This window comes from Sarcophilus harrisii, chromosome 4 (assembly GCF_902635505.1).
Source record: "Sarcophilus harrisii chromosome 4, mSarHar1.11, whole genome shotgun sequence".
NCBI classification, from domain to species: domain Eukaryota; kingdom Metazoa; phylum Chordata; class Mammalia; order Dasyuromorphia; family Dasyuridae; genus Sarcophilus; species Sarcophilus harrisii.
In genome coordinates, this window is record NC_045429.1 from 364,715,968 (window position 1) to 364,860,146 (window position 144,179).

Genomic DNA, 144,179 nt, shown 5'->3' on the forward strand with positions numbered 1-144,179 from the left:
TTTAGTCTAACAAAAAAATGCAGTGTGATTCATTATAATAAATCAGCAAACCTTCCTTCTGAAGCAAGCTGACAATTATGCAACAATTTAGGATTTGCAAAACATTTTAAATACGTTATTGGTTTTACCCTCACAACAGTCCTGAATATTATCATTCCCATTTTGCAGACTGGAACATTTAGGATAGAGACATTAAATGACTTCCTCAGGTCAGGAAGCTAATAAGTGTTAGGAGGTTTGATTCTCTTCTGAGTGCAAGCCTAGCATTCTTAGTATCGTGTTTCCCAGGAAGAATACACACATATAAGTGTTTTGCCATCTCTTGAATGTATGCTGATGCTGTTGTGGTGAAGAGATTATAAAAATCATTCATGAGTGCATGGCAGTTTTTTGGCTACATTTTTTTTAGCCAGTAAAGATTAATTTACTCCATGGAAGGGTTCTAAGCTCTTTTTTTTGACATTTAAAAAAAATTCTTCACATTTGTAAAGGCTTGGGACCATTTTTCTAATTTCCCTTCCAACTCTAAAAAGGAGTCTAATTTCCTAGTGAAGTTATAAAGAAAAATTCTACAAAGTGTGAAATGCTAATAAATGTGAACAATACTAACTTTTGGCTGAAAAAATTACAAGTCTGCTCCCCAACTGGGATTGATTTTGGGAACAAAACTGCATTTGAAAGAACTTGGAAAGAAAAGAAATAGGGCATTTGTTTACTTGAAAAGAGCCATCCTTGTAACTACTTTGAAACATTTAGAGATTCTAGGAATCTGAACAGCAGGGACACCAAGTGGCCAAGAAATGAGTGTGAGTGGACAGAATCTGCATTGTGGCCACTGATGGCTTTGCTTTTCTGAGAAAAGAGGCAGTATTGATTATTAATGCTGAGGGAAAAGCTCAGGATCTGAGAACATTTAAAACTGCATTCCTATCAATACCAAGACAGCATTCTGTAACCAGTCTCTGGATGAGAACAAGAAGAGTAGCTTTTTCTTCAAGTCAGAGATGAAGAATAAAGGGTGATGTAGTACAGTGAGGAATACAATGTGACCTGTATTCCATACCTATCTGATATTTATTCAGATATGTAATCCTAGGTAAGTCTTTCTACCTCATGATCTGGTTTTAGACTTTTGCCAAAGTTGATTCAAAAGGTGTAGACAAGTTGGGGAGAGATGGTAAGATTTCTTTTAGCTCTGAATTCTAAGATTTCTAAAGGTGCGTGGGATTACTGGGTCAGTTTAGCAGGCCCAACCCAGGTTGACTGTCATGCTGATGAGAAAGACATGGGTCAGGTGGGATGCAAGTGAGCAATCTATTTATTTGTTGTAGAGACATGATTACTATACAGCAAAATCACCAAATTGTATAAACAGCTGTGAAAGTTATGTTCCTTGTTCCTTCTGGCTGAAAACATGCTTTTAGCCAATTTTTTGTTTTTCTCAATCATAAGGTCTGAACATACATCAGATTATTAGGGTCATGGAAAGCTGTGTTTTGGTGATGAATGAGCATGCTCTCCTAGGTTCAGGTTTCCCTGAAGTTCTGTTTTGGATTAGAATTCACACCCCACCTCTGCCCCTACATCTCCCCTTTTCTTTTGTTGTAAATGCAGTCAATGTATCTGAGTTTTGATTTCCTTGCTTTTTAAAAAAAATCAAATATCTGATCACCATTGGGCTTAAGCAAAGTATAACAAATATTAAACATGCCAGTAGAACAAGAGACATAATCCAATGTGTTAAGGAAGTATATGGATTCTTATGAAACCAGTCCTATAATTGATCTGCAATCTTGTTAGGTTACAGATTTTTTTTTAGTAGATTGATCAAAATCCTGAATTATCTTTTCCAAATCTTCAGTATATAATGTTGCAGTGCTATTTTTCCACATCCCATTCAGGTGATTCCTAATTCTTTTCCAATCACATTTTGAATCATTATATAGGATGCAAAGTAAATCCATAATCACATTTCATTTGCAATATGATTCTTATTATATCAACTTAACCCCCTGTATCTAGGACTATTTCTCATAATTTATTGAGCAAATAGTAAATTCATCATTAATACAATTTTGCTTTTGCAGGGCTATACTAACATTTTTCACTAAAGTTTCAATGTAATGCTAGCTACAATTTGATTCTGCATTTTTGATACAGATATAGCTAACAAAGCAATATATGCTATGACAGACACAAACATTACTACCCTTAAAATTACACAACTAAGGCAAATCTTTGGCTTTGTTTTAGCCATCAGATTATGAAATGTTTTGTCTGCTGCTGATATATACCACCAAGAGAAATTAACAGGTATAATATCATATCCGGGGCTAGTAATAACAAAAATATGTTGTCCTTAGAAATGTTAGATCCAATATATTCTGACACAGTGAAATTCAAACAATTCCTCTTTATCTTTTGTTATGTTTACATTCATCTCAAACATAAATGCATTATTCCTTCCAAAACAGGAGCAACTTTCCCATTTACTGAAATAAAAACTTTCTGTACTTTCTGAAGTATACGATTCTGATAGATTCCATAAATCTAATGAAGTCCAAGCTTTCCACAATTTCTCATTAGTGTTCCCTTAGAAAGGAATCCATTCAGAGTTAATCTAACTTCAAAATTATGCATTACCTCCTCTCCAGTCCAGCTTTGCAAATATAATTCATCCTTCTGATACATCTCTCATTTGGAGTTGACAGGATATAATTGATGGTAACTTTGTAGTAATTGAATGTAAACTCATATTAACACAAAAAGGATCAGAATTTTTTCAAATTATTCCATTATTATTTCTCTCACCTTTAAGTTCCAAAAAAGTCAGTGTAAAGTCTCATTGTTATTTTCATTATTTTTGATCTTTTTGTCCAAACAGATCTTGAAATGGTACTAATTGTACATAGTTTTTCATCATGTTATTTTTAGAAAAACACAATGGAACATCCCCTGCCAATCCTGTAAAATTATTTTTCACAATTCCTCCTGAACTAATTTTTTCTAGGTACTTCATGTGGTTATCCCATAAACACAAAAACATTCCCCACCAGAATGAAAAATTCAGCTGTCATAGGATTACATGTTTAGAACTAGAAGAAACTTCTCATTCAAGTATTTGCCAATAAGCAATCATTAAGCACTATGCTAATCAATCTATTCTATAGATGATGAAGTCTAATGACTAGTATGATCCTGTAACTATTAGTAGTAAGGGGCAAAGATGGTGTATGAATTCACGTCTATTCCTATAAGATCATCATTCTTTCCACGGTACCGCACCAACTCCCTTTTGTTTCTGACACTTAACATCTTAATTCCCTTAGTTGCTTGTCTCAGCTAAATGGAAGGTTTGTCTAGAGAGCAATAAGTTCCTCCCAAAGCCTTCCTTCATAGAGGGCTCAGAATATTTTCCAACAGCAGCGCTGCTTGATTTCTACTCCATGAACTCTTATCTCTTCACTCCCCAAACCTGGCTTTTAGCTTCACTTTTATGTGTTGTCTTCTTCTCATTAGTTTCAGGGACTATACCTATTTTAAAATCTTATTTATATCCTCTGCTCTTAGTACAATATCTAAGATGGAGTAGATACTGAATAAAAGTTGATTGAATCAAATTGAATTGGTTTAAGTTAAAAATCATCTGTGACCAAGGAAGCCTCTCTTGCTCTCCTTCTACCCACTTCTTTTTATATTTCAAAGGAAATATCGCACAGTAGGAAGATGGCTTTGGCATCTGCATCATGAAGCTGTGAGGATCAATATTGTCTATCTACAATAAAAGAGTCTGAGGCAGAGTTTTGTCTCCATGGCACTTTATTAAAGGGTCCATGGTCCCTTCTAATGAAGTGGACTTCAGATCTTCCTAATAATCTGAGATGCCCCCTATTTCAGGGGGCCTATTTTTATAGGGATAAATATCTAGAAATTTGAGAACAGCTATACCAAATATAGAATAATTCCATCAATTGACATATTACACATAAGCTAAATCAAGCAAAATAATGTTACGGTCCAGAACTCTGTATTTGAAACAAGGGTTCTTACAAGGTGCTAACTCAGTAGAATTGATAAGACAATGGTTATCTAGTTTAATAGTTCTCTAGTTCAGTACATGTACTTAGTACTTAATATAGTTCTACAAGATTCACAATGATGTAGTTAAAATAGAGCATATGAAGCTGGAACAAACTCAGCCAGAGACATTCCATCTTCAGTCAGGCTCCTGGTGGCTCTCCTGGGGGACCAAGAGGTTCGGAGACAGACTTGGAGAAGGCAAGAGGACTGGAGGCGGTTAAGCTTTCGGAGTCAAGGAGACAGATTCCATCTCACACCGCTGTGGTGGCAGGGCTCTCCTCCTGTGCTTCTCCACTGAAACCAAGACTTCTGAAGGGCCTCAAGAAAGCTAACCTGGCCCCAGCAAGGAGACAATAAAGAATTTGTACTTTGGACTTTAACACCTGGCTATTCTCATGATGATTACTTTGCTAAAAAGAAGGCTGGTCCCAAGACCTTCAAAAAACCAACCAGAACAGTATGTAATATGTCAGCAGGGTCAGGGAGTTGGGGAAAACATGGGACATCACCACATAAGATGAATGAGCTCCTTAGGTTAGGTAGGAGAAGATGATACAAGCTGTCATAGCCATTGACCTAAGTTATCACAAGATGGTGATCTGATCCTGTTGGACAAGAGATAATGGTCAAAAGTTACAAAAGTAAATTGGAGGACTCCTGTAGTTGAATCACTTCTGTCACATTGGGCTTGGTTACTATGACAAGGAAAGACAAGGGTGGAGGGCCTCTATTTAACTTCTATGATTAAGCCAGTGAACTTAGAATCTGTAGTTCATAGTTCTGAGACCTTATAATCACTACCCCTATAGAATCATATGACATTGAGGAAAATTGATCGGAATAGAATAGAGCTTCAAATGAATTATTTCTCACAATTCTCAAAGTCTCATGTTTGACACATACTGGCCATGGAATCCTGGACAAGTCACATAACCTCTCAATATCTCCAGCCAACTCTCCAAGACTAGGAATTACAGGACAATAGAGGAGCTCATTGTGAGAAGACATTTCCTTACCAGGGAGCTCCTTACCTTCCATCCTATATAGTAGGGCCTGAGTCATTTCTTTAATTGCCAGTGATCCCAGCTCTGGATAGGTCAGAGCTATGTATGGCTCTGATTCTAAGAGCATAGGATCTGGGGGGTGGGGGTGGGGAGTGGTTGGGAAAATGTCTGATGTTAAGCTCATTCCATGACTGTCTTTTTCTGAGCTTGCTATTGATGTTATAATTAGTGGAAGAGGAGATATATTCCATGGAGTCTTACCTGTAAAATAATTTGGAGAAAGAAATGGCAAACCACTTCTGTATTTTTGCCAAGAAAATTCCAGATGGCATCATAAAGAGTCAGATGCAACTGAAAAGTGACTGAATAACAAGAAGATAGCTTCTAGGGGTGTGTGCCCTACTTAACCTTCTGGAGTAAGCAACTGAATGTTTCATTAGGTTCTTCAGACATTCAGTACCAAGTCCTGAAGGGTAGAGTTCTGGTCTCAATTAACAGAACACCTGTGGCTAGTGTCAAACAAGAATTAATGTTGGTGAATTATTCAGTAATTTAATCTATTGTAAATCCACATATTTATCATATCAGACCAGTGGTAACAAATTCACTAAAGATACAGTGAAAGGGAATGTAAAGAATAAAACTGTACACTCAGAGATTGAAATACTGGGAAGTAATTCACCACAAAACACTTTCTAGTTATGTGACCCAAGGCAAGATAGTTTTTTCATCTGTAAAATAATTGTGAGATTTATAAAACTATTTATAAATATTTCATCCTCACTGGTATTATTATTATCCCCATTTTACAAATGAGGAAACTAAGGTTAAGTGAGAATAAACAATTTGTCGAGATTCATACTAGTAAGCTAGTCAGCATCTGGAGCCACATTTGAATTCAGATTTTCCAATGTCAGGACTTGTGCTCTCAGCACAGAGTTATTAGTTTCCTAATAACAATGTTTTATATAGCACATTAAGATCTACAAAACACTTGGCAAATGTTATTTATGTTATCATCATAACAAATCTGAGAGAAATGTGCTATTATTATCCCTATTTTACAGATAAAGAAACAAAGGCAGATAACCTCTGAATGATTTCTTCAGAGTCACACAACTGGTAAGTGTCTAAGGTAGATGTGAATTTAAGTCTTCTTAACTCCAGAGCTAATGCTCTATAGTGCTTCTAGCTGTAATTCTAATCTTGGTTTATAAAATAATAAAGGGAGTGATAACTATATGCTCTGATTACAGAAATTCTTTTTTCTTTTCTTTATTTTTTGTGTGAAGCAGTTGGAGTTAGTGTAAAGCTAGTAAGTGTTATGTGTCTGAAACTGGATGTGAATTCATGTCCCCTTGACTCCAGGGCCAGTGCTCTATCCACTTCATCATCTAGCTGCCCCTGATTACAGTAATTTGTAATGAAAAAAAGAATTTCAGAGACTATATATATAGGGATCAGAGAGGGCTCTCTCTGTTTTTAAGTGTCTCAGATTCTTATTCAGTATTTCCCTAGATATATCATCAGACTGCCCTGAAACTAAAACAAAAGATTCAGCCAGAGATAACCTGGCAATAATGAATGAAGGCTATTCTGAAGAAGAATTGAGTAAATGTAACACTTTTTGAAGTGGAAGGGAACCAGGAGCAGTTGGGGTATAAATACTATTCACCGAAGGCTTTGAGCCGTTACCATGTAGGTTTCTGACTCTTTGTTATGTGTCCATTTTGGCTGGGTAAGGGGCAGAAAAGAACATTTCTGTGTGAAACACAAAATCACCTTGAAAAAAAACACAGCTCAACCAGATAAAAGTGTTTTAGGAAAAATACTGACTATACTGTAAGGACCAGAGAGAGAACCCTCTCTTTCATAGGCTAAAATCTTTTTATAGCAAAGATGGCTAAAGAAAATGGACTTCCTGGTACTCACAATCCTCTTCACAGAATCACTAGAGTTAGGTACAGTTGTATGTAGGTAGCAGTTTAGTTTACCCCTATCCGTTCCTCTTATTTTATAGAGAAATAAGAAAGCCCCTCTTGCCCAGTGATCTGACCTACATTAACCAGGTAGTCAGTCATAATAAAAGAAATACTTTTCTCCTTTCTCTTGACTTAAAAGGGAGCCCTATGAATGGCCTCTCGTTTTTGAGAAGATCTTATATATGTTTTTACAATATTGTTTTTTATATTATATTTATTTCTAAATATATCCCTCTCAACATCCTCACCCAATGTGCCATTTCTTTTTTTTTTAATTATTAGAGCTTTTTATTTTCAAAACAAATGCATAGATAATTTTCAATATTCACCCCTGCAAAACCTTGTGTTCAAAAATTTTCCCTTCCCTTCCCCCCACTTCCTTTCCTAGATGGCCAGTAATCCAATGTATGTTAAACATGAGCAATTCTTCTATACATATTTCCTCAATTATGCTGCACAAGAAAAATCAGATGTAAAAGGGAAAAAATGAGAAAGAAAATAAAATGCAAGCAAACAACAAAAAGTGAAAATACTATGTTGTGATCCACATTCAGTTCCCACAGTCCTTTCTCTGGGTGCAGATGGCTCTCTTCATCACAAGATCATTGGAATTTCTCTGAATCATCTCATTGTTAAAAAGAGCCACGTTCATCAGAATTGATTATTGTATAATGTTGCTATTGCCATATACAATAATCTCCTGGTTCTGCTCACTTTACTAAGCATTAGTTCATGTCTCTCCAGGCCTAAATCATTCTGCTGATCATTTCTTATAAACAATAATATTCCATAACCTTCATAGAACATAACTTATTCAGCCATTCTCCAACTGATAGGCATCCACTCAGTTTCCAGTTTCTTGCCCAATGTGACATTTCTTGCAATGAAAATTTAAAAAGACAAATGAGGGAAAACAGTTCAGCCATATCAACATATCACCTAACATATCAATCTTGTCTCAACTCATATCCTCCTGGCTCCCTCCCACTTCAAAAAGTGTTACATTTACTCAATTCTTCTTCAGAATAGCCTTCATTTATTATTGCCAGGTTATCTCTGGCTGAATCTTTTGTTTTAGTTTCAGGGCAGTCTGATGATACATTTAGGGAAATACTGAATAAGAATCTGAGACACTTAAAAAGAACTCAGTAATAAAAGCTTATGACTTCAGATATCTATGTACAAATTCCCAAAATTTAGTCAACAAACAGGAGAAACCAGAGGTACTTTATGTAAGGGTGGTAGTGGTGATGGTGGTGGTGGTAAATTATAGGTATCACTAAGATTTAATGAGATAAAACCTATGAACTATGACTCTCAATAGGTATACCAAAGCATAAATAAACAGGATAAATAAAAGAGGTGGGAAGGTAATGGAGGTAAACACTGATATAAGGAAGATCTACTCATGTGGAGAAATTTCAGAACCCAAGTCAGAAAGTCTAGCAGAGAATATTTTGGTAAAAGTCAAAGGATGGAAAAATATGGGTGATTTTTGTCATTGGTGTGTACTATGATATGATATGATACAAACTCTTGCCAAAATAAGCATTATGATTCCAGGAAATCAATGAGAAAAATGCTACCTACTTCTTAACATATGATGATCTAACAGATACACACTTTAAAACATGGATTATATGGGAATTTCTTTCACTTGATTATTTTTGTTTATTAAAAGAGTACTGTTTTTCTATCTTTCCCAGTGGGGAGAAGATGTAGGAGGGAGAAAAAATAAATACTTAATAATTTAAAAAACAGGAAAAAATTTAATATTTCATAATTGTAAGTGGTTAAGTTTATATAAAAGGAAACATATTAGTGGGGACATGAGAGCTAAGATCCTGATTAAATGGGGTATATATTAATCCAGAATATGGTTATCTCTAACACTATGAGAGAATTTGAATGTAGCCATACAGCAATGATACATCTCTAGGCCACACTGGCTGGTGTGAAAGTAAGCTAGGGGTAAACAAAGTAAGAACAAAGTGCAAAAGCTTATGCTAAACACATTACAAAGTGTTTTTATTGATACAGATGATTCAAAGATTTATATATCCAGCCCCAGTCTTTGTTCTGAGGTTCATTTCTGTATCACTGATTGCCTATTGAATATTCCAAAATAAATGTCTCAAAGATATCTTAAACTCCTCATATCCAAAATTAAATACATATTTTCCTCTGACTCTCCTTTCCTAAATTCCTTTCCAAAATTTTTCTGGTGTCTCAAGTTCATTGCCCTGGCATTAGTCTCACTTTCCTATAACTCCAAATACTCACTAAATCAGACAGGCTAATCCCTAGTCTGGGTCTTTCTCAGCTCTTTTTGAGTTGTATCAGGAGGACTCCTGTTCTGCCCCAAGTCTTCTTGATTTTTCGTGAGTTTATGTTTGCCCTGAAGTGCAAATTTGTTCTCTTTGTGGGGAAAATCAGAAAAACTTGAAATTTAACAGTCATCTTCCCAGAATCCTCCCTCAATTTCTTCATCAATAATAATACTAGCTTGTAATTATAGAATATAATATTATACATATATAATGTATATATATATATATAATACATATAGCAGTATTGCTTTATCTCTAACATTATCTGATTTGATCCTCATAAAAAGTATGAGGTAGGTAGCACAAATAGTTTCAGCAAACTGTCTAGCACATAGTGGGAGCTTAAAGTTGCAATAGAATCGCATTATATCAGTTTTACAAATGAGAAAACTGAGTCCTAGAAAAATTCAATTACTCGTCCCAAATCATGTAGCCAGTAAGTGATAGAAGCAAGATGTGAATTCAAGTCTTCTGACTTCAAATCTTGTAATGTTACTATCTATAATAGTAATATATATATATAGCAGCTATATATATATATATATATATATATATATATATAGTTATTATATATAAAATACATAGTATATATACCATACATAGTATAGTGCAGTATATATATAGTCACTATATATATGACTATATATATAGTCACTATATTATGCATAATATACTTAGCAATTATATCATTTTAAGAATTCACCTACATAATTTCTGAGACAGAAGTTCCCCAACCAGTAGACCAAGAATCCACTCTCACACCCCAAATCAATACAACCATATGTATACAAAGCATTCTCATTTTTGCTTTTATTTATTTAGCTTCAACAAAAAATGCAGTGTGATTCATTATATAATAAATCATCAAACATTCCTTCTGAAGCAAGCTGACGATTATGTAACAATTTAAGATTTGCAAAATATTTAAAATACATTATTGATTCTACCCTCACAACAATCCTGAATATTATCATCCCCATTTTGCAGACTGGAACATTCAGGATAGAGACATTAAGTGACTTTCCCAGTCAGGAAGCTAGTAAGTGTTAGGAGGTTTGATTCTTTTCTGAGTGCAAGCCTAGCATTCTTAGTACCATGTCTCCCAGGAAGAATACACACATATAAGTGTACTGCCATCTTTTGAATGTATGCAGATGTTGTTGTGGTGAATAGACTACAAAATCATTCATGAGTGCATGGCAGTTTTCTGGTTACATTTTTTTAAATAAGCCAATAAAGATTAATAGTACATCTATCATGGAGGAGTCCTAAACTTTCTCTCTTTTTTTTGACATTAAAATAGATCTTCACATTTGTAAAAGTTTGGAGCCATTTTTCTAATTTCCCTTCCAAATCTAAAAAAGGGTCTAATTTCCTAGTGAAGTTATAAAGAAAAATTCTACAAAGTGTGAAATGCTAATAAATGTGAACAATACTAACTTTTGGTTGAAAAAATTACAAGTCTGCTCCCCAACTGGGATTGAGTTTGGGAACAAAACTGCATTTGAAAGAACTTGGAAAGAAAAGAAATAGGGCATTTGTTTACTTGAAAAGAGCCATCCTTGTAACTACTTTGAAACATTTAGAGATTCTAAGAATCTGAACAGCAGGGACACCAAGTGGCCAAGAAATGAGTGTGAATGGACAAAATCTGCATTGTGGCCACTGATGGCTCTGCTTTTCTGAGAAAAGAGGCAGTATTGATTATCAATGCTGAGGGAAAAGCCCAGGATCTGAGAACATTTAAAACTGCATTCCTGACAATGCTGAGAGAGCATTCTGTAACCAGTCCCTGGAGGAGAACAAGAAGAGTAACTTTTTCTTCAAGTCAGAGATGAGGAATAAAGGGTGGGGTAGTACAGTAAGGAGTACAGTGTGACCTGAGATGACTCTGGAATGAGGACCTGTATTCTAAAACTCTAGGATATTTACTACAGGTGGATCCTGGGTAAGTCTTTCTACCTTATGATCTGGTTTTAGACTTTTGCCAAAGTTGATTCAAAAGGTATAGACAAGTTGGGGAAAGATGGTAAGACTTCTTTTAGCTCTGAATACTAAGATTTTAAATGTGGGTGGGATTACCAGGTGAGTCCAGCAGACCCAACCCAGCTTCAGTCATGATGATAAGAAAGACATGGGTCAGGTGGGATGTAAGTAAAGACAGCCATTTATTTGTTGTAGGGACTATTGAGCAAAATCACCATAGTATATAAACAGCCATGGAAGTTACTTTCCTTGTTCCTTCTGGCTGAACACATGCTTTTAGCCAATTTCTTCTTGTTCTCAATCATGAGGTCTGCAGTTGCCATGATCTTGTCACAAAGAGAGTCATCTACATCCAGAGAGGGGACTGTGGGAACTGAGTGTAGATTATAATATAGCACTTTCACTCTTTTTGTTGTGGTTTGCTTGCATTTTATTTTCTTTCTCATTTTTTTTTCCGGTTTGATTTGATTTTTCTTGTGCAGAAAGATAATTGTATAAATATATATGCATATATTGGATTTAACATATATTTCTACCATGTTTAACATATATTGGATTCTTGCCATATAGGGGAGGAGGTGGGAAAAGAGGGGTGGGAATTGGAACAAAAGGTTTTGCAAGGTTTAATGCATATGTTTTGAAAAATAAAAAGCTTTAATAAAAATAAAATCATAAGGTCTGCACATACATCAAATTCTTAGGGCCATGGAGAGCTGTGTTTAGGTGATGAATAAGTATGTGCTCCTAGGTATAGGCTTCCCTGAAGTTCTGGCCGGGACTAGAGTTCACACTCCACCTCTATCCTCTGCATGGGATAGCAAATGGCCTGAATTGGCCTGTATTCATTTACAGAGTAGTTTTGCTCAGCAACTCCTCATCCTCTTTTGATTGAAAATTTGGGGGGATTTGTCATTTCCACTTTTTCTGTGATTTCCATTGACTTGTGAAGCACAATTAAGTTATCCAAATGCTTTTTATGTGACATTACAGACTGGATTTCCATTTTTTTCAGCAGGATTTTGTAGCTCCTAGAGGACAAGTATGGTCTGATTCCCTCTTCCCCCCAGATAGAAAGCTCAGGTTCTGAGATGATGGCTTCTATTTCTTTCTAAAGGGTATACAGCACTTATCTGTATTTCATTTTTTATGAATTTCATTTTTCATTTTTTTAAAAATTGAATTGAGTTTAAATAAATTTTTTCTTAAGAATTGTAAAAGAATTTTGTTGCAGAAAGTTGAAGATACTGGGGATGCCACAAAACAGGATAGGGTAACCCAACTGTCATCCTCAGATTTCACCCTTTCCTTCTTATCATTCCATAGCATCATATATTTAGAACTAGAGGAAACATCTCATCCAAGTATTTGCCAATAAGCAATTATTAAGCACTAGGCTAATCAATCTCTTTGTTCTATAGATGATGAAGTCTAGTGACTAGTATGATCCTGTAACTCTAGGTGATCTGACGTAGTAGTAAGGGGAAAAGATACTCATGTCTCTATTACTGGAAGATCAGCATTCTTTCTACTGTATCACACCAAGTCCCATTTGTTTTTGATACTTAATATCTTAATTTCCTTAGTTACTTGTTTCCCCTAAATGGAAGGCTTGTCTACACAGCAATAAACTCCTCCCAAAGCCTTCCTTCATAGAGGGTTCAGAATATTTTCCAACAGCAGCACTGCTTGGTTTCTATTCCATGAACTATCATCCCTCCACTCCCCAAGCCTGCTTTTTAGCTTCACTTTTATGTGTTGTCTTCTCATTAGTTTCAAGGCAGAGACTATACCTATTTTAAAATCTTATTTATATCCTCTCTGCTCTTAGCACAGCATCTAGGATGGAGTAGTTATTGAATCAAAGTGAACTGGATTAAGTGAAAAATCATCTGTGACCAAGGAAGCCTCTCTCACTCCCCTCCTCCCCACATCTTTTTGTGTTTCAAAGGAAGTATTGCACAGTGACTAGAAATATGACCCCTATTTCAAGGAGCCTATTTTATATTTCTAGATAAATATCTAGAAATTCAAGAATAGCTATACCAAATATAGAATAATTCCATCAATTGACATATCATACATAAGCTAAATCAAGCAAAATAATATGTCAACAGGGGCCAGGAGTTGGGAAAGACATGGGACATCACCACATAAGATGGATGAGCTTCTCCTTAAGTTAGGTAGGAGAAGATGGTACAAGCTGTCATAGCCATTGACCTAAGTAATCACAAGATGGTCATCTGCTCCTGTTGGACAAGAGAGAATAGTCAAGAGGTACAAAAATAAATTGGAGGACTCCTGTAGTTGAATCATCTCTGCCACTTTGGGCTTGGTTACCATGACAAGGAACAACAAGGATGGAGGGCCTCTATTTAACTTCTATGATTAAGCCAGTGAACTTAGAATCTGTAGCTCAAAGCTCTAAGACCTTATAATCACTTCCCCTATGGAATCATATGACATTGAGGAAGACTGATTGGAATAGAGCTTCAAATGAATTATTTCTCACAATTCTCAAAGTCTCATGTTTGACACCCACTGGCCATGTAATCCTGGAAAAGTCACATAACCTCTCAATATCTCCAGGCAACTCTCTAAGACTAGGAATTATAGGACAATAGAGGAGCTCATTGTGAGAAGACATTTCCTTACCAGGGAACTCCTTACCTTCCATCTTACATAGTAGGGCCTGAGTCATTCTATTTTGTTCTTCAATTGCCAGTGATCCCAGCTCTGGGTAGGTCAGAGGTATGTATGGCCCTGATTCTAAGAGCATGGGGTCTGGGGAGGTCGGAAAAATGCCTGATGTTAAGCTCATTCCATGACTGTCTTTTTTTGAGCTTGCTAGTGATGTTATAATTAGTGGAAGAGGAGATATATTCCATGGAGTCTTACCTGTAAAATGATCTGGAGAAGGAAATGGCAAATCACTCCTGTATCTTTGCCAAGAAAACTCCAGATGGTGTCACAAAGAGTCAGACTCAATTGAAAAGTGACTGAACAACAAGAAGATATCTTCTAGGGGTATTTGCCCTACTTTTGGAGTAAGAAACTGAATGTTTCATTAGGTTCTTCAGATTTTTATTCAGTACCAAGCCTGGAGGGTACAGTTCAGGTTTCACCTAACTGGCTAGTGTTGAACAAGAATTTTTCAATAATTTAATTTATTGTGACCTTACATGATAAAAGTTCAAAGTCTCCAATGAACAGTAATACAAGAGAGCCTAACTTTTTAAACTTTGCTCAGTTGTTTGCATACAAATAACTTTTCCCATGAAAAGATTCTTTTCCCCTTACCTTTTTTTCTTTTTAATTATGACCTCCAATGCTAGTCAACATGAATTTTTCAATATGCAAAGAAAATAAAAGGATTATATATAAAGTTAAATACATATTACATCCAATTAATTAAGGGTATTTTTTATATTTAACATAATAGTAACAAAACTGACCTGCTCTTCTGTATCCCTTTCTGAACATCCTTCCTTTTGCTTCTTTGAATTTTAAGAAAATGCTTCATTAACTATCATCTCATTAAATGAAATTTTATTGGAGTGTCTCTCTATAAAATAATGCAATATGCAATGGTTTGACATTTTTAGTTTTTTTAATATTATTTTTGCTCTTTCCAGTATCCCTATGCTTCCTCCTTCCAGAGAGTCATCTCATATAATAAATAATATATTTTTAATTCGAAAGAAGAGGGAAAAATCAGCACAGCAATTAATATTTTTTTAAAAGTCCAAAAACATGTGCTATATGCAACATCTGTGAACTTTTTACCTCCACAAAGGGGTAGTAGATTAGGAGTATTCTTAATTCTCTTCCTTTGAGTTATTTCCTCTTTATAATTCTGCAAAATTCAATTTTGATTTTGTGTTTATGTATTCTTTCCATTTACATTGCTATAGTTACATATATTGTCTTCTTGGCTCTCTTCACTCTTCATTAGTTCACATAGATATTTTCATAATTCTTTGTCTTCATCACATTTATCATTTCTTACAGCACACTAATGTTCCTTGACATTAAAGTAGCACAGTTTATTTAGTTATTTTCTAATCAATGGACATCTATGTTGTTTTCAATTCTTTATTAGTATAAAAAGTGTATTATAAATGTATTGGTCTACATGGGAACTTTTTTTTAAATCAATAACCTCCTTGGAATATATGCCCATTAATGAAATCTCTAGGTCAAAAAGAATGGATATTTTAGTCATTTTATTTGCATATTTGCAAATTGCTTTCCAAAACAGTTTAATCAATTCATAACTCCACCAACAATGCACCAGTGTGCCTATCTTCTCATAATCCCTCCAACATTAATCATTGTTATCTATTTTCAGCTTTGCCAATTTACAGAGTATGAGGTGAAACCCCAGGGTTGTTTAGATTTGTATTTCTCTCATTATTTGCGATTTGGACCATTGTTTCCTATGTGGTTGTGAAAACATTTTGATTTGCAAGATCTTGCCCAGGTGAGTAAATGCAGTGCTATACACCAGATCTCTGCCCAATCTTTTTCTGTTCCAAGAGGAGCCAAGCTTTTGTTGTCTCAGCTTTCCCTCTAAGTTAGCAACAAACTGTTCATACAAGAAGTGCTTTAATCAGTTGACAATATATCTTCTGGTAGTCATTTTGCCATGGGGCCATTGCTTCTGTTGAACGAGAATGTTTAGCTCAGAGGTCTATGATTGATAAAGCACTCTGTGCCACACGTTACGATTGTTATGCTCACATCCTCTTACAATGATATAGTCTGTTAAATGCCAATATTTGCTGTGAGGGTTTTGTTGCATTTGGGTAAATGTAGTTCATCTTTTGTAATTGCCATTATCCCTTGTTTAATTAAAAATAAATCTCCTACCTAAAGAATAAAAAGAAAATTATCTGCTTCTCTTCTAGTTTTTAAAATGATCTTTAATGTTAAGGTCATTTAGAATGTGTTGTGAAAGGTGGAAGGTATTGGTTTAAGAAAACGAATTTCTGATAGACTGTTTTTCAGTTCTAATAGCAGACTTTCGGTTAGTGTTCTTTCCTAAGTAACTTTTATTTTATTCTTTATTGAACACTGACTGGATTATGGAGTTCTATTGTTTCTGATACTCCATTGTCTAGTCTGTTCCATTGGTCTACATTTATTTTTTAGTGACTGCTACTTTAAGACCTGAAAATCTAGTCCCTTTTTGTTCCTAATTTCATATTTTTCCTTAATATTCTACAACAGTGGCATCAAACTCAAATAAAAAAAGATCCTTATCAGTTCACATATTAACTTAGAAAAGTACAAATTAATCTTATATATGTTGTAATGTATTTTTAATTAAACATTTTCCAATTACATTTTAAATTAGTTCAAACCCGCAAGGGAGTTCCATGGGACGTAGGTTTGCCCCTTCTCTTCTTTTGTTTTTCTAAATTAATATAGTTGATATTTTAATATGTCTTATAAAATATTACTCTGACAGACTGACAGACAGATAGAGTATTGAAAGTATAAATTAACTTTGACAATATTGCCATTCTTATTATATTGACAGAACCCAGCAATGAACACTAAATATTCCTATAGTTATGTTATTCTTTTGTGTTCTTTGATTGATTGATAATTTTGTAATTATTTAGAATGGATTTCCCTTTCTGTTACAGCTTTTTGAATTTTGCTATTATTATGTAGAAATGTATTTGATTTTTGAGGGTTTATTTTGTAATCTATTGCTTTTCCAAATCTATTATTTTTCTCAAAGTATCTGATAATTTTCTAGGATATTCTAAGCATATTATCATATCATAAGCAAAAGTATAATTGAGTCTCCTCTTTACCTATCTTTATGTCTTTAATTTCTTTCTTTTGTCTTACTGCTGTTGCTAGTATTTCCAAAATTATATAAAATAATAGTCTGAGAATGGATCTCTTTGCTTTGCTTCTCTATTTGTTGGAAAAGGTCCCAGTGTTTCCAAATTACTTATGATGCTGAATTTTTGGTTTTAGAAAGATAATTTTTAAAAATATTTTTAAAATAGTGCTACTATACCTGTACTTTGTAGGGCTTTTAAAAGAAATGAGTATTCAACTCTTGTTAAAGGCTTTTTTTTTTTTTTTTTTATCTATAACAATCATATGGTTTGGGACATTTTTGTTTTTAATATGTAATTATGTCAATTGTTTTCCTAAAGCAGAAATAACAATCTTTGCATTCCTCACATAATGTCAATTTGATCCAAGGATTCCTTGGATAGTAATTTGATTTTTTTAAAAAAAGAAATCATGACTAGAATGCTATTTAAGGTCATAGATGTTTATTCAGAGAAACTGGGATTATTAGAGAGTAAATGAAGGACACAGCTTCAAAAAATTACTCCTGTTTTTTGTTTTTAAAAAATTATAGTTATTTCCTGATATAATTCCCCATTCCTAATAATAAACTCTCTTATCATCATGTTATTAATATGTAAAAACCCACTTATTGACATCATATGTAGCATTTCTCATCTTTAGTTGCTTTTAATTTTGCATCTTTTGGACAAATCTTCCCACTAATTTAGTGAATGAATAAATGAAAAAGCACATATTAAATGTGCCAGGTACTGTGCAAAATATTGTAAATAGAAATATGAGTAATCAAAATAATTTCTGCTCTCTTAAGGAGCCTACATTATAATAAAAGATAACATTTATGCTAGAGTGTGCTAGTAAATATTTAACAATCCCCCCCCCCCCAAAAAAAAAAGTATGTGCAATATTCTATTGTTTAATCTGCATTATTAACATTTTCTCCAATGAGTTCTTAAGTTTGGACAATCAACAAAACAATAGATCAATCCCTGATTTTTGCCCTGTAAACTCCTATACTGAAAATTTAGCAGTGGTGAGCTGGCTCCAGCATAACCCTCCATAAAGGGGAACTGAAGTTGAAAAGGAGGACCTGGGGGCCACTGAAGGTACTTACATAGTTGAAGCAGACAAGGAATGTCGTGGTAGCCTGGTTCCAGAAACGATATGGTGAAAACTCACATGTCAGAACCCAGAGTTCCAGAGATGAGAATATGAGTTCTGGAAAGAAGAGAACCAAAGTGGAGGCTTCATGATTTAGAGATCTTTGATGTAGATTTCTTTGATTTAGAGATTATTAGATCTTTTGATTGCATCCAATTCTTGGTGACCCCATTTGGGGTTTTCTTGGCAAAGATATTGGGTAGTTTGCCCTTTTCTTCTTCAGCTCATTTTACAAATAAGGAAACAGAAGCAAATAGGCTTAAGTGCTCAAAATCACACACCTGGTAGGTATCTGAAGCCTGACTTGAACTTTGTTCTTTCTGACTCCGGGTTTTAACTACTTTATCTACTTTGTCACTTTGCTGCCCAACCAAAGGGTCCTCTATAAGAGAATTTACCTCTTTCCTTACCTATGACCACAGTTCTACTCTGGCTACCTCACTTCTCAGCCACACAATTTTTGGATTTTAAATTTTAGACATTGGATATTGACATGGGAAAGGAGTTTATAGAGAAGCTATGTGGTGCAATATAGAGCATAAGATTGGAGGCAGGAAGGCCTGGGTTCAAATGTGATCTAAGACACTCACTAGCTATATGATCCTCAACAATTTCCTTGGCCATAAGATATGAAGGTTGGATTTCATTGCCTTTGAGGTTCCTTTTTGCTCTTAAATAAACATAGGGAGTCAAATCCCAGGATCATGACTCTCACTTCAGGGCTTTTTCCCCTTGGACTGCTGCCCCATATTTCCAAGTAGCAAAGAATTGGAAAAGGAGTGGATGCCCATCAATTGGGGAATGGTTGAACAAGTTATGGTCCATGAAGGTAATGGAATATTATTGTTCTATTAAAAAATTATGAACAAGCTGATTACAGAAAGGCCTAGAATGATTTACATGAACTGATGCTGAGCAAAACAAGCAGAACCAGGAATATTGTCTACAATAACAGTAAGAATGTGCAATGTCAACTATGAAAGACTTGGTTCTTCTCAGTGATTCAGTGATTGAAAGCAATCCCAATAGACTTTCGACAGAAAATGCCATGTGCATCCAGAGAAAGAACTAAGGAGACTGAATATAAATCAACACACGCTATGTAAACTTCTTTTCTTTGTTTTTTATCTCTCCCATGGTTTTTCCCTTTTGCTCTGATTTTTCTCTCCCAACATAATTCATTAAACAATGTGTATTAAAAATAAAAAAATATATTTCCAGGGAAATCTGAGAAAGGAGTCACATAGGAGAGCTCTTATCAGTCACACATACATGCACAGACACTTTCATGTGTCAATATGAAGACTGGGGCCCTGGTTCCAGTCTACTTGAGTAAATATGTAACTTGAGCCTGTACCAAGCCATGATGTTCATCTCAGTAAGTGTGCATTGGTTTGGAAGCTTTTGTGATAAAAGACACTTGCATCCACATGTTTGGATTTTATTTAATCAGCCCCGCCCCCCTCTCACCCTCTTCAGTTTGAGTGATGTCATCCCACCTGCTGGCCAGACTACAGGGAGGCTTGGGAATGGTTTCTATCCACTGTCCTCCAGTATAAATATAGCTGCTGTTTTCCCAGGCTGGATAAAGGTGTCTTAGAGTATTTGATGGAAGAGCCAGCTTGAGTCCCTGAGAACTGGAACAAGAGGTAAGCCTGGAGTTCCTGGGAACTCTTCCCTTTCTTAGCCTCTCAGCTTTCTGTAAGTGATCTTGACAGCATGTTGCGGACAGAAAGATTAAGAGAGAGGGGGACAGAGCTGGAAAATAACAATAACATTGCATAGCAATAGAGGGCAGCTCTTCTGGGGGAAATCAAATTGGGAACACAATGACCCAGGAACAAGCTGCTTTGTAAGGAACTTCTGGCAGCAGGAGGCTGAGGCAACAGAAAGAAATTATCCAACATCTTATTAATTTCCTTTGACTGTAGTTTTCCTACCCCCAAAAGAGGTTTTTGGTTGTTTTTCCACCCTATTTTTTTTTTGTTTTGTTTTACAAAGAGTTCCTACTCCCTCATAAAATCCCAAGAACGAGACAATAATGGTTTTATGATAAATTAGTCCTCTCTACTTCTGGACCCAAAATTCTAGATGGAGAGAAAGAAGCAGGTTTGTGTCCTGCAGTCAGAATGGCCTCAAGTCAAAGAGGAGGCAGCCAGTGTTATGATTGATGGTGGGCAGCAGAATGAGCATGTAATGAAAATGTGGAAGCCTGGACAGATCCTCAATTCCTATGACTGATGAGCCTTTTTGAGAAGGGACAAAAGAGCTCAGATCTCCCAGGGGATTGAAGATGAAACCTCACCAGAAAAGCTTTGTGCTATATAATGGAGGGAGTAAAGGTCATCAGCATGGGCATGGCAGACATAGCTCGGCACGGCACTCTCCTATTTTCTCCAAGATCATTTTCTTAAGTTCCCTCCAAAGAGTATTTTGAAGCCAACTTGCCTATGATTTTGTGCTGGTTTTATCCTGGCTGCAATGTCTTGGAGACCCAAATAACAGAAGGTAAAAAAGAAATACCCCCAGAGACAGAGAAAGAGAGAGAGAGACACACAGAGAGAGGTACAGAGACAGAGAGGAAGAGACAGACAAAGAAACAGAAGAAGAGAGAGACAAGACAAAAAGAGAGAGAGAGAGAGAGAGAGAGCAAGAGCGAGAGAAAAAGCAAGGGCAGGGGAGAAAGGGAGGAAGGGAGTGAAGGAGGTAGGTGCAATTGAAGAAAGGAGTTAAAATGAGGGGGAGAGTCAAATGGGAAAGAAGAGGGAAGATGAGGGAAGGACTGTGAGATCTGCAACAGATGGAATCATCATTCATTTTCAAAACACCAGATGCATCCTACCTAGAAACATAGGCTTGCTGGAGATGGGGTGAGAGTTGGGGGAAGGGGAGCAAAGCCAAAAGACTACAATTAAAGGGGAAAGACAATCTCTAGTTTGAAAATGATCCGTGAAATTGTTTAGTCTAAGAGAGTAGCCATAAACTGCACTGGGCTGAGTCTGGGAGAAGGGAGTGCATTTCTATCTTATCTGGATTAAGCAGACTCATACCCTGCCTACAGATCCATAACTACAGAGAGCTCTTTGAGCAATTGATTCCCAAAGGTTTTACTGCTGACTCATTTAAATGAGAAATCAGTTGGCAAATTAGGCTTTGCCTGGAGTGGTTCAGAGGATATTTCCTATTTCCCTTCTTCATTATGTTATTTTGTTTTAAATCTAAATCTGTAATTTTGTGGTGCTGGAAACTTCTGGTGTAGAAAAATCTTCTAAATGATGTGGTTCTTTAACACAAATTTAGAATATTGTCCTGGGCAAGGAGACTATAAGTGATTTGCCCAGTGTCAAATAGCATCTATTAGAAGGAGTTCTTCACTACATGACCAACCTATCTACTAAACTAGGATGCCTCCCCAATTATACCTCCCCACTTATTTATGTTTAGTAAAAATTGTAGGTATAATCAGAATGTATAAGCTGAAACAGTGGTTGGGGGAGCAGTGCAGTGAAATGAGAATGGGGAAGAAATTTTTCTTTAGACTTTAGATCATGTCCAGATGAATAGATTCTCAAGTTTTGGGAAATTGGAGGCATGATCAGAAACAAGTAAGATTCTTCATAATGACAAATCATAGTGCCCAGCTCTGTGATGCGTAAGATGAAAGCAAAGTAATACAGAACATACAAGTGTATAAATACAAGACAGGAATCACTGGCCATGTGGCAAGGGCAGTAGAAAAAAATCTAAAGTTCACAGTGAACCATAAAATGATGTTTTTTGGCGATGGCAAGTAGTTAAAATGAAAGGTTGTAAAGAATTTAATCATTTTGAAATTATACATATACTAAAGTAGCCCACCCAATTTTACAAAAAGAAATTGGGGTATATATACATACATATATGTATATATATGTATATTAATAATGGACAGCTGTTGGCTTCTTAGAGAAGATGAGTTTTCATTAGTATTTTGTAGTGGAATGAGAACTGGACTTAGAGCAAAAAGGGGTGTTACTTTTGGAGTCAGAAGACTTTAATTCAAATCCTGCCTCTGATCTTTTGCTGTCTCAGTTGTGTGACCTTGTTCAATTTGGTTTCCCTTTCCTCACCCATAAAATGAGAGGGTTGAATTAAATAGCATTTAAGATTTTTTCCAGCTCGGGTTAAGGATCTTGGGATCCTATGATGGAGAGGATAGGGAGCTGGGCCTAGAGTCACAAAGACCTAAATTCAAACCTGAACTTACTAGCTGTATGATCTCAAGCAAATCACTTAATCTGTTTACCTCAGTTTCCTCAGCTGCAAAATGGGGATAATAATAGCACTAATCACAAGGTTGTTATAAAGATCAAATGAGATAATTTGCCAAAAAATTATAATTTTTAGCTCTTGACATATAGTAGACTTTATAGAAATGCTTATTCTCTCTGAATTCAAATCTGGCCTCAAACACTTATTAGCTAGCTGTTTAATCTCAAACAAATGGCTTAATTTCTTTGATCCTGTTTCTTCATGTCCAAAATGAGAATAATAAAGCTTGCATTACTTACTGTGCAAGGCTGTTGAAAGTACTTTTACAAAGCATATATATATATATATATATATATATATATATATATATATATACACCTATATAGATAGGATAGGTACAGATAGATAGATAGATAGGAATTGTTGCTCTTTTATAGGATGAGCTGGAAAATGGATTTTTATATCATAAGCTTGGTTTGAAAATTGCTACATCTTCTGTGAGCTCCTATCTATTGTAGGCTTTGAGCCACCATTCTACCCAGTTCACACAAAGATATCCCCAAATGAATACCAATATGCTAGGGACAGGGAAAATTTCTTAACATTAAGATATTGGCTTTTATTATTTAGCATTTTATTTTTCACCAGTTACATGCAAAAACAATTTTTAACCTTCATTTTTAAAATTTTGAGTTCCAGATTCTCTCCCTTCCTTTCCCCAGCCCCCCTGAGAAGACAAGTAATTTGATATACATTATATACATGTGTATACATGTGTTGTCATGCCTTACATTTCTATATTAGTCGTGTTATAAAAGAAAACACAGACCAAAAAACAAAACTCTAGAAAAATAAAGCAAAAAAAAGTTTAATCTGTATTCAGATACCATCATTTCTTTTCCTGGGGATGGCTAGCATTTTCCATCATAAATCCTTCATAGTTGTCTTGGATCATTGTATTGCTGAGAATAGCTTAAGTCATTTGTAGGTGATCAATCTTACAATATTGCTGTTAGTTTGTACACAGTACATTTCACTTTTCATCAACTCTTGGAAGATGGAGATTTTTATTAAAAGCAAATTTTTTTTTAAGTGTGGTTCTTTTTACTGACTTTTTAGCAGTCTTCTTTCCCTCAATTTTCTCCTTATCTTCATCCCTACCCCCTAGAATTTAATGTTGTGCCTTAGGTAGCTATATCTACTTTGCGCATTCTCAATTCCAGAAAATATTATCAACATAGTATCAACATAAATTAATTCTGGAACTTAATATCAACATAATTCCAGAACTTAATATTAACATAATATCAAAATAATCTTCCTTCACAGGAAGAGTTGTTAAATATTAGAAGCCATTACCAGGGGCAGGTAATGGCATTTCCTCTCTGGGAATCCAAGACAGGTAAATTATACTTTCTGGAATGGATCAATATAGTTCTATCATTCATGGGAAGAATGCAAAGTCCTTTTTGATCCTATAGGTTCTATTTTTGCTGTAGGAATCCATCAACATCTACATTCCATAGAATAATGTAGGGAGGCTTAACCTTGATTGTGTTCTTACATCATTTATGGGATTTGAGAAATACAATCTAGACCTTTATCACAAAACCCCACAACTATGCCTTCTTTTCCAAGCAATCCTTCAATGACTGCCTTCCCTGCTTTATTATAAATGTCTTGGAGACAGAGATTAGGTTTTTGTTTTCTTCCACCATGCTTGCCATCATACCGAACACATAATAGTATTCAGTAGATATTGATCTGATTGATTGGTACTTGGCTATTCTGTGAGGAAACTCTTGCAGTTCTGCTCTTAGCTCTACCAAGGACAAATGGTCCAGCCTTAAGCCACCCTCTTCTTTTTCTCTGCATTCCTGTAACATAGAATAATCATCCACAGAGGCAAGGGTTTAAACCACAGGATTGGAGGTGGAAGGGATCTACTCTTGTTCCCTCATTTGCAGATGAGGAAAATGAGACCTTAAGAAATTAAGGTCTTACTTACCTGAAGCCACACAATTAGTCAATATAAAACAGCCAGAATGTGAACTCAGTGTTTTTTTTTTGACTCCTAATTCACTCTTTCCATTATGCTACACTGGGATACTCTCAAAGAATCCGTTCTATTGCAGACAAATGATAATCAATCTTCTTTACCCCTTTCCAAAAATGTCATTTCAGGAACAGCAGGAATTGTACTTGTTGATAGCATCTACTTCAGGATGTTACTGAGAGTCACTACCGTCCTGTTGGTCTGGACTACCCTGGTGGTCAGCGAGCGGGTGTATGTGCACCCATTCTACCTCCTCACCTATAACCAAAGTAGCTGTGATGAGCTGAATGAAGTGAAGGAAGAGACCCTTGAAGAACAGACCTTCACTCCTGTCCCAATACAAGCGAAGACGTCCCCTTTGGATGAGATAACCCTGAAAGACCAGTTGGTATCTTTTGGCCAAACTCTAGATTCAGAGGACAAGACGAGGTCAATTGAAGTGGGGTTACTGCTGAACTTGGTGGGTTTCCGCATGTACAAGATGCTGAGGGAGATGATGACCTCAGCCAATGGAGCACTTCTCTTGTCCCCTTTTGGTCTCTTTGGGACCCTTTCTTCCTTCTACTTGGGTTCTGTGGACCCCACAGCCAGTAATCTCCAGACATTTCTGGGTGTCTCTTCACAAGACAAGAGCTGTACCTCTAAACTAGATGGGAACAAGGTCCTGTCTGCCTTGAAGGCTGTCCAGAGCCTGCTATTAGCCCAAGAAAAGAAGGGCAGTTCCAGTCTGCTCCTGACCACAATGGTGGGCCTGTTTACCTCCCCTGACCTGCGGCTACAGCAGTCATTTGTGCAGGGCTTGTCTCCCTTTGCCAATGCCATCTATTCCCGCTCTCTGAATCTGGCCACCGACCCAGACCTTGCTGCAAAGAAAATTGACATGTTTGTTGGGGCTGTCACGGGATGGACAAGGAAGACTCGGCTGACTGGGATTAGCTCAGACACCACACTGCTCTTTACTACTTACACACACTTCCAAGGTAAGGACACCTCCTTGGGTGCAGAGGCAATATGTGATTTTAAGCTTTTTTTTTTTTTTTTTTTTTTTTCCCCAATTGCTGCCTTAAGCCAAGCAAAATCAGGTAATACTCTTCCACCTCCCACTCCCTTGCCTACTTAACTCTATGCTTGGCAGAGAGGAGTTTATATCATGCTAGAATAGCCATGCCAATTTCTCTCTTTCCCCCTTGTCTTTGGATTGCTTTTTAAAAATTAATTTGTGTGTCATCTTCATTTCCAAAATTATCTTACCCACTGCCACCCCTAGGAAACCAGGGCTCTCAGGCAAGCTAAGCATCAACCCTGTTTGACAGGATGGAATAGAAAGGACAAGATATTATGTTTTCTCTTCTTTTCTCTAGAGCCAATTTTATTATAATTACCTAATATTCAGTTTCTTTCATTTTTTCCCTAATCTTTCCACTGATATTGCTGCATTCATCGTATATATTGTTTTTCTGATTTAGCTTACTTCCCTTTGGGTCAGTCATATAAATCTTCTCAGATTTCTCTAAATCCATCATATTCATTATGCTCATCATTTCTTACAAAGCCCAATAATATTCCATTACTTTCATAAATCAGAAGTTGTTTAGCAATTCCAGAATTAATGGACATCAATTTTGTTTCTAGTTCTTTGTCATTACAAAAAAACCATAACCCTGATATTAATTATTATAGATTCATTTGTTCTCCAATTCCTCATTGAATTTCAAACTGGATCATTCCATCAGGAAGCAAGCGGTAAATCTGCTGTTTTATAGAATTCTCCAATTTAGAAATGCTAAGAAAACCAAACAACAAAAACCCACTTAGATCCTCCAAAAGTAAATAAAATATATACACACACTGGTCAAATAAAAGATTATTTTAATGGTTATGGCAATGCCCAAATCTTATGGGGAAACAGCTCAGATTTTGGATCTTTGGTACTTCCCTTTGGACATTGGTAAATAATACCAAGTATCATTCATTTCATGGTATTGGAAGGTAGTCTTCCTAAATAATCAGAGCAGAGAATGCCTCATATGCTCTTGGGGAAACTGTCTATCATGTTGGGACAAGAGGATTTATGTGAATTGTTTATGAACACTTCCAGACCTGTCTTATGAACTCTGCCTGATGGGTCAAAGAATACTTGCTGATGCCTAAATATAGGGACTTAATGGGAAAGTCAAGACCACTTTTAAGGCACAGACAGGCCAAGAGATCATTCTCAGGTTTAAGGTCTCATTAAATCAGGACTCTTCTGTAATGCAGATGGTTTATCTGAGAATGAAAAAAAAATAATAAAGTCCAAGCATATGCAAATATTCTTTCAAAAGGATTGAATGTTTCCAACTACTAGAAGCTTCAGTTTTAAAGTCTGGAAAGATTCATCCTGCCCTTTGATCAGTTATTCCAGCTAGTTCTGGGACACAGGTGAATGACCCGACAGTTTCCATGACATCAGTTGACTTAACCTTGTAAGATTTACCCAACTTTGTTCCCTGAAACAGTGGTCTTGCTTCTAGTGGAATAGAGGGTGAGGGGGTGGACAGAGAAAGAAATCAGAAAAGGTGATAGGACTCCTGTCACATATGAGCAATTTCTGAAAACAGTTTTTTATTATTATTATTTTGGTAGACACAGAGAAAAGGAAGAGACTGAATAGAATTGTGTTGTCAGGGCAAGAAATTAAGTCATCAAAAACTCTGAATGGTCATTGGCACACACTCTTTCCTTTCAGAAGCGAGTTGCTGTAAATTATGCTGTTCCCTCCATATAACATGCTATCTCCTCCCTTTGTATCTTTGTATAGGCTGTCACCCATAATACCTGTAATGCACTTTCTCTTTACCTCCATCTCTTAGAATTCCTAGTATACTTTTAAAACTCAATTAGAGTAATTTCCTCTACCTTTCCTGATTTCCCCAGATCCTGGCAGTTTCCTTTCCCAAAATGTACATTGTATTTCATATTTATTTGCATGCACATCAATTATTTATATTGTTACCTTGAGCAAATCACAGTGTTTTAAGACCTCAGTTTCTTCTATAAGAGGAAGGGAGAATGGATTGGGTAATCTTCAAGAGTTTCTACTAGCTCTAAATCTTATGATTCCATGAATCAGCTTCAATCTACAACAACCATATAGGTCCACTAGGTTCATTGCTCCCTCTCAGAAGTGATCTCTTTCTACTTTCTTTTTCTGAGGGATTTTCATTTTGAACACTGTGCTCTTACATAATAGATTCGGTCAGACTTAACATCTTAGACAGTAACTAAAAGGAACTTCCAAGGCTATTTAGTCATTTTACAATAATGGAAACTTATACAAAGATTTTTAGACATCAGAGGAAGGATTTGAACCCTGGTCCTAGTCCACTTTCCTTCAAACTATACTACATCAAAATAATTGCTCTAGAGCTGAAAGAGATCTTGAAGATCACATAGTCCATATCCTTCATTTAACAGATGAGGAAACTGAAGCTTAAAGAAATTGTTATTTTTTTTGAGGTTACACATGACATTAGTCAAGGACAGAGTTAGGGTGTCTGCTTGGGGTCCTGCAAGAGTCTCAGATTGGGGTCCTACAACTCTTACTTGAGTAATCTTTCCATCATACAGTGCTGTTTCTTTTAAAACCAGCTCTGTTCGTATTCCATAGCACCCTTGTCCCTAAATCTGGGTTGACTATTCCTCAGGCCTATCTTCCTTTCTTAAAAACTATCATGGAACTTCTGTCTTAGAATCTGTGGAGATAAACTTACCAATTAACCATCAGGGATAGACATAGAGGATTAGACTTTCTAGTCTGGGAAGATTTCCTGGAGGAGGTAGGTCCTGAAGTGGGCCTGGAAAGATAATATAGTCACTGATTTTTCCCAGAAATTAATCTATATAAAGACAACTTCCATCACCTTGCCTATTTCTTTAAGGTTCAGTTAGTTGGTCAATCAATACAGTTATTAAGTCCATACATTATAGCAAGCAGGTTGGGGATACAAAGGAAAAAGAAAGATAATTCCTGTCCTCAAGGAACTTACAATTTTATGGTAGAAGACCTCAAAATGAAGCTGAAAAGGTGGGAGGGGAGGAAAGTAACATGCTGGAGTATGGTGGAAGTCTAAAGAAGAGCAGCTAGATGGAAAATGAAGAGCTGGCCTGGGTCCCCTCCTTCACTGGAAGTTTTGAGAGGGGCTCTTCCCTTCACCCTCTAATGAAAAAGTCTGGAGGCAAAGGCTCACAATCTAAATGGTAATTAGCTGAAGTCTGAAGAGTAGGGGAGGGAAATAGAGAAAAATTTTGGAATCCTCTTTTCCCCTCCCTACACATGGTTAAATATAACCTAAGGGATTATAACCTAAGCCCTTTTTCCCTTTAACTATCCAATGAAGGACCAGGATGAGGCTTTCTGATCTTCAAAGAACAATGAAGGCACTTTTCCAAAGAAGAAATGAAAACAATTTATAGTCATTTGAAAAAATGCTCTAAATAGTTTTAAAAGAAATACAAATTTTTAAAACTTTGAGAAATCATTTTACATCTAACAGATTGTCTAGAATGACTGAAGGGAAAGAGACAAATGTTGGAGGGGCTGTGGAAAAATTGGGACACTAATTCATTGTTGAAATTGTGAACTGATCCAACCATTTTGGAGACCAATCTGAGATTATGCCTAAAGAGTTATTAAATTGCCCTTTGACCCAGCAGTACCAATACTAGGTCTGTTTCTCAATATGATAAAGGAAAAAGAAACATATGTTCTAAAATATTTATAGTAGCTTTGTGTGGTGGCAAAGAACTTAAAATTGTGGAGATGCTTACTAATTGGTGAATGGCTGAACCTGCTGGGGTATACAACTGAGATGCAATACTACTGTGCTATAAGAAATAACAATTAAGGAAGGACTACCATCTTTCAAGAATCAGGACTAGAGGTTATTTTTACAGACTTTGCCACAAGCTGTATTTTTTACTTTTTAATGGTAAAGGGACTTGTAAAGGAATCTGAGTTCCATGTGTTGAAAATACAACTATTTTCAGGAGGAGGAAAAGGGAGTAATATTAGGAGAGATGGTTGGTATTTTTGATGGTCTCCATTCTTCCCTACTACATCCCTATAAAGATTATCTCATTCTATTAACTTTAAGTTTCTTGGAACAGACGATTGTCTTATTTTGTATTTTTATCTCTCTTCTTCCTTCCTCTCCTTGCTCCCACCCCCCCTCCCCTTTCCTTACTTTCTTCGACTCTCTCCCATTATCTCCCTTCCCTTCCATTTTTCCAATTTCTTTCCATTGTCAACTCTTCCTTCACAAAAGTAGAACTGTCAGTGTATGGATTTTTGTGGTTGTTGTATCCTTTCCAAGAGCTACTAAGGCCTGTTGTTGATGCTTTTTTCTCATTTATTCTTTGATTTTCAGGAGCAATAAAGGGAATCTCTCTGTTGGCAGAGCCTCAGGTGTTCTGGATAAACACCACCACCAGCATATCCGTGCCAATGCTTTCAGGGACAGGTATATTCCAGTATGGAAATGACATCAGCAACAATTTCTCTATCATTCAAATACCATTTAATGAGAATGCCTTCATCCTACTGATTAAGCCTCAAGATGCTGACCTAGAGAAAATCGAGGATTTTATTTTGAGTCAGGACTTTTCAAGTTGGAAAAAACATTTGTCCTCCAGGTATGACTTGACTCATTATGTGGATATATACATATATTCTCTCTCTCTCTCTGTATATATGTGTGTGTGTGTGTGTGTGTGTGTGTGTGTGTGTACATATATCTATATATAGATATAATCTCCATTGTTCCAATATCCATAGCGTGGGTTCACCTGTCTATATCCCAGGATATCCACAGGGTCACCCTAAAGCTAGAATCAGTTGCTTTGGGGAACTACACATGGTAGAGTGTTTTCCAAAGGCAGTATAGGTGAAGATGGGGGCATAGTGTCTGTTTCCAAGCCAGGCCAGTTCCCAGTCTAAAAGGCTACAAGAGGAAAATCAGGGTGGTGCAGGGTGGTCCCAGCAAATTGTAGTTCTCTCTAGGAGGAAAAGGAGGTTTGATGTGGTACTCTTCTGGAGCACTGTAGAATTTTCCAGAGGTCTGAATCAGAGGGTGGCTAACTGATTACATTTTACATGGAACCCTTGGGATGGCTCTGCTTGTGCCTGACCATTTAGCTACTCTGATACTAATTCACTACCTTCTCCTATTATGGCAGAAACATCAGTTTAGCCTCAGTAAGAATGTCAGAGTGCTAGTTCATTCTGATTCAGTTTGCCAGTCAGATTTGAGACAGCTTTATACTCAGTTGATCCAACAATGGAGTTTATCGATAATATATAAACAATTCTAGTGAACAAAGCATATCAAAGGATACATACACCCTGACTGCTTCATCAACCTCTGGGTCTACATATTGATTCTGGTTCTGAGAGATGACGTGGTTCATGTAAGAATGCCCAGTCTTACCCAGAATTTTTCAGGCTGATTCTAAATGAACTGGGGAAGTTAGGGTCTATGGGATTTTATCCCGAGATAGACAAATAAAGTTGCAGCCTTAACAAGTGTTCCAATCTATATAATAGCAGACACCAATCACCTCTGAATATGTCAGTCATGAGTAAATGAGGTCAGAATCAGCACAGGGGTGGACAGAATGTCTTGGTTGTCAGGACCCCCTTTGCTTACTACTATTCAATATTCTATTCTAAATTCCATTCTAACTGCTTTCGTTTCCCCTGCTCTCTCTGAAAGGCAGGGCTCAGTATAAACAGACTACATCCCCCTATCAAAAGCACTAGAAGGACATTTTGGTAGCTAGGCATTTGTCCTACTTAATGTCAAAGGTTAGAAGTAGTACACTGAACATCTTAGTTTTCCATTAATAGAACTATCAGCTATATTCTTCCAGAGTTTTTGCTTTCGGTATGAGTCTTAATGTTCTTTCAACTTTCTCATTTTTAATAACATGGTTCTTTCTTTTTAAAGGTCAATTTGTTTTACTATTTATATATAATCAGTATATATTAATTTTATCACATATTTAGGCTCATTTTAACTTAATTTTCTTCATACATAATTAAAGTTTTAACTTGTGTTTGGCTATTAGAATGACCTCATCTTGCTCATTTTTTTAAATTGAAAGTCTTCTGAGATATTGAGACAATTAAAAAAAAAATCCAATTTTATTTACTGGTAACTGTGGTGCTAACAGCTCTCCATGTTAAGAATCGATTAGAGTTAAAAGTCTAACATGGAAATCATGGTCCAAATATCTATCCTTTTTAAGAGAAGTTTCTTATAAAAGAAGTAGACTGCTCCATCTGTCAACATTACTGTGCGCAGTGAAACTATCAGCAAGAAAGATATTGATGACCTTGAAAAATCATGACATAAAACAATATGCTGATAATGGTTCTGGTTTCAAGAGATGAGTGCTTACTTAGGCTGGTACTTATATGAAGTTATTACACTGGATTCATCTTTTTCCTTGTACAAAATATTGGTTTTCCTAGTGACATTTTTCTTTTAAAAAAGATTTTATGACTTCTTTAATCTTTAGAGCACAAATATTTGAAGACTGCCAACCAAAATTATAATTAAGAAAATATGCCCTTATTTCCAATCTCCTGAGGGTTAAAATGCATAAGGTATATCACATTGGCTTCCCCCTAACTTGCCCCAAGATAACTCCTGAAAACAGATACAAAGAAATCAACCCATCTATCTGACTTAAAGATGTGTGCCTTGTTTTATACCTCTAGATCATCACTTCTACTCACAGTCTTCTGAAGACATATTTGGTCACTGTATTTTTCAGAGTTCCCTGTAGTGTTCTTTGTGCCTCATTCATTCGTCTCTCACATGTCTCTCAGCCCAGCTGAGATGGTATGCTGTGGGACTTGAGGATATAATGAATATGTAACTAGTAAAACATGAAAGATTTCAATTTGCCTCTTAAGAACACAGGAGGGTAATTTAAAACATATTCCAGAATATATTCTGTTCTTCAGAGCATAAAAAACTTTGATTGTCCTGAAGTGGCTCTCTGGGGGCTCACTAATTAGCATCTTCATTGTTTTTGGGCTCTCTGGGTGATTCTTCATGTCCTGAGTTTTAGATTGATCTTGGAAATAAGATTTGACAATTCCTCTACCTTTTCAATCTCCTTTTAGGAAGATCCATTTGACCCTGCCAAAGCTGCTACAAGAGAGCACCTATGACCTGCAGAAACTGCTTACTTATACCAAACTGCCTAAACTGCTTGGAGAGGAGGCAAAGCTGAGCAAAATAAGTAGTGTAAACCTCAAAGTTGGAAAGGTACGGCAATTTTTAGTCTGTTCAGGCCACCCTCTTTGTCCATTCTGCCCTTAGTCATCAGCAGATGGGTTCATGGAGATGCCCAATGAGAGTAAAATATGGAAACTGGGATGCAGAGAGAAGTGAGGGGAGGAGACAAGGGAAGCAGAGGTGTGTCTGTCTGGAGAAGAAAGAAGGAAGAAAGCCTCTGCCTGGAACATGGCACAAAAGGGGTAGCCAGGGTCCAACTTCTCCACTTCCTACTCCTCTTGTTGCTATTTCCTCTGTCTTGTCCAGCCTGCCTTTGCCTCTGATTAATCTTTCTTGATATGCTTTCTCTACTCTTTATGTGCAAAAATATTCACATCAGCACAATCTAGGCAGACATTTACATCAACACAGAATTTGAGAGATACAAGGGATCACAGCACTTAGTTCAACCATAGACTAGAACTCTATTGTATCTACTTTCAGATTCATGTGCCTACAAGTGTGCATGTGCACACACACACATACACACACACACAGAGCAAATGATTCATGTGAACACATTTAATGGGCAGCACTGTACTGGAAGGTAAAGAAAATATGGCTCTGAAAAAACGTCTTCTATGCACAAGGTGCTTCATGCTTAAAACAGTGAATGAATGACAAAACACTCATTAAGCACTTACTCTATACTAGGTATTCTACTTGGCCCAGCACTAGACATGAATGACAAAGCACTTATTAAGCACCTACTCTGTACTAGGTACTCTATACCTGGCACTGCACTAGACCAGAGATACAATTACAAAAGTCAAACAATACCTGCCCTCAGGGAGCTTACATTCTAACAGGGACAGGCCACACAGGAGGCTGGGTGGTGGTTAATTAGATGGTTTTTGTACCTCTACTTCCAATTCTTTTGTTAATTGGGATGGATTCTACTCTGGGGGAATGCAACCAAAAGTGGTAAATATTCTTTATCTCTAGAGTAAAATGAAATATGTGTGTTGCTGTCTTATAGGTGATGAATACAGTTCTTTTTGAACTGAAAGAGAGTCAGGAAGAACAAGAAAAGCAGAGTCCAGGTGTTCCCTTGGAAGTGAAGCTGGATAGTCCATTCTTTTTTGCTGTCTATGAGAAATTATCAAAAGCCTACCTTTTCTTAAGCCGTGTGACAAATCCACTGACTGGTGTTTGAGATCCCATGATTACACATATCCCCATAACAGAAGTCAAATTAGAGGATAATCCTAAACTTCCATAAGATTTAAAACTGTTATTCCCCTGCCGACTTCAGGGCTCTGTCAAAACTACTGCCAGTAACTCAGAACAGCAGCAGATGGCATAAACACTAAATTGTCACCAATTTCCACTTTTTCTTCTAATTATTCAACTGTGAGCTAGTGAGAAGACCTTTTTCCTTAGTAAATAGGATAATTAGTAGCATGAACTTGTGTGATGGCATAAATAAGCTTCAACAAGATTCCTTTTTAAGATCCAGTATGTTCCATGTTGCTGCTGCTTTTAGCAAGATTTTGAGAATTGTATTTGGAAATTGAAAAGATTCATTTTTAGAGAAGAAAATTTTGGTCTTAGAATTAAAATATTGCTTGCTGCCTGTATTCAGACCCATTCCATTTCACATTTATGAAAGTTATTAAAATGTAGTCAGAAAAAAAGGCTCTTTATTTTAACAACAACAAAAAAAGTTGAGGTAAGTATATGTGCTAGAAAACCAGGAGAAAATCCATGAATTCCTTCATGCATGCAAACACTATGCCATTAGTGATTTTATTTTATGCTCCTAATGAATAAGTTTTGCTTTATTTAAAAAAAAAAAAAAAAAACAAAACTTCACCTTTTACTTAGTAGCAGCCTAGACAAATAATGGGCTAGCAGGGTGTTATGTTACATATGTATACATAAATAAAGGTGCTCTAACATATTTTGTATGGAATATTTGTCTTTGGTATCTAATCAGTCTCTAGGAACTGTTTTTGGCAATGTATGACTCAAGTCTCCCATATTTATGAGTAATGGATGACACAAAGCTGAGTTTATTTCTGTGGGAAAAATCTTACTTCATACTGTACCAGAAAATTGAAAAAGGAATGTGATTTCAAGAGTCCTGATGGAACAGGATCTGTTTATTTTGCAGTAAGGTGTCAGAAGAATAAACATTTAAAGACTGTTGCTTGTATTTTACATGGGAGATATTATCAATACGTAGCACAAGATGGGAAAACAAACTAGTCACAAATAAATATTCACAAGTTGCTTTCTAGATGTTCTGTCTCTAAGCTCCTTCAAGCTGAGGACAGGTGTGGTCATTCTCTAAGCTGTGAAAGTCCAGGATACAGGAGCCTCACAAGCTCTCTGTTTTTAATTTAAAAGAATTCTTCTAACTAAGCAAGTGCTGCTTGTACTTCATTGTTCCTGGGTCTCTTATAGCCACCCTCCACCTACTAACCTATTGTGACTGATAAATGGCCACATTAGAGGAGATCCTGGGACATTATACCTTAAACATTTTCAGAAGGAAAAGGGTGTGCATTCCCACTGTCACCATCAGAAGTTATAGTATATACTATAGATTTTCTATTGCATGCATAAGAGTGGAAATCTTGAAGCGATTTAAATTCAGGATTTAGGAGAAGTAATTACTTTTTCCTTCCTTTAAGCCACCTGTAAAAGTTTGTTTTTAAAATTCTGAACATACATTTCACTGATCGTCCCTTTAAGATGAACATCTAAGAGGAAACAATTTCTTTCCTCTAAGGAGCTGAGGCAACATGCTGTCATGCTGTCAATATAATGAATGGAATGACTGCCATTTCTATAAGGATTAAAAAAATCTTTAATAAAATTATCTCATTTGATCCTCTCAATGATAATAGAAAGCAGGAACTAGAGGAGACAGGTAGTATATATTTTACAGATAAGAAATCTAAGGCTCATAGAGGCTGGCACTCATTCATGGTTACACATTAAGTATCTGAGGAAGCTTTTACCTTTGTTCTTTCCTCACACCAATTCTGATGCTTCTACACCATACTTGGAGAAATTTGTTTTTCTTCCCTTCACTGAGCTAATAGAAATTATAATTTTAAGTTTCACTTCCATCTCTCTGACCTAAGAAATGGTACTAGACTTGTGGGCTTAATTACAAAGGGAACTCCCAATGAGGAAACGCTCTCTGTGAAAGCAAATCATCATTTTCTGGGCATTTTATAGTTTTAGAGAATTGCCTGAGAAAATCAAGAGATTAACTAATGTTAGTTTTAATGCGGATCAGACAGCTGGCACACATTGGTCAGGGGTTGAACTTGACAAACTTTCTGACTATGAAATTAAATTACTTTCCAGTAGACTGCAATACCTACTGACCTAAGTTTATGTTATTCAGTCATTTTTTGATGGTATCCAGCTCTTCATAACACATTTGGGGTGTTCTGGCAAAGACACTAGAGCGATTTTGCCCCCACCTTCTCCAGCTAATTTCCAGATGAGGAAACTGAGGCAAACAGCATCAAATCACTTGACTAGGGTCACACAGCCAGCTAGTATCAGAGGTTGCATTTGACCTCGGGTCTTCCTCACTTCTATCTCCTCCACTGTTCCACCTAACCGCTCCTTCTCTAGCTGGCCTGTTTTCAGTTATTCTACATTTTAAAAGCTAATAATGCAATGAGATTGCTGAGTTCTTTTAATTCAATGTTAGCAATGACAGGAGCAGTTTCCTAGAACCCTTGGAAAAATCTTCATCTCCAATTTTCTTTAGGAGATTGAATCCTGGGAGCCAATTTATTTGGAGTAGAATATAGTAAAAGTAATAATAATTAACATTTGTATTGTCCTTTAAAATTTACAAAGGGGCAAGACTGACTCAGATTGGGTCATTGTTAATTCATGAAACCCAGCTTGCAGCTACCTTTCCTGGGGACCTTTGCCTATTATTGGGTCTGCAGTACAGATTAACTTACTGCAAAACTCCTAAGAGAAAAAAAATCTTATTTGGGAAGATCAAGAATATAAGATAATCATATATACATCATGTATTATAATAGAATTCTGGTAGCTAGGGAAAGGGTTGAGTGGGGTAACTAGAGGAGGACAACATGAGGATAGCCACATGGGGATAAGGGTAGAGACAGGACAGAAGTAAGAATTTACCCTGGGTTAGGAAGAAGGCCTTGAGATTCCATTTTTTTGAGGGGCACCAACAGTCTTCATCATCATGCCTTGGGGGCTTTCCTGTGAATTGTTCATGGTTGGGTAGAGTCTTTGCACTGGAAGGATTGCCCTTCTCCTAGGGAGTCTAGTTTGCTTCTCCATTCCCGGCCCTCTGTCTTGGTATGTCTTTTCCCTTCCCCCAGAAGAGACAGGAATTAGAAGAAGTGATAGCAATCTTCCTTGCCTCTGAGATATATAGAACATGAGAATATTTGAAGGGCAGGAGGCCACCAGCCAGAGAAGCAGATCCTGTCTTGCTATTGGAGATGACTGGTCTTAGCAGGAAAGCAAGAATCATTTGTTTCCTACTTGAGGACCAGTGGTCCTTCATGGTCCCTCTATGGTAGGAAAGAGCCTGTAGTAGATGAGAAGATGAGTTCCTTAGTTTGTGAATTAAATTTTCAGGTTCCCCTCTTTGTGCTCAGTACTTTTTTGATTGCCATTTTTTTCTAAGTTGCTATGGTAAACCTCTCTTGCCAAGGTATCTTAGAAGATGGATAAAGCTTTTAATGAAGCTGAGGCTTTTGAAGCTATTTTGGGCATCTTCTCCTCTGTTGGCCTTGGAATGTTGAGAGCTGGGCCAGAAAAAACTTTTTTTGAGTAGAAATCTGCTGCTTCTAAAAGGTTTTCTGGAAGGTATGGCAAAGAATGCATTATGGTGGAAATGGGTTTTATAACTTAAGTTGGTTCCCCTTCTTACAATTGTTCATTTGCAAAAATGACAAGATTTATAAGGTTGTAAATGTTGAAGAAGAATTTTATCTTTAAAACAGACACCAAATGCATTAATTTTTTAAAAAACTTTATATCCAAAAAGCTTTGCTATGAGATTTGTGCAAATGAATACTTTTTGAAAATAGAAATGCTTTGCTTGAACCGGTGAGTGGGAAAGCAGTCTTAAGGAGATTCAGAATAGAAGTTAAAGTTATACAGATATAGTCTGCAGAAACTATATGAGACAAATAGTTTGGAACTTAGGAATATGTTACCAGTGGGGGTCTGGATTTTGTTTCTGAGGCCAGTAGCTAAACTGCCTATGAACCAAGGTGAGTGAAGAAGTGTTCCAGGAACACATATCCCAGCCCCTAGACAGAGGTTCATTTGTTTTTCCCATCACTATTTTTTCCCATTCTAGTACTGGCAAACAAGGTATCATTTTTAAGCCATTTCCAAGTATGCCCTCCCTCATTCTCCCTCTCTCTCTTTTACACGGAGACAAAATGGACAAAATGTGTAATTTGGAAGGCTAGCAAATGGCAATCAACGAAATGCAAGCAACATCAAAAGCAGTGAGCTAGGAATCAGCAGATTGTATGTGACCATGGATAAATCAACTTAGTTTTTTCATCTGTAAAATGGGAATTATAATATTTGTTATATTATGTGGTTATCTTGCCATGATCCTGTAAAGATCATGGCTGTGAAGATGCAATGCAATAATGTCTATGAAGTGCTTTGGAAATTGCAAAGAGCTAGACTAAAGTCATAAAAAGCCCTTTTTGGCCTTATAAAGGACTTATAAAAAGTTTACAAGTTACTATGTAAAATAAGCTGAAAGCATAAACATCTCATTTTTATGAGATAAGCTAGAGAGGTAGAAGATCACATGTGACCTTCAGACCTCCATGGACTAGTGCCCCATTTTTGCTTTCCACTATGGTGTCCCATAATATACACTTAGTCACAATAGCCATTCTTTTCTTGAAGGTAGGGGAGAGGGATTAGAAATAGGGTTATATTCCAGGCATAATAGCTAACAAATGCTCAGTTCCTCCAAAGAAATAAATTAGGAAGACCTTCTTCAATGTCACCAAGTTCATCTGCAAGTAGTAGCCAATCTTCACTGAAGACAGACTCTGTGTAAATCATCAAGCAAACTTTTATGTGTGAAGAAAGGAAGACAGCAGGAGACCTAAACGATTTTTGAGTGACAAAGTAGGAAAAACAAAAACTAGGTAGAAGAAGTACTGTAAAGGAGACATGAAAACAGTTTCAACAGCATGGTCTTGCTGCAGGCCATTCAGAAATAGTAGTCATCTGCCAGGCAATTCTCTGGCATGAGATGGTTGTGAATTCTTCAAGATGTCAGTTAGTGATATGGGCTGAAATGCTGAGTGAGTGACAGGCTCTATTCCAAGCAGCAAAAAGCAATCCAATTCAATTAAATGTAATTTAAAAAGGCTAATCACCCTTGATACATACCTAATATATGCTTATACAAACACACAAACAATAAAACAAAACATTAACAGCAAAACTAAATTACTTTCTTTAGTGAGTTCACATTCTGCTGGAGAAGTATGATACATATGCAAAAAGGGAAAGGCCAATTGATGATTGAAGAGGCATTAACTGAGGGAATGAAGGTGGACTTGGCAGAGCATGTAGTACCTGAGGTGAGACTAGAAACAAAGATTTTGAGAAGAAAACAAGGAGTATATTCTAGGCACAGGAAACTTATTACTTATTACTTATTACATTTGGGAAATCAATAAGCTAAGAAGCATTTATTTTATCTAGAGATAAAGGCAAAAACAACCACTGTCCTCAAAGAACTCACAATCTAATGGGAAAAACAAAATGCAAGCAACTGAATGCAATCAATATATACTATGGGAGATAATTCCAACTGAAAAAGGTTTCTTGTAGAAGGTGGCATTTTCGCTCAGACTTGGAGAAAGTCAGAGAAGCCAAGAAGGGAAGACAAGGAAAAAGAAAATTCCAGGCTTGGGGACAGATGGTGAAAATGGAGAGATGAGAGATAAGAATGAATTGTCTGAAGAAAAGTTAAGGCCAGAATCACAGTAAAAGGAAAAAGCATTTATACAGTAGCTGCTATATGTGCAAAGTACCACATGTGCAAAGCATTTTTTATAAATATTTTATTATTTGATTTTCACCACAACCCTTCAAGAAAGGTGCATCCTCATTATCCCCATTTTATAGTTGCAGAAACAAAGGTTTGTGTAGAATTAATCTATGTAAGTTATTAAATTCAACAACAGGGCAAAAAATGAATTATCTACCTGTGAAAAGTGGATAAATAAGGAACTAGCACTCAGGAGGGTGTCCAGTGATCCAAAGTTTTCCCAGAGAAAGCAAGTTTCCTGTGAGATTAAGATGAAACATGAAAAGAAAAATAGGACTAAATGGGATTTTTCATGGGACACAACGGAAAAGAATGTAACAAAAGAATGGGGGAGTGATATGATTGGGATGGATAGGGATGAGAGTAAGATCACCAATACCACCCTCCATTATAGGAAAGTATAGAATCACCCCATCTGTGGTATTTCATATTGGGAGATGACTCTGAATCAGTGGAATTAAGGAAGAAGCATATTTGCTAGCTTAATATGTAGTTAGAGTCTACTTTCCTATAATGGAGGGTGGGATTGTAGTATTCCTTCTCTAAACACTGAGGATTTGGACAATAATAGGGGAGAAAATGCAGGCCAAAAGTTTGGGCACCAGAGACTATATTGAAATCATATAGGGTAGTATATATGGATGGTGGGGGATGAAGACCCCCCACTGATATATCCCATATGGAGTTTAGCCTTATTATGTCAAGTCTGGTAACTGGGACCTTAGTCAGTGTAATACTAAACCTAGTCTGAAATGCCTAAGCATCTTGGTACTTTCTCTACAAGTACATTACTTTTTATTGGTGCAATGGCAAAGATCTCTCATCCTTCATTCACAGCTAAACATCTAGATAGTATTGTCCAAAATATTTTGGAGATAATCCTCGTTTCCCAGAGCTAAGGTCCAGCAAGCAGGCTGTGCCTTGAGCTTGAACACTTCCTTGTGCTTTGGATGATCTTACCCTCTCGCAAAGTGTATTCCTTTGACCAGCACCAGGTGTTCACTGAGGGTCTCCTTATTTCCTGGGGGCCTGAATCAGATGATCCACCATATCTCTTAACATCACACTCCCTGTTTCTTATAGCTGCCAAGTAAAACAAACCAGGTATGGCACTTTCTGTTTCTGCTATGCTAATTCTAGTTCTCTACCCTACTGTAAGACAATCAGCTTGGAGATGGTCCCCACAGAAGCCAGGAGTGTCTGCATTGTCCCTACATGAGCCTGCATGGGAAGTGATACTCAAGACTAAGAATGCTTAGGTCATGGTTCAGCTCACTTCTATGTATATAATGCAATGCCTTTGCCCCAGCATGGTAAGCCCTCCTTCTCAAGACTTCTGCTTGCAAATGTCTTCCTCATTTTGAAATTAAACTTCTGTTTGATTTCTGACTTTCCTTTCTCTAGCTTGCTGTTTGGCTCTGGCCATCCACAGGTCTGAAGCTAGTTCTGGTTTAGCTAACAGTATTTACTATCATTTATTAACTTTGTCTTAAAATATAAAGGATAATGACACTATTTTATAGAATATCTAAAACTGATAAAGGAAATGGTACTGAGGCATTTTAAAAAATGACAACCTAAAAATACTGTGATTACCAATATTCACTTTTATCTAGCAAACTGGACAATAGGCAAAAAAATCTAATCCAAATCTCTCATTTTACAAATGAGTAAATTGAGATCCAGAGATGTTAAGTGACTTTTCCAATTTAAAATACATTCATACAGATACAGCGAGAAGACTAGAAACTGAGTTGCTTAAATCCCAAGCCCATTGTTCTTGTCTCTTTATCATATTGGTATCTTACATTGCTTCTAACACAGCACCTTGTTGCATAGTAGCTGCTTAATAAATATTAGATAAAACTTGTATTGTGGGTTTTGTTCAAGGCCATTCTTACATAGACTTTCATCTCCAATCTTTGAAAAAATAATCATACATTTTGTAAAATGAGAGATTTGGATTAGATTTTTTTTCAAATATTTTGTCAGTTTTGTTTTTTTAATATTTTAATATTTTAATTTTCTACAGTTACATATAAAACTTTTTTTTCCCCCTGAGGCAATTGGGATTAAGTGACTTGCCCAGAGTCACACAGCTAGGAAGTGTTAGGTGTCTTGAGGCCAGATTTGCACTCAGGTCCTTGTGACTTAAGGGCTGGTGCTCTATCCACTGCACCATTTAGCTGCCCCCATAAATTTTTACATTTAAAAAAAAAGTTTTTGAATTTCTGATTCTGTCTTTTCCTTCCTACTGCTCATTAAGAAAACATGTGAACTTACGCAAAATATTTCCATAAAAGTTTTCTTATGAAAGAAAATTGATTCTTCCCCTGGCCTCCTACCGCCCCCCCCTCCATTCCCCAAAAAATAACCTTTAAGAAAAAAAAAAGGAGCATGCATCAATCTGTATTAATATACAATCAGTTCTTTCTTTGGGTATGGATATATTTTTCAACATCAGTCTTTAAGAGAAATTGTGGATCAATGCATTGCTGAGAATAGTAAAGTTATTCATAGTTGATCATGCCACAACATTGCTATTAGTTTGTACTCTATACATTTCAAAGTTTTCTGAAGGCATCCTGGTCATCATGTCTCACAGAACAATAATATTCCATCATAATCACATACCACAATTTACCCAGCTACTCCCCAACTGATGGGCATTTTCCAGTTCTTTGCACTGAGAAGAGAAATGCTACAAACATTTTTGTATATATAAGGTCCTTTTCCTTTTTTATCTTTTTTTGGGATGTATGCTTAGTAGTGGTATTATTTGGTCAAAAGATATGCATGACTTTATAGCCTTTTGGACATAGTTCCTATCTTTTGATCATTTATCAATTGGAGAATTGCTTTTTTAAAAAAATAAATTTGTCTCAGTTTCTTATATATTTTAAAAATGAGGCATCAGAAAAACGTGCTTCAAAATTCTTTTACTAATTACTATTGCTAACATTTCCCCCCATATATTCTATTCTCTCTCCCTTCACTCTGATCTTCCTCAAAAGTGTTTTTCTATTCCTCCCCTAATATGCCCTCTCTTCTATCACCCTCTCCTTTTCCTATATTCCCCTTCTCTTCCTATTTTCCAGTAGAGTGTTTTTAAAAATAAGACTCACTCATTCTCTCTTTTCTTCCCCTTCCACTATAAAAAGTTTTTCTTCTCTTTTATTGCAGATAATTTAAGCTATTTCTACTTTTCCATTTCTCCCAGTACATTCCTTCACCGCTCAATTTTTTTTATATATATTATTCTTTCATTATCAATGCATACACTTATTTCCTCTGTCTATATATTCCTTTTAACTGCCATAATAATGAGAAAGTTCTAATGAGTTACAAATACCTTCCTGTCATATAGGAACGTAAACAGATAAATCTTAAGTTCCTTATGACATGCCTTTCTTGATTACCTCTCTTATGTTTTTCCTGAGTCCATTATTTGAATATCAGATTTTCTATTCAGCTCTGGTCTTTAAAGGCCTCTTATTTCATTGAATATCCTCCTTTTGCCCAGTAGAAACATACTCAGTTTTGTGGCTTCTTGGTTGTAATCCTAACTCTATTACTTTCTAGAATATCATATTTTAAGCCCTCTGATTGTTTAATATAGAAGCTGCTAAATCTTTGGTTATCCTGATTGTGGTTCCACTATACTTGAATTGTTTCTTTATGGATGCTTGCAATATTTTCTCCTTGACCTAAAAGTTCTGCAATTTGACTATATTCCTGGGAGTTTTCATTTTAGGATCTTTCAGGAGGTTGATTGGTGAATCCTTTCAATTTCTATTTTACTCTCTGGTTTTAGAATATCAGAACAGTTTCCCTTGATAATTTCTTGAAAGATGCTAGCTTTTTGTTTTGTTTTGTTTTGTTATCATGATTTTCAAGTAGACCAATAATTTTAAAATTACTTCTCCTAAATGTATTTTTCAGATCAGTTGTTTTTCCAATGAGTCATTTCAGTTTTCTTTCTTTTTCTTTTTTTTTTTTTTCAATTTCTTTTATGGTTTCTTGATTTTTCATAAAATCATTAGCTTCCATTTATTCAATTCTAATTTTCCAAGGATTAATTTTCCTCAGTGAGCTTTTGTACTGCCTTTCCCATTTGGCTATTTTTGCTTTTTAAGGCATTCTTCTCATTAGGTTTTTGTAATTCCTTTTGTACTACTCAAGTTTCTTCTCGATTTTTTCCTATATTTCTCTTTTTTGATTTTCAAAATCCATTTTGATTTCTTCTAAGGTCTGAGACCAATTCTTATTTTTCTTGGAGGTTTTGGATGTAGGAGGTTTAACTTTGTTATCTTTGTCTGAGTGTATGTTTTGATCTTCCTTATGACCATAGTAGTAACTTTCTATGGTCAGACTCTTTTCTATAGTCTGCTCATTTGCCCAGCCTGTTACTTGGCTTTTAAACTCTCTGTTAAAGTAAGCTCCATTTGCAGGAAGGAGAGTGCACTGTCTCAAGTTTCAGAGGTTTTCTCCAGCTGTTTTCAGAGATCCTTCTAGGGACCTGACCATAAGTATTTTCTCAGTGCTAGTAAAAAGATCTTCAGTGAGCTGAGGCCTCCAGAAGCTATTGCTGCTATTGTACCCATGTCTATTTCTGTTTTGCTGGTTTCCCAAGGCCCCCTCACCCTACTGATAAACCTATAAGACCTTCCAAGTGGTCCTTGGTATCCCAGGATTGAGAAGGTCTGGAAACCACCAGTATTGCCACTGACCTAAAGCCCATTCCTGCTCTGCTGGTGCTGGGGCCAGGACAGCACTGGTGTGGCCAGAGTGTTGAACTCCCACACTGGTGCAGCAGACCTTTTTTGCTGACCTTCTAAGTTGTCTTTGGTGTATGCTCCACTCCATCTTTTGAGTCTCATGATGCTCTAAAATTTGTTTAGAGTCATTATTTAAAAGAATTTTAAGCTGTTGGGAAGCCAGCTTAGTAAGTCCCTACCTTTACTCTGCCTTTGATTGGGGATTCTTAACCTAGGATTTGTAAACTTGCTTTTTGGGGAAATTTTGGTAATTGTATGTAAAGATAGTATAATTGGTTTTCTCATATTTTATGCCTTAAAAACATTAATTTGAGAAGGGTCCATAAGTTTTACCTGATTGTCAAAGGACTCCATGATACACGCATAAAAAAAAAGGTTAAGATCCTTTTAAAACAATATATAAATTATCAAAAATGTAGAACACAATTTCTGACTTTGAAGAGCTTATCTACCTATCCATTAAAAGACTAAAGAATTAAGTTAGTTTCCTTTCCTCCATTTTGATAGCTATCTTATTACCTTGGCTAGAGACCAGGCCCTGGAAGATTTCATCTCTTCAGATCTGAAATTCCTATTTTGAGGCTTAAGGTACAGGAAACTGCTAAGAGCTTCCTGTGTGAACATCTATAGCAGGCTGGCTGCTTTACTTATGGTTCATTTGATTTGGCCATAATCTTCTTACCAGCTGTTTTGCTGTTTCAGATGTGTACTCTACAGTTCCTCTCTAATAACCTTATTTAGTTCTGGTATTATATTCAAACCAATGATATTATAACTACTAGAAAAGGTGTGTCAATCTTCTCTCCTATAGTTCTATTCACCACTTCTGTAACTTTCCAAATAAAAATACTTGTCTCATTCCTCTATTTGAAATATTTCCTCTATTAGAATGTAATCTTCTCGAGGAGGACTGTACTTATGGTTTTGTGTCACTAATGTGTGGATTATAGTTAGTCTTAATAAATACTTATTAATCAATTCCTTCAAAAGACATTAATTATTTAAAATTACTACTGTGTGCCAACTGTTGGGCCAAATGCTGATGGAAAATATGAAGTTTAAATAAGACACAATGTTAATACAATGCTTTTAGTCTGGTTTCACATTTACTAAGAAAAGTATCCAAAATAACTGAGGGAAATTTAATACTATATGCTTCCACTTGTGTGCTGGGTAGAGAGAAGGTCCAGGGGAGTTTGGTAAAGGATCTTGGTGGCCAAAGGAATAAGAAACCTAGTCTGTATTAAGAATCTACAATTAGGAGTCATAGATCTATAGGAAAAGTATGCATTCTAAGAGTTATTTTAAAGTTAAAATGAGAAGGCAACAAGGTATAGTAAAAAAAACACTGGATTTGGAATCAAAGGAGCCTGATTTGAATCCCAGCTCTGCCCAGCTTGTGTGATCAAGGGCAAATCATAACTACCTGGAATCTCTTTCTTCATCTATAAAAGAAAGGAGTTTGACTAGATGACCTTTACAAACTTTCCATTCTAAATCCATGATCTTTGTTTAGGAAAAAAAAAAAAACAACACAACTCAATATAGCTAATAAGCTATCAGATATATACTAGTATTTAGAGATACAGAAGACATGAGACAGAAAATGGAGAGTTGTTCCTCAACATTACCAGGCAATCAAGAAGCCATATTGAGGGAGAATCTAAGAATCCCAAAGCATGGGTTGTTAGCTACATGGAGATCTCTCTCACTTTTTTACTCTTAAGTTTACTCAAGTGTTTAGGGAAAAGAATAGAGTTCATAATTAATATAAAATATTATGCTATTCAGTTATAATTGAATAGGACATTTGTTATTTATATTTGTATATAAATACATGGTTAAAATCCCTAAGTAATGTAACATGTTAAAATAATTATGTAATGCTAAGTATTTCCTTGGTTGAGCAGGGTAGCAGGTAATTCTGTATAGAAGAGATAGAAAAAAGATGGGGAAGGCTCACTGTGCTCCAAGCTAAAATAAGATTGCTACACACCACTAGATTTATTATACATGTAGAAGACTCCAAACCTGTTTTAAGCTGTGCCATTTACAAAATGCCTTTCTCTACTTCCTTTTCACTCTTCCAAACTTGCTGATTTCTGATCTCATCACCAAAATGAAACCTCCCTCTCCGAAGTTACCAGTGAACTAAATGCCAAATTTGATGGCTTTTTCATAGTCCTTATCCTCCGGGAGCTCCCTGCATTTGGTAATATTGACTATCTTCTCCCTGGATATTCTTTCTACTCTAGGTTTTTATGATAATTCTTTTGACTCCTTCTGAGATGCTTCTGCTGGACCTACAATCCTATTATATTTACTGTGTATTCCTGAAATTCTGTCCAGGGCCTTCTCTTTTTGCCTATATTTTCACTCATGATTTTAACAATCCTATTCCCTTCCCCTACCTTCTCAGTTCAATTAACTTTGTAAAGATGATTCCCTTACCAGCTTTAGTTTCTCTTCTGAGATCAGTTCCAAATCACCAAAAGCCTGTAGAACATTTTGAAACAGATGTCCCATAGATTTTAAATATATTCAAAACAGAAGTCATTTCTCTCCCTCTCCCGTCAAAGCCCTCCTGTCTTTTGAATTTCTCTATGACTATGGAAGCTACTACCCTTCTCCCAGCCACCTGAGCTTGAAAGCTTGGCATAATTCTCAACTCCTCTCTCACTGCATATATCTAATTAGATGCCGTGCTTTCTAATTTATCTCCATCTCTCACATGCACCCTTTTTTCTCCACTAACTAGACCACAATCCTAATTTAGGCCCTCCCTCATCACCTCTTCCCTGAAGGATTGAAATAGCCTTCTCATTGCTCTCAATGTCTCAAATAACCTCTCTACTCATCTTTCATTTGGCTGCCAAAATCTTGTAGTTCTGACCATGTCACTCCTCTGTTCAGTAAATTCTTATGGATTTCTATTAGTTCTAGGACAAAATATATAACTCAATATTTAAAACTCTTTATAACCTTGTCTCTTCCCTACCTTCCAATCTTCTCACATTCAGTCTACTTTTCTTCATGATTCAGCCACACTGGATCATGTAATATTCTTGTCTATCTCCTTTCTCTATAGCTTTGTAGTACAGACGTTATCTACTGAAGGGATAAGCAGTCTGCACTAAAAATGAGTATTATTACACCACACCTCTCCCTGCAGATACGGGAAGGGAGTTAAACACAACAAAGATCTGAAAAGATGAGTTTAGGTCCATCAGGTTGTAAGTATATCGCTACTATAACAGGTCCTCTCCCGCTTCTCACTTTAACTGTCCTCCTCTTCCTTTAGGATTAGACTGTTCTAATGAAAGGTCATAACTCTGAGGGGTTCAGCTGCTCAGCTCCAATGTGCTGCACCTTCTCCATCCCTCTATATTCTGGTCACTGACTCCCTGCTTATAATCCGCCTCTGTCTTTTCTCCCCTTTAGCCTGGCTTAATTTTGCTGTCTTTCTACAATACTTTGACAAAATGTAACTTGGTTTATTTGATTTCTCACATTCTTGATATTCACGCTTTTTTTTAATTAAGGAAAACAACAGTAGTAGTGATATATACAATGAAAAGAGATCTGGTTTTGAAGTTCTTCAGAAAATAAATTCATGTTTACTAGCATTGTCTCCTAGCCAAAATTAATAACCAACAATCAGAATAATGTGCATCCCTATCAGAAGCATAGTTCATAAAGAGTATCTAAGTGGAGAACCAAAATTTAAATGTTTATTCTTTCAAAGTCACAATAATTGATACTCATTTAATTTCAAGGAAAGTGGAATAAGAAACTCTCCATACCATCAATTGTGAGTTCTTCACTGCAACATCTTTTTTTCTTCTAACTGTAGTGTCAGAAAGACAAGTTTTTATATGTATACAGAGATATGTAGATATATTTTGCTTTAATCATATTTTAGAAATCAGTTCTTTCACACTAATGTACAATAAAAATAATTTTCTTTGTAACCTATAGTAGAAAGTTTCAAAAAAAACAAAAACCCCCACTGTCTTCCCTATAATGGAAGAGCTTGTGAAATAAACCCCCACCATGTAGAAAGGAGATGCACTGACTTGTTGCTGGAGAAGTATTCAGTAACACTTCATTACTCCATAGGGATTAATAAGAGAGCAGTGCCACCTTTCAGGTTTAAAAGGTCCAACAATCTGTTCCCCTTTCAAGGGTATTCCAAAACATCTATGACTGATCTGCCATTGCGTGGTCCTTGGCAGCTGTGACAAGCTCTATGAGAGCTGTAAAGCTTTTTATGTTGCTTGTTTGAAGGCCCATCTTTTGCATCTGAAAATTAAAAAAAAAAAAAAAGATTTTGTTCTCATTATTTATATTAAATGAGGAAAAGAGAGATCTCTGTATTCTCATAAATCTGAAAAATACCCTAATCCTTGGATAACAACTCTCCTTTCTACCCTCACTACTTTTGAAGCAAACATTTTATTTACTTGATGAGTCAAATACTATTCTAAGTAGTCACACCAACTGATCCTTATGTGTTAAAGTACAGCTCACCATCAATGAACCAATCACTCAAGTATATTAAGTTCCTTTTCTACATCTTTTATGCAAGGAGCATTTTCATGGCAAGGGAAACATGGAAACAAAAAAAAAAAAAAAAATTAAAGGGAAAGATTTTTTAAAAGAGTTTTTAAGATGTACTGAACTTTTAATTTCTTGGCAACCTGAGAATTTACCTGGAAACAACTGGACAACTATCACTTAACAAGCTGATGTGTTGAATAGAACTGTATTAAAAGTGGCGTAGCAAATATAAGGTTTTGGGTGAAAATGTTTTTTTAATCCACCCAGATGTATTTTTTTCAATTATAGCTTTTTATATGGGTAATTTTTCAACATTGACCCTTGCAAAAACTTTTGTTTCAACTTTTCCCCTCCTTGCCTCCACTCCCTCCCCTAGATGACAGGTAGTCCCATACATGTTAAATATGTTAAAGTATATATTAAATACAATATATGTGTACATATTTATATAATTATCTTGTTGCACAAGAAAGATCAGATTTAGAAAGAAGGTAAAAATAACCTGAGAAGAAAAAACAAAAATGTGAGCAAACAATAACAGAAAGAGTGGAAATACTATGTTGTGGTCCATTTTCATTTCCCAGTGTTTTTTCTCTGGGTGTAGCTGGTTCTGTTCATTACAGATCAATTGGAACTGATTTGGATCCTCTCATTGTTGAAGAGAGCCACATCCATTGGAATTGATCATCATGAAGTATTGTTGTTGAAGTGTATAATGACTCATGGTTCTGCTCATTTCACTTAGCATCAGTTCTTATAAGTCTCTCCAAGCCTCTCTGTATTCATCCTGCTGGTCATTTCTGATAGAACAATAATATTCTATAACATTCCCCAATTTATTCAGCCATTCTCTAGTTGATGGGCATCCACTCAGTTTCCAGTTTCTTGCCACTACAAAAAGGGCTGCCATAAGCATTTTTGCACATATGGGTCCCTTTCCCTGCTTTAAGATCTCTTTGGGATATAAGTCAAATAGTAACACCACTGGATCAAAGAGTACGCACAGTTTGATAACTTTTTAAGCATAATTCCAAATTGTTCTCCAGAATGGTTGGATCCATTCACAATACTACCAACAATGCAACAGTGTCCCAGTTTTCCCACATCCCCTCCAACATTATCTTTTCCTGTCATCTTAGCCAATCTGACAGGTATGTAATGGTATCTCAGAGTTTTCTTAATTTGCATTTCTCTCATCAATAATGATTTGGAACACCTTTTCATATTACTAGAAATAATTTCTATTTCTTCATCCATAAATTGTCTGTTAATATCCTTTGACCATTTATCAACTGGAGAATGGCTTGATTTCTTATAAATTAGAGTCAATTGTCTATATATTTTGGAAATGAAGCCTTTATCAGAACCTTTAGCTGTAAGAATGCTTTCCTAGTTTATTGCTTCCCTTCTAAGCCTGTCTGCATTAGTTTTATTTGTACAAAAGCTTTTTAACTTAATATAATCGAAATTTTCTATTTTGTGATCAATAATAATCTCTAGTTCTTCTTTGGTCACAAATTCCTTCCTCCTCCACAGATTTAAGAAGTAAACAATCCTATGTTCTTCTAATTTATTTATAATCTCATTCCTTATGCCTAGATCACGAACTCATTTTGATCTTATCTTCGTGTACGGTGTTAAGTATAGGTCAATGCCTAGTTTCTGCCATATTAATTTCCAATTTTCCCAGCAATTTTTGTCAAATAATGAATTCTTATCCCAAAAGCTGGGGTCTTCACCCAGATTATTTTTAAACTAAAGACATAGTGTTCTTATGTATAAAGGCTATTCTTATGTTATATGTGAAGTATTTGTTTTCTCAGTCAGATGCAACATAAATATCAAGATGAAAATCTTCCCACTTTTAATTTGGAGTGAAAGCTCCGGAGCAACAGGTATGTCATAATTTGCAGGATGCACAAATAGATAAAATGTACATGCCTGCAAATCATATGTAAACATTTTTCTTTCTACTTTATATTAGCAATGTGGTCAAGACCTATGATTAGGAGCACTTTTAGAGCATTATATAGCAAAACCTCAGCTATCTGGAACCCTGAGTTGCTTTGTAATTTTTCCAGGTACCTGGAGGTCAACCTTAAGTGATAAAACTATATTTTAACTTTTTGAACAATAATTTGTCAAATATAAAGCTCATCTTTCCACTTAAACTTAGATCTTCTCCTTCTCCTCACTTACCTTTCTGTCTGTTGAAGTTACATCCTTCTAGTTACTCTCAGATTAGCAACTCTGGAATAGTCTTTGTTCACTTTATTTAATCTCTCTTTTATAATCTATTTCTTGATCTTGTCGATGATATCACTTCTTCTCCACAATCCCATGGCCACCCCCCAATAGCTCTCATAAATTGCACTATAAAAAGAGACTTCTAAATGATCTGCCTGCTTCCCATCTGTTTCTTTTATCTTTACATAGATGCTAATTTAATATTCCTAAAGTAGAGAATTGACAATATCACTGCCCTCATCAAGAACCTGCAGTAGCTTCCATCCTTCTAGGAAAGACCATAGCATTTACATGGCACTTACTATGTACCAGTCACTCCATTAAGTGTTTTACACTATTATTTTACTTGCTCTTTATAACTTTGTAAAGTAGGTGCTATTATTGTCCTCATTTTACAGATAAGGAAATGGAAGCAAGCAGAGGTTAAGTGGCTTTCCCAGAGTCAAACAGCTAGTACATGTCTGAGGCTGGATTTGAACTAGTCTTTCTGATTCTATGCAGTGTTCTCTCTACCTTCTGGGCCACTTGGATAACCTTAGGTATAAAATACAACCTTCTCTGTTGGGCATTTAATATGGTTACTGCCTGAATCCAAAAGATACACCTTAGTCATTCTAAACAAAGTGGCATGCTTGCTATAGAATATGTTATCTCCTACGATGAACCCTTTCCCTAGTCTGTCACTTTCACTTCTGTCCCTGAAATACCTGGTTCTGTCAGCTTTTCTGATTACCCCAGAATCCTACTTCTCTCCATGATCTGTATTTACTTATCTGTGTATGTGCTATTCCCTTAATAGAATGAGAGAGAATATTAATTTTTGTCTTAATAGTGTCTGGGGCATGCTAAGTACTTAATATTTGCTATACTTAAATATTCCCCCACCCCAGCCTCCTGCTATATGCCCTGTCCTCAGTCCTAGTGCTCTTTGCTCCACTGTCAGTAACTGCACTTCTCTGCTTATTATTACCGAACCACTATCTCTTCTCTCTCCCTTTTCAATGTCTTCCTGTTTGTTGGTTACCCCAATAAAAGGTCTAGTCTTCAAAGACATCCAAAGTCAAATGGAATGCTCACTTCTTTCCTTCCACGTACCTACTCAACACCTCAACTGGCACTTAAGTGGTAATTCCCAAGCCATCATGTCTCTGGGTTGCGCTTATTTGTGGCTGGGTGTTCAGTGCTGTGTTTTGGCCCACTTTTAAGGGCCTCAGTTTCAGAAACAAAGGAACTGGAGCAGTGAATCACAATACCTGTTCTCCTAAGGACTCAACATCCAAGGCCAGCTGGAGTCTGATCTTGTTGTCATCACTCATGCCGCCATTTGTGCCAACAGGGAGGGGTGTGACAGTTTTTCTGGCTTGCTTTAGTCTTTTTAGACTCTCTTCCATCTTTTTCACAGAACTGAGAACATCAGATATGGTTTCATAATACCTAAAAAAATATGAGAAACATAGTAGAGGATTAGAAAGAAGCCTAAGAAATTTAAGTATGAGACAAACACAACAATGCAACATGCAGAGCAAAGTCTAGGGAAAAACACACATTCGAGCAAATAACTAATCTTCCAATTCAATGTCCATCCTCAGTGGATGTATTAAGTATCAAGTATTAAGGAAGATGGTTTCAAATGTGTAGAGTTACCTTATAGCTTCTCTTTGAAGTCAGAGAAAATAAGAATACATTGCAGCTTTTGTGTGGACTGTCAACATTAACAACTATTCACTTTTATATAGAGTCTTTAAAGATTTGCAGAACACTTTGTTCATAATGATGCTGTAGATAAGTAGTCAAAGTATTATTATCTCTATTTCACAGGTGAGAAAATTAAGGCTCTGAAAGGTTACAAGGTTTGCTGATTATTGAGAACCAAGTATGGGGTTGAATTAGGTTTGAATGTAAGTCTCATTATTTCAAGTGCAGCTCTCTCCATGAGGTCTGACCAAGTCAGATAACGAAGATCCAGATGGTATGGAAAAAGTTAAATCACACCCCTAAATAACAACATTTGCAATAAAACTTGCTTATTTCAAATCATTCAATCCTAAGTACAGGTACTTGCCAACTTACAAATAGGCTTTTTCCAAAAGTGATCTGAAAGGTTATTTGGAACTTGAAATAGTAATATATATTGAAGTCTAACACTCAAGCCAAGACTGATCCCTAAAAACCTTTATTTTATGAATTGTGATGCTTTTAAAAAGTTTATTTTAAAAAAGAAATAGAAAGACACCTGTGTGAACTATGTTGAAAATTTTCTGGGTTCTTTCAAGAATCTTGAAAGCTAATGCTACTGTTTTTTTTATTATGTTTAACTTCAAAATATTTCCTTGGCAGAGAGGAGATGCTTAATAAATGCTCCTTGATCAATGATACATGTGTCACTATTACTATTTTCATTTATATGTCAAGATTGGGTCATATTTTGACTCAAGTAGAATGGAAAAGGCAAAGAAAGGAAAAGAAAAGAAGTGTAAAAAGGAAAGGGAAAATGGGACAAAAAGAAAGAAGAATGAGGGAGGTTAAAAAAAGGTACAGGAAGAAAAAAGCAGAGAATAAAGGAAGATGGATAAGTCAGCTAGTAAATAGCAATTAATATTAGTCAATTCTTATGATGTGCTAAGTTACTGTGCTAAGCAGTAGAAATGCAAAGAAAGTGATAAACACTATTCTTACGTTCAAGGAACTTACAGTTTTGGGGGTTTTTTTTTGGGGGGAGGGATTTATGTGTGAATCATTATCATTTTTTTTAGGGTTTTTTAAAATAGCTTTTTATTTTTCCAAATACATGCAAAGATAGTTTTCAACATTCACCTTTGCAAAATCTTGTAAGGAATCTTCATTTCGATGTAAGAGACAGTAGGCAACAAAAATACATATATAAGATTTGTACAGTGTAAATGGAATCTCAAAGGGAAGGTACTAGCAGCGGAGGAGCTGAAAAAGGCTTCTTGTAGAGGTTAAGATTTGAGTTGTCATGAAAGAAGCCAGGAAGCAGATATCAAAAGAAAGATTCTAAGAGCAGCCAATGAAAACATGGAGTCAGGAGCCTGAGCATGCTCTATAAGGAACATGATTATGTAAAGGAGGTAAAGTACAAAAGGGGGTCAAATTATGAGAGCTTAAAAGAGATTTTTCTGAGGCTCTTAGTCAAGCCAGAAAATAGGATGCAGGAGGATTTTAGAAGATGTGCATACATCTTAAGAAAGAGCCTGCCTTAGGTGAAAATGAAACGGAAAAATGGCAGAGAGTATAACCTATGCACAATTCAAACTCAAAACAAGAGTTTGGGGGGGGGGGGGGTGCAGCACAAGTAAGAAAATGTTTGGAAAATTGTTCTTTAGAGAAGTCCAGGAAGTTGGCTGCTATTCAAACCTTTCAAAATGAGAGGAGATCAGGGATGATGGGGAGAGAGTCTGTATTACAAATCAAAAGGTACATATTTCTGAAATATCAACAGAGTAAAGGCTCTTACCTTTTCAGCTATTTTACCTTCTATGAATCTGATTTTCTAATCTCTCTCTGGCTTGGGACATTTTTTTGAAACAGAGCATTTCATACATTTCTACTATCATATGACTTACTTGTGAGTACTTTCCGAAAGTGCACCTTCTAACCATTGATGAACTATTGATTGCTTGAGTTTCTCCTTGTGCTCACTCTGAAGTAAATAGAAGGGCTTCAGGGCACTGTCCACGTAGGATGAAGCTTTGGTAGGGGCCTCCTGTAATTGTGTTGACACAGGGGTGAAGAGGGGAAAATTGAGGTAGGAAGAAAAGTGGAAGAGAATCAGAACTCATTCAAAAATCTCAATGTTAAATTCATGCTGCACTAGACCTTCATTTGGAGAAAGTCATGGAGTGTTTTAAGGTAAGACATAGCTACATAAGAAGCTGCTGAATGAACGAAGAAAACAATTGGGCTATGAAGGATATGAAAAACAGAAGACCATCATTCTAAAAAACAGCTCCCTTCTCCAATCTCCAAATGGTTACTGCAAATGAGAAGAGAAGAGGTAAAATGCAACATTCTATATGATAAAACTTAGCACTCTAGGAAAGGACTCACAGTGTTTCTTTGCATCTGAGACATAAAATATAGGCTTTGGCTATAAATCTCTAGCCAGAGAAGCCAAGAGCCTTTCTGTCATATCTACTTTGTACAGCACAACTGTTAACAGTGAGATGTGAAGGAAATTGTAGAGTCCTTATATATCCTTATAAAGCTGACCAAATAATGGACCTGCTAAATAAGAAATTGATTTTGATAATTTCAAAGGGTCTTTTAGAATAGTAAGTTTGCTTAACATTTCCTGGGTATCTGTTAATAGCAAATGAAATGAAAATAAACTATAGGAAAGATGAAAAAGAAATGATAGGAAAAAAAAGACAGATCTCTTGAATACTCTAGAACAGGGGTCCTCAAACTATGGTCGTGGGCCAGATGCGGCAGTTGAGGATGATTATCCCCCTCACCCAGGGCTATGAAGTTTCTAAGGCCCACAAAACAATGTTTTTGTTTTTCTATAGTCTGGCCCTCCAACAGTCTGAGGGACAGTGAACTAGCCCCTATTTAAAAAGTTAGAGGACCCCTGCTCTAGAAGAATAGTAAGAATAACACTGGATAGGGAGAGAACAATAGATCAAGCAGGTATTAAAGCAGAACAGAAAATTAGGACTGCCTTTTTCCAATCATATAAATAAATAGTTTTCCAACTTTAAAACCTTATAATAATCTGTGAATATTATGATTATTAAATAATTGTCATAGTTTATACAATTTAGAAAATTCTGTCTCATAACTATTTTATAAAATAGGTAATGCAAATAATAGTATTCCATTATAAATATAGGGAAAGTAAAAATAAAGAGGTTTAGTAAGTAATTTGTCTCATCAGTCACTGGCTACAAAGAAGCGCATTTAGACTGACCCATTTCTTTTGATTTCAAATGGCCTCTAATGGGAGTCACACCAGAGCAAAATATCAAGTCAGGGAAAAAAAGCCAAAAATATTCAACATTTGTGATTTTACACCACTAAGAAAGATTTCAATCCATTGTCCTGTCTCTTTTTTTTTTTCCTTCACTGCCAAACTCCTTAGAAAAGCATTCAATACTTGCTGTCGTTAGTAATTTATAAAGGCTTCAACTTACTTCTCAATGTAGTTTCTATCCCTACAATTCTACTGAAAATCTATATTTTTTATTTAAAAAAATTCTTTTGGTTACATGTATATTCATTTTGTACATTATTTTCTTAAGTCAATTTGGGAGGGATAAACCAGAACAAAAGAGAAAAACCACAAGAAAAAAAAAAAAGGTGAAAATAGCATGTTTTGATCCGCATTCAGTTTCCACAGGTTTCTCTCTAGATGCCAATAGCATTTTCCATCCCATTTATTGGGGTTGCCTTGAATCACTGAATTGCTAATAAGAATCAAGTCTATCATAGTTGATCATCACACAATCTTGTATCTGAGTACAATGTTTTCCTAGTTTTGTGTCACTCAGCATCAGTTCACGTGTGAAAATATTTTTTTAGAATCACTGACAACCATATTACTAAACCTGTTTTTTTTCTCTTCTCAGCTTTCTTGACCTCTTTGTAAACAGATGCTGCTGGTCACTTCCTTGTTGATACCCTCTCCTTTAGCTTTTGAGTCTCATCTACTAATTATGATCATTCTATTTTGGTTTCCTTTGTGGGCTCATCATGCTCCTTCTGCTTTTTAATTATGGGTGGCCCCCAAGGACCACAAGTCTGTGTTTGTTCTTTTTCTCTCCCATGGCAACCCAATCTTCTATCATGACTCTATTTATCAATGTTTCACTGATATCACTATCATTAATAATTATCTATGTGGATATAACTCTTAAATCTAGATGCCTACTTCTAATCTCTCATCAGAGCTTTAGTTTCACATTTTCAGCTGTCTCTTGGGCAAAATGATCAGCATTTCAAACTTTGCACGATTAAAACTGAACTAATAATTTTACTCCCAAACATATTCCTCACTTTAGCTTTTCTATTTCTATTCATGGTAGCAACCATTTATCCTGTCTTAGAATGAAAACATCTCTTACTTCTCTCTTTCACCACTTTTATCCCATTAATTGCCACATACTATTGCTTTTACCTCTCTAATAGATTTCTTCTATGTTTTTTCTTTCCTTGCTTCTACTGCAACAATCACAGTGTAACTTGGCTTCAGATGACCTAAGTCTCACTCTTAGGTCAGCTATTCTTTTTTTTTCCCGCTGGGACAACTGGGGATAAGTCACACAGCTAGGAATGTTAAGAGTCTAAGGCCAGAGTTGAACTCAGGTCCTCCTGACTTCAGGAGCTGGTGCTCTATCCACTGTACCACCTAAGGGCTCCTAGGTTAGTTATTCTTTCTGTGACCCTGGACAAGTTCATTTTTTCTGAGTTGTAGTTTAGTATCTATGAAAAGATGGATTTGGACATGTTCATCTTTAAAGGACCTTTCAGTTCTCACATTTTACAATTTTAATAGCTAAGTACCATCCTAACTAAACATACTGCCTCTAGTCTATCCTTTTCTAACTAACCTTTCCTAATGCACACATCTCTGGATCATACAGCTCAACTAAGAAACTATCTATGGGTTCCAATGGTCTAATAAATAAAGCTATTTAGTTTATTCAGTAATCAGTTTATTCCAGGCATCCGAGGCCCTCAACAATCTGGTGACTATTTAGCTTTCCCAGTTAAATACTTTGTTTTAACCAAACTGGGTTATTTTAATGTTCTGTGTTATCTTATTTAGTTGCTTTATCTTTGGAAAAGAAATAGTTTTTGTTTAATAAGACTGACCTTATTGGTTCTTCGGTAAAGTCTAGGAACTTCTAGGGCACATTTCAAATAACTGAAGCAGGACTCACTCAAGTCTTGGATAATCTTGTTACTCAGGGAAGGCATGCAGGAGGATAAAGAAATTCGAGAATCTTCAAGGGCTGCTGTTGAAGCATAAACATTCAAGTTAAACTTCTTTCCAAGGTAAAATGTAAGTTTTATTTTAAATATTATATGCTATTTTACAATATCAACAAGAATCTAAATCTCTAAATCAAAGTTAAAACAAGAACTTTTATTAAAATAATTAAATGGAATATTAAAATAAACTAAATAATGCATAGGATAAAAGTTAAGAACACATTTCAAAAGCTGAAGAAAAATAAAGATGTTCATTATTAAGTTTTTAAAAAATGTTAATTTATTGGTTAAAGAATTGTTAAATTCTATTTTTTTTACCTGAGATAGAGAAAAAATTCTTGAAACCAATTACTTCAAGTTTGGGTCTGATTATTTCCAAGAGTTCTGGAAGCTGAAATAAACAAATGATGCATTCTGTTGCTTTTTAGAAATATGTGCACTTTTTGCTCCACAATGATGACATTATTGTTTATTATAAAGCTATAATTGACATGCCTAATAATCTTGATAAAGCTTTCCTTATAAGTGTATTTAATAATAAATGTAGTAAAAAGTACAATTAGTGATTATTATATAGGAACTTAAAAAGTAGAAACAATATTTTGATAATCTTACTATATAAAAAAGCTTACAAAAGTACATTTTTGACCAAATAACACAATCTTATTTATTCATACAGCACAAAATACCATATTTTCATGCTGGGAGTTGGGGGGATACAGACCAAAAACAAAACTGTACTTCAGAGGGCTTTATGAACATGCACACCAGATATTCTCTTTAAACTAACAGTTATATACATTCCAAAAAGAAAAAAAAAACTATTAATATCTAAGCAGTTAATAAAGCTTATTTGAAGACTAATTTTTACCAGCAATTATTTCTTTAAGTAAACTCAAAATAAAAATTCACTACACACAGATTATATTCATATAAGATGTGTGAGGCTACTATGATAAAGTAAGCATGAAAAAGCAGTGGGAGTGTCAATATATATATTTAAAAATTTCAATTTATGTTATCAAAAACAAATACAAAGAAAGAAGCATGATTTTTGGCACTTCTCAAGAAATGTGAATAATTCAAGAAGAAGACAGTATAGTACCTGTCCTGCATAGTTTTGATTTTCATCTAGGCAGGATAGGGGGAAAAAAAAATCTCTCCAAGCTCTTTCCATATATTATATGCTCCTCATCATGCCCAGTTTTGCAAAAATTAACAGTAACTATTATAATGCAAACTGATTAATATTAGCATTTATAATCAACACTGGAATGTATGCCTACTTGTTCTTGAAGTTTGTCAAGATCTGCAACCACATATATAAGCTGCGTATTGGAAATGAAAGCTACAGCCTGAGTTTCAGAAATACCATTTCCTTGGTCCTCACTGGTTCCTTGGGTAATGGAAGAAGACTCCTTGTTACTAGTTATGGAGGATTTTTTATTATCCTTGGCACTTTCATTGGAGATAGGTCTGAGTAATAACTGAAAAAAATTTAAAGATTAAACAAATCTTTCAGAATATTATAATTGCCAAAAAATGACTTATTGAAGATGTCAAATTAAACTTAGCTTTATGTAGGGATACATAAAGGATATTCAGGTAAGCATCTACTAACAGACTAGTATTTGCTTAACAGGAGCAAGCTCCTATGACTTTTTTGAAATAATGAATGAAAAAAGAAACTTTCAGTAGATGTTTTTCAAGAAATACAAAGCAGTAAAAATGTGACAGTAAATGAATCTTAAAACAATACTTAAATAAAAAACTAAAGGCCTGATAATTTTTAGCAAGTAAGTGGTAGCCCATTAGAATTTAGAAAAAAAAAATTAACTTTCCATAATATAAATCTGCCCTCTTGAGCTTTCTGAAGAATACTTTTAAGAAGACAGGGTTAAATCTCATTACAGTATTTAACTTAGATCAATGATGATTAACACTTGCAAGCATTCAGCCCTTACCTCGTTAACAAACATGGAGTACCGGGCTAAAATCTGTAAAGTGAGTTTCCACAGACGGTGTGCTAGCAATGGTAAAAACATCTGATCTGACCAACACTTCATAAGACTGACCCATGCCATATGAGAGGCCAAAAGGCAAAATGAGCTCCCAGCTAGGGGGGAAAAAACATACATTTAAGGGATCCCAATCACCTTAAGTCCATTATGATCTATAAATTTTTTGTAAGTCTTATGTAACAATCTAATCTTTTCATTCCATGCTATTCTAAAACCAATAAGGTGATATTTTAAACCAGCTGATTGCTGTGAAGAAATAAGTTTATTCCCAAGTTATGTGGATAGTTACATAGTTTGCCAATACTGTTAAGATGACCCCTAAGCTAATAATAATAAAATTCTTTCATTAAGAAATGTCTTTTTCATCACAATTCTTTACTGACTAAGTGAAACAACCATAATGGAAATACATTATAGTCAGAAAGCAATTTATTAAATCAAAGCTCATTTATTGATGATAAAACATTCTTCTTGCTCCCTTTCTTTAAATGTTATCTAGTGAATATTTGACAAATGCCAAAATCACTCAGAACACTAAGAAACGAATTTTGAGGGGGGTGTATAGAGAATAATAATATAAGAAGTTATGCACCATATCAATCAAATTAAGTTTATGGACTTTTATTTCTTTTCTGCCATTATTTCTCTTACTCCTATCTTAATACATCCATATTCGTGCAATTGGGAATTAAATGCTACCTGACTAGGTGCTCTGTAAGGTTTCTTCCATTTCCAGATGAATGAGTTATGCTAAATAATATCTTATTTCTAGCCTGGGCAACAGCTAGCTACAAAATTCATGTGCTCTTTTTTTCCTCACAAGGAAACCCTATAGAAATGTTCAGAGAATAAATAATATGATGGTTCCTAGATACAATCAAATCATTCTCACTGAAAAATGATTACAATACATAGAAATAATGGGTCACAGGATTGTGCTAAAATATTTTAATGGTTACATGTCAGCTATGGGACACCTAGGAGAGAGACCTTGTTGTCCAGTCAAATCTGAGGGAAGAAAATGTTGATTCTCATTCTAAATCTAAATATTAGTCCCATTTTTGGAATACTAACCAAAGGACTCTCATTGTATTAGAAAATAGAGACCAATACAGAAGACTGAATCACATTCATGCTTTGTTGTGATGTTCCAATAATTTTTCTATGAAAAATGGATATTTATACATCCATTAAGGTGCAATGTTTTTATGTAGTAAAGTCAGAATGCAAATTGTGTTACACTTAAAGATGATGATAATTTTGATATTTCTAGATTAGTAAGCAGCAATGAAATTGATCCCTCTAGTTTCTCCATTGCCTGGTCAATTAAAAAAATATATATGATGGTTTGTTTTTTTTAACTACCTGAGTGTCTTAAGTATCCAGTTCTTAAAATACCATAAGGTTAATATCTAGATGATTTGTTTATGTAACATTTAACATTCAGTCACATTTTGTCAATTACACGTTATAAGCAAGTTACCTGGAGCTTCTTCTAGCCCATCTATAAGTGCTGCTTCTAAGGATCCTGCTATTTCTCTAAATCTGATTTAAAGAATAAGAATAAAACAGTTATAATATGCAAGTAAATATATTCATCTTTAAATTATATATATTGTATCTATATGGTCATCCATTAAGATGAAAAAACAATTTTTATATGGAACTTATATGCCAATTATGCCATTCAAATTTGCAGGCTTTATTCTTTCAGTTTCCTAAATGTATAGTGCCACAAAACACTTAAATTCCTTTAGTCCTCACTGACACTAGAATCTGAGAGCCAAGAAGGCCCATCTATCCAATTTCATCCCATCATCTTATAGGTGAAGGAACTGAAGCTCAGAGACCTACTCAGGACACATGATCACTATCAGAGCCACAAACAGAAACCCAATTTCCTGGCTCCTAACTTAACACTATTGACAGTTGATTACATGAAAACTACTGTAGAGAAGGAGCACATAATCCTTACTGGAGGACTATTCAACACTCTGAGCCAGATGTTACTTTTGGGAAAGTTACAGGAAGGAGAACTGACCTAATGTTGAGGAATTAGTACTTAATTTATCTTAGAAAAATATCTAAATAAGTTTGAAACAAATATATCAAGATATTATATTTAAAGTGTTAAAATAGTTTCTTGGAACTAGTATTTAAAATATTTTTATTGTAGTCTCTGGGTTATATTACTCGTTATTAGTTATATTGCTGTCGTTATTTTGTACACATTTATGTACATTTTATCTATTCCAAAGAAATATAAACTCCCTGAAGTCAAGCAATGAACTATTAATTTATACTCTAAAAATCTCAAGCAATATAATTAATTACTTTGAAAATAGGTGTTCATAATACTAGTTTAAGGAAAAGGGACAAAGTTGTCTTATTTTCTCTTAAAAAGGAAGCTTAAGATCCTAGAATTTAATCTGAGTGAAAGCAACAAGAATCATACAATTTACAGCTGGAATGGACTTTGGCAACCATCTACTCCTGTTCCTAATTGAGGGATTCACTACTGAAACACTTTTGATGTACAGTCATCCAATCTGTCAGAAGATATCTTGGGGGAAGGGAGCAGAGAGTTTTTCTCACCTTTCAGGGTAGCCTATTACAATTTTGGATACCTTTAATTATTAGAAGATTTTTTCAGATGCCAAACTTAAATCCTGCCTCCAAACGATGGGCCTTCAAATACTTGAAGATAACTATCATACTCCCTAAAGTCTTTTCTTCTTGAGGTTTAACATTCCTAGTTCCTTCAAATAAGTCTCAAGACAGATTCAAGGGCCTTTAACCATGTTGTTGGTCTGCTCTACCTACTCTTTAGCTTTATCAATGTCAGTCTTAAATTGTGGTGCTCAGAACTGAATACAATAATCTAGATGGGGTATGACCAGTGTAAAAAAAGATCACCACCGTCTTATTCATGAAAGTATATTCACTCTTGAACTCTCCCTTCCTCCCTCCCTGTCTCTCTCCCTAAGTACATATGTATGCACACGCATACACACACACACACACACACACACACACTCTTCTCAATGAAACTCTAAATTACATTAACCATTTTGACTGTCTTGTCAGACTCCTGGCTCATATTTCCAAGTAGAAAAAGATATTACATTTTATTCAGGTAATGATAAGGGGAAAAAGAAACAATACACAAAGATAGTATACACCCATAGTTTAACTGCAAAGAACACCTAGGGTGGAGGAAAAAAAAAAAAACATAAGATATGCAGTACTTGGATCAATATATGCACATACAAAAATTTCAATAAAATGTCTTCAATCTGAATCTTAAATTTACTTTAAATGACCCTGAAGTATATCACAAGGTATAGCTATGATCAGAACCATGTTTGCCGAACTTTTTGTCACTTTTCATTAATAAGCAATCTAACATCTGATAAAAATCAACAACAATGTGCCACAATGTCCTACTTAAAATTTATTTTAAATGGATAAACCAATGTATTGACAAATGTAACAAAAATAAAAATCCTTGTGAACTCTGAATAAATAATGTTAAAGTGGAAAAATCTATCAACTATTTTTAGCTGTACAAGTAATATTTAATTAAGCCAGGAATTTGGGAAAAGCAAAAGCCTTTTTAGGGGAAGTGTTATTCAACATAATTCAAGATTTCAATAATAGCTCTGAAAGAAGTTGGGACATCACACTGAGATCGACCCAGTCTGGAATATATCCTTGATACTCCAGGACTGAAAGAACCTAGTAGCCTAAAATAGCTAAATCTCAGGAAGGTTTTTAGCAAAAGAAAAAAGAAGAAAGAGCTTTGAAAAAATCATTTATGAAGGAGTGATTTAGGATTGGGATTCTGCAGGAAAAGGAAGGAAGAATAAACAATACAGACACAAAATGACAGGGAATGCATTTAGTCTGATTAGCTGCTTTGACTATAACAAGAGAATAACTTGCTGTTCCTTTTACAACACTATAAGATTATAAGATATTCCTTTAATGAATTTAAAATTTGCCCATGAAAAAAGGACAATTTGCCCTAAATTCACCTCATACAATTTTCATAAAACACAACTGTTTCCAATTCAATACATTAATTTTTAAAACTAATGAATATCTCCTTGACCTTTCACTGAAAGACAAACGCACATTCTGGGCCAACTTAATGGGGAAAGTCATACTTCTGTGTCTGATAAGACACATTTCACCCTAATAAATGTGATTCAATTAAGAATAAAATTACATTTGCAATCATGACAGGCAATTTTAATGCAAATTTCCTCAATGCTAACATATTCTTATTTCCTTTTTTTCCCTTTTCTACCTGGCAGAAGGACACTAACATAAATTATGAATATATCAAAGCTCTTTAAAAAACCAAAATTCTTATAATTTTTTCACTAAAGTTTTAATTAAACTTTATCATGTGATGAAATCTGACTATCTAATTAGATATCATTCTAAGTGTATTTTAATTACTATTATTACTAACTAATGGCATTTGTAATTTTTCTAATGGTACACTTATAAATTATAGTCTTTTCATCTCAAATTTTTCCCTTCTACTTAATTAGTCAAGACATCACCATCATATTAGTAAAATGTTACCAGTTTGTAGAAGGAATGATGTAAAAAGAAAGAGAATTTCAAAATTAAAAGTAGGGCTTTACAATTCCAATAGACTTGTGATGGAGAGAGCCATCTGCATCCAAAGAGAGGACTACTGGTACTGAATGTGGATTACAACATAAGTTTTTTTTTCACCTTTTTTGTTGCTGTTTGCTTGCATTTTGTTTTCTTTCTCACTTTTTCCCTTTTTTGATCTGATTTTTTTCTCGTGTAGCATAATAAATGTGGAAATATGTATAGAAGAGGTATATATGTTTAACATATATTGGATTGCTTACTGCCTAGGGGAGGGGTTAGGATAAGGGATGGGAAAAAATTGGAATACAAGGTTTTGTAAGGGTAAAAATTGAAAACTACCTTTGCATATATTTTGAAGGAAAATAAGCTATTCTTTTTTTTTTTTAAAAAAGGTACCTGAAGAATTTCTTATTATTAAATATGAAATTTTAAAAAAAAGTAGGGCTTTAAAGTATTAGCTAACTAGACAATAAAGACCATTACATATAGCCTTACATTATATATAATGGCCTTAAACTTAGGAAAAAATGCTAAAGATTCCAAATAGGGTTTTTTTTCCCTTTTGGAAGAATAGCAATAAGAAAAGGCTGAAGGGTACATTATAGAAGGCACTATTATCACAGATAAGAGATTAAACTAGATGACCTCTCAGGTATATTTCAATTCTAAGATTCTGATTTTAAAGTCAAGTAAAAGCTTTCTTAATACTTCTTTATTCACTATCATGAATAATGCCCAAGGATAATACAAGTTTCTTTGGTAGTAAGCATTCATTGAAATCTGGCTTGAATCTCTATTTCCAGACTAATACCACTTCACTCCTCCTCAGCCCCACAACAAATCAGCTAAACTGATCTGTAAAATGTTCCACCAATACAAAATTCCATCTCTTGCCTTGCTCCCTTTGCACTGGCTGTTCCTGAAATGATATTCCTTCTCATTTCTGCCTTATGGAAGGCTTACATCATTTCAAAGTTCAGTTCAAGTGCAACCTTTTCCAAAAGGCCTTCCTTTTTTGAATATTCCAGGTGTATATGTGTATAGTCCAGTTCTTTCCTGAAATTACTTTGTATTTATTTTATATATATCTGCACAGCATATATCCTTCCTCCCCAGGAGAATGTAAGCTCCTTGAAGGCAGGTCCTATTTCATTTTTATATTTATCCTTTAGCCCCTAGCAAGTACTTGGTATTCATGTGCATGCTGTGTCTACCTACTATAACAAACATGTTATTTCATATAATTTAGTATTTTGGCAGTGATGATATTGTTTACAGACTTTAAACTTTAACACTAAAAGAAGAAAGGTGATGACCACAAATAAAGATAGCTCTCATTAAAGCCTAGATTACTGATTGACATCTAAATTCTAAATAAATAAGAAAAGGGAGAAATTTTAACTACTGACCTTATTTGAAAATAAATAGGTAAATTCCATTTGTTATTAAAACTGTGGTAGGCAGGATGTGATCTTAATCTTTTTACACTGGCCTGTGATCCACATTGTCGTTCAAATCTTCTTACAAAATCCATACTTATGGTATACTTCTGCAATAAAAACAAAAAAAGCAATCTTTTAAAATGAGTTTTAATTCCTAACCTACATGCTATTAGTAAAGCATACTCATAAAAGCAATAATCCAGATCTAACATGGTTCAATACAATTTATTCTCCAGCACAGAAGACCTATACTTAAGAAAGCTATTCATATGTGTAAACGGCTGAAATTCTGAATAGGTGCACTGGAACCAGGCAACTGAGCACTTAAGGCTAATTATCTTTTGGACAATACTTCATTAGCATATACTTGGAAAAATGGCCCTTCCCACTATTCTGTGCTGGCTTGATCTTTTAGTGTACACAGATAATCCTAGGAGGGATTAGGGGGTGGAGTGAGACAAGCCAGAGTCACTTTGGAGGAGGATGAGGAGAAGGGAGGTTGGTGGAGAGCTTGTGGCAGTTTTGTCCATCCCCTTCACTTCTCCCCCTAAAGACCAAGGACTTTTGCTTATTCTGACTCCAGCTGATTCTGAGGCCTCCAGAGAGCTAAGCCGGACTTCACACATATGTGCCTCTGGTCACAAATGAAATTGAAGGAGACAAGATTAAGGTGAATTCATTAAAATTAACAGAAAAATAGGCTGAAGCACATGGATAACTATTATTTACACACGATGGAGAGCACTATATAGTACTCAAATACAATGCAAGCAACAAGAAGACAATAATTAATGTTCTTACTGTTTTCCACTATTGCAACACTCATTCAGGCCTTTATTACAATTCACCTTTTGTTGTTGTTTAGCTGGTTTTTATTTTTGGCTGTTTCACTCTTTAATTGTGACGTCTTTTGGAGTTTTCTTGGCAAAGATACTGGAGTGATGTGCAATTTCCTTCTCTAGCTCATTTTACAATGAGAAAACTGAGGCAAACAAGGTTAAGTGACTTACCCAGGGTCACACAGCTAGTAAGTGTCTGAGGCCGGATATGATTCAGAAAGATGAAATCTTCCTGCTCTAAGATGGCACTCTGCACTATGATGCCACCTAGAATCTCTTTAGAGATTATAAAATCTCTCTAGACTTATATCATCCTTCCCTAAGTTTTTCCTCCTCTATTCTCTCCTACTTGAAGATATGATCTTATTGGCTTAGAAACAACCAATAACTTCCCAAGTACCTATCAAGTAGTTTTTTATTGTCTAGCACCTCATAGCTTTTGCAGTTTATCTTTCTGAGTGTAATACTTTCCTGCATTAGTGTCCATTTATAATGCTTATTAGCCTCATATGCCCTTCTCCCATCTACTGAAACTCTTCCTATCATTTATAGCTGAGTATGAATATCGCCTTTTTCTTTAAACAAATGGTTTCATAACCCTTGCCCCTGACAAGCTGTTTTTTCACAGCTTTCTCAGGCACTTATCATGAGCATAAAGCATAAAGCATAAAGAATGTTTGTGGCAGCCCTCTTTGTAGTAGTCAGAAACTGGAAACTGAGTAGATGTCCATCAATTGAAGAATGGCTGAATAAATTGTGGTATATGAATATTATTGTTCTGTAAGAAATGACTAGCAGGATGATTTCAGAAAAGCCTGGATAGACTTACATGAACTGATGCTGAGTGAAATGAGCAGGACCAGGAGATCATTATATACTTCAACAACAATACTATATGATGATCCATTCTGATGGATGTGGCCCTCTTCAACAATGAGATGAACCAAAAAAGTTCCAAAAAAAGTAATGAATTGAACCAGCTACACCCAGAGAAAGAACTCTGGGAAATGAGTATGAACCACTACACAGAAATCCCAATCCTTCTATTTTTTGTTTGCCTGCATTTTTGATTTCCTTTGCAGGTTAATTGTACAGTATTTCAAAGTCTGATTCTTTTTGTATTGCAAAATAACTGTATGGACATATATACATATATTGTATTTAACATATACTTTAACACATTTAACATGTATTGGTCAACCTGCCATCTGGGGGAGGTGGTGGGCGAAGGAGGGGAAAAATTGGAACAAAAGGTTTTGCAATTGTCAATGCTGAAAAATTACCCATGCATGTGTCTTGTAAATAATAAGTTATTTAAAAAAAAAAAAAAAAAAAAGGGCAGTAGCATAATGAAGCAGAAAGAACACTGGACTTGGTCCTAACTCTGATACTTCATCTCTATAAACTTCAATTTCTTTGTATATATGATAAGAATAATAATAATACTTAATAGTACTGCCTACCTCTGAGCTAGGAATTCAATACTTTGTAAATTGTAAAGTAAAATATGATCAATTATATGACACAATTTTGTATTGCAATTGCCCTATTAGTCTATGAATTTCTTGAATACAGAGTGTATTACATTCTCAGTAACTCTCAGAACTAAGCACAGCACTCAATAAGCAGTAGGTATCTAATAAATATTGGCTGAAGTTCAAAGAGGTAGACTGGTGCAGAGGTAAGAGGACATTCTAGGAGAGGGAAAAGAAAAGATGTACTGAACTCATGGGTGGCTTTTAACAACATAATTTTTGAGACACACTACAGTCTGCAGTATCACAATAAAACAAACTAAAATTACCTGCTTTCTGCTGCTCTCTTGTGGTCACTGCTCTCAGGTTCTTAGATATAATACATTTTATCATTGTGAAACACATTTTTTCTACCTACATCTGACAGATGGTATATGTTTGTGTATGTCCTTAAATTCCCCTTTAGTGAATCTGTATTATTCAATGGAATAGTGTCCTTCATACCAGAGATGTCAGAATGCCAAAAGGCAAATAGTTTAGTTATTATCCCATAAATTTCAGTAGTGAAATGAACTGACAAGGAAGGATAGAGAAGTAGATACTCTGTGTAGGAAAAAAATACCTCAGAATTATTTTCAAACAATTAACTGTCATTCCCAAAAAGCTGTTATTGGTCAGATGGCTAGATCTAGAAATCTGATTCCCTTAGATAGGATTCCCTATTGGAAAAATGCACAACAGTGTCATGATAGAGGTGGTTTCCCTCCTATAGAAGTTGTTAGTTACCACTACCATGCTGAAGTTGCTGCTCTGTTGGTTTCAAAGTATCTAGTGATGGCTTAGAAGTCCAGTAGTACAAAACTTTATTCAGAACCTCTGCACTGTGTGCCTGAAGAGAAATCAGGTAGAATGGGGCCAAAATCTTATGAAAATTGAGGAAGGGAGTAATTTTCCCTGCTTTTTGCTTCAAAGAAACCAAAAGATATGTCAAAAAGACTTTTAAAGAGAGTCCCCTATCCAATATGGGTGAGCGACAGATAAAACTGCTTGACAATATGGGCAATACAAAGTGCCAAAGTACCCACATTTACTTGCAGCTCCTTCCCTGGAAGATTTGTAATCAATTGGCTCTAACAGAAGAAAAGGCTAAGTTGAGAAAAAGTCTCAGGCTTGTTACCTCTCCATCCTACTTTCCAGTTACCACTTGGGGGAAAAATAGGGTGGAAAGGTATGGATCAGAGGGGAGGGAGAAAGCCATTCTCCTTCTGGCAGCTTATGCCTAAGAAAAGCATGTAGGTGTCTGGTAATGAAAAGGGGAATCAGATAAACAATACTAGAGCAGATACCTTGTGATACAGTATGGAAACTCTTATATACTGAGATTGCCTCATATTCTATTTTTCTTTATTAGAGAATTATGTAATTCAACTTTAAATGGAGATTAAGAGAACATGAAAAAGGCATTATAATGTTAGTAGTGATGTAATAGCTATACAAATTGCGGAATTCATTATAAATTATTGTGGCCAAAAAATCTTTCACCTACTGGCTAACCTTCTAAATCATAGATTTCCCATACTCAGTGAGGCTAGGCCTTGAAGAGCAAGCACAGTCTAACATGGGACTACTCCCCAGTGGCAAACCTTCAGAAACTAAGGATTCTTTCTGAAGTATACAATAAGGCACCATCATAGGTCATTTGAGGTAGAACTAATTACTAAAGGAGTCAAGAATATGACCCTTGTCTTGTTAACCTGGTTTTCTCAGAGCTAAACATTTAGATAAGTATTTCATAAATATAATGTAGAATGCCACTCAAGACTTGCATGGTCTCTTAAATGACCATTGTCAAATAGCAATAAAACAAAGTAATTTCATCAATATACTTCAAGATATTTTGAGTTTTGGGGGGAAGAAAGCACTGTGTAACAGAAAGACATTGGGTTTGGAGTTGAGAGATCTAGGTATGAATCTAAGCTATGACAATTTCTTTTTATATTACTTAATCCCTCTAAGCCTCAGCTTGCTTATCTGTAAAATGAAAAAAATTATTTTATTGATTATCTTCTACAAATCTGTTATAAGGATGGGGCTTTGTATACTTTGTTTATCTTTGCGTCTCTCCCCTTTTCCTAGTATAAATTAATATGAATTTCATCATTCAAAAGTTGGAGAAACAAAAAAAGGAAACCAGTTCTGGGCTTGATTTTCAATAAAAGGAAAATTAGGTTAAAGGAAACTTGGAGGAAAGTAAACCTTCCAATTTGGAATTAACGATTAAGAAAAGTTGAGCAGAATCTGACATATACCCTTGATTCTGGGAAGGTACATTTTAAGGATTTAAAAAAGAAAAATAGGTAGAATCTTAATGAAAGCTATCCAGCAGAATCAAAAATTTGGAGCTGAAAGGGTTGGAAGCTGGAAGAGATCTAAAAAGTTATGTGGTTCAACTAATGAGAATACTGAGGTCCAACAAGATTAACTGACTTACCAAAAGGAATCAATGCAAATCCACATGAAAATTACAGATGATTTGTAAAGAACATAGTAATAAAAGCAATGACTACAAAAACGCAGCTGAAACAGAAAAATTTGAGGCTGATAAATGAAACTAAGTAAAACAAAAAGGGCTTTTTAAAAACTATACTGGGGAAAAGAAGAGGATCAAAGAGGGAAAAAATCCTTGCTCAAGGTGGATGCCATGATAATTGATAAATGGTAGTCAAAAAAGAATTGTTCAACTTTTATTTTGTTCCTCTTTTCTATGCAAAGAGAATAATCTCTGGACTGAAAAGGACCAAGATAAAAATGGCTAGGGAATTGAAATCTAAGCTCTTTATAGTTTCAATTCAGCAGGCTCAGTTGCACTAAGGGTATCAAGAGAATTAGTGGATATGATTGATAAGCCACTGCCAATGATCTCTGAAACATCATTAAGAAAGGAAGAGATGCCTTAAGACTGGAGAAAGGCAATTTGTAATTTTCAAACAAGAGGAAAGAGTGAGTTCTGAAAACTATACACTAATGAGCTTGACTTTGACAACTGGCAGAATTCTAAAACATATCATTAAAAGTTAGCAAAAAGGAGCTGGTGATCACAAAGGGTCACATGGCCAATCAAGAATAAGGCACACCAAACTAATCTCATGTGTTTTTTGACATTAATATTAGGAAGGGAAATCAGAGCAAAGTTTAATTTTGGCATACCTATATTTTTAGTAAAGTATCTGACAAAATCTCTGGTGCTATTCTTGTAGAAAATATGGAAAGCTGGAGGCTATAGTCAGGTGGATTTGAAGCTGTTTAAATGGCTGAACTCAAAGAGTTATCAGTAATGTTTTTGACAGCTTGGAAAGTGACTGATAATAGAATGTCCTAGTGATTGGATATTGACTTTATGTCATTTAACACTTTCAGCAATGACTTGGATAAAAACATTGATAGTGTGCTTATCACATTTATGACAGAGAGATGACACAGAGCTAAGAGGAAGTTAACATTACAAGATACTTAAGATCTAAAATGTAATCAGATAAAATTTAAAAGGGATAAATTTAAAATATTATACCAAACAAGTAAAGTGTTAAGCAAAACAAAACAAAACTTTAATAGTGCAGGATGGGGAAAATATGCCTGGCCAATAATTAATTTAAAAAAACATTGGATCTGGCCTCAGACACTTAACACTTCCTAGCTGTGTAACCCTGGGCAATTCACTTAATCCCAATTCCCACTGGAAAAAAAAAAGTTGGCTAGCTTTAACCAAATGCAAGCTCAATGACTCAACTGTGTGATATAGCAGCCAAAAATAGTTAGTGAGACATTAGATTGCATTAAGAGAAGAATGGTGTCAAGGAGGGGGAATCCTGAATTCTATACACCATGTGGGGTATTGGGTGTAATTCTAACTGCCATTTTAAGGAGGACACTGATAAAAAAAAAAAAAAGGTGTTCAAGAGAGGGCAAACATGACAATGAAGGACCTAAATATTCTATTACATGAAGATTGTTGTATGAACTGAAGGTCTTTAATCTCAAGTGGATGAGACTTGGGGGAAGAGCTGATGGCTTCTTTTGAGTATCTGAAGGGCTTTCATCTGGAAGAGGGATTAGGTTTCTTCTATTTGACACCAAAAGGCAAAATTAGAAGCAGGTAGATTTTTCTTTAATGAAAGTTAGTTTTCACTTTAATGAAAAGAAAAACAAACAACAAAATAAAATTCCCTAACAACTGGAGTTATCCCAAAAGGGAACGGGCTGCTTTTGAATTCTGAAATCAAAAAATGTTTTACTAATCATTTGTTGTGATAGGCAGTTAGGAGGTTCTGGGGATAGAGATTTGGATAGATCTAAATTAAAATCCAGCCTCAGACACTTATTAGCTGCATGCCCTTAGGCATGTTACTTAACTTCTGTCTGCTTCAACTTCCTGATTTGTAAAATGGTAATAAAAATAGTAATAAAAGCATCTTACCTTCCAGGTTAATTGTAAAGATGAAATAAGATATTTGTAAAGTGCTTTGCTAGTCTTAAAATTCTGAAGAAATTTCAGTTATCATCATCATCATCATTAGAGAAATACTTGTTTAGGGATGGACTGCACTAAAAATCCTCTGAAATTCTTTCCAACCCATATAATATACTTATATGATCTAACAGGCTATGCCTCTTCATTTTTAAGGATACTATTATATTATTAAAATGCTAAAACTAAGCAATTAATCCAGGCCTTTTATCATTGTTGTCTTAAAATCTTTTGAGAAATTTCTATGACCAACTTGGATTACTATTACCCAGGCAATATTTTTGTTTCTAAAATAATATATAATTTCCTTTACTAATTTATTCTCACAATATTTCACAAAATTTCAAATTTGAAAATCATTTCTAAAAAGTATTGGCTTTTGAAGACCCTCTCAATACATTAAAAAGAAATCCATTAAAAATTCAAAATATGAAAGGAAATAATGAATTCCTTTAAAAAAATTTAAGGAACCCAAACTTACACATCTACTCCTTCAAAGTATTAAATGTCTAAACATGGATAAAAACTTTTTGCACAAATGAACATTTATAGTAGATGTATAACTGTACAATAGCAAGGATTTTTCTTTTCTTTTTTCTTTCTTTCTTTCTTTTTTTTTAAATGAGCCATAGCACTCAGAAAAATGAAATGGAGGATGTGATATTTTAAACCAGTGACCTACAAAAAGGAACTGTAAGAAGCATCAAAATATATAAAACTATAAAAAACAAAATTTACCTCATGGAATGAATCTGGATTCCCAGGATTAAATAATGAAGGTAGTTTCTCTTCTAAACCACGCACTATTTCTGGCCACACAGAATTTACAAGAAAATCATATCCAGGAACAGTATTACCTTTTTCACTGTAAAAGCAAGATTCCTTAGTATATTCCAATTTAGAATGTTTCTTCTTCATTCAAAAAACAAATGTTATAATGATGTTTCTATTAATTTTCCTTCACTTTAGAACTCAGTTAACATCTCTCTCTAGCTTCCCTCACAAATAATTTTACCCCTATGCCCTAATCTCAGTTTGGCTCTTCAGTCACAGCCTTCTTCACAAATGTGACAGTTTTAAAATTTGTTGTCTAGCCCCCCATTACTTTATAACTTTAGGTCTGACAGTTCCAACTACTTAATCCATATTGTGTTGCAAACCAGTGAGTGACATAGGGCAGGAACTTTAAAAACTTTTAAAAATGTCACTACCACTCTACACTCAGGAAATTTCATTGTCATTACATTTTCATAGGAAATATGCAGCCCTACCATAAAAGAAAAATTATGTTTTTGTTCAAACTGCCATTAATTTACAATATTATAGAATATGAAGTGGAAAAAAAAATCATAGAGATCATCTCATCTAATCTCATTTTACAACTGAGGAAATGAAAGTTCAGAAAGATTAATTAATCTAATCAAGGTCACACAGGTCACAGAGAGTATGACTGGAATTCAAATTCCAAATGTATCTTCAAATCCAGTATTCTGACCACTATACCATGGCTATCTGTTAAGTCTTTCCTCTAAATCAACAAGTATGCTGCAGATATCCAGCTTCAAAAGCTGGTAAACCAGTAAGTACCTCAAGCAAAATTTTGACGATATTGTCCTTAAAGAAATAAGGAAGAATAGATACCAGTTTCTTCCACAGTGTTTCTAACTACCAAGTTCTTTAAATAAATAGCAACACAAGAGTTTTTTTCTGAAATTATATTATCGTTTACATAAACAGCATTCATCACAATCTGGTCACTAAATAGCTGTCTAATGATTTTTTTTTTTGTTCTAGTTTGCTATTTTCTAACCAACAAATGAAAAATTGGACTTATGTTTAGCAAAATTGAAAAATAAATGTCTTACAGCTAAATTGGTTTCCTAAAATAGGGTTTGTTAACATTTTGATAATGGTTTTAAAGTACTGTACCAAAATCACATATTTTTTCTTTATAATAGTCCAGATTAGTAAAAATGGTAGCTCTTTCTATAGGTACTAATATGAAAGAGAGAAAAGGAGCAGCAATTTTCCAAGTACCCAACTCTACATATAGTATTAAATTTTTAATTGCACATAGATGACTCTATTAATAAAGAAATCTGGAAGCTAAAGAGAAAAGAAGGACTCTGCTATTCTGGCTTTGGATATAACAAAAATTAAACCTGAAAAGGGATTAAAATATATTGAAAGAGTAACAAATAAAACACTAAAAATTAATTAAAAGCATATAACACCTGCGAGTAGATAGCCAATTAAGTTAATCTACAGTCTTCAGAGAATAAAATTTAGATCTTGCTAGCTTTAGAAGCATTTTCTGTCCATTACTGTTATTACTTATTAATAGTTAATTGCAAATGACAGCATAATAATGTAAATAAAATTTTATTTTATAAATTATAATCTAAGTTTCGCTTCTTATTACTTAAGTGACATTGGACAAAAATCACTTAACCTTTACAGGTCTCAAGTTTCTCTCCTGTAAATTATGGGGTTGTATTAGATATTCGTTACAGTCCTTTCTAACTCTAAATTATATGATCTTATAAAATACTTTATGGGAGTTCAAACATCCAATATTTAAATTGCTCTTTTGTGTATAGAAGATAACCATGAAACAAGACATGTGACACTGTAATGATGCTAATAATACTACATTTACACAGCACTTATCATGTGTTGGGCTGTGCTAAGTGCTAACAACCCTGGGAGATAAGTGCTATTATTACCCCCAATTTATAAAGGAAACTGAGGCAAAGAGAGATTAAGGGATCTACGCCCAAAGTAACTCATCTAGTTAGTGTTTGAGGCTGGATATGAATTCGTATCCAATTCTTGCAGAAGGGGAAAGAGATTGTGGAATAGAAACCATTTATACATGGAAAAATATATTTAAGAACACTTAGGAAACACCCTACCCTGCTCTTCTAAAGAGGTGGGAGAACTTCCAATGTCATACACTACAAAAATGTTTAGACTTTTAGGAGTCATTTATGCTGATTTTTTCTCTCTTCCTTTTCTTTTTTTGGGGGTTTAAAATATATTATTTGTTATGTGGAATAGCTTCTCTGGAAAAGGAAGATGAAAGTATTATAAAATTAATTAGAATATATATATATATATATATATAAAACAAAGCATTAATAAAAACTTATTTTGTCAAGAAATAAAAGGAGTACTTAGGAGTACAAGAACTGAAAAAAATGTAAGCAAGGTCCTTGAGGGCAGGGACTGTCCTCCTTTTTGCTTGTATTTCCAGCATTTAGCACTTAATAAATGATGGATGACTGACTGACAAGAACATTCAAACAAAGGACCTGGTTCAGGTATTGTAACAGATAAATGGGAATTCTGGAGCACTCTGATAATCAAAGGACTTGACAGATGACACTACCATTATGATACCTTGGATTTCATAAACTGCTTTAGTTAACTAAAATTACAATGAGAAGGGCAGAAAAGACCATCTAAAATATTGTCTTGACTTTTTAAGACTAATCATGGGCTTATCAAGTCTAAAGGTTGAAGGGGAATTACCTCTAGCTATTTAATGGATAAAATAATTTTATAAGCTGATTTCTAGCAAATTCTTATCCCAAACTTAGCAGACTGTTGCTGTCATTTTGTATAAAGTGATTAAAAAACTGTTCCCAGTTAAAACCTTATATCAGAAATAACAAGTAACAATTCAAAGGTCAATAAATATTTTCTACCTCAGATTTTTAAGCAGCAAAAATCTAAGACCTATGTAAATAATATGTAGCAATTTTTAATTTAAATTTAATCCAAATATACTCAAAGAATTAGTAATATTTAAATACAGATTTTAGAATTTAGAGAGAAGCAAAGAAAGCAACTTTAATGATAAATGACAGAATAGCAAATGGTTAAGAATACTTCACAGATTGAAACCATCTAATCTAAGCATAGTAAAATCTGGGGTTAGCTAAAAAAATTATAATACCTTGAGATGGCTCCACCTGTGACTTCTCTAAGAAGGCGGCAATGGTGAGGAACAAACTCCAACAACTTATTATACATAGTCTGAAGGCCTTTTGGATGAGATTGAACGAACTGTTCTACAATCACCTGTCAGCAAAAGTAACAATATAAATAAATGAAGGTGCACTGATACAAAAAAATAGTGAAAATCTCAAAAATCTACCTCTGTCCTCAAATCAATAAATAGCAGTTACCACACAATGTTTCTTAGAACAGTTATAAAAATAACATTATCCCATTAAGTGGCATGACAAAAAAGGCCAGTTTTGACCCTACAGAAATATACATCATCCAGAAGAATCCTAAAGCTGGCAGGTGAGCACTTTTCACTATGCTACTTGGTGATTCTGGAAGGAAAACAGTGGGAATCATATTCCACTGCAAAAAATTCTTTTTCTACTTGGGCAATGTGCTTGTGATTATTTCACCCTGTTTTCTCCCCCTCTATTCAGAAAATGCTTATTGGAATATAGGTGTCAAGGAAATGGAAAAAAGAAATTACAGGAACACAGGGAGGGAAAATAACTTGTTTTTTCAAGTTTAATATCGCTGAAAACAGTATTAAGTATCTTATGGCTGGTTTAATTTCTTACTAAAGATATTTCCAAATTAAAATATTCCCTAATTTCTATGGCAATATTTTTTACTGTTAACCAAATCTTTTAAGTCCATGAGTCATGCATTGCAAATGGATTTATTACAAGAGAATGCCATACACATATGGAAATTCCATATACCAAGGAGCTGAGAGGTTTTGGAAAAGCTTTGAATATTTAAATTAATATGAAAAGGGGAAATTATAGGGAGGAAGAAAGGGGAATGAGAAAGCAAGAGGAAAAGCAGCATTTTTTTCCCTGTGAGAACTGCTAGACTATGAAGATGCTAGACCAGTAAACTGACTATCTTATGAAGATAAGATTGTCTGCTTATATACAGGGTCATAGCTGCACACAGGAGTCCAACTTGGGATACAAACAACAAATTATGTCAGCTCAGGATAGAACTTCGTCCTTAACATAGTCAGGTCTTACTGCATAGATCCAGCGTAAGTAGAAAAATGGCAACTCAAAAGGACAAGTTTAGGTCCCCTTAACAATATATAATATCACAGAAATATAGTATCATAATATATAATATCACAGTAGAAGGTATCTGAGGGCAAAGATTGTTTTGTTTTGGTCTTTGTCATTGATTTTATTAAATAAATGCTCTACTTTCAGATCTACAATACAATGAATAACTGGCACAAAATCTAGATATGGTAGTATTGCGAAGAACCTTAGCTTTGAGTAATCCTGGGTTCTAATTCCCTCTGCTACTCATTACATATGAACTATGTGACTTTGGGTAAATGGCTTCATTTCTCTCATGTTCTGAACTGTAAATAAAGTGTTGCCAGGTAGCATTTAATATTTCCTCTAGCTCTATATCTGTGATTCTAGGAAAAAAGATCCTTAGAATTAATGATAAAGAAAATACTTAAAGAAAACTGGGGAAATTTTTTTAAAGCCAATGTTTCTGATAAAGGTCTCATTTCCAAAATATATAGAATTGACACAAATTTATAAAAATACAAGCCATTCCTCAATTAATAAATAGTCAAAGAACATGAGCAAACAATTTTCAGATAAATTTAAAGCCATTTCTAGTCATGTGGAAAAAATGTTCTAAATCACTATTGATTAGAGAAATGCAAATTAAGACAACTCTGAGCTACCATTACATCCCTCTCAGATTGGCTAAGATGACAGGAAAAGATAATGATGAATGTTGGAGAGGAAGGGGGAAAAATGGGACACTAATGCATTGTTGGTAAAGTTGTAACATGATCCAACCATTCTGTAGATAATTTGGAAATATGCCCAAAAGGCTATCAAATTGTGCATACTCTGATTCAGCAGTGTTTCTACTGGACTTATATCCCAAAGAGATCTTAAAAAAGGGAAAGGGACCCACATGTGCAACAATGTTTGTGGCTAGGAGATAGAGAAAATACAAATTGTTAGCATGAAAGATTTAGGTATCTGTGAGAAAAGAGCTCTCTTAGTAACTAGAATGCACTAAATAAACCAGCTATTATTATTTAGTAGCTCTGAGTCCAACCTCTACCAATCTATCCCATCCTCAAATGATCACTCAACCTGTGCTGAAAGACTTCTGATAAGGGAATTAATAATTAATTAATAATATTAATAATAATATTATCAATTATTAACAATCAATAATAATTTTGATATTGTCAACTGAATTTAAGCACTATGGAGAATTTTGGAGTTTTGAAAGTGATGAAATCTTGATATGAATGCTAGGGACACACACACACAATTATTTTTAAAAATATATACATTCTTAAAATTAAAATTTTAAAGGTTCAATACCGATTCAGTCTAACCAACATTTCTAGTATTATAAAATAACTGATGTTTATAATGATAATTTGTGATTATAAGACACTGAATTATTTCCATAGTTAAAAAAAGATTAAATTATATGTAGCTCAGTCTTAAATACTTTTATTGCAGTTTTAATTAGAAAATCTGTAATAAATGCAGTTAATTGGAATAATATACAATTACTATAACAACATAGAAATGTGTCATACATTCAGATAGCCCTTCATAGTTTCACAAATATTATTTCTTTGAGTCTCATGATTCTGTGAAGAAGGTAGTTCCCGTATTATCTATATTCTGAAAAAATTAAAACTTAGTTTTAGATGACTTGCCTAAAGTCACACTCAGTGACTGTAGGAAAAATGGGAATTAATCAGGTCAAGTGAATTGAAGTCTACACTTTTCCCACTATACTATGACTTCTCTGTGGAAATATCTGATTTAAAAAAGCACCTTGATTATCCAACTACTCTATAATTATGAATTTATTGTAGTTTTATTAGAAAATTATATCTTAGGTGGTAGTAGAAATATTACTAATTGGTTAACAAAAATCTGTGAGCAGTACTGGCTCAAGTTTATAATAATACAAAATTTCAACTACCCAGAACCTTTATGAAATAAGTCATTAATAGCTGAATTTTCTGACAAGTTGAGACTTTATCATATGAGCATTTAAACTTTTATTTTAATCATTTCCAAAAGAAATCTCTCTAAAATGTATTAAACTGATTACTACACTGAACATAGTGTGGCCTTCTTAAGTTGAGAAGATTGAATGGTTTTTCTTTTCTAAGTTATCAACATGAATATCAAATCCAATTCTTTGGAAGGTGATAGTACTCATAGGACCTACTGATGCAGGTTAAGTTACTTATGCCTTATTCTGTTTCAGAATACCCATTTGTTTGAATTCTTACATTTGTTTTTAATAGTTTTTTGTCAGCTTACCTTGTTATAAACTGTTACTTCTCAAGGTGTACTATTTCTAATATGCTATAGGTTGGAAATTATAATTGTTAGGATTGAATGAAAAATATATTTTTGAGTGAGGCTTTGGGGAATGAATTAAGTGAATGAATCTAAAGCATGAACTCTGAGTAACATTTTGGTTGAATATCTCTTTTTAACTATTGACCACCTCACACCTTTCAAGATTGGCTAAGATGACAGGAAAAGATAATGATAAATATTGGAGGGGATGTGGGAAAATTGGCACATCAAGGCATTGTTGGTGGAATTTTGAAATGATCCAACTATTCTGGAGAGCAATCTGGAAATAGGCTTAAGGGTTCAAACTGTACATACCCTTGGACCCAGCAGAGTCATTACTGGGTCTGTATCCCAAAGAAATCATAAAGGAGGGAAAAGGACCTACATGTACAAAAATGTTTATTGTAGTTCTTTTTGTGGTAACAAAGAATTGGAAAAGGAATAGATGCCCATCAATTGGGGAATTGCTGAATAAATTGTGGTACATGAAGGTAATGGAATATTATTGTTCTATAAAAAATGATGAACAAGCTGATTTTAGAATAGCTGAAAAGATTTACATGAACTGCTGCTGAGCGAAACAAGCAGAACCAGGAATATACTGTACACAATAATAGCAAGAATATGCGATGATCAACTATGAAAAACTTGGTTCTTCTCAATGGTTCAGTGATCCAAGGCAATCCCAATAGACTTTGGACAAAAAATGTCAATGCCAAAAAAAGAACTACAGAGACTGAATGTAAACCAACATATGCTATGTTCATTTCTTTTTTTTTGTTTTTTTTTACCCCATGGTTTTTCCCTTTTGTACTGATTTTTCTTTCCCAACATGATTAGTAAACCAATGTGTATTCAAAATAAATAAATAAATTTTTAAAAATAATGATAAACCAACACTGCCCCATCAAAAAAAAAAAAAAAAGATTCAAAACCAAAGTGTTTTGAATGTAAGCTGTTATAACTTTCTTTTCTCTAAAGAGTCATCCCTCAACATTTACAGATTTTACAGTCACAGTTTTGAATACTTGAATGTTTGGCCACTGACAATTAAATAAGAATTTTTGGAGACTGACAGAACACTGAAGAAAAATCACAGATGATGTGCATATGAACAGAAAACAACAACAAAAAAAGTAAATAATAAATGCTTAAGTATTTATTGTATATTGTTAACTTATTTTATTATTTACTACTATAAGTATACAAGCCTAAATTTATTATAAATAGTTAAATGTTATTAAAAGTTTCATTTCATTTCATTAAAAGTGCTAAAGAATTATAGAATATGGAATAAAGAATTATGGATATGGGATATTGGGAACACCTCTTTTTTTCTCTGCCATTCATATTCAGTCACAGGAGTTTCACAGTAATCAATCTAATGTTTCTTATGAAAGGAAATAAATGAAGCAGTTGCTGCAGCTATAACAGCTGCTGCAAAGATTGCATGGTATAGAAGATGTTAATCTCTCTCAAAACTACAACTATTTTTTTTCCCTGCCTGAGGCAATTAAGGTTAAGTGACTTGCCCAGGGTCACACAGCTAGGAAGTGTTAAGTGTCTGAAGCTAGATTTGAACTCAGGTCCTCCTGACTTCAAGGCTGGTGCTCTATCCACTGTGCCACCTAGCTGCCCCCAGTGTGTTTTTTTTTTTAATGTGTTTTGTGTATTAAATAAATATGATAAAATCATTAAAAATAAAGGTTTGTAGTAGGGCCTAGAGTAATTCAAGATTTTTCACATTTGTGAGGGTCTTGAATCCATATTTCTCATGAATGTTGAGAGATGAGTGTATTTGTTAATTTTCCAAATAGAAAATCTTGTATTGCACATACCTCATCAATGTATGGTTTCACTAATACTTGTCCAACTAATGCCTCTGCATCTCGTGTCTTGTCAATTGTTGCATAAGTCCTCAAGCAATGACGTATTATGTCAACATTAGAAGTCTGGAGACCTTCCAATAGTAGTCCTTCTAGTGATTGTTGTAACATTGCTGTAATACCAGCTATACGCTATAAGAAAGAGAAAATATAACTCCGAAATTTCTAGATTACAAACAATGATTATTTTTACAAAGTTTCTTGCCCCAAGACAAACCATAGCATAGTCATAGTCAACAATGCTATTCAAATTCCTGGAAAAACAAAAAAGAATTTCATACAGATTAGAGGAGTAAAATTTTTTTTAAAAAAGAAAAGAAACCTTATAACAGCTCCCTTTTTAGTGGCAAGGAACTAGAAACTGAGTGGATGCCCATCAGTTGGGGAATGGCTGGATAAGTTATGGTATGTGAATGTTATGGAATATTACTGTTCTATAAGAAAAGATCAACACGATGACTTCAGAGAGGCCTGGAGAGACTTACATGAACTGATACTAAGTGAGATGAGCAGAAATAGGAGATCACTGTACATGGCAATAACAAGATTATGTGATGATGAGTTCTGATGAATGAGGCTCTTTTCAACAATGAGGTGATTCAAGCCAATTCCAAAAGACTTATAATAGTGAGAGATCTGCACCCAGGGAAAAGACTGTGGGGACTGAATGTGGATCACATAGTATTTTCACCTTTTTTGTTGTTATTTGCTAGCTTTTTGCTTTTTATTTTTCCTGTTTGATCTGATTTTTCTTGTGCAACATGATAAATGTGGAAATAAGTACAGAAGAATGCACATGTTTAAAATACATTCGGAGGAAGAGAGGGAGAAAACATTTGGAACACAAGATTTGCAAGAATGAATGTTGAAAACTACCTTTGCATATATTTTGAAAATAAAAAGCTATTTAAAAAAAAAAAAAGAAAAGTCTAATATTTACAAATTTAACACTGAAAAATATGGGAAAAAATGAAATATAATCATTACAGACTAAAAAACTTTGTTTTAGAACTTTGTAAAAGTAGAATTGGCTATTTCTTAGATTGTATGTAATTGTTACATATAATTTACTCTTCATATATTTGTACCATCATTTTTCAAAATTTTCATATACTCTTATCATTCAAATCCTAATAGCCCATTAGGGTCCAGAAAGACAAGTAAAATCCCCATTTCTTTAGAAGCTCTAATAGACTAATAATAATAACTGCCAGAATTTACATAGTTCTATAATATTTGTAACAATGAAGATATTGAGACTGAAAAAAGTTAAATTTGTCCAGAATCACAAAGACAGTTAATGTTTCAGGCAAGATTTGAACTCAGGTATTCCTGACTCTATATCTATTCACTTTACTCACTGAACTATATAGTTAAATTACCTGCTAAAGGTAAAAAATCTAGTAAGTAGCATGACTAATATAGGACCAAGGTCTTCTAAAAACTGAACTAAACACACATTCCTAAATATGTTAATGTCCTAAAAGTCCTAAACAGAAGAAAATCAAAATGATACTTACTGGTCTCACTTTATCCAAAAGAGGCATTCCTTTGCTTTGAACAGCATGAAATTGTAACTGGTTAAATTCTGTAGCAATTCTCTCTAAAATCTGTCCAGTCAAAAGTGGGCTAAAACCAAAACAATTAAAGGAAGACTTTATAATATATAAAATGTAAAAATTCATTGTTTTTTCTCATCTCTTATTTTTTTTTAAATCTATATTGTTACTTTGGTTAATTTATCATTTAAAAACAATATTCTAAACTTAGTTTCTATCAACAAAGACATCTGAATACACAAAAATGAAAAATGATTGCATAGGAGTCTGTAAATACTATTATTTACAATTTACATTTTAAAATGTGGAAGTTAACATTGAAAAACTACTCCTACTCTTCAAAATTCTATTTTTTTCTGGACATTTTTTCAAAATTTGTAACTATTAAAAATATTATGTATAACATGCCTTGCATAGTTGTAATCAACGTATATATTATTATTCTTTTCCCATTTCTAATGATCTTTTTCTATATCCAACTATTTAAGATGCTAAACTCGAAAATTATTTATTTCTCTGAATTTTTTCCAACTTACTAAAAATCAAATATGTGCAGAGCATTTTGTTAATTTCTATGATAAATGCCAAAGAAGTAGCCAATAGTTTTTATACACTGGATTGAACTATAGAGGAACTGAGATTAAGACTAGAACTAGGCATTGTAGACTATAAAGTGAACAACTTTTTTTGATTTTTACATGTTTATGTCATTCTTTTTCTATTTGTCACTTGTGCCTTTTTCCCCAAACATTCTTTTACCATACTACTCCATACTATTCATAGCTACCATTTATTTAGTGCTTTAATGTTTGAAAATATGTATTATTTGTATCATACATTACATGTATCATCTTCTCTGATTCCCACAATAAATCTGTAAGGTCTACACATAACTGTCCAAGACACTAAACTGGAAAGAAGTCACAAATGTGCATTGGGGGATGAAGATTCCTCTCCAGGAAAACAACAGTTCAAGATAAGAGCATTGAATATTCTCGATAATTTACAACTATATTTCCAGACTTATTATATTCAACTTTTTCAGATAATTAAGTGGATTCAAGAAAAAAATGGGTTAAAATTTAGGTAGAAGAGGAACTAGGTCATTATCATTAGAATAATTACTTTTATTTGATATTCTACAAAACCCATCAAAGAAAATTTACTGCACAGTACATTTTCAGTAGATTACTACAAGCAAGATAAGATGACAATTTGCCACAAGAACACCATGAGGCCACTCACTCCATCAGCAATTGTGGTTGCTACTACAACTGCTTGAAATAAGTAATTAAGTCCTAAAATAGCAATCACTTAAAAATACAGGATTTTTTCTATACCTCTAGGGTAGAGGAGACATTGTAGATTGACAAAGGCTTTGCTTTCCTGATATCCTGTAATTTTAAAATGTTTTCTATTCCCAAAACTTCAATTTTTTGAAAATAGGAAATAATGGATGTTTTTTCACTGGTTTTCATGGCCAAATAACTTATCATTTAGAGGCCAGACAAGGGTGATAATCCTCAGACAACTGACAATCCAAAAATGAAATCCAACAATCAAAGGGAAAAAGGAGAGGGTCACTGTAAGCTTCCATTACCAAATTTCCAACCAATCATAATGTTCCCTCAACCCTATGATGTCACCCCTCCGGTCCTGTTCTTTGTTCTGTACTCCCCAAAATCTAGAAAATGAAAGCTGTCTGGTTGTTCAGGGACTTTGGCATAACAGGAAGCATGTCTGACTTATCTAAAAAAGAAAAAAAGAAAAAGAAAAAAAAAAGACTTACAGAAAAAGCAAGGGCACGGGGAGGCTAGCAGTTAAAGTATGTTTACCAAATAATATCCTTCTCACTCTCCAGATCAGCGTAGAAAAAGACTCAAAACTGATGTAATTAATAAGGGGAAGAAGCCTTTGAATGATTCTCTATGACTAGATTAAGATAATGATCCACTTAAAAGAAGGAAGCAGTATATAATTTTAGTTAATGTAAATTAGGATGGCACAGACCACTTGGAAGTGAGAATCCCTGAACACAGTAATCAATAAGAGATGACTTTAGGAAAATGATTCTCCAGAATATGGCAAAAAAATTAATTGACTCCTGTTCTGTTTGATGAAGGTAATAGTTAACTGAATAGTTAATTAATCTAGACCTTTGATCAATCTTGAATATGAAATATTCCTTGTACAAGAATCCTATAAATTGGGCCCTCAAAATAACTTCTTAGAAAGACATCTGATGGTATGAAAGAACTCTTGTCAGTTTGGACATTTCTTGCTTTCAACTGAAAAAACTTGGAATAATCTAAAAATAAAAAAAAAAAAATTGTCCCTGTAGTCTTCCGTCTACAATGCAGAGTATAGAATGTTCTTTGATAGTTCTGATGATTACTGTTTTGTAATACACTTTGAATTTTGTTGTCATTTTAACTGTATGTCTTTGGTAGTTTGACAGGTGCAGCACTAAAACTATAAATTAACTGAGGCAAATATTTTTAACTTTATTATGTTGCCTCTACCTGACTATGCAGAATGCTTATCAATTTTTATGTGTTCTCTTATTTTCATATTTTGTAATTGTATTTATGTCTTGATTTTCTTAACATATTAATTCCTTTATATTGTATGTATTTTGTAATTGTTTTTTAATGAGATTTCTCTATAATTTCTTTTGGTTCATATTATTGCTAAGAGGAAATATTGACAAGAAGAGGGAGGATTTTGTATCTTACTTTCCTGAAGCTATTAATTATCTATATTTTTCCCCTGATTTTCTGGGATTTTCTAAATAATCCATCTTGTTATCTATAAATAAGGATAACAATCTCTGCTATTATTTATGCCTTTAATTTCAACTTCAATTCTTTACTCTCACTCTCAATATTCACTCAGTTGCTAAGACCTATGAATTCTACTTTTCTTTTACCTATATATAAAACCCCTTTTCTCTTCCAATACTGCCACCGTCCTGGTACAGGCCCTCTTATCACCTCACACACATTGTAAGAGGCCGTTGATTGTTCTCCCTGATTCAAGTCTCTCTCTACTCAAGTCCCATCATCCACTCAGTTATCAAACTGATCTTCCTAAAGAATAGGTCTAAATTGGGACACGTCTTCTCCAGACTACCCTATCATCTCCATTCTCTCACTCATTTTTAATCTTTCCCTGCTACACTGGGGAACTTGTGTGGCAGGGCCAACAATACTTTTATTTATTTATTTTTTAGTTTATTTAATAGCCTTTTATTTATAGGTTATATGTATGGGTAACTTTACAGCATTAACAATTGCCAAACTTCTTGTTCCAATTTTTCACCTCTTACCCCCCACCCCCTCCCCCAGATGGCAGGATGACCAGTAGATGTTAAATATATTAAAATATAAATTAGATACACAATAAGTATACATGACCAAACTGTTATTTTGCTGTACAAAAAGAATCAGACTCTGAAATATTGTACAATTAGCTTGTGAAGGAAATCAAAAATGCAGGTGGGCAAAAATATAGGGATTGGGAATTCAATGTGATGGTTTTTAGTCATCTCCCAGAGTTCTTTCTCTGGGAGTAGCTGGTTCAGTTCAGCCAACAATACTTTTAAACTGCTACAATGCTTTCCCTACTTGATCTCTGTATTCTATATTCTTTCTTATTATGTATATAAAAACATGTTTTCACTTTTTAGAATTGGTTAACTAAAAATATTATCCTTCCTCATTCTGAGCATGAAACTGTAATGTGCCTCCAAAAGTAGAAGTCCAAACTAGAACAAGAAAGGGTTTTCAAATGACACACAATTACTGTTTTCCAACTACCCTTAGTGCCTCCTCAATCTAGAATCTCTTTCTGCAAGATATACCCCTTTGTTCCATTGGTGAGCTCTTCCTGCAGCTTCCATTTTGTAGAGAGGTCTCAACCAGACCTCTCTTTGTGTCCCATGCTCCTATGTCAGGTACCTTCATCTTCCCCCCCTACCTATTCTGCTCCCTAGTCCTTAACATAGTACCTGGCACATAGTAAGTGCTTATTTCCTTCTTACCTTCCTTTGTATCTTAGAAAAGAAATAAATTTACATGCACATGTGCATACATGTAATTGCATGCATATACATATGTGTGTATGTACAAAAATATTCATTTTTGTGAAAGCTAGAAAAAATGAGATATTCAATCAGCATAACTTTATTCTATAATAACTTGACATATGCAAAACTCACATTAATGTGAAAGAGAACTGATTATGAGAAATAAGATTCCAGGAGCAGGCATAAAACTGCCATTCCACTTGATAAAACATAAATTCATAGCTTGGCTGTTTCAGTCAAGAACCATACTATGATGGTCCAGATTTCCATGGCATCAATAATAACTTATTCTTTCTGAAATAATTGGCACTGAGATCATGTAAGACCCAAATCAAATCTTCCAACTTCAGACAAATTGACCTATTTGCTTGAATACATTTTGAGCTTTCTTCCAAAGCACTGTTCTCCTGAACTGTGCTTTCACATGTCCCTGCTTAGGGGAATGTTTTTTCTTCTGAGTCAAAGGCTGCTAAATCTTTAAAGATCTACTCAATCATATCTATTCTTTGTTCAATGGCCAATTCAACTGGAAGCAAATCATTTCATCCTCCAAAATCTGATAGGATCTATTCTAGGTACCATTTAGATATAAATTAGATATTTATGATCTTCCTGCTAGCTATTATATATATATATATATATATATATATATATATATATATATATATATCCTTCTCAAGTTGACTACTGCAGGTAAAGATTACACACTATGTCTTTATACATGTCTAAAAATGTCTTGCACATAGTACTCAATAAAAATTTGGTTACTTAAGGAGTAAGAGGAATTGTCTTGTTCTCATTTATATTATATCAAGACTATTGAGAGAGCTCTTAATATAAGTAACATAATCTTGTGTAGACACAGAAATGCTACAGCTTAAATGTTATACTAGTTTTAATAAGAATCTGTAAGTCATCTATCCATGAGTTTGAGTGGTATATGAGAGCTCATACATCTTATTGTCTTATGCTAATTTGTCATGTTTCTGCTTTTATGATAAAAATAAATATCTTCTAAGTTGTTTCCCATCATTTTAATACAGGGATTCTTAGTATCCAAAGGATATTTTGATACATTTTGGAGGGGAGAGTCTATGAACCTGAATGAGAAAAAAAATACATTTCTATTTCAATACAATTTGCTTCCTGTTATCCTTTCTATTTTATTTTATGTATTTAAAAATATTATTATGAGAAAGGGTCTTTAAGTTTTTATCAGATTAACAAAGCAACCATGATACAAAAAAAGTTAAAATCCCAGTTCTATTGTTATAATCTCTTAGAAATCTTTTAGATTGTTATCAGCGATTAGTACGAATATTTATTAAGTTACACATTATGCCTATTACATTAGTAATAGTTGCCCTAGCCCTTTTTGTAGTGGCTAAAAACTGGAAACTGAATGGATGTCCATCAGTTGGAGAATGGTTGAATAAATTGTGGTATATGAAAATTATGGAATATTACTGTTCTGTAAGAAATGACCAACAGGATAATTTCAGAAAGGCCTGGAGAGACTTACACGAACTGATGCTGAGTGAAATGAGCAGGACCAGGAGATCATTATATACTTCAACAACAATACTAGATGATGACCAGTTCTGATGGATCAGGCCATCCTCAGCAACGAGATCAACCAAATCATTTCTAATGGAGCAGTAATGAACTGAACTAGCTATGCCCAGAAAAAGAACTCTGGGAGATGACTAAAAACCATTACATTGAATTCCCAATCCCTATATTTATGCACACCTGCATTTTTGATTTCCTTCACAAGCTAATTGTACAATATTTCAGAGTCTGATTCTTTTTCTACAGCAAAATAATGTTTTGGTCAGGTATACTTATTGTGTATCTAATTTATATTTTAATATATTTAACATCTACTGGTCATCCTGCCATCTAGGGGAGGGGGTGGGGGGGGGGGTAAGAGGTGAAAAATTGGAACAAGAGGTTTGGCAATTGTTAATGCTGTAAAGTTACCCATGTATATATCCTGTAAATAAAAGGCTATTAAATTAAAAAAAAAAAAAAAAAAAAAAAAGTAATAGTTGCCCTATTCACCTTTACAGTCAAGGTACATTAATCTTCATTTAAAAAGTTTTTTTTTATTGGGGCAGAGCCAAGATGGTAGAAAGTATACATAACTTTGGCTGAGCTCTTCCTGGGTTCCCTCAGAATTAATACTAAATCAGGACTTTTAATGGATTTTGGAGGGATAGAACCCACAAATATTTGGAGTATAACAAATTTCCAGCAGAAGATATCTTGGAAGATTTCAGGAAAGGTCTGTCTCAATTGGGCGGAGGGGAACATAGTCCAGCACAAGTACACCGGGGAGGCCCAGGGCAGAGGGCCCTGAGCAGGGAATATAGTGGGAGGCTCTTAGCCAAAATACAGCAGCATTGGCTGGTTCAGGACAGTAAATCAGCAGACTACCCATGAGACCTTGAACACAACTACAGAAGGCAAATAGTGAGGAGTGAACCTCAGTATAACAGGCAGGACTTGGCCAGGCCTACAGAAAGAAATCTATAGCACCACCCTCAGCACAGCATAAAGCCCGAGACAAATCTCCCCTACGCCCCAGAAGCAGATCTCAACCTTTAAAATTGAGCAAAAAAAGAAAGAGTTCTGATGAAAGATAGCCGTTATGGAGACAGGGAAGAACAGAACCCAAATGCTGAGGTCACTAAAGACAAAATGCCTCCAGATGAAGTCTCAAGGAGGGATATGAATTGGTCTCCAACTTAAAAGGTTCTCTTGGAAGAATTCAAAAAGGATCTTTAAAAAGTCAGAAGAAAACTAGGAAAAGAAAATGAGAATTTTGCACGAGATTTTGGAAAAGGCAACACAGAAACTGATTGAAGAGAACAACTCCTTTAAAAATAGAACTGGTAAAATGGAAAAAAAAAATCCAACAAACAAAACAACTCCTTTAAAAGTACAATAGGCCAAGTGTAAAAGGGTAAAAAAACTAATTGAAGAAAATAATTCACTAAAAATTAGAATCAGATAAATGAATTCCTCAAGAATCACTCAAATAAAATTAAAACTTAAAACTCCAAGGAATATTGTAACTAAATTCCAGAATTATCAGATCTAGGAGAAAATATTGCAAGCAGTCAGAAAGAAACAATTCAAATACTGAGGAGCCACAATCGGCATTACCTAGGATCTAGCAGCTTCTACTTTAAAGGATCAAAGGCTTAGAATAAGATATTCCAGAGGGCAAAGGAGCTTGGATTGCAGCTAAGAATCAACTACCCAGCAAAACTAAGGATTATCATTCAGGAGAAAAGATGGATATTCAATGAAATAGGGGATTTTCAATTATTTTTGATGAAAAGATAAGAGCTGAACAAAAACTGATCTTCAAATACAGAGAACTCAAAAGAAGCATAACAAAGAATAAAGGGAAAGGGAAAAAAAACTTTTTTAAAGATTAAAAAGTTTTCATCCCTACATGGGAAAATGATATGTTTAACTCTTGAGAACTGGATCTTTGTTAAGTATATACTTATAGGGTAGAGATGTAAGTTGACTGTAATGTGATGATATAAAAAAGAAACTGGGAGTGGAAAAGGAGATAGTACTGGAAGAAGAAGAAAGGGGAGATAAAATGGAGTAAAATTACATCATATAAAGAGACAAAAAACACCTATTACAATTGAGGGAAAGAAGGGAGGAGGATGGGCATTGTTTGAACCTTAATCTCATCAGATTTGGCTCAAAAGAGGGATCATACATATTTAGTTTGGTATATAAACTTGTCTCACCATATAGTGAAGTAGAAGGGGAAAGGGAAAAAGAAAGGGGGAGGCCAATAGAAGTGAGGGCAGAAGTAAAGGGGAAAGGAATAAAAAAGAGGGGAGGGGCTGAAAAAGGGAAGGACAGATTGAGGGAGATGGTGTAAAAAGCAAAACACTGGTGAGGAAGGAAAGGAAGAAAGGAGAGGGAAAAGTATAACTTGGGAAAAACAGGATGGCGAAAAATACAGTGTTAGTAATTTAAACTGTGAATGTGAATGGGATGAACTTTCCCATAAAATGGAAGTGGATAGCAGTCTGGATTAAAAGCCAGAATCTTACAATATGTTGTTTATAAGAAACACATTTGAAGCGGACAGGTACATACAGATTAAAGGTAAAAGGCTGGATCAGAGTCTATTATGCTTCAGTTGAAGTAAAAAAAAAACAGGGGTAGCAATCCTGATCTCAGATCAAGTAAAAGTAAAAAACAGATCTAATTAAAAGAGATAAGGAAGATACTACATCTTGCTAAAGGGTAGCATAGATAATGAGGTAATATCAATACTAAACATATATGCACCAAGTGGTATAGCATCCAGATAACACTTTAGGAGAGAAATTAAGAGAGTTGCAAGAAGAAATAAGCACTAACAAGTTTTTATAGAGTAATTAAAACATTTTAAAATCAGCAATAAACCTAGAGTATCAAGAGGAGAAATTTCAGAGACAAAGATCTTACAGCAAAAAACATTCTATTTTTTGATTTCCTGAGGTCAGGATGAGAACTTCTAGGCTATGATTGCTGTGAAAAGTTAGGTATAGAAGATGTAATTCAAATGACATTTTTAAACATTGAGAATATTATCTAAATGTCAAAAACCTAGACTTTTAATATCATGAATTTTAAAAGTTCATGTAGGTCCATTTTGTTCTTTATTTTAGTAAGCCACAACTTAAAAAACTGTGATAAGGTAATTATGATTGACATTATAGTTAAAAAAATTTTATGAATACATTTGGAAAAGACTATCTTACATATTTACCTGCTTGCTTCTAAAGAAGATGTCTCCTTAGAATTTTGGGAATTTAATATTTTTTCAATCTTCTCAACTGAGCGAATAACTTGAATAAGTCTTAATACACACATCTGTAAAGAATAAAGCAAAAAAGAAAGAAATCTTTTCATGATGTTTTAACTTGGTTACCTTATTTCCTGTGTCTAACCTCAGAACTAGACTTCAGGGTAATGTTTGTTCAATCAAAACTTTTGAGTTATGATTTTCTATATCAACATTTGTTATTGAAAATGTTACAAAGAAATATTGACTTTCTACAACAAATATATATTTCCTGTTTCATTACAGCACAATAAATTTATTACAATAAATGATGACATTCTTTATTCCTCAAATTTTTCTATCCTTGCTTCTCTCACCCTTCCTTTTTCTTTCTTTTTTTTTTTGCCAAAGCAATTATGGTTAAGTGACTTGGTGAGGGTCACACAGCTAGTAAGGGTTAAGTGTCTGAGGCTGAATATGAACTCATATCCTCCTGACTCCAAGGCCTGGCTCTATCCACTGTGTCATTTAGCTGCCCTCCCCCTAATTTTCTAACCATGAACTTTTCCCTCTGTCTTAATTTTTCTGAGTTCCTTTAATTTTAAATTTGCTTATTTTCTTGTTAGATCTTTCTCTATGCATATATTCACTAAGTATATCTCAAGAAGCGTGAATATAACCATCAAATTCACAAGTACATGTAGGAGTAAATAGATATAATTTTATAGACAGTTTTTATTATATTAAGTTTAACTAAGGTTAAGCACTTTCTAAATAGCTGAAACAGATAGAAGTATATTGAAGAGATGCATAAAAACAATATCTTTATAAAAGATAAGCTTTGTGACATGGATAAGAGCTAATAAGAACAAAATGATCAGAAATAAGTAGATAGCTAAGTCAAGATTTGTTTTCTTCCCAGTTTTAGGAAAGTTTACGTGTGTGTGTGTGTGTGTGTGTGTGTGTGTGTGTGTGTGTGTATTTTCTCTACTTTTTCTTCTTGGGGAGTTGCTGTTGGAAAGTCCCTTTAGCAATGAAATTTGGCAATCATTCTGCAGTTATTTATTCTCTATGTCATACTTTTTAGATGTTCAACATCTATAATTTCAAGAGGTTTCAAATTCAGATAGTAATCCTCCTAGACTTCTATGATCAGATGAGATTATGTGCCTTCAGGTGATATGGCTATAGATATTGATAAATAAGATTTTTGTGGAAGATTCTTCACAGCATGGTTTTTTGGAAAGATCACTACGTTTAGATGTGAGACTTGAGTTCTATTACTAGTCCTGCACTTGTGTAACTTTAGATAACTCACATATCTCTTATTCCATTTCTTCATTCACAAAATTAAGAAATCATTACTGTTTTGAGTCCATGGGGATGTTACTTAATATCTCTTTGTGTCAGTTTTCTTATCTGAAAAATGGGATGTTACCTGATGTACTTACCTTACAGAGTCGTTAAGCATTTTGCAAAACTCAAAGCCCTACGTAACTGTTAGCTACTATCATTATTATCAGAAATAGTAGTACCCTGAGGAAGTCTTGGTTTTATTCTAGCCCCAGATCCATATTAATTAGTTGTATGACTTTGGCAAATCACTTAACATCTATTTTTAACAAGACATTTTTTTTAATGTCAATTGACATCTGGACTAGATTTTAAAAAATTCTCTAATTTTATTATCTGCCCTAGTTACTATCTAATGTAAGATTAAACATATGAAGGGTTTTTTTTTTTTTTGAAGTATGAGAAAAATAGTATATAGGAAAAAGATCCTGAAAACATATGACAAAAGAAGCCAGAGACTGCTGTATTTAAAAAAACAACAGAGCAAAGATGGGCAAGTTAATAAACAAAATTATAATACATCAACAACTAGTAAATTTCCTTGTTATTTTTCCTCTACTGCTGTTGTTCTTTATAAGATTTCAATGTGGCATTTTATATATTTGCACATACCTTTTTTCTTCTAATATCCTCTTGTTTAGACATTCGCTCATCAACTGCCCGAATTCCCTCACTGACAGTTGACTTAAGGCTCTTAAAAAAGAGAGGGAATAAGAGAAATTAAAAACAAATAAATCCATAGCTGAAACAAATGGAGTATAACATTAGCTTTTTACTTATTCAGTTATATAAGTATGTGCTGAGAGCCTGTCAGCACTGTACCAGTGCTATGAAAACACAAAGTATAAACTTTATAAAACCCAATTTTATATGATAGACAATAAAAGGGCAATTTAAATTACAAGAAGGGATGCTATACTATGACAATGGAGTTTTAGGAAAATTAGGACTATAGAGGTGGTAAGTGGAACAGACCAGGTAGGAAAGGAATTAGAAAATTATTTTGATAATCCTGATGGGAGATAATTAATATCTGAATTAGAGTGACCAAGATGAAAAGAAGACTCTAAAAGACCTTATATAAATTAAAAAAAAGAACAAAAAGTTCACTTATTCATCAAATATTAATCACATAAAACTATAAGCAATGTATGGCAATAGGGAAAAAAGCAAAATAGACATAGTAGAGGAAAGTTAAGACATGTAAAAATAAAATAAAATAAAATACAAAATAAAATCTTAAATACTAAGAAAATAAAGTGGTATCGGATTAGATAAAAGAGGAATCATTTAACTTGAGGGTGTGAATCAGTGAAGAATTAGAGGAAGAGATGATATTTAATTTGGGCTTAAAAGGAAAGGGGGAATGCCAAAAATTAAGATTTTATGAATAGAAATTCTAAGATTGTGTATTAACATGAAGAAAAAGGGAGAGGAAAAGCAAGGATGTGTTTAAAATAACATAGAGAATACATGAGAAACTCATAAATGGTATGAGATAAAGCAAATAGGGTTAGCTGGAATAGAATTGTGGATGGTTTTGTCAGATTGGCAGAGAAAGTAACTTATCTACAAGTTAAATTGAAGATAATCAACAAGAGGAAAGGCAGTAGCATTAAGGGGGATTAGGAAAGACCTCTAGTTGAAGGTTAGATTTTAGCTGGCACTTGTATGAAACCAGGGACACCATGGACATAGATAGGGAATTCCAGATGTGAGAGATAAGGAAAATATCTATATCAGAGAGAATGTTTTGTTCAAGGAACAGCAAAAAGGCCTATGTCACTGGATTATATGACATGAGGGGAAAGAAAGGTGATAGAAGAAAACAAGAAAGGTAGAAAAAGGGCATGCTTTAAATCAGATTTTGTCTTGATGCTGAAGGTGATAGGGAACTCTAAAATTGAGTGAAAGTGAGGGTAGGGGGATGACATGGTCAGACCTGCATTTTAGGAAGAACATTCTGGCAAATGAATGAAGTATAGAATGAAGTGGATAGAGAAAAACAGCAGGGAAACCAACCACCAGATTACTGCAGTAATCCCAGTTTCAGGGGATAACAGTCTGCACCAGAGTAGTGACAGAGTTAGAGGAAAGAAAGAGACATATGTGACAGATGTTAATTAAGAAAGTAAAATTGACAGGCTTTGGCAACAGACTGTATATGGGAAGTGAAAGACTGTGAGGAATTAAGAATGACACTAAGGTTACAAGCCTGGGTAACTGGAAAGATGGTAGTAAACAGTTAACAGGAAAAGTAGGGGGAAAAAGAAGGCTTGGGAGGGGAGGAGACTCAATTTAAGTTTTGCACAGATTGAGTTTAAGATGTTTATAGGACATACAGTTTGAAATGCAAGACTGGGAGGTCTGGAGACGGCTTAGGAGTAGATATAAGTAGATCTGAGAATCAGATCAGATTTCAATTGAATCTGGGTAAGATGATGAGGTCACCAAGGAAACCAGCATAGAGGAGGAGAAAAATTGAGCCCAGGACAGAACTTTTAGTAACACTCATGATTAGTAGGCATCACCTGATGAATATCTGATAAAGGAGATAGAGAGGGAGTAGTCAGACGGGTTGAAGAACAAGGAGACTAGCATCATGAAAATTTAAAGAAGCATCACGGAGATGATGTGACAATTAAGAAATAACTGGAAATCCTGAAGAAAACAATCTCAACTGATTGGGTAGAAAGTCACATTTTAAAAAAGTAAAAAATGCATGAGAAGAACAGATAAATGTAGAATACTTTTTCCCCAGCAGCTTGGCTATAAAAGGGAAGAGAAATAAAGAGTAATAGTTTGAGAGGATGGTAGGATGAGTAAGGGTCTTTTTTATAAAGAATGGAGAAAAAAAATGGAGAAGACTTGGTCATGAAACTAATTTATAGTCAATATAAAATAGCATGCACTTTATAATTAGATCTAAAAAAATTTAAGTATCTAACTGTTATAGACCAAAAATTTGGCCTGGAAAAAAAAAAAAAAAGGTTTTGACATGTTTGATATTAACATAAACCAATTCAACAGCAATGCATATGACAAAACTAAACAAAAATGATACATTTAAGTATTTTTGGAAATAAATTCTTTCAGGGTTGGTACCGTTCCAATTATGACATTTTTAGATAGCCATGAGTTTTAGAATCCTCAAGAGTCTTCAATATATTATTCCTCTTTGATATTAGAATTCTTTGGCAGAATCTCAGGGGAAGGGAAGAAGCTGGGGTATTGACATGGCCAAACCTTTCATCAGTAGCTTCTATAATCATAAGACTTATAAAAAACAAAATTCACTACTCAGGAAAAAGATGAAGACTACTAATCTAAAGTAAATCTGATTATATGATATTCTTATATCTACTCAAGGACATAATTTTTAAAAGTAGATTCCTATAATTTAGTTCAAACAACCTATAACACAAAGGACTCTATAAGATCAAATTAATACCCAAAACGACCTCAACAAATCTAAAAAGGAATTAAAATTTTAAAAAGTATAAGGACTGTCCTCTAGCCTTTAATGACTGTGAATGTTCAGTAGCATATATGACATGATTAAGTAACAAAATATATGGACAATTATTTTATATATATATATATATATATATATATATTTCTACCAGTGAAGTAGATAGCAAGAGATTTTTAGGTTCTTTCACTTTCATTCACAAAATTTGTTGCTTTCATTTTTTATCAAATCAAATTATTTTTTTTCCTACTAATCTGCATTTATTTATTTTTTCTTTTTTTCCGTCTTTATTTTTTCCTTTCTCCTTCCTTTTTTTTTTAATTATAATAACTTTTTGTTGACAGAACCCATGCCAGAGTAATTTTTTTTACAACATTATCCCTTGCACTCACTTCTGTTCTGATTCTTCCCCTCTCTCCTTCCAAACTCTTCCCTAGATGGCAAGCAGTCCTATACATGTTAAATATGTCGCAGTATATCCTAGATATAATCTATGTGTGCAGAACCGAACAGTTCTCTTGTTGCACAGAAAGAATTGGATTCAGAAGGTAGAAATAACCCAGGAAGAAAAACAAAAATGCAATCAGTTTACATTCATAAAATCAAATTCTTAAAATTTGTGAAAACACTTCACAAGACAAAAACATTTGAAACAGAAGTGAGTGCAAGGAATAATGTTGTAAAAAATTACCCAGGCATGGGCTCTGTTAATAAAAAGTTATAATATTTAAAAAAAAAAAAAAGACAAAAAAATTTCATTTATGGATGGAACTATACTAATTTACCCAATTATTTTCTCTACAAAATAATAAATATTCCATGATTTACTATGTAGTACATTACTCATTATTTTATACCCACCATAACCTCTTCTCGTAACTGTCCCAAAGGCACAGAGAGCTGGTTGAGGGCTTTGTCCATGCCAACCTAAATGGGAAATTTTGTTAACAAACACACATTATACTTATCAGGGGTAATAATTATGATGAATATTAACAAGAAAATAATATTAAATTTATATTCACTTATTTTGAAATCTATATTCAATCTTTAATTCATCTTCTATATCATATAAAAATCTAACACTATATAATGCTGCAATCAAACTAACAGAAACATAATTTTCCAACTACTGTTACTGAATATGTCTTCCAACATAAACCATATGGCAATATAATAAAAATTGTTTTGTATGAAGTCTCAAAAATCAGAGAAAATGTGTGTGTGTGTGTGTGTGTGTGTGTGTGTGAGAGAGAGAGAGAGAGAGAGAGAGAGAGAAATAATACACATTCAAAGAAGAAAAAGAGGTGAAGACGTGAAAATTGGGGAAAGGAAGGGGCAGAGAGAGAGAAAGGAGGGAATGAAAGTAACTTGAAAAACAAATGGAAGAAATGTGCTTTTATTATTTACTTATGATAATCAATAACCAAAACATATTTTTAGAAAACTCTAAGCAAGCTGGAGCAACTTATCACAAACATTTATTACATGATTATTATATACCAGGGCCTGTATAAGCTTTGGGGAGACAAAAAGAAAAAAGTACTAGAAATAGAATATAGTAGAACAATCACTTGAAGAATCCAGTTCAATCTATTGGTACTTTAAAAGCTGTAAATTTCCAAAAGCAAAGAGAATAATCATTAATTTGAACTATCTTTAGAATTCAAAAAGAGTTAAGCTGATTTACTTTTGCTTTATCAATAAAAGAAGAGTTTACAAGGCAAATTAAAATTCTAAAAAGGAAGGAGAACTACTCAAATATTATATCCTCATGCATTTGGAAATTATATAAATTATTTAGAGTAAGTCTCCTAAGAATATTTAGGGATATATATTCCCTTAGCTTCATTCCAATTTAGCATTTATACCAGCAAATAAATTAAACCATGGCAAATTTCTTTTAAAATAATCTATATTTTCACTTTTTATTATTTTAGGCTGGTCCCCAATTTGACTGAGTCACTGAAGTTTTTACTTTTAATAAATGGAAAATTTCCCCCAAATAGTTATAAACATCATATATTGCCATTTAATAGAGTTCTAAATTCTATTTAGAGCTAACTGAAAAAGACAGAATATAGGAACCCATTTAAAGAAAAATAATTTTCAAATGCCTGAGTTTAAAAAAAAGAAATTAAAATGTTTAATAAACTTCAAGCTTCTCTGTTAAGTAGGTACTTCAAACTTCTAAAATCAATCAAGAGTAGAAGCTAGAATGGAAAATTTCAAACATAATATTACTCAGATAAAAATATTAAAAACTATATAGATATCCAACTTGAATGCTTACTAAGTTTGTTGAAAGATTGACAAAGTCTGCATAATCCTTATTAATGAGTTCTACCATGGCTGTTTTAAGAAGTTTGTAATAAAGTTCCAGATCATCTCTAAGTTCTTCCAATTGGACCCGTTTCCTACAGTCAGAAACAAAATGATCAACATCGAAGTCATCCTGAAAAACAAAAAACAACAGGATACAATATTTACAAAAATGTCCAACATACAAAGAAAGAAAATATTAAGATAAACAACATAGAAGAAAACGCCTATTTCCGTGGGAAGTTACATAGCTCTAAAGGAAAATCAATTACAACTCTCAGCAACATAAATAATAAAGCCATTTACTTTCTGCAGATTTCAAAATGAGGCTGTGTTAAACAAGAGCACTCTTATTGTTACTTAAAATCTGCAAGTGCTTTTATTATTCAAATAAATGTGCCTCAACATGGGAAACAATTACACTGTGTTCTCTGGGACCAACATGGGAGATATCTAATGCTTCATAACTAGGTACAAAGAACAATAACTTAAGAAATCAGAAGGAATGGGTTTCTACTCTGAGCTCTACCATAAGTAAAGTAGTTACCTTCTCTTTGCTTCAGTTTTCTTCTCAGTAAAATAAGGAAACAGGGCAACATTATCACAATTCTAAGATTTCAATATAAATTTCAAACAGCAGAAATAATGAAATACTAATACTTAATATCTGGTAAACACAATTTCAAATTATTTAACTGATTTTTAATTAATACTACATAGCCTTGACTTAAGTCATTATTTAGAACATTAATCTGGATCACACTGCAACAAAAAAATGAGGAAATGAAATGTTTACATATAACAAAAATTCTAATTTAGATGAATAAGCTTCCTAAAAGCAATTTGTAATTTTTTGAGGTAGGATGCAAAAAACTCAAAAGAGCTTGGTTTGTATATGACTTCAATTGTACAGGAGAAAGCAAGTCGGTTAGCATAAAAATTCTGGAAAGAAAACACAAATAAACAACAATTTGGGCCTAGAATTAAACAGAAGTGGAAGAGCAGGCTGGATTGCCTTTGGGAAATAAACTACAAAGCTTCTTTAATGAGCTGCAGCAGGTTAAGCTGATCAGGCCTCGGTGCTATGTTTACCCTCAATATGAAGAACCCAATTATCAAAGGCCACTATATTGATTAAAGAAGTCTCAGGGATCCTCAAACTACAGCCCTCGGGCCAGATGCAGCAGCTGATTATCCCCCTCACTCAGGGCTATGAAGTTTCTTTATTTAAAGGTCCACAAAACAAAGTTTTTGTTTTTACTATAGTCTGGCCCTCCAACAGTCTGAGGGACAGTGAACTGGCCCCCTATTTAAAAAGTTTGAGGACCCCTGGCTTAAAGAGTAGTGAACTGGTTCAGTTTGGAAACAGAGTAGGCTGAAGCTCCCCTGTCAATCAATCAGTAATGAGATTTAGGCCTCTGCACTTCAAGCCTATGGAAAATGAGAAGACTCAACCATAATAATATTAATAATAATAAAAATAACAATGATAACAGTAACCCACTATCCCTACTTCCTAGATCTTTAAATATATCTTCACATATATAGTTAACATGTGTATGTAAATATAGTAAATAAATATACAGCAAAGATATGTATTACTGTTATTGTTAATCATTTCAGTTGTGCCTGACTCTCTTGTGACCTCACTTGAGGTTTTCTTGACAAAGATAATAAAGTAATTTCCTATATCCTTTTCTAGACATTTTTTTTTTAAATTTTATAGATGAGGAAATTGAGGCCAATAGAACTTGCCCAGGATCACATAGCTGTTAAGTGTCTCAGGTGGCATCTGAACCCAGGAAGATAGCTCCAGGCCCAGCCCTCTATCCACTGTACCACCTAGCTACCTAAAGCATGTTAAGTACTCAAATATAAAGAAAATAGAAGACTATAAAATTAATACTATAAGTTTGGATAGTTCAGAAGAGGACTAGGGAAATTAGAAAAACCTTCATAATCAAGAGAGTCTGATTTAGGCCTTAAAGGACAGATAGGATTTGGAAGGAGAAGGGAAGATCTTTCTGGAATTGCATTAGGGTCAGAAGTTGTTATACTAAACTAAAATCTAATGGAACTTTGACCTTTCACAATTTTCGTGTAAAGCAATTTTTAACTCCTCTGAAGGAAGGTGCTAAAAAAATCAACCAACCCATAATGATTTATTATAAATTACTAGTATTGACAAAATTAAATTTTTAAAAATAATATAAAAATATATGAAAATGTTATATGCTTTAGTTTTCTAAGGCACTGTGACAAATACAAATTATTTTATTTTCAAAACTGTGAAGTTGTTAGTAAAATTGTCCAAGAGGAAACTGAGGCACAGAGTCATCTTTTTTTTTTTTTTAATTAAAGCTTTTTATTTTCAAGATATATGCACAGATAATTTTCAACATTCACTCTTGAAAAACCTTGTGTTTCAATTTTTTTTCTCCTTCCCTTTCCTCCACTCTCTCTCTTAGAGGGCACGTAATCCAGTATAAATTAAACACGTGCAATTCTTCTATACATATTTCAACAACTACTGTGCTGCACAAGAAAAATCTGATCAAAAAAGAAAAAATAATGAGAAAGAAAACAAAATGCAAGCAAACAGTAACAAAAAGAGTGAAAATGCCATGTTGTAATCATATTCAATTCCCACAATTCTTTCTCTGGATGCGGATGGCTCTCCTCATCACAAGACCACTGGAACTGGCCTGAATCATCTCATGGTTGTAAAGAGCCACATCCATCAGAATTGATCATCACATAATCTTGTTATCATGTGTCCTAGTTCTACTCACTTCCCTTAGCACCATAGTTCATGTAAGTCTCTCCAGGCTTCTCTGAAATCATCCTGATCATTTCTTATAGAACAATAATATTTCATGATATTCATATATCATAACTTATTCAGCCATTCTCCAACTGATAGGCATCCATTCAGTTTCCAGGTTCTTGCCACTACAAAAAGGGCCGCCACAAACATTTTTGCATATGTGGGTCCCTTTCCCTCCTTTAAGATCTCTTTAGAATACAAACCCAGTAGAAAAACTGCTGCATCAAAGTATATGCAGTTTGATAGTCCTTTGGGCATAGTTCCAAACTGCTCTCCAGAATGGTTGGATCATTTCACAGCTCCACCAACAATATATCAATGTCCCAATTTTTCCACACCACCCCCCTGCAACATTTGTCATTATCTTTTCCTGTCATCTTAGCCAATCTGAGAGCTATGTAGTGATTCCTCAGAGTTGTCTTAATTTGCATTTCTTTGATCAATGGTGAGTTAGAGCACCTTTTCATATGACCAGAAATGGTTTTAATTTCTTCATCTGAAAATTTTCTGTTCATATCCTTTGACTATTTATCCATTGGAAAATGGCTTGAATTCTTATAAATGAGTCAATTCAGTATATATCTTAAAAATGAGGCCTTTATCAGAACTCTTGAATGTAAATTTTGTTTTCCCAGTTTATTGCTTCCCTTCTAATCTTGTCTGAATTGGTTTTGTTTGTACAAAAACTTTTAAACTTAATATAATCAAAATAATCCATTTTGTATTCAATAACATACTCCAAGTTCTTCTTTAGCCACAAGTTCCTTCCTTCTCCTAGATCTGAGAGGTAAACCAACTTCTGTTCTTCTAATTTACTTATAATATCACTCTTTATGTCTAAATCATGAACCCATTTCGACTTTATCTTGGTATAGGGGTAAGTGTGGGTCAATGCCTAGTTTCTATCATACATTTGCCCAGCAGTTTTTGTCAAATAGTGAGTTCTTATCCAAAAGCGGAGAGGTCTTTGTGTTTGTCAAACACTAAATTACTATAGCCATGGACTATTTTGTTCTGTGAACCTAATCTATTCCACTGATTGATTACATAGTCATCTTTTGTATCCTAAAAATGCCTTCTGAAAGATTGTGAGGAATTTAAGCAGAGGACTAATAGGGTTCTAATCTCAAAGATCTAAGGTACTGAAAGAATTTACAGAAGTTGCTTTTCATAGCCTGGAAACCACAGGTTAATAATTAAAAAGCAAAAATTAACAATTCTTAACTGGTATATTCATTGCTCTTTTGCCCTCTCCTTTTCTATCTGGATATTATCTCCTCTTTTAGATCCCAAAACATCATCTCTCCTCATTCTTCTCCTGTTTTTTTCAATAATTTAATCAATAACCTTAAAAATTTAATCTCAAATTCTTAAAAGAGTTAAATTTATCATCTCTAGGCAGACAGGTATATATGTATATGTCTATGTATTTGTGCATAGATGTACAGATAAATGTCTATGTTCATGTAGAATATATATTCAATCACATATATTCAATCAGAATTACTCTCCTCCTGAACTGCAGTCATATGTTTCTATTAAGATATCCAGAAGTGCCTCCAAATAAAAAGGCTTCACCTTCTTTAAAACATTCCTATTGTCTAAATTCCTCATTTCCATTCATAATATCCTATGCTCTCAATTACCCAGACTCAAAACCTTATAGCACTACATAGCATCTTTGATTCTTCCTTCTCCTTCACTCCTAACATATCCAAGTTTGCTAATTCTGTGTCCACAATATTACTCTCCACACCAACTGCCACAACTTCAGGATCTCTCAATCACCTCTCACTATTCTATCAGCATTCACTCTGGTCTCATTGCCTCTGGTCTCTCCCCCTCTATGATCCCTATTTCATACAGATGCTCAAATAATATTTTTAAGACACAGAGGCTTCCTGCTCAAAAATACATGTTGGGTTCCTACAAAATAAAATACAAACTCTTTTGGCTAGCATTTAAGGTCCTCAACAATCTGTCTCCGGGTTTCATTTTCAAAATCATTGCAAACTACTTGTATTCATGTACTCTTATCTTTAGGCCAAATTGGACTGCTAGCTGTTCTCTAATTTCAAGCCTGTCTCCCAAGCCTAATCCCAAGACTTATTTCCTTTTTATTTGCTCTACCTGTAGAAATCATTTTCCTTTAAATATTTGCTTTAGTACTACTCCCTTGCATGAAATTGTTCCAGATTCCCACAGCTAAAAATTTTCCTAGAATATTTTGTCTGGATCTCAGTCTTGTCCCATCACAGACCACCAAGCAACATCTTATATGTGTATCCTATGCCAATCATTAGATAACAAATTCCTTGACAGCAGGCTATGTTGTTTTAATTTAGCTATCTTCAGAGGCTAGCACAGTTTAGAACATATAGCAGCTATCTACTAATTGTTGGTTGAGTTGAATTTAAAGAGTTGTTTAAAAACAAACAGCACATTCAGGCACAGAAAAACATATTTTAAAATTTCTCTTAAGTAACTTAACTGACAGATAAAATGGTGCACTAGAAAAAGCACCGATGAGAAAACATAAAAAGAATGCTGACTTGATAAATGTGGAAATATGTGTGGAAGAGCTGCCTATGTTTAACATATATTGGATTACTTGCTATCTGGGGGACAGGGTGGAAAAAAGGGAAGGAGAAAAATTTGGAATGCAGGGTTTTGCAAGGGTGAATACTGAAAACCTTTTACATGTATTTTGAAAATAAAAAAGCTATTATTCAAAAAAATAACAGAAAGGTTAAAAAAAAAAAAAAAAAAGAATGCTGATTTGTGAAACAGAAGCCACTATGCGATGAAAAGACAGTCCCTGCCCACAAAATGCTCACAATGTCTAGTAGGGAAGACAATGTTCAAACAATTATAAACAAACAAGATTTACATAGGTAAATTGGGAGTAGTCTCAGAGGGAGGAAGCTAAGATTAAGGAGGAACAGGAAAGGCTTCTTACAGGAGATAGGATTTCAACTGAAACTTGAAGGAAAATAAAGATAGAATAGAAGAAATAAACCTTATTCCCAAGAAGTTTATATTTTAATGGGGAATACAGAAAGCAAATATAAGCATAAAAAGAATAAATATAAAGAGATTAAATATTTAAAAATACAAAATATTTAAATATAAGGTAGTTTGGGACAAAAAGCCCTAATGATTGGAGACATAAACCCTCTAACAGAAGGGGTATGTCCTAAAAGAAGAGAGGATTCTATGATACAGAGTTGAGGAACAAGTACATTCCATGAGGGAGAGAGAGTAAGAAATTTAACTCTTAGGAACTTCTTCTTTATATCAAGTGTAAAATTACTTCTTCAACTAACATTGCTCCTGGTTCTTCTACCTGAGGCCATGCAGAAGACAAACGATCCCTCTCCAGTATGTTTCCCTAATGGGAAATGTCTTCTGTTTTCAATTTAAACATTTCAAATTCCTTCAACTACTTCTCCTATGATATCAACAGAAACCATACAATATCATGGTTGTCTTCAATTCATAATATAACAAGTATCATATGGATATTCTCCAATTTATCAATATCCTTCTTAAAATAATGTCTTACAAAACAGAATCTAATACTCCAAATGTAGTGACTAGAACAGAGCGGTTTGTGGGAGTATCATTACTTGAATCCTAAAAGTTATTTTTTTACTTCTTGAAATAGGACACTGCTTTAGCTTTTTTTTTTTTTTTTTTAAGATGGAACTATTGATAAGATTATGCTACCTCCAAAAAGACAATTACTTAATACAGTAGCAGAATACTATAAAAACCAGATTGAAAAAGGTAGCATAGTGTAATATAAAGAGCACTGGATTTAGAGTTAAGAAACCTGAGTCATCCTGGGCAGGTCATTCAACTTTTCATCTGTACAATGAAGGGAGCTGGGAGGTATAAAGATATGCCAGATTTGCTTTCAGTTCTCTAAATTCTATGTTCCAACTTAGATTCTTCAGGTATCTGGAAAAATAAGCTTGACCTTATTCATATAACTTATTTGTTCCTTAAATTTCCTATCTGCTATTTTGTAGGATTATTAATTTACTTTTTATTTGAGAGTTCTAGGAAAATAAATAAGCTATACCATAAGAGCAATTGATTAGAAATATTTAAAATTTATATTTTGCAATCCAATTTCACTTTAAAAGTGAGAATTTTACAAGAATAAAGTAAGGTCACACTTTAATTACTAATACCTTATTGGAATATAGCTAGATATGCCCAGAAAAAGAACTCTGGGAGATGACTAAAAACCATTACATTGAATTCCCAATCCCTGTATTTATGCCCACATGCATTTTTGATTTCCTTCACAAGCTAATTGTACAATATTTCAGAGTCTGATTCTTTTTGTACAGCAAAATAACGGTTTGGTCATGTATACTTATTGTGTATCTAATTTATATTTTAATGTACTTAACATCTACTGGTCATCCTGCCATCTGGGGGAGGGGGTGGGGGGCAAGAGGTGAAAAAATGGAACAAGAGGTTTGGCAATTGTTAATGCTGTAAAGTTACCCATGCATATATCCTGTAAATAAAAGGCTATTAAAAAAAAAAAAAGGAATATAGCTAGAAAGACCATAAGACCAATAGTCATTTAAACAATTTTATGCCTCAGAAAATTGCAAATGATGAAAAGGAAATCAAAAGCAGGAAAATCCAAGAGACTCCTTTTAGGTTGATATTATTTCCTTACCATCAACTGAAATATTTACATACAGCAACACCTCATTTATGTGAGGTTTATATTCATGACATTCATTCAAATTCAGGAATATGGTAATATACTTCGGTATAACACAAAGAGAACTCAAATTAGAACTGGGCTGAATCTTGTCTTTAACCCTTATGATGTATGACATTGGGCAAGTCATTAACTACAGAGACTCAGTTTCCTCATTTACAAATGAATAGGACAGAATTATTGTGAGGCTCAAATGAGATGATATATACAAAATACTTTACAAACAACAAAGCATAAGATGTAAGCTAGTATTTCTTTAAATGCCATAATTGTATATGTGTGTATGTATATATACATATACATACACACATATATACATACATATCTTATCTATATCTCATCTGCTGAAAAACTTTCTAAAAAGTACTACTCAATTTCTTATCCTTTTTTAAGGGATCTAGGTAAAGATAACACCCCTACCAATTGCTCTTCACATTTCATTTTTTCAGAACTTCCTGGGGTGTCTAGAACTGTCCAGTACCACACCATCGATGTAACAAAGGCAGGATTGGAATCCAAATCTTCCTAACCATGAAGCCAGATTTGCCTAAGATTTCTCCTGTATTTGAGTTTTATATATGAACTTTATGATAACTACTGTGACTACTCAAGAGACCTTTTTATTTAATCTTAGTCACCTTCCACATAATTGATTTCTATCTTAAAGGAGATTATATTCTAAATGAATATTGCTGCTGCTGCTGCTCAGTTCTTTACTCACATCTGAATTTTTGTGACCCATGGACCATAAAAGTCCAGGCTAACATATGCTGTCTTTTGAAGTCTGTCCAAGTTCATATTCATTGCTTCCATGATACTATTTCCATCTTATCCTCTACACAGGGGTCCTCAAACTTTTTAAATAGGGGGCCAGTTCACTGTCCCTGACTGTTGGAGGGCTAGGCTATAGTAAAAACAAAAACTTTGTTTTGTGGGTCTTTAAATAAAGAAACTTCATAGCTTTGGGTGAGGGGGATAATCGTCCTCAGCTCCTGCATCTAAGCCCGCGGGGCCGTAGTTTGAGGACCCCTGCTCTACCATCTCCTTTTCCCTTTGCTATCAATCTTTCCCAACATGAGGGTCTTTTCCAATGAGTCATGTCTTATCATTATGTTGTCAAAGTATTTAAGTTTCGGTTTCAATATTTGACCTTCCAGTGAATAGTTTGAATCAATGTCTTTAAATACTGACTTATTTGATCTCTTTGCTGTCCAAAGGATTTTCCAGCTAGTGCTGGAATCAAAAGCATTGATTTGGCAGCACTGAGCCTTCCTTATAATCCCAATTCTCACAGCCATATATTGCTATTGTTATTTAATTCTTTCTGGCATTTCTCATGATGCACTTTACATATAAGTTAAATAAATAGACAATATGCAGCCCTGTCATATTCCTTTTTTAATTTTAAACCATCAGTTGTTCCATGTTCCATTCTAACATTCTGATCTACACACAGGCTCCTCAGGAAACAAGTAAAACGATCTGGTACTCCAAATCTCTTTGAGAGTTGCTACATTTTGTAGTGATTCACACAGCCAAAGTCTTAATGTAGTGAGTGTAGTCTTTAGCTTAGCAAATTCTAGAAAAAAAGAATTGTAAAAAAATGTGGAAATTTTTTTGTAACTCACTTGCTTTTCCCATAAATCAAAGAATGGTGGCAATTTGGTCTTTAGTTCCTTTGTCTCTTAGAAATCCAGTCAGCTTTTCTAATAATTCTAATAATTTTCTAATAATTCTCAGTTCACACACTGCAGAAGCCTACTTTGCAGAATCTTAACCATAAGTTTGCTGGTTATTTGTTGGGTAATTTGAACATTATGGCACTGTCCTTCTGCAGGTTTGGGATATAAACTGAGCTTTTCAACCCAATGGTTACTGTTCAGCCTTCCAAATTTGTTGGCATATTGAGTATAGTATTTTAACATCACCTTTTAGGATTTTAAGTAGCTCAACTGGAATGTCATTACCTCAACTAATCTTGATAGCAACGCTTCCTACGGCCCACTTGACTTTATTCCTAAGGCCCACATAGAGATATGGGGCTCTAAATCAATAATTTTGGTTATTGGTGATGTTAACATCTTTACCTTTCTTACATAGTTCATTTATATTTTCTTGCCACTTCTTAATCTCTTCAGTTTGTTAAATCCCTACCATTTTCATCTTTTATCATGCTTACTTTTGAATGACATACTCCACTGAAATCTCTAATTTTCTTGAAAAAATTTGTTGTCTTTCCCACTTACTCTCATTTTCTCCTATTTCTCTGCATTGTTCTTTTAAGAAAACCTTTTTTTTTTTTTTAAATCTCTCCTTGCTGTTCTCTGGAACTATGTACTTAGTTGGACATCTTTCCCTTTCTCCTTTACCTTTTGCTTCCCTTTTTCCTCAGCTATTTCTTTCTCTATTTTTTCTTTGAGAAGGAAATGGAAAATGGCAACTATACCAATATCTTTGCCAAGAAAATTCCACAGTAATACTAAATTAATAAAAGAGATGAAATTGGAAGAGGAGACCCTCAGGTCAGAAGATATTCAGTATACTGGGGAAAAGTGAAAGGTTATAAGTACCTTCAGGACTAATGAAGCAATTGGATCAAAATCAAAAGGAAGATCAGCTACAAATGTATCTGATGACAAAAGATAAGTATGATGCTATAAAGAACAATAATGCATAGGAAGTTGGAAGGTAAAATCTATAAACCAAGAGAAGTTTAATGTGATCAAATAGGAGATAGAAAATTACACACTGACATCTCTGGCTCCAGTGAATTTTAAGTGGATGGGAATATTGATACCATACTATTTTTCTATCTTCTATACACACACAGAAACATATATCTTTTGAGAAGCAGCACAATACAGAATGGGGTTCTTAATCTGGGTTCTAAGAACTTAAAAAATATTTTGGTAACTCTTTAACATATTTCTTTTGTAAACCTATGTATTTTTTATGCATTTAAAAACATGGTCCTGGGCACTGGCTAAAAAATAGAGTAATGGATCAATGGAGTAGGCGAGTTCATAAGACACAACAATTTAGACATAAAGAGTGATGCTATAAGCAAATTAGGAGAGCAAGCAACAATTTATCTCTCAGATCTGTGGAGAAGAGAAGAGTTAATGGCCAAAAAACTAAAGAACATTATGAAATACAAAATGGATAATTTTGATTACATTAAACTAAAAAGTTTTTGCACAAACAAAACCAATGCAGTCAAGACTAGAAGGGAAACAGAAAGGTGGAAAAAAATTTTTACAGCCAGGCTTCATTTCTAAAATAGATAGAGAATTGACTCAAATTTATAAGAACAGAAGTCATTCCTCCAAAATGACCAAAGAATATGAACAATTTTCAGATGAAGAAATTAGAGCTATTTCCAATCTTATGAAAAATTACTCTAAATCATTGTTAAAGTAATGCAAATTAAGAAAACTGAGATAACACTTCATATCTCTCAGATTGGCTAAAATGACAGAAAAAGATGGAAATGCTGGGGGGGGATGTAGGAATCTGGATCACTCATGCATTGTAGGTGCAGTTGTGAAATGATCCAATCATTCTGGAAAAGAATATGGAACTATGCCCAAAAGACTATCTCCTCCTGCCCTCCCCCATCCAAACTTACACCCTATCTATTGGGCCCTCTTTATCAAAACAGCTTTCATCTTAAATGTTTTCCTTTCTTGCTCCTTCCATTTTCTTGCACTTATGGTTCCCTCATGATAATTCAGCCTCCCTGTTCACCTTTTCTAACACTTTCATTTTATACTCCTGACTCAAAGATGCAGGGAAGGAGGATGGTCAGAATATTCCCTACTCATTGTAACTTCTAAACTTTCCCTTTATTTCTTTGAAGTTCATTTAATCCCTAATTATCACCTAACCAAAATTATGATAGCTGTAATGTACTGACTTTCAGTACATACTTTCTTCCTTCCTTAATTCAGGGCCTAGGTCACACTCTGATATTGCCTTTCTTTAATATACATATTCAAACCCCTTCAAGAAATGACACATCTCATACTAGATAATTTCAACATATATTTTAATACCTCTTCTACAAACTTAACTTCCCAGTTTCTTAATTTACTTATTTTTCCCGGCCTATTCCTCCATTCTATCTTAGCTAACCAGATAGATGATGATACCCTTAATCTTGCCTCCCCTACAAATATTCCACTTCTATATCTATAAACTCTGAAATCTATGATGCTCTATTGATCATAATCTTTTGTCCTTCCACCTTTCCTTCTACCTTATTACTTGCTAACACTGTTTTTCATTATTCTTATTACTTCCAATTACTTGATACTCCTTACTTCTCTGCCAGATGTTTCCCGGCAGCCAGCCTCTGCACTGGAACTCAGTCCTCCCTTCTCCATCTTGACCCATTGGTGAACCAGTTCAGCTTTAAACCTTTCTCTTCTCTTGACCTCCCAAGTCCTAGCAAAATTACTCCCAAAATCACTATCTTCACTATCATATGTTGCTGAATGAAGCTGGAGAAAATCCTAAAATCCCTCACTATAAAACCTACTATAAATATGTTACATAATCTCAACAAGGCAATCGTTCTTTACCTCCATAATCAATTCACTATTCCATTCTCAATATTAGTTCTTCCAAATCTTTTTATTCCTCCTCAAATCTTCATGTTTCCCTTTTCCCCACCCATAAATGAAAATTATTTCATTTTTTAAAAATGGATATCAACAATTTCTCTTCTCTTTTCACCTAATATCATTCTGATGCTGTTAGCCACTATCTTCTTCCTTTTCCCCTGCCTCACAGAAAAAGTTGCCTTATTCTTGCCAAGGCAAACCCTTTGTTAAGTACAAGGAATCATATTTCATCCCATCTTCTCCAGGATATTGTTCCATTCTCTTACTAATCTTCAGTCTATTAGTAACTTCCTGGCTCCCTATAAACATCTCCTATCCTTAGAAAATACTCACCTGATAAATCAATTCTCACTAGCTTTTGTTCTTTATCTCAACTACCTTTTATGACGAGGTCTAAAACAGATACTGCCATTTCCTTTCATCTCCCTTTCTTAACTTTTTACAGTCTAGCTTGTCTGATCCGATCATTCACTTTATAACTGCTCTCTCCAAAATTCCAGATGATCTCTTAACTGCCAAATATAACCCTTCTTGACCTCTGCAAACCCTGATGCTGTTTATCACTTCCCTCTCTTACTACAGTCTTTTCCTCTAGGTTTCTATGACACTACTGTCTTGATTCTCCTCCAACCTCTCTTTCTTTATAAAAATCTATTTTGCTGAATATCCATTCAAATCATATTCCCTAAAGATGAGTATCACTAGGACCACAACTTGGGTCCTCTCTTCTCTTTTCCTTCTCTATTGTTTCAATTGGGAATCTCATCAAGTACCATGAATTCAATTATCTCTATGAATACGATTCTCAGATCCAGTGCTAACCTCTCTCCTTATTTCAAGTCTTCTATCTCCATATCATAAACTGGATATTCAAGAGGAATATCCAAAACGCAGCTAGTTATCCTTTCTCCAAAACATTCCTCTCTTCTTAACTTCCTTATTACACTAGGGACACCATACAGGCTATCTCTACCACACAGGCTGGCAATCTAGCTATCATCTTCACCTCCCTTTCATCACCTATAGTCAATTGTTCAGGCCCAGATTTTACTTTCTTAATATTTCTTACATGTGCTCCTTTTCTCCTCTCACACTACCACCACTCTACCCCAATCACCTCGTGCCTGGACTCCTGCAACAGCCTGCTCTTGGGTGTCCCTACAACAACTCTCCATTGCAATCAAATGCTAATTTTCTTAAAATATAGGTCTGACAATGTATGTCATTCCTTTGATCATTAAACTTGAGTGACTCCCTATTACTTCCAGGATCAAAAATGTAAAATCTCGTTGACACTGACTGCCTCTCACACACTCTTTTGGTATTGTTTTACAGCTTTTAGATATATCCAGCTCTTTGTGGCCCATATGGGGTTTTCCTGGCAAAGTTATTGGAGTGGTTTGCATTTTCTTCTCCAGTTCATTTGACAGATGAGGAAACTGAGACAAATAAAATTAAATGACTTGCCCGGGGTCACACAGCTAGTATGTATGTGTCTGAAGTCAGATTTGAACTCATATGGATCTTCTTGATTCCTGGTCCAGCATCATCACTGCATCATCTAGTTGCCCCATATACCTTTGTCTTCTTATTCTTTACTTCTCTTCCCCAAGTCCCTAGTACTATGTCCAGTGACATTAGCCTCCCTGATGTTCCTTTTTCAAGGAACATCTTTTTCAAGACATTTCATCTCTCGACTTCAGGCATTTTAAATAGCTATCCCTCGTGCTTAGAATTCTCTTCTTGCGCTCTTCTTCTTGGCTTCCATTAAATCTCAACTAAAAATCCTGCCTTTTATTAGAAGCCTTTCCAGTTCCCCTTAATTCTAGTAATTTCACTCTGGCGCTTATTTCCAATTTATCTTGTATATAGTTTTGTTTGTACATAACTGTTTGCATATTGTCTCTCTTATTAGACTGTCAGCTTCTTGAGGGCAGGTATTTTTGTTGTTTTTGCCTTACTTTGTAATCCCAGTAGTTAGTACAGTACCTGACACATTGCAGGTGCCTAAAAAATATTTGTTAATTTAACTTAGCAGAAATATTCCAGAGCTTATGTTCTGCAGGCTTACTTTTTGAGAATAAAAATCTATTCCATGACTAGATGAAGCATCTGCATTGGATATCCATGTCGCTGGAAGACAATTTTAAAAAGTGAAACAACAGAGTATAACAGTATAATTAAATGGGGAGAATAAAAATGGTTTAACAGTTCTCAAGAAAAAATCATGAAACAGTTTTCATGAAAAAAAGTGTCTGACCTGACTAAGCAGTTACTATGACTTAACAATGTGATGTTCTCTCCCCAAAAGCTAATGGAATCGTGAGTGATTTGGACAAACATGAAACTATGTTTCCACTGTACTTTCTTAGTTAGATCTGAGAGGGGCATTTCATTATTCCTCTCCCTGCTGTCATACAAATTGTGTCCAGGCCTGAAATGTATTTCTGACTTACTTTCCCACTTTAGAAACTTCCTTTTCCTCCAAGACTCAACTCAGAGGCCACCTCCTCTGTGATTCCCTCATTATTAATCATTGTTCAGATTCTCTTAGAATTTTACCTTATATTCATTTATGTTACAATCACTTATGTATGTATATTTCCAGTAAAAGGAATACAACTTAACAATATTTCACTGTTGCTTTTCTTTCTGTTGCACCCAGAATGCTACTTGAGTTATTAGTAGGTTCTTAATAAAAGTCTGAATTAAATTGAATTTATCTCGAAAAAGATACTTATTCTATATGCCCCAAAGGGACAGAAATATTATCAATAAAAAAGAATTTATTAAACACCTAAAATGTGTCAGGAGTTGTGCTCAGTCCTGAGGGATAGAAAAACAAAAATAATTACTCCTCTCAAGAAGTTTTGCACGCTACAAAGAAAGACAGAAAATACGATATATAGTATATATAAATAAATAAAAATAAATACCAGGTTGTGAAGGAAGGAAGAGATTAATAGTTGATAATTAATTAACAGAAGAAAACAGAAAAGGTTTCATGGAAGTGATACTTGAGCTGCATACTGAAGGAAGTGAAAGATTCTATGAGACAGCTGTATAAAAATATTAAAGGTATATGGAGCAACTAGATGATCCAGTGGATAAAATACTGGACTAGGAATTAAGAAGATCCATCTGAGTTCAAATCTGGTTTAGATGCATACATACTAGCTATGTGACCCTGGACAAGTCACTTAACCCCATTTGCCTCAGCTCCTCATCTATAAAATGATCTGAAGAGGGAAATGGCATATCACTCCATATTTTTGCAAAGAAAACCCCAAATGGGGTCACAAAAAAACTGGAAATGATTGAAATGACTGTACCAGCAAACCACACATAAGTGATGGCCACTACAAAGATGGAAGATGAAGCAAGAGAAAAACAGAACAGCTTGGCTGCACAGGAAAGTAATGTTTATGTGATAATTTTGGAAATAAAAATTGTAGCTATATCATAAAGGGCTTTAAAAACAAAACAGAAGAGTTATAAATTTTATTCTAAAGACCAAAGGAAGTCCCTGGAGTTTACTGAATAGGGGAGTGACAAAGTTTAATTTATGTTTAGAAAACTCATTTGGGTCATTGGGTAGAGGATGGGGATTGGAGAAGAGAGATTTGATTAAGAGAGACCAATTAGTTGGGCCCTACAGAGATACAGATGAGAAGTGATGAGAGCCTGAACCAAAATTGGGACTCAGTTGAAAATCATCAGCCAGAAGAAAAGTTTTAGAAATTTTTTAAAATAGCAAAATTTAGCAACTAGATGTATAAGATGAAGGAAAATGAGGAATCAAGGAAAACATAGAGGTCCAAATCTCAGACTAAAAGAATGGTGGTACCCTTGAGAGAATTCAATTTGGATATAATGGAGGATTTGGGAGAGATTTTTGTTTTAGGCATGCGAAGTTTTAATATACTAGACATTCAATTTCATATGTCCTAAAGGATGTTGGTGATAGAAGAGGCTAAAGCTCAGGAGAGACAAATTGGATATATATAGATAGATAATAAGGATAATAATAGCAATAAAAGCAGTTGTATAGTACCTAATGCATCAGGCATTGTGTAAAGTTCTTTACAATTTCAGATTTGATCCTCATAAAAACTGTGAGCTATAGGTACTATTATGATCCCCATTTTAAGGTTGAGGAAACTGAGGCAGACAATAAGTGACTTGCCCTAGGTCTCACAGATAGTATCTAGGTCACATTTGAACTCAGTTTTCCCTAAGTCCGGACCCAGCACTTAATCCACTGTACCACCAAGATGTGGAAATCATTTGCAGAGAATATAGTTATAGCAGCTGAGAGTATAGAGAGAAAAGAGGGTCCAGGAGAGAACCATGGGGTACTTCCACTGTTACCGGGGATCATGCTATGGAACGGTAAGAAAAATAGGAGAAAGCATCACAAAATTCCCCAAAAGAGAGTATGTAAGAAGAGATGATGGTTAACAGTATCAAGTGTTATAGAAAGGTCAAGGAAAAATGAGGCCTGAGAAAAAGCCATCAGATCGAGCAATTAGCAACTTTGGGAGAAATAGTTTCAACTGAATGATGAAGTCTAAGTCAGAATGTAAAAAATTTAGAAAAGCTTGAGAGAGAGACAAAATCATTCTTCCTCCATTAGTGTAAATATACAATATGTGTTAATTTGCAACATTAAATTGCAAATTTAATGAAATTTTCTAAGTCAGCAATGATCCATTTCTATTCGAGTCTGATACCACCAGCCTAGGACACTGGGCCAGTAAGCAACATAGCCAAAATCACAAAGCCAGTATGTTTCAAAGCCAAGATATGAATGAACTCAAATTTTCCCAGCTTTGGGGTCAGAATTCTATCCACTGCATCTTCAAGAATGTCATAGGAGTAGAAAAAGAATGGACTCTATTATAACAAAATCTCAGAGAAGGAAAGAACCTCAGAAACTATCTAGTCCAAGGTATAATTAATCTGAGGTCTTGAGGCACATAAATTCAGGTGAATTCGTGAACTTCGATGGGAAAAATAATACATCTTTATTTCAATACATGGTCCTTTTTAATTCTACACATTTAGGGGAAGCTAGGTGGCCCAATGGATAGTGCATCAGTCCTGAAATCAGGAGGACCTGAGTTCAAATCTGGTCTCAGACATTTAATGCGTCCTAGCTATGTGACCCTGGGCAAGTCACTTAACCCCAGTTGCCTCAGCCAAAAAAAAAAAAGTCCTACACATTTATAACCCATATCCTTCCAGTTCCCCAGGCTTGCAGCCTAAGCATAATGATACTTATAGTTCAGGCTCTTCCTTCTCTCTCACCATTCATAAACAATCTATTGTCAAAGCCTGTCAATTTTACTTTACTATCACCTCTCACAAATGTGCTCTTCTCTTCTGTCATACTGTCACCACCCTGGTGCAGGTACTCATCCCCTCAAAACTGGGCTATTGCAATAACCTGCAGTTTGGTGTCCCTACCACAAATCTCTCAGATTCCAAAATGATCTTCCTAAAGTGCAGGTCTGACCACATCACCTCCTACCTGAACTTCCTATTACCTCCAAAAGTGAATATAAAATCCTGTTTGGCTTTCAAAGCTCTTTATAAACTGTCCCCTCATCCCCATCTTTTAGTCTTCTCGACACAAGTATATGTGTGTGTGTGCATACACACACACACTTCCCTGGAAATTATAGCATACATTTTTTTGCATTGGCAATTAGTTGCTTACCCCAATAAAATCAAAGATTGGGATTGATGGTATATGAATGTAATGATGAGCAAATTTCAGAAAAGCTTGGAAAGACTTACATCAACTGAGGCTAAGTGAAACGAGTAGGACCAAGAGTACTATGTATACAGTAACAACAAGACTTATATGATGATTAACTGTGATGAACTTGGCTCTTCTCAGCAATATGGTGATTCAAGACAATGCTGATTGTCTTGATATAGAAAATGCCATCCACATCCAGAACTATGGAGTCTGAATGTGGATTGAAGCATAGTATTTTTATCTCTGTTTCGTCTGATTTTTCTTGCACAGAATGACAAATATGGAAATATGTTTAAAATGATTGTACCTGTATAACCTATATCAGATTGCTTATTGTCTTGGGGAGGGAAAAGAGAAGGGAAGGAGAAAGAAAAATTTGGACATAAAATTTTACAAAAATGAATGTTGAAAACTATATTTATATGTATTTGGAAAAAATAAAATACTATTGAGAAAAAAAAAAAAAACCAAAGATTGGGATTGTCTCCCTCTCCCAAGAAGTCCAGTCATCACCATTAGATGCTAAGAGCCCTAAAGACAGAGGTCCCTCTTTCCCGTGTGTGTGTGCGCGTGCGTATATGTAACTATTTATTTGCAGGTCTTTTCACCAACCATCTCTCATTCTGGAATTCTCTCCCTGAACTTCCTCTCTGCCTTGTAGCTTCCCCCAGATTTCGGCTAAAACTCCACCTTCTGCCAGAAGCCTTTTCCAGGTCCCTTTGATTTGCGTGTTTTTCTTGTGTTCGAAGGAATTGTAGTCGTTTGCACAATCTCTCCCCCATTACACTGCAAGCTCCTGGAGAGCAAGAGCTGTCACGAACCTCGGTGTCCACGGCGCTCAGAACCGAGGGGGAACGCGGTGAGCACAGAAGAAAGCTGCTTATTCTTACGTACATAAAGACGGTTTTCATTAAAGCTACCTAGAGCCTTTCCCAAGGAGCCCACGTAAGGTTAGGAAGGCTCGCCGGGTCTGCTCCAAGTCCAGGCGGCCCAGGGCGCTGCTTGCCCCAACTAGAACCCCCCGCAAAGGATGACCTAACCTCGGCGCGGAGGGCCCCCGACGCTTAGCCTAACCAGCCCGAGTCCCGAGGGCGGCCCCGCCCCCACAAACAGCTGTAGCATCCTCTCCCTTCCGAGGGCCGCGCCGGACTCGGGCTGGAAGCGGCGGAGGCCGCCTCGCCACAAGCGCTCAGCGGCAGTGCCCGCCCCGGGAGGCACAAGCCCGGGGCCCCGCCGAGGGGAGGAGGGGCAGGCCCGGGGGACGAGAGGCCCCTCAGCCCCGCGCGCCCGCACCTTCATGAACTCATCCTTGTCGAAGCATAGCGTGTCCGGTCCTTTGGGCAGGTTCATCCTCCTTTTCTCCATCCCGCCCGGTGCGCCGACTCCGGGGCAATACAGGAAAGAGCTGGGCGAGTAGCCGGAGAGCGGAGACCGGAGCCAGGGCCGGCACTTCCGCCAACGCGGCAGCGCCTGCGCCGCGGCCAACGATTGGGTCCGCGGGCCAGAAGGGAGGAATGCGAAGGACTTCCAGGGACGAACTGCTGCCGCCTAGAGGGCGGAGGTCCGCTCTGCATCCCGGAGGTTGGGCTCTGAAGCAGTCCCTGCCTTAACCTAGATCCAAAGGAGGAGGAGGAACCCGGGCCTGATAGAGGGAGGTCCCGGAGTCCCCTCCCTATCGCACTTCTTCCGCCACTGAGTGTAAGAAACAATGTTTACATTTACTCAGTTGCCGCCGCCCAGAAGCACTTTCCTCAGTATCTTATTTAATTATCACTCTTATTGGCAATGCAAGTGTATCTTTGTGTATTTTCAGTCAGTTTCAATCCTGTCTAACTCTTCGTGAACCCCTCTGCGGTTTTCCTGGGTAAAGAAAGATGCTTGGCCACTTGCTTCTGCAGATCGTTTTGCAGACCGGGCAAAATGACTTGCCCAGGGTCGCACAGCTAGGAAGTGTCTGAGGCTGGATAAACTGGGGAAGATGAGTCTTCCTAACTCCAGGCCCGCCACTTTCTTCACTGCCTCACTTAATCTTAAAGATTTGCCTATAAATGATAGTTCGCATCTTCCTAACTCCAGGCCCGCCATTTTCTTCACTGCCTCACTTAACCTTAAAGATTTGCCTATAAATGATAATTCGCATCTTCCTAACTCCAGGCCCGCCACTTTCTTCACTGCCTCACTTAACCTTAAATATTTGCCTATAAATGATAGTTGGCATTTTACACAATTATAATTCACTTGCAATGTAGCTATCTTTTTTTATATCTACCCTTAAATTAGCCTTGAATTGTAGTTTGTATCTTATACAATTGCCGTTTTTATTTACATTGTTATCTGTGTTTGTCTGACCTTAGAGACTTTCCTGTAAACCATAGCACACATATTGATCTGGATTGGTAATTAATTGCCTGCCCCAATGAAATCACAAGTAAAGTCCATCCCCCTGCCCCAAGAAGTCTAGTCACTACCACTAGATGCTAAGATCCTTGAAGACAGGGATCCTCTTACCCTTCTATTTGTATTCCCATCCCCATCCTAGTGCCTTATGTATGCTACCTAAATTCCGGTCTTCATCACCTGGAGTATTTTAATAAGTTTATAAATGACTAACTGGCTCTAATTTCTACAATGATAGATTAATGAGAAATAAGTCCAGAATTTGGGGGGAATGGCAGTTTATATCACTATATTTTGTTGTACTTTCTTAGGAAACTCCTTTTCTAAAAGCTGATCTTCCTAAAGCAAAGGTCTGATCGTTTCATTCCTTTGTTCAAAAACTCTCAATGACTCTCCACTCTTTTCAGAAAGAAATATGGTTTCTTCATCCTGATATTTAAGACCTTCCTTAATTTGGTTCTAACTTACTTTTTGAACCTCACCCTACCATTGTTTCCTTTGAGACAGGCTACTTTCTGTTAACGTGGACTACTAATTCTTCCCTAAAATCCCTTAGACTTAAATGTACTTCCTTTTCATCTCTATACTTAAAAATCTTCTTTCTGTATGTAGCATCCCTCTTGGGTAGGCTTCCCCAACTGGAAACTCACACTGACAGGTTAAGGTCTCAGAGAAGTGAATATTATTACTAAAGGCAACGTTTAGGAGACATTTCAAATACTGTTGTTTATGAGCCTCCACCAATGTTCTCATCAAAAACTACAACTTGACACTATTAGCTTTTAAAAAAGGGGTTTACTAAGAAACTATAACAAGATCCAGAGATATTTGCTGGCATTCCCCCAAAAGTCTGGATTTACTTAGTCTCTCAAAAATCTACATAATGAGTAGGTGTTCACTTACAGTAAGGACAATGATAGTGAGGCACATGTGGTAGATCATGCCCTATTTTCAGAAATTCTCTTTTCCCATTGTAAAGCCCTCATAGAGTTTAATGATCGATGAGTCATTCTACTGCTTAACTCATCTTCCTCCTTCCAAGGTATGGTATCTTTACTTAATGGGTTGACCTGCTGCTGTACTGGACTAATCTGCTTTAAGGCTAGGATATTCCACTGATGCAAAACTGATCTGCTCCTCTGCTGAGATGATACTCTTCTCTGCTAGGCCATGTAATGCTGAGAAACTGAGCAAGATAGAGATTAGAGAGTACTTAATAGTTTATTAAATGGAGAGATATACTGGAACCAAATGGATCCATGGTTTGGTCCCAGGGCTGAATGAGACTATCATCTCCAAGAATCCAGCAAACAATGTGAGTTCTCTCTATATACACGTGGCTCAGACTCAGGGGATAGACTGAGGCAGGGGTGGAGTCAGGGTACTGGGAGAGGGAACAGTGGGGTGAGCCACCAGAGATGAGATGACATAATCAGGGGGAGGCATCCCGGACATGGGGAGAGGCATCTTGATAAGCTGGTATCTAACATTCCAATAGCTTGGGAGGGAAGAGGCATTCTGATATTCTAAAACATAAAATCTTTTATCCTTATCAAATATTCTGATAAAAAGAGAGGGGAGGTCTTGCAGGACTGAGAAGCATGGAAACTGAGTCAGGATTTGGTCAGGATAATTAGGGAAACTGAGTCAGGACAATAAAATAGAACTGTGGCATAACAGCCAGAAGGCTCTAATGATAATGCTCTTCTTGCTCTACTTCACCTGCAGAAGAGAAAGTCTCTGCACATTACCATGCAATCACTTCAGACCCTAATAATGTTCACATAGTAGCTGTATATATACTACCATGTCAAAGTTGGTACATAGTCACCTTGGGATTCCTGTGGTTACTGCTCCTCATTATGATAGATACTCTGGATCTTCCAAACTTACAAGATCTCCTGGAAACTCCAATCTCAGAATATTCATTTACAAAAGATCAGAAAAAAATAAATCCAAGACACAGAGCTGCTGCCTTTTTTCTAACTACTCTCAAAAGCTGGTTAAAGTATTTTCTGTCTCAGCAGCCAGATAGAAGACTTTTTTGTCATCATATAATACCAGTCTCTCAATTGCACCTGGACAGAAACCAGGTCCTCTTAGATTTCCAAATGGTTGCTTCTACCCCAATTGTATTTAGAGGCTCAAAAAGATGCCATATATGCATTTATACATCACTATCCTTCTCCTCAGCTAAGAATGTTTTCTCCATTGTCAAATTTTTCTATTGTATTTTTTTCATAGTTCTGTTTTGTCCCTATCATAGTCTTCTCTATATTTATTTGTATGTGGATTAATACATAATAGATTGTATGCTCCTTCAAGGCAAGGAATTTCATTTTTGAACTTTGCATCCTTGGTGCCTAACATAGTACCAGTACATATTTAGTGAATTGAACTAAATGTAACTGGCAATGTAACTGGCACTTAAAATATTTCTGTCAAGTATATAAATAAGTTAATAAATTTCCCATCCTTTCTTCTTTTGTTTCCTTGATTTGTGTGAGGCCAATTTATCAACTGCCTCACAAAACATTTTGACAAGATCACTTTTCTTTTTTCATGACATGCCCTTGGATTGGAAACCTTGTTGTTCTGCCCTCCATAACACACCCATTCTTCATTCCCTTCTCATCTCTTGCTATACCAGAACCAGGTAAAATTACTTTTTCCCAGAAGCTGTTATAATTCTTGTATAAAACAAAGAAAATGTTCTCTGTATTGCTCTTTTTATTCTCTTTTCCCCAACACCTGTGAATAGATGGTTCTAATTTTTCTTTTCTTTTCTTTCTCTCCTTTTGTCCTTTCCCTTTAAACTATGATTGCCACTGACAAACCTTAGATTGTGATTCATTAATGCCTACTATTCCTTCATATTCTGAACACTCAACTCGTCCATCTTACTCAGCACTTTTCATCTTATAACAACACTTGTACAGAGCCAAATGAGGCCATCTTTCCTGTGCCCTGATTTATGTAAGCTTGGCCCAGATTGTTCCCCCAAAATGTTATATACAATGATATGCTTCCAAAAAGCATTATACAAATGTTCCCCTTCTAAAGGAAGGTAGAGAGAGCAGGAAAATCCCTCAAAATGTCTTGCTGCTCTAACCAAAGAAGCCTTAAAAAGGAAATTGTTAGTATTTTCAAAGAATGGAAAAATTAGCCCCTGGACTTGATATGTGTGAAACCATCCTGGAAGAATTGTCCTTGACATTCAGAAAAAGGAAGAATAAGAATAAAAACTATATTTTCTCTCCTGTGAATCAGTACAGAATGTCAAAGCAAAAGGATAAACCTCCTTGAAATGTAGCACATTCTTCTTTAAAAAACAACAACAAAGGGACAGGCAAGTGTGCAGTAGATAGAGCACCAGCCTTGAAGTCAGGAGGACCTGAGTTCAAATTTGGCCTCAGACACCTAATATTTCTTAGCTGTGTGGCTCTAGGCAAGTTACTTAACCCCAATTGTCCCAGCAAAAAATAAATAAAAATAAAGGGCTAAAAACCAACAAAAATTCTACTCCCAGCTTCTTCCTCTCTGATTCCAATGGATCACATATGCTGGTTCCTTTAAAACAGGAACAAAGGCCACCTTTTTCATCCTACAACACTGTATATAGTATAGCACTTTTACATGAGCCAGCTCTTGTTTAGGTCAAAAAAATATGAATTTTGCTAAATTATCTTGGTTATTCTATTTCTTCTGTATCTGGTTGAAAATTTTTATGAAGATATGTTTAAAATAGGAACATGAGGGATAAGAATCATCAAAATTAATATGTCCAAAAAATCTGACTTTTTATTACAATATTTCAGATCTTTGGAAATCCAGCTTTTCAAAAAAATTGAAGAAAGGTTTCAATCAAAAGCATTTAGTACCTACTATGTTCTAGGAATTGTATCTTCTAATATAATTTCTTCTGAGCCAGCTTGATCTTTATAATTTTGAACATTCAGGTTTGATGATATGTGGTCATTGTCCTTTCCATTTCATTATAGTAGTCATAGTATTTATCTGCCCCTCCCCAGTTCTGCTTTGTTAGTCTATATAACTATATATATAACTATATAAAATAATATTTTAATCATTTTATTTGCATTATTCCAAACTACTTTCCATAATGCTTGTATCTTTTTAAGAGTGAAAATGCTATCACAATGCTTATATATCAATTCACAACTTTCACTAGTAACATATTAGTGTGTCAACTAATTCATCAACCAACAAGAGAAAAGTGGATTTGATGAAAAAAGGGAAATTGAAGGTACTAGAGGATCCCAGGAGAAAAGCTGTGCCATATCTATGAGAATTTTGGGACAACCCCAAAAAGAGAGGGAAAGAACCACCAAAACTAGTAGATGGGAGTTACTGTTATGCCTCAGTTTCCCTGAATTGTTCTGTCTTGGTTTCCTTAAATTATTCTGCCTCAATTTCTTTGAATTGTTATGCCTCAGTCTCCCTGGTGGCAACCCCCTTCCTGGCCATTACTACTGAGATAATTAGGGGAAGGAGCCCTGGCCACTAGCATTCCAAAAAGTCATAACAGTTCAGATGACTTATCTCAATATTTGAGTATCTTCTGCCTCAGACATCCTGGCTCCTAGAATTTATGATTCTTCCTCTTTACTCCCAATCTGTCAGTACTGAATTTATGGTCCTTTTCTGGAACTTCCTGATGCTATTCTAATGGCAGTGCAGAGAGTTGTGGAATCTCCTCTTTGGTCAGAGGCGCAGGTCCAACATGAAAAGAATTCAGGAACTCGAAAAGTTTGAATGACAAAAAGGGAAGTTTATTGGCATTGAGATATCAGCTTTGTGAGGAAGGCGGACTTCTGAGTAGCAAAGTCCTATTAGGGAAATAAAGGTTAGTACTGAGAAGAGAATGTCTTCACACAAGGCAAGAGTCCTAGTAGGCAGCTATGCCAAGAGGAGAGGTCCCTTGGCAAAGCATATTACTTCATACTTTTGCAAAGCTATGGAGTATAAAAAAGTGTTTTTTTTTAAATAATAGTCTGAGGCTAAGGCTCCCAGTTGAAAAGAGAGCCAATGCTCCCAGACCTAGATACTTATCTTGGAGTTTTAAGCCTCTCAATATCAGGCTCAGATCCCCAATGAATGAAATTCCTAAAGATCTGGCTACCCGAAAGATCAATGGGGGGGGGGGGTGATTTGTCCCAGATCTCCACTTGGATGAAGCCACTTATCATGTGGAAAAGGTTTGTCTTGAAAATATGCCTTCTAGATTCTCTGGAGTCTGGGAGACCCTGAATCTCCCTTCTTTTACAGATCAAAGGGGACACAATTTTTACAGATTAAAGGAGACACCATTTTCAGAGTTCACCCGCATCATCTGCACTCACCGGTGCTCTACCCACCCTTGCCTTTGTTTCCCTGATTGCTGGAGTTCTATGAGAATCTCTCTCTTGTTGATTGGATGCTTTGAGATAATAGTCCCATCTACCCAGCTGGCTAAGATAGCTTAGCCAGTCTAAGCTCTCCCTCTAATAAAATATTAAAAATCTTTAATCTCTATCTTGCCTCAGTTTCTCTGGTATTACATTACCACTTTACCATATATATTCTCTAAATTTGAGTCTTTTTCCCCTGAACTTATTAGTAGGAGAATATAGCACATTTTGGAATAGATGTGTGATGTTTTACACCTGACTAATTGATACTGATGGATAATCAATGAGAGAAGAATAGTGGTAGGGCATTTATAAGCTATAATCCTATAGAACAGTAGACAGCCATCCAAAGCCATTGAGAGTAGCTGCAGAGTATGTGCCAAATGTAGTTGTACTCCCCATTTAGAACATACAGTCCTCTTGAGAAGGAATCATTTCATTTTCTGTACTTATATCTCCTGTACCTAGGATAGTTCTGGCACATAATCAGTATTTAATAAATGCTTATTGATTGATTAGAAAGCTATTAGGCCATATTTAACATCTTGAACATTATCCAGAAGGTTACAAAAATAAGTATTTAAATAACATAGCAGATGATCAAGAAAATGACCTGTGCCTCCATATGTTTGATTCAACTCATTTTCTTCAAGGATCCTAAAATTGTTTCTTGTGAGAACTAAATAAATGACAATTTTGTATTCATATCTAAATGTTTCCCAGTTCTCCTTTTAATTTTATTTGCTCATCAAAGCATATCCAACCACATAACTTATTAGGCAACAAATAGTTTTCTTAATTTGCTAGGAAAAAATGGTTTAAAAAGAACACTGATTTGGAATCAGGCAACTTGAGTTTGAATCTTGGCTATTATTGTTCTACCTGCATTGCTTTGAATAAATTACTCAAATCTTTCTGAGTTTAAAAATCCTTATCTTTAAACTGAGAGGTATAACCTCTGAGATTCCTTCCTGCAATAATTCCTATAAAATTGCAAGCCATTGATAAAGAGCTAGAAGAGATCACCCAAACCATTCAGTGTAATCCTCATTTGACAAGAGGAAACCAAGCGTAATGACTTCCCTAAGGTCATGCTGGCAGTAAATATTAGAGGTGCACTTTGAATACAATCAGAGGTGCTTTTGATCCAGAACATTTTTTTTAGTACTCATACCAGATTTTTCCAGATTTTTGAAAGGTTTTTCTCTCTCCTAAGGTAATATACCATTGCCTTCTTCTCTCTCCCAAGGTAATATACCATCGCCTTCCCATTGAAGATGGAATGTACTGCATCACCCCTTACTTATAATTAAACATTTACCCATTTTATTCTGCCTCTCTAAAAAACATAGTTCCACAATTTAGTTGTTTTGAAATGGACCCCCATTTCTCTTCCCACACCTCCCTATTTATAGTTTTCACATGTTGTCAAGTTTGCTACAGATCTCTCAAAAACTACTGAGAGAAATATCTAACCACCAAAACAGAAGTTTATGCAGTAACCATGACTGCAATCATATCAGGTTGCTGAATCTTAAAGTGGCAGCTATATAATTACTTCCTGTGTTCTTGTATGATGGAAGGTTTTCATTTTAAAAATCATGTGGTGATGGTGAAAAATCATACAATTTAGAAGGAATAAGTTTTGGTAAAGGAACAATTATTGTGATCTCAAGTTTGACTTGAAAAGTCCTTAAAAAGCAAGAGAGAGGGTCAAAGTCCCTCTTTTTTGTTGTTATTGACTTGGTACTTTGACATTTACATACATGTTGGATACAACCTGATGGGAAACTGTCAGCTTATAACCCTGACTTATGTCTTATGTTGTTGCATAAATATTAATATTTTGCTATATACAGATCTGAAAAGAACTCAGATTTTCAGAACTTCTATGAGATCTATAAAACTTTCTTGAAATAGGCTGTCTACTTTAGATATCCATCCCCCACCTCCTTAAACACTTTGCATCTGGTACTACCCTCCTCTCTAATCAATACAATTCCCTTCTTAGACATCTTTAAAAAACTCATATGCTGAACTTGGGAATGTGAGAAGATATGATTGTGACAAGTGAAATGGGAAATTAACAAACTGAGCTAGAATGATTTCCTCCCTAAAACACTGTGGCATTCCCTCTGAGATTATTCTCTCAACTCACACTGGTACTGCTAGTATGCTCAAGGTTCTAGGAGTAACCCTCTGAGTGAATGTCTTATCACGTAGCTCATGAAATTCTACTTATGAAATTCCCCTTGATAAATAGCTAGCTTATTTAATTAAATTTTCAGAAAAAGTTCTTACATAAATGACAGGGCAAGAATAGTTGTTAACAAAGTTAACCCACAACATGGGGTGATCTCTACCATAAATACAATCTATTAGGGCAAGAGTAGTCACAGATATAAAAAATAATGAATGAAAGAATGGAGTATTTATTAAGTGATTGCTATGTGCAAAGAGCATTGTACTGAGTGAGGGATATACCAGTAAAAAGCAAGACATTCCTTATTCTCAAAGAGCTCACAATCCAACAGAGGAGAATACACATGGAAGATTTCATATGCAAATCAGAGGGAAAAGTTCCATGGAAACCAGATATTAAAGCTTCTTTAATATCATTTCCACTGATAAAATCACATCTCTTTCTTTCTAATGTTGAATCATTTGACAATACTAAGGACTCCAGTGGCAAGGACTCTCCTTTCCCCCTAGTCAGTCTGCAGGAGCAGTCAGCCTGCATCTAACTGGGGGATTGTTGGCTTTCCAGGATGATGTCTGAAGGCACTGGGATGGAAAGAAAGCTATTCTTAAGGCTCTTAGATTCAGGATTTTAGAGTGTCTTGGAGGGGACACGGTTCTCAAAGTGGTGGTGGCCATTTTGAAGAAAGGACTCCAAAAATCTACAACTCTTTGAAGTCTCCTTGGACTCTGCCTCAGTGAGGGACCCCACCTGAGGGAAACAAGATAAACAGCTTCATTCTGTTTTCTAGGTGACTTGGTTCAGTCCTGAGCAAAAGAATTCCAACCCTATTCAATTAAAGAAACTCATTCAATTCTATTCAAATTCAGCTCAAGCTGAAACCCAGCTTGTAGCCAAAACTATCATAAAGGAACCAATCTAAAATCCTTTCTTTGCAGAGGTTCTAGACATGCCAGTTATGCATGCTTGTTATGCCAAGGAAGCCTCTGCCCACTGGATAATATTCTTTTTTAGTGCTACCCTCTCTTTATCCTCACCTATTTCCCTAACTAGACTTTATGCCTTTCTGTCAGGATTACTAACCTTACTTCTCAATCCCTATAATAAACCTCTTTTATCAATCCAGGTTTTTGGGTTTGTAAATTCCTTTACAGAGAATCCCTGCACCACCAGAAGGGAGTCCCCAAAACTCCCTATCCTTGTGCTGAATCCCAAGGGGGTACAGGGGAGCCAAACCTCTCCATCTGGTTCCCTGAACCCCGAACCTGCCACTGGACCTTATCATTTAACTCCCTGACCACCAGAAATCTTAATCTCATTTTGGTTCCCTACATTTAGACCTTATCATTTGGCTCCCTACAAAAGGGAACTCAAAAACCTAAACCTCATCAATTCGACTTACCTGGCACATGCTGCTTCTTACCTCTCCCTCAGGATACCTTGATACTTTGGTTAGGCTGGCTTGTCTGCCAGTTGTTTAGTAGCACTTGGTTAGCAGTTGATGGGCATAGTTGACCCTTTCTTCACAGTAGTTGCTTCCCTGGATGATGACTATCAGGGCAGGAATGGTAGTCTGCCAATACCAGCACTCCTGTTCCCATCTGCCTGTTGGTGGCAGTTGGACCACAGTTGTTACTGCTGAAGATAAGCAAGTTGGGCACTTTCCACAATAATTTTCCCCCTCAATAATGGCTATGCTAGCAATAGATCAGGTAGTTTGTGCATATATTATTTCCTCACTTGGATTAATGATCAGATGGATCAATAATAATAGTTAGCATAAAGCACCTATTATTGTGCCACACTCTTTACAAATAGTACCTGATTTGATCCTCATACCACCCCTGGGCAATAGGTGCTATTATCTCTATTTCACATAGTGTAGGTGCTTTGCCCAAGGTCAGACAATCAGTACAAATCTGAGCCTATTTTTGAATTCAGTTCTTTCCTGACTTCAGGCCTAATGTATTATTGCTGTGCTATCTAGCCTGTATAGCAAGGATTTTTCATTTTTGTTTTTATATCCCCTGTACCTAATTCACACAAGAATCATTTTTGTGTCCCCCAATTTGTATATGTGGCATCTAAGTATTTAATATATATGTATAGATTGAATATGGCAGGTGCTTAATAAATAGTTGTTGAATTTAATTGAATTGGTGGGAAGCCATAATGGTTTAGCAAAAATTTATCAGGCTAGTAAGTTTTGCTTCCTTTGTTTTTTTGTTTGCTTGCTTACTAAGGAAGCTACCCTGATGTTTCACATCTCTTATCAAAAGCCTGATTCACTGTTGGAGTTTATTATAGATTAATACCTCATATTTGTATAGTCATTTACAGTTTATAAACCAAGTTCACACCCTTTATCTCATTTAGTAGCTCCTTCAAAGCAAGAGAATAAGACCACCATCAAGGCTGTTTAAGGCTGCCTACGGGACCTGCAAATTGCAAAGAATCAATCATTCCATATTCAGAACTTTTCTAAGGAGGCCTGAGTATTGAATGACCTTTGCTCACTCATCTTGTGTCATGTCTCTTGTGGGAAACAACCAGCCTATGCAAACATATTTTTGCTAAATTGTTAAATTTATCACTTGCTAAATTCCATATCTCATTTGAATTGCCTTTCAAAATTCCATGCTGAAGGGTGTCTGCATAATTGTCTTCATTCATTTGTTAAATGTGATTGTTTTTCCCTATCTTCTCTCTTCTCTTCTAGTTCTGCAGCTGGACCCCTAACAGATGCAATTAGTGTTCCCTGTGGCATGGCCAAGGCAGGAGTCCTTACATCATTAAGCTTAGGAGGTGTCTCAATTTCATATTGTAGGTTCTTGAAGAACATTCCATTTGAGAACTAGGCTCTAGTTAAAGGATCATTCTTTTAGAATTTTATCCTCTCTCATTCCATCTGTCATCATACTGAAACAGCTATAATAAAAAAAACAGCTAAAATAAAAGAGTTTGGTGTTGCTCACAGAACCAAAGGTGATACTTTTTGCTAAATTGCCAGCACTCCCAAAGAAATGCATTTCAAATGTTTAAAGATAGTTCCATCATATTACTGTTCTGTAAGAAATGACCAACAGGATGATTTCAGAAAGGCCTGGAGAGACTTACACGAACTGATGCTAAGTGAAATGAGCAGGACCAGGAGATCATTATATACTTCAACAACAATACTAGATGATGACCAGTCCTGATGGATCAGGCCATCCTCAGCAACGAGATCAACCAAATCATTTCTAATGGAGCAGTAATGAACTGAACTAGCTATACCCAGAAAAAGAACTCTGGGAGATGACTAAAAACCATTACATTGAATTCCCAGTCCCTATATTTATGCACACCTGCATCTTTGATTTCCTTCACAAGCTAATTGTACAATAATTCAGAGTCTGATTCTTTTTGTACAGCAAAATAATGTTTTGGTCATGTATACTTATTGTGTATCTAAGTTATATTTTAATATATTTAACATCTACTGGTCATCCTGCCATTTAGGGAGGGGGGGGGGTAAGAGGTGAAAAATTGGAACAAGAGGTTTGGCAATTGTTAATGCTGTAAAGTTACCCATGTATATATCCTGTAAATTAAAGGCTATTAAATTAAAAAAAAAAAAAAAAAAAAAAAAAAAAAAAAAAAAGATAGTTCCATCACCACTGGAAAGAAAAGAAACCTTTTATAGAAATAAAATTGTGATGTAGCCTAAAAATAAAGTTGTCATACTGATCTCTTGTGAATCCTGGGCACCATTCTTTCAGTGATCTCAAAGTTTGTAATTTTTTCTTTCTTTCTTTTTACATTTTTCTGTTCTTTTTTCAACACTGGTTTTCAATATATTCCTTTGTCAGTATGTGCAATATCCACTTATAAGCTGATGCCACCACTGATCTGCTTAGGAGTTTTGACTTTCTTCATTTTTTTCTCTCAATATTTTATTTTTTTCACATACATGTAATGAAAGTTTACAATATTCATTTTTGTAAGATTTTGCATTACATATTTTCTCTCCTTCCATCCCTTCCTTACACCCTCCCCAAGACAACAAACAATCTGATATGTTATTCGTGTACAATCCTTTTAAACATATTTCCATATTTGTTATGCTGTGCAAGAAAAATCAGAACAAAAGGGAAAAAATTATGAGAAAGAAAAAGGCAAGCAAACAAATGAAAACAGTCAAAATACTATGCTTCAATACACAGTCTCCATAATTCTCTCTCTGGATGAGGATGATATTTTCCATCCCAGGTCTTTTGAAATTGTCTTGTATCACCATATTGTTGAAAAGATCTAACTCTATCATAGTTCATCATCATACAATGTTGCTGTTAAAATATACAGTGTTTTCCTTTTTCTGCTAATTTCACTCAGTTCATTTAAGTCTTTCCAGGCTTTTCTGAAATCAGCCTGCTCTTCATTTCTTGTAGCACAATAATATTCCATGGCATTCATATACTATAACTTATGCAATCATTCCCCAAATTATGGGCCTCTATTCAATTTCCAATTCCTTGGCACTACATAAAGAGCTGCTACAAACATTTTTGCACATATGGATCCTTTTCCCTCTTTTATGATTTTTTTGGGATACAGACCCAGTAGAAACACTGATGGATCACAGAGTATACATGGTTTGATAGCCCTCTGGCCATAGTTCCAAATTGTTCTCCAGAATGGTTAGATCAGTTCACTACTTTACCAAGAATGCCTTAGTGTCCCAATTTTTCTACATCTTCTTCAACATTTATCATTTTCCTTTTCTGTTATATTAGCCATCTGGTAGGTATGAAGTGGTTCCTCAAGAGTTGTCTTAATTTTCATATCTAATAAATAGTGATTTAGAGCATTTTTCATATGAGTATAAATGATTAATTTTTTCACCTGCAAATTATCTATTCATATTCTTTGACCATTTATCAATTAAGGAATGACTTGTGTTCTTATAAATTTTACTCAGTTCTCTATATATTTGAGAAATGAGGCCTTTATCAGAAGAACTGACTGTAAAAATTATTTCCAGCTTTCTTCTTTCCTTCTAATCTTGGCTGCATTGATTTTGTTTGTGCAGAAGTCTTTTAATTTATCTATTTTATATCTCATAATGTTCTTTAGTTCTTCTTTAATCATAAATTCCATCTTTCTCCAAAGATATGATGGACAGACTATCCCTTGCTCTTTGAATTTGCTTATACTCACCCTTTATGTCTAAATCATGAACCCATTTTGACCTTATCTTGGTATAGGGTATGAGATGTGTTACCTTCATTTCTAATCTAATCCGCTTCTCCTTGAGCACCTTGATGTCTTCCTACTCTTGGTGACTTTCTTTACGGTGTCAGACTTAGTATAGATATTCAATCATCTTAGCTTACTGAAGCTCAGAACTCTTGAGCTCAAGCTATTCATTAACCTCAGCCTTTTCAGAATGAGGGTTTATAGGCTTGTGTAATCACACCACTCAAAATGCTTTTTATAACATAATTCCATAAATCAGTCCCATATCTTCAAATGGTACTAATTCTATCAACCAAAAGAAAAATGAATTAAACATTAAAATTATGTTCTTTTTTGAAGCTCTTTTAACTTTCAAGTGGATCAGAGATAAAATGTACATACAATTAAAGATCTTCAAGCTCTTTCTTTAAAAATGGACAGCATTTCACAGCAAGTATATGCTAGGAATTGTGTTCCTATACAATGCTGCTACATAGTAGCATCAAGGAGGGACATAGTGTAATGCCAGAGAAACTGAGACAAGATAGAGATTAGAGAGTTTTTAATATTTTATTTAGATTTCTGAGAGGGAGAGATTTTCTGGAACCAAGGATCAATTTTGGTCCCAGGGCTGGGACTTAAAGCATTCAGCATCAGCACTGAATGTGAGATTCTAATAAATTATATATGGCTCCAAAGGTCAGGAAATGAAAGGCAAGGGGTGGAGTTTGAACACTGGCAAATGTGGGAATTTCCATGAATGGACCATCAATCTGGTTCTGACAGGATGGGGGGGCGGTGAGGACCATAAATTCTTGATAAGTTAGGAGGACTTGGGAACCAGGATATCTGAATTCCCCCTTATCTGAGATTATACATTATACATCAAGAAAGTGAGGCAGAACAATTTAGGGAAACTGAGGCAGAACAATTTAGGGAAAATGAGGCAGGACCATTTAGGGAAATTGGGGCAGGACAATAAAAAGAAACTGCCCTATAACAATAGGAATTAATAACATTCTTTCCTTTGCCAAGACCCACAAAACTGCTCCAAGGATTTACTTGAGTCTGATCCTGTTGTTGTATCACACTTTCATTATTCATTTAGTCTTTCTACAGTGAACTGGGGCTAAATGCAAGGGATTAGCAAAAGCTATCATGGCATGTTTGTATGGAAATTGCCATCTTAGAATAGCATCCTAGCCTTAAAGCATTTTAGCCCTTAAAGGCTGGGGGTCAAGAATATTTCGATGTAATTTGGCTATGTCTAACATAGGATAGAGTGATTTTAGGAGAACTATGTATAGTTTAACTAGAGTTATATCTAGCAATTTTGGAGCCTGGGATCAAGAAACCTATCTCTAGGCCCTCAAATTAACTTTTTTTATGTGGAAATACCATAAGTGGTAACTGAGATAAATTCAGGAGAGTGGGATGAGGAATTAGTTACTATAGTTGTGATGCTCAGCTAGGGGCTAAGTTCAGTTGTTTCTAGACTCTCTGCCATATTGGGGAGAAGATGAGGGAAATGAGGGAAGAATTTGGAACAGAAAGTTTTGTAAGGGTCATTGTTGAAAAATTACCCATGCATATGTTTGGTAAATTAAAAGCTTTCATTTAAAAAAAGAATCTATACACTAAATATCTGAATCCACTAAATTTCAGTGATCTTGGTCACTAGCTATAGATATTAATTTGGAGTGGCTCTATAATGTCTATCTAACTCTCAGTCTGGATGCATGGCAGGGTGAATTAGTTCTAGACCTCTCCATTCAGAGCTATTTTGTAGAGGCATCTAAAATCTATTTGGTCACCTCTGAATGAATCTGAGTTTTCAGAGAAGTCTAGAAACCAACCATGGCTCCCATAAAATTTTTACATTAGGGCAAACCAAGAACCAAATTAAGTCAAATGATTTCTACTTGAGGACTCTCTTCCTATTCAGGATCCATAACTTTAAAATTTCCATTTCCAAATATCTTCGTAAAGTCCCTGCCCTAGCATCTAAAAGATCCACATTACTCTCTCCTTTTTTTTTTTTTAATAATAGCTTTTTATTTTCAAAATGTATGCAGATAGTTTTCAACATTTATTCTTTCAAACCTTGTGTTCCAAATTTTTCTCCTTCCCCTTCCCTACCCCCTCTCCTAGGTAGAAAGCAATCCAATATATGTTAAACATGTGCAATTTTTCTATACATATTTCCACACTTGTCATGCTTCATGAGAAAAATGAGATCAAAAAAAGGAAAAAAATGAGAAAGAAAGCAAAATGCAAGAAAACATCAACAAAAAGGTGAAAATACTATGTTGTGATCCACATTCAGTCCCCATGGTCCTCTTTCTGTATGCAGATGGCTCTCTCCATCTCACATCCATTAGAATTGGCTTGAATTACCTCATTGTTGAAAAGAGTCACATCCATTAAAATGGATCATTATATAATCTTGTTGTTGTGTACAGCATTTCTCATTTCACTCACATCAGTTCATGTAAGTCTCTTCAGGCCTTCCTGAAATCATCTTACTTATTGTTTCTTATGGAACAATAGTATTCCATAACATTCATATACCATAACTTATTCAGCCATTCCCCAGCTGATGGGCATCCACTTAGTTTCCAGTTCTTTACTCCTACAAAATGAGCTGCTACAAACATTTTTGCACATGTGATTCTTTTTTCTTTTTTATGATCTATTTGGGATATGGGCCCAGTAGAAACTCTGTTTAATCAAAGTATGTGCACAGTCTGATAGCTCTTTGGGCATAATTCCAAATTGTTCTCCAAAATGGTTGGATCAGTTTACAACTCCACCAACAATGTATTATTCTCCTGGTTTTCCCACATTCCCTCCAACATTTATTATTATTTTTTCTTGTCATTATAATAAATACTTCAGTTTCCTTGCCTTGGTTTCCCTGAATTGTTCTGCCTCAGTTTCCCTAGTGGCCACCACCTCCTCATTCCTTGTCCCATTAGGACTGAGAATTGGGGCCTCCAAGATTTGGCCACTCTCACATTCCAAAGAGTCATAAAATTCCAGATGGCTATCTTAAATGCCTGGTTGTCTCCTGCCTCAGACTCTTGTCTGCTGCTCAACCACCTTCTTGACCCTCAACTTGTCAGAATTAAAAAGTTATTGTCCTTTCTGGAATTTCCATTCACCCAGTATTCTGCCTCCTCTTCCCCCCATCTGTGTTTCCCTTATAGCTGGAACCATATAAAGAATCTCTGGAATTACTTGCTGGGTGCTGGATGCTTTGAGACAAGAGTTCCATTCAGCCAAATGGGATTGAACATCTTTTTTTTGGACATGGGTCCTGTTTGATTACTATTAAAATATTAAAAACCTAATCTCTGTCTTGCCTCAGTTTCTCCAGTATGAATGACCTCTTCTTCACTAACAATTTTAGGTGGGCCAGATTAATACAGTTCTCTCCTGGTACTTACTCCCTCTTGCTAAGGAAAATGAAGTGACTAAATTCTAGCTCTAATCTCTGGCATCTTTTCCCAGTTGGAATCAAAGTCTTCCTTTGTAAAGTGTGGACAGAAAAGACTCTAAAAAGCAATCTATTTGCTAACCAACTATCTATTCACTTCATACTTTGAATTTCCAGAAGGACTCATGTGAACATATAATGTATATTGTAAATACATACCATTCCATATTATAAGACTAATACAAAAGAAGGCTAATATATTAGCTAATGATCTAATTCTGGATTCAAGGAAGGATGTAGCTCACACTCACTAGTAATGATTTATTGTTATTAAGAAAAAATATTAAACAAGGTCAGATCTGTTACATAGTCAGTTCCTCCTTTTTCCTAATTCAGGACATGCCAAGTAGAAGCAATGATCACACCTCTCCTTAGATCATACCACTTTAGAAGAACTGCAAAGTTAAAGACCCCCAGAGGTAGCTCTGAAAAGAAAAGAAAGGCTTGAAGCCTAAAAGGGACAGTGTCCCCCTACACCATGGGATCAGAGCCCTACTTTAACATAAAGTTAAAAATCAAGAAATAGGCGGGAAAATGAGCAAACAACAAAACAACAATAACAAAAACAACCTGACCATAGAAAGTTACTATAATGACAGAGAAGATTAAAACACAAACTCAGAAGATGATAACAAAGTCAAAACAAAGTCCATAACTCCCTCCCATAGAAAGAAAATTGTGAATTAATCTTGGATTTAAAAAGAATTCCTGAAAAAAGTTATAAAAAAGGATTTTAAAAATGAAAGTCATATAAAATAAATTGAGGAAAAAATAAATGAGAGTGCTACAAGAAAATCATGAATAAAGAGTCAACAGCTTAGTAAAGGAAGTGCAAAAAATATGATTGAAAAAAATAATATCTTAAAAAACAGAAAAGACCAAACGGAAAAGGAGCTCCAAAAGTACACTGAAGAAAAGAATTCCTTAAAAATTAAAATTGGGCAAATGGAAGCTAATGACACATATCAAGAAGCAATAAAATCTAATAAAAAATGGAAGAAAATGTGAAATGTCTCATTGGAAAAACAATTGTCTAACAATAGATCCAGGAGAGATAATTTAAGAATTATTGAACTACTTGGGGAAAAAAGCCTAGACATCGTATTTCAAGAAATTATCAAATAAAATTGACTAGAGCTGAATATAAAATTTAGTATTCAAATACAAGACTCAAGAGAAGCATAAAAAGTTAAACAGGAAAGAAATATCCATGACACCATCCATCTCATCCTCTGCCATCTTTTTTTTTTTTTTTTCCATTTTGCCTTCAGTCTTTTCTGATATCAGGGCCTTATTGAATGAGTACCATCTTTTCATAATGTGGCCAAAGTAGTTAAGCTTTAGTTTCAGTCTTTGGCCTCTAGTGAATAACCTCAATCAATTTTTTAAATTATTGACTTATTTGATCTCCTTGTTGTCCAAGGGACTCTCAAAAGTCTCCTCCAGCATTACAATTCATAATCCATCTTCAGTTATCTTTGAACCCAAGAATATAAAATGTGACACTGCTTCCATTTCTTCTCCCTTTATTTGCCAGGTAGTGATGGGATCAATTGCCAAGACAGTTTTTTTTTAAATGTTAAGCTTCAAGCCAGTTTTTACACACTCCTTTTTCACCTTAATCAAGAGGCTCTTACTTCTTCTTTATTTTGTGTCATCGGAGTGGTAATTCTACAATCTAGGCTTCAGCAATATGTGAACCAAGAATAATCAGAACCACAGGCTGGTTTTTAAAAGGAAAGAGGAACTAGAGACTAAATTGTTGACATTTGTTAAATTTTGGAAAAAGCAAGGGATCCAGAAAAAAGCATTTACTTTTACTTCTACCAAACTTTAGATTGTGAATGTGGCAGATCATCTTATCTCCTGAGAAATCTGTATATGGGCCAAGGAACAACATTTAGAATGGAACATGGGACAACTGATTGGTTAAGATTGGAAAAGGAATACATCTTATTTGTTTAACTTATTTGCACAAAACATCATGCACAATGCCAGGCTGGACAAATCAAAAGCCAAAATTAAGATTTCTGGGAGAAGTATCCACAAACTCATATGTGCAAATGATATTACTCTGATGAAAAAAAGTAAAGAATTGAGAGATATATAGACATTTATATACATATATGGAAACGCGTTAATCAATCATACCACTGACAAAATATCTTATTTTATCAGATCTTAAAAATTAAGTCAAGAGTATGCCAGATTGGTTGCATCATGCTTGTCATAGGATAAGAACCCCAGGAAAATTATATATACATACACATATGTGTGTGTATGTGTATGTGTGTATATATGTATATATACACACATATATATTTATATATTTGAACAGAGCCATAAATAGCCATTTTGGGGCCTGGAACAAGAAAGTAACTTGACTTGGATCATGTCTGGTTGTCATGGGAAATTAGGTACTCCAGGTCTTTTGCTTCCTACTTTATAGAGTTGTTGTAAGGAGAAAGACTATATAAATGTGAGTTATTATTCAATTTGTACAAGTATCCAGTTAGCTGTTAAGCTCTTAATTCATTGCTCATATTACTTTAGCTTGCTTCCTAGACTCAAGCATTGGAGAAAAACATCTTTAGAGACATGTTGAAGGGAGGGATGCACTAGGCTGGAAGACAGGAATTGTCTGAGCTATGTGGTCTTCAGTAAGTCCAATCTGGGCTGCAATGTCCTCTTCTATAAAAGGAGGGGCTTAGGCTAGATGACACATAACATTTTATGATTCTGTGACAAGATAATATTTTTGGAATGGAATCTTTATAACTTTAACTTGCCAGAAAACTTGGCTTATATCCTGTCTCTGACATATATATTGTTGTATACCCTGAGCAAATTATTTACTCGCTCAGTGCTCTAGAGTTTGAGACTATCTAAAACTAAATTGTAGAGAAGATGTTGACCTACACTGATAGAGGAAATTAATTCACCTCAGTGTTTTCTATACATATAAAATCCCAGACCCACTCCTTATCCTTATTTCTTAGCAAGTCTATCCCCAAATATTCATTCTAGTGTGCTTCAAAATTTAGGTCAAACATCCTGATAATTAGCATTTTGAATCAGTCAAGCTATTCTTCAAAGCCACTTCCAGGCTGGGGATGATTCCACTCAACTCCACTGTAACCCAAAAGGAACCTTCTTTACCTTGGGCACAATTCAACTTTCTGGACCATCACTGTCAATAATCAAACAGAACTTCTCTCTTCTTGTTCCCTGAATGAATCAGAGTGAATGACTCAAGAATACAACTTTTATTCTTAAAAGGGAAAAGGATCATATCTGAAGATATGAAACAGGTTTCTCCAGTTTTCTTAATATTAAGCAGTGAATTTCTGATCAGTCTTGGTGCATAGCACATACACATAATTTTTGTGGTATTGTTTCTAAAAGATGAAATCCACTTGTTTTAAAAAGGTCTGAAGAAAATGAGTTAACTATTATAAACAGATGAGTCACTTAGTCGAGAACTTCATTAAACAATACCTTTCATTCCCTATCTTGTCTTCAAGTGAAAGACAAGAGGATCCCCCTTTTTTCCCATTTTTTTCCCTTTTTTTCTGCTGAAGTAGGTCAGGCACTTTTTCTTCACACTCTGTGGTTGCAGAGAAACACACACTACCACCCTTCAAAGTGATAGGGAAATAGTTTAAATGCCACAGAGAACAATCCTGCCTGGTTTTGAAGTGGCCGATCTGTGGCAAGTAGAAGCTCTTACAGAGGCTTTGAGTGCTTGACTTCTAACATTTTAAGATTAGATTTGTGGGTATTATAGGAATTGTCCATTTTTTATGACCCTAAGCCTATTAATCAGATTAATTGAGCAATTTTACCACTATTAACACAATGGTGAAAGGGACAACTTCTTTATGAAAATTCCAAAGATCTTGATTTTAAATGCATTAAATAGGCACTATCAATAAATATATATTTATGGAGGAGCTTGTCATTTGGATTGGATCTGTAATTTCACAGGGTAAGGAAATCTGGTGAAGAAATTAAGTTAGCCAAGAAATATTTATGAAGTACTTATTTTATAATCCTTCATAACTGGGTCAGGTATTGTACCAAAATATGAGCATAGAAAGAAAGGTAGAAACATTGTCCCTGTTCTCAAGGAGCTCATGTTCAAATAAGGAAGAAAATATGCAAGAGGTACACAACATAAATGGAAACTAAACTCAATCTCCCTCTCCTAAGACAGGTTGGCAGTTGTTCTTCCATATATATATGTATATATATATATATATATATATATATATATATACACACACACACACACATATATATACATATATACATATAAGACTATGTATAGTTTTAAGAATTACATGGAGACTCTGAGAAGTTAAATAACTTTCCTGGGGTTTTTTAACCAGAATGCTTTAGACCAAGGGCTTCTTAAACTTTTTCCACTTGTGACCTTTTTTTGCTAGAGAAATATTTACATGATGCTGGGAATATAGGCTTATTAAACAGGTATACAAGTCAAACATTGACTGATAATAAATCAAAATTTCACAACCCTCACATTCAATTATGAGACTCCATGTGGGGGATTGTGAATCACAGTTTAAGAAGCTGAGCTTTAAAGGCAGGGCTTGAACTCAGGTCTTCTTGAATTTGAAGCCAACTTGATAGTCACTATATCCCAGCTTCTTAAACTGGGTCATGATCCCTCTTATAACTGAATATTGGAGTTATGAATATAAGGAGTTGTGAAATGATGATTTATTATAGTAAATGTTTGCTTCATATATTTGTTTTATATACCTATATACATACAAATTTCTAAGGTGAAAAGGGGTCAAAGTAGAAAAAAATTTATAAATCCTGAACTATGATAAACCAACAGAATAAACACTTATATAAGTACTTATAATAAAAATAAACCTGGGTGATTGGAAAGATATTGGTACCCTCAACAGAAAGGAAGAGATTTTTATGGGGGTTAGATTAATGAATTCTGTTCTGGACATGTTGAATTTGAAATACCTACAGTCAGAGGTATGCATGTTTAACAATTAAGTCTCTGGAAAAAAAATGTAGGTACAGAGTTTAGTGGTAAGCCCTAAAGATACAAAGCTTTTTAAGAATGACAGTTCCTTTACCCAAAGGGCTTCTAATAGACAACATGCATTACATGTTTCAATGCAATTACAATGCAAGGTAAGGAGTAGAAACAAGAAAGAAACCCAGACAAAGTACTTACTCTAATTTAGAAAAAAAAAAAAAATAAAGGCAGAAAAAATACTTTTGGCTGAGGTTTTCAGTGAATGCTTCAGGAAGGGGGGAAAGGGGAGAAATCCCAGAGATGAGCTTTGAATCAAAGGAAGACGAAAATTCTGAAAGGCAGAATGAGGGGGATGTCAAGGAATATAAAGGTATGTAAAGGATAAGTTTGGGGAGAGGAGGGTGAGCAGCAGGAAGGCTGAGTAACAGGTTTTTACAGTAGTCCAGGTAAAATGAGGTGACAATATGAAGAAGGGTAGGATCTTACAAGTGGAGAGAAATAGCCAAATGTGGTCATCTGGAAGCCTTGTAATTGAATGAATTTAGGAGTTAAGGGTGAGGGAGAGAGATGAATCAAGGAACTTTAAGAGTTTGTAAATCTGGGTGACTGGAAAGATATTGATACCCTCAACAGAAATGGAGAAGTTTGTATGAGGGGGTAGATTAATGAATTCTGTTTTGGACATGTTGAATTTAAAATATATCTAACAGGCAGCGGTATGCTAGTAAATGTTTAACAACTGAGTCTCTGAAAAAATTAACATATGTATTAAAGACTTTGAAGTTTAATTCACTTTAGTAACATCTTCTGTTAAGTTTAGATAATAATAAAGCAATAAACCAAGCCCTTTTTTGAAGCATTTGCTTATTTTTGAGGTGTCAGTGCTCACACTGACTGAAAATTTAACAATTAGCTTTTGCATGACAGTAGGTCTATGAGATTGGAGTTGAGAAAAGAATAAAAACTGATGGGGCAAAGTCCAAGAAATCTACAACAGATGTGTCAAACACAGAAGCTTCAATATTGCCCACTGCAGCCTGAGCCAGATTTAAATGTAATTGGGAAATATATATTTTTTAAAAAGTCTGATAGACCATAGATTATATTCACATGCAGTTTTCTAAGACAACATGTGGTCATCAGGGATTTTTATGTACTGTATAGTGGCGTTTCTATTTGAGTTTGATACTCTGCTCTACAAGGATTAGAAAAGGGAAAAATGAGGGCCAAAATGACTATGTTAGAGGGAAGGTACATTGATAATTGAGGCAACTTTTTGCCACAGGCACTAACACACTTGTATTTATTCTTTTTTACATATACATGCATCCATATAGACATAGACATAGATAAACACATATTTGTGGGGCAGTGGATAGAGCACTGGGCCTAAAGTTGGGGCCTGAGTTCAAATTCAGTCCCAAACATTTATTAGTTGTATGACTGCACAAGTCACTTGATCTCTGTTTGCCTCAGTTTGCTCACTTGTAAAATGGGGATGATAGCAATATCTCCCAGAGTTGTTTTGATAACAAGATGAGAATATTTACAATGTTCAGGAACAGAACCTGGCACATAGTAGGTGCTATATAAAAGTTAGTTATTATTATAATGAAGATGTTCTTGTTATCTTTCCAGAGTCTTTAAATGCAAGAGATTTTTTACTTTTATATCCCCAGTCTCTAGCACAGTCCCTAGAACACAGTTCAGTTATCCTTCCACAGTGTGACTCTCCCCATCACAGTTTCAATATATCACGGCTGACATAAAAAAATTAAATGGGGATTAGGGGAAATTTTGCAGAAGCTGCAGATGACATATGGAGATTAGCAGATGAAAGAGAACCTATGACCTAAAACTTAACCCAAATTTTATAATGAGGGACTGAAAATATTCCATAAAAGAAAAAAAGAAAAAAACCAAACTTTTTCTTTGGTATAAAGGTAGGGTAAAAACAATTTCCTTGCTTTTGCAGATCTAGGGGGTGCCTTGGACCTAACCCTGAGATATAGAAGGGATAATTGTAGTTAAATAA

The 144,179-nt window shown here is 35.0% G+C and overlaps 2 protein-coding genes across 5 annotated transcripts; one reads left to right on the forward strand and one right to left on the reverse strand.

Annotated features, from left to right (window-relative positions):
* The first annotated feature begins 11,184 nt into the window (after positions 1 to 11,184).
* Positions 11,185 to 34,728, forward strand: AGT (angiotensinogen). Of its 3 annotated transcripts, none has more exons than XM_031966890.1 (5): positions 11,185 to 11,344; positions 24,817 to 25,668; positions 30,097 to 30,361; positions 32,862 to 33,006; positions 33,995 to 34,728. In XM_031966890.1, exons 2-5 carry the CDS (start codon positions 24,858 to 24,860, stop codon positions 34,169 to 34,171), a joined length of 1,398 nt encoding a protein of 465 aa, XP_031822750.1. In that variant the 5' UTR covers positions 11,185 to 11,344; positions 24,817 to 24,857; the 3' UTR covers positions 34,172 to 34,728. The 3 variants fall into 3 exon arrangements, with proteins under 3 accessions (XP_031822750.1, XP_003767894.2, XP_031822748.1); XM_003767846.4 differs by lacking the exon at positions 11,185 to 11,344 and adding an exon at positions 19,881 to 20,030; XM_031966888.1 differs by lacking the exon at positions 11,185 to 11,344 and adding an exon at positions 20,748 to 20,889.
* A 13,834-nt stretch (positions 34,729 to 48,562) lies between these two features.
* On the reverse strand, positions 48,563 to 119,857 carry COG2 (component of oligomeric golgi complex 2). 2 transcript variants are annotated; one of them, XM_012547978.3, is made up of 18 exons: positions 119,688 to 119,857; positions 100,397 to 100,558; positions 98,965 to 99,030; positions 95,244 to 95,324; positions 93,264 to 93,367; positions 84,343 to 84,451; positions 82,775 to 82,954; positions 77,513 to 77,637; positions 74,290 to 74,416; positions 66,680 to 66,819; positions 62,119 to 62,180; positions 60,579 to 60,730; positions 59,901 to 60,101; positions 58,933 to 59,005; positions 58,495 to 58,634; positions 55,245 to 55,384; positions 52,914 to 53,094; positions 48,563 to 49,155 (listed from the first exon to the last, which is right to left on the reverse strand). In XM_012547978.3, exons 1-18 carry the CDS (start codon positions 119,757 to 119,759, stop codon positions 49,054 to 49,056), a joined length of 2,217 nt encoding a protein of 738 aa, XP_012403432.1. In that variant the 5' UTR covers positions 119,760 to 119,857; the 3' UTR covers positions 48,563 to 49,053. The 2 variants fall into 2 exon arrangements, with proteins under 2 accessions (XP_012403432.1, XP_003767876.1); XM_003767828.4 differs by having other exon boundaries at positions 58,495 to 58,637.
* Positions 119,858 to 144,179: the final 24,322 nt, after the last annotated feature.

Excerpts from the sequence above, each read along its gene's own strand:
- AGT (XM_031966888.1), top strand. The coding sequence starts at position 20,832 with ATGATTTTGTGCTGGTTTTATCCTGGCTGCAATGTCTTGGAGACCCAA. Across the intron at positions 20,890-24,816 it reads GGAGACCCAAATAACAGAAG|GAACAGCAGGAATTGTACTT; the intron begins GTAAAAAAGAAA and ends ATGTCATTTCAG. Across the intron at positions 30,362-32,861 it reads AAAAAACATTTGTCCTCCAG|GAAGATCCATTTGACCCTGC; the intron begins GTATGACTTGAC and ends ATCTCCTTTTAG.
- COG2 (XM_003767828.4), bottom strand. The coding sequence starts at position 119,759 with ATGGAGAAAAGGAGGATGAACCTGCCCAAAGGACCGGACACGCTATGC. Across the intron at positions 60,102-60,578 it reads ACTCCATGTTTGTTAACGAG|TTATTACTCAGACCTATCTC; the intron begins GTAAGGGCTGAA and ends AATTTTTTTCAG. Across the intron at positions 59,006-59,900 it reads TTGACAAACTTCAAGAACAA|CTTCCAGAACTCTTGGAAAT; the intron begins GTAGGCATACAT and ends TGTTTATTTCAG.